At 33.2% G+C, this 144179-nt stretch overlaps 1 protein-coding gene across 1 annotated transcript; it reads left to right on the top strand.

Annotated features, from left to right (window-relative positions):
- Positions 1-54478: 54478 nt before the first annotated feature.
- On the top strand, positions 54479-116553 carry LOC139900481 (uncharacterized). Its single transcript, XM_071883250.1, has 4 exons — positions 54479-55414; positions 79123-80184; positions 114811-115710; positions 116267-116553. The coding sequence occupies exons 1-4, from the start codon at positions 54479-54481 to the stop codon at positions 116462-116464; spliced, it is 3096 nt and encodes a 1031-aa protein (XP_071739351.1). The 3' UTR covers positions 116465-116553.
- Positions 116554-144179: the final 27626 nt, after the last annotated feature.

The following is a 144179-nucleotide window of genomic DNA, read 5'->3' as shown; positions in this document are numbered from 1 at the left end:
GGAACAACCATAGACACTCTATATGCAGTAATGTTGGAGTTAGCTATACAGGGTTGAGGTTGATTCCAAAAATATATATACTTTGAGTTGACATCTAGCCTGAGATGTGTATACACTGGGTCGTGGATTGATTCAAGATAATATATATCAATTTATTTCTGTACATCTAACTGTGGACAACTAGTTGTAGGTTATTAACGAGGACATCTGACTTAATACACTCAAATCTTTAAAACATAATAAAAATGGTTGTAATTATATTTTGATCATACTTTGATATATATGTACATATTTGTATAGGTTTATGAATCGATCCGTGGCCAAGTCTTATTTCCGAGGAAGGAAATATCTGTGAAAGTGAGTTATAGTCCCACTTTTAAAATCTAATATTTTTGGGATGAGAATACAAGCCGATTTTATAAATGATTTACAAAATAGACACAAGTACGTGAAACTACATTCTATGGTTGAATTATCGAAATCGAATATGCCCTTTTTATTAAGTCTGGTAATCTAAGAATTAGGGAACAGATACCCTAATTGACGCGAATCCTAAAGATATATTCTATTGGGCCTAACAAACCCCATCCAAAGTACCGGATGCTTTAGTACTTTGAAATTTATATCATATCCGAAGGGTGTCCCGGAATGATGGGGATATTCTTATATATGCATCTTGTTAATTTCGGTTACCAGGTGTTCACCATATGAATGATTTTTATCTCTATGTATGGGATGTGTATTGAAATATGAAATCTTGTGGTCTATTGTTACGATTATATATATATAGGTTAAACCTATAACTCACCAACATTTTTGTTGATGTTTAAAGCATGTTTATTCTCAGGTGAATACTAAGAGCTTCCGCTGTTGCATACTAAAATAAGGACAAGATTTGGAGTCCATGTTTGTATGATATTGTGTAAAAACTGCATTCAAGAAACATATGTCGATGTAATATATTTCTATTGTAAACCATTATGTAATGGTCATGTGTAAACAATATATTTTAGATTATCATTATTTGATAATCTACGTAATGCTTTTAAAACCTTTATTGATAAAATAAAGGTTATGGTTGTTTTAAAAATGAATGCAGTCTTTGAAAAATGTCTCATATAGAGGTCAAAACCTCGCAACAAAATCAATTAATATGGAACGTTTATAATCAATATGAACGGGACATTGCAGTTGGTATCCGAGCGTTGGTCTTAGAGAACCAGAAAATTTTCATTAGTTTGTCTTATCGAGTATGTTTGGATGCATTAGTGAGTCTGGACTTCGACCGTGTTTTCTTTAAAAATGATTGCTTAACATTTTTGATGGAAACTATATATTATTAACATGTAAATATTATGTGATATATTAATCTCTTAACATGTTTGATATTGTGTGATAGATGTCTACCTCTAGCACAAATCTCATTGACTCACCTAATAATAACGAAGAGTCGAATATATATTGGCAAGATTCACAAGTTCCCGAAGAACCGGAAGAAGAGGAAACGGAACCGGAAGAAGAGGAACCGGAAGAAGAGGAACCAGAAGAAGAGGAACCGGAAGAAGAAGAAGAAGAAGAGGTTTCGGAGGGGGGAATAGTAGGAACCACAGAAAACCGGTCAAATAAAAGAAAATCCTCAACCAATGGACCAAAGTTAATAATGGTCAATGGTGTTTCTGCTAAGGAAGCAAAATATTGGGAAAATTACCAATTTTCCGATGAATCAGATCCTGATGAGGATTTCGATGATGTTATAGAAATTACCCCGACCCAATTTAATGAGGCAAAAGAAAATAATAAGGGAAAAGGCATCAAAATAGAGAAATCTGATTCCGACCCCGATGAACTTTATATGTACCGTCAACACCCGTATTTTCAATATCGTGACAACAACCCGGGAACCTCTAAACCACCAGGTTTTTCTAAACCAATGTGGAAAATGATGGCTCGTATTAGAGGAACATCATATATCCCTAGAAAATTAGGAAAAAGAACCAAGTCCGAAGAAGAAGAAACCAGTGATTCAGATTAGAGGGGTGTGAGCATGTTGTGTAATAAATGTATTGTAGTGTGCTTGTACTTTTATGTTCTATGTAAAAATTGCTTGTATTATTTGTTATTACAAATCTAATCCTTGTCTATTTTACAGTATAAAAACAAAATGGACGTTAAGGGTAGACAACCGAATATTTTAGAAGACCTACTAGAGGATATGATTGAGGAAATCTTGTCTAGAGTAGGTCAGAATTCATCAGCACATTTAGTTATGGTGAAATTAACTTGTCAAACATTTGAAAGACTATCCAAAAATGCCTTAGTTTATAAAAGGCTTTCCTTTGACAGGTGGGGTATATCACATTGGGGAGACTTTAAGTTACGCCGTGTTTTCTTTAAAGCGTTAAATGCGGGGAACCCAAATGCAATTTTACGCTACGGGTTAAGAACCTATTTTGACTCAACATATCCCAACATAGGATTTCGTGAATTAGAAAGAGCTTCTAACATGCAACATAAAGAAGCATGTTATGCTTACGGGTTAGTGATGTTCGCTTCTTACCAAAGTGAGAAAAAGAACATCGGATTGCAGCTTTTAAATAAAACTTTCCCACAAGTGACGGATTCATTTGTTGGGATGAGAAACAAGGCTTTTAGATTATTACGAGGCTGTTGGACATTACGAAACCCTCGTCCTTTTGACGACATTACAACATGCTGCCTAGCCAATGGTCATAACGGTTATTTTTCACAAGACCAAGGATGGGAAGTCGTCTTAGTAAAACCAGAATGCATGACTTGTTTCTGGACTTATGAATTACGTATCTTTATTTCCTTTGCTGAACAACTTGCGTATTAACTAGATTTATCTTCAAAACTGTCCTGTATCATAGTGTACTATATTTCATGTTATATGTAATATAGCGAAGTTGTAAGCTTGAAGAATATTTGTATGTGATATATTATTATAATCTGTTTTTCATATGGAATTGTAGTAGTTAAATTGTATATTAGCTACTAAGTATGAACTTAACGGGTAGGTATTACCCGAATTTAAACTTATAAAACGCTAATATGAAGAAAAAGCTTTTATAAATGAGTTCATATTATGCTACTACTCTTAATATTCTGTATGATTAACTTGTTTCATTTGACTATTTTGAAGGAAATGGCACCGACTACTCGACACACCTTGAATATGAGCGAAGAGGAATTTCGTGCCTTTCTTGCTTCAAACATAGCCGCAGTACAGGCCGCACTACATACCAACAATAACTCTGAATCTAGCAATACAGCTAACGGTGCAAGAAATCGTGTAGGATGCTCCTACAAGGAATTCACTGCCTGCAAACCTTCAGAATTTGATGGGACCGAAGGACCAATCGGATTGAAATGGTGGACCGAGAAAGTTGAATCGGTGTTTGCCATAAGTAAGTGTGCTGAAGGAGACAAAGTGAAGTACGCTACGCATACCTTCCCAGGTATTGCGTTAACATGGTGGAATACCTATCTAGAGCAAGTGGGACAAGATGCTGCTTACGAGCTACCGTGGTCAGCATTCAAGCACTTGATGAACGAGAAGTACCGTCCCAGAACCGAGGTTAATAAGCTCAAGTTAGAACTTAGAGGGTTACGAACACAGGGATTCGATATTACTTCGTACGAAAGACGATTCACAGAATTGTGCCTATTGTGTCCGAGAACGTTCGAAGATGAGGAAGAGAAGATCGACGCGTTTGTGAAAGGGTTACCGGAGAGAATCCAAGAAGATATAAGTTCACACGAGCCTTCCTCCATAAAAAAGGCATGTAGAATGGCTCACAAACTAGTGAACCAGATTGAGGGAAGAATTAAAGAACAGGTGGCCGAAGAGGCCAACGTGAAGCTAGTCAAAAGAAAGTGGGAGAAAAATGGTGATAAGAGTCACCAATACAACAACAACTATCCCAACAATCGCAACATAAATCGCAACTACAACAAACGGCACAACAACAACAACAATAACAACAACAACTACAACAATCATCCCAACAACAATAACAACCGCAACAACAACAACAACAATCAGAAGCAGTTATGCCAAAGGTGTGAAAAGTATCACTCGGGGTTCTGCACCAAATTTTGCAACAAGTGTAAAATAAATGGTCATAGCGCGGCGAAGTGTGAGGTTTACGGACAAGGGGTTAACAGAACGAAAGGAACAAATGGTGTCGGAACGAGTAATGGCAGAGCAAGTAGTGTCGGAGCAAGTTATGCCAATGTATTTTGTTATAAATGTGGAAAACCAGGCCACATTATTAGAAATTTCCCGAACCAGGAGAACACGAATGGACAAGGCCGCGGAAGAGTTTTCAATATTAATGCGGCAGAGGCACAGGAAGACCCGAAACTTGTTACGGGTACGTTTCTTATTGATAATAAATCTGCTTACGTTTTATTTGATTCGGGTGCGGATAGAAGCTATATGAGTAGAGATTTTTGTGCTAAATTAAGTTGTCAATTGACGCCGTTGGATAGTAAATTTTTACTCGAATTAGCAAACGATAAATTAATTTCAGCAGATTATATATGCCGAAATCGAGAAATTAAACTGGGTAGCGAAATATTTAAGATTGATTTGATACCAGTAGAGTTAGGGAGTTTTGATGTAATAGTTGGCATGGACTGGCTGAAAGAGATGAAAGCAGAGATCGTATATTACAAAAATGCAACTCGCATTGTACGAGAAGAAGGAGAACCCTTAATGGTGTACGGAGAAAAGGGCAACACGAAGCTACATCTTATTAGTAATTTGAAGGCACAAAAACTAATAAGAAAAGGTTGCTATGCTGTTCTAGCACACGTCGAGAAAGTACAAACTGAAGAAAAGAGCATCAATGATGTTCCCGTCGCAAAAGAATTTCCCGATGTATTTCTGAAAGAATTACCGAGACTACCTCCACATCGATCTGTTTAATTTCAAATAGATCTTGTACCAGGAGCTGCACCAATAGCTCGTGCTCCTTACAGACTCGCACCCAGCGAGATGAAAGAACTGCAAAGCCAACTGCAAGAACTATTAGAACGTGGTTTCATTCGACCAAGCACATCACCATGGGGAGCTCCTGTTTTGTTTGTCAAGAAGAAGGATGGTACATTTAGGTTGTGTATTGACTACAGAGAGTTGAATAAACTTACCATCAAAAACCGTTATCCACTGCCGAGAATTGACGACTTATTTGATCAACTACAAGGCTCATCGGTTTATTCAAAAATCGATTTACGTTCTGGATATCATCAAATGCGAGTAAAGGAGGATGATATTCCAAAAACTGCTTTTAGGATGCGTTATGGTCATTACGAGTTTATGGTTATGCCGTTTGGATTGACTAACGCACCAGCTGTGTTCATGGACCTTATGAACCGAGTGTGTGGGCTATATCTTGACAAGTTTGTCATTGTTTTCATCGATGACATACTTATTTACTCAAAGAATGATCAAGAGCACGAAGAACATTTGAAAAATTGCTAGAAGTATTGAGGAAAGAAAAATTGTACGTTAAGTTTTCAAAGTGTGCATTTTGGTTGGAAGAAGTTCAATTCCTCGGTCACATAGTGAACAAAGAAGGTATCCAGGTGGACCCGGCAAAGATCGAAACCGTTGAAAAGTGGGAAACCCCAAAAACTCCGAAGCATATACGTCAATTTTTAGGATTGGCTGGTTACTACAGAAGATTCATCCAAGATTTCTCCAAAATAGCAAAACCCTTGACTGCATTAACGCATAAAGGGAAGAAATTTGAATGGAAGGATGAACATGAGAAGGCCTTTCAGTTATTGAAGAAAAATCTAACTACGGCACCTATATTGTCATTGCCTGAAGGGAATGATGATTTTGTGATTTATTGTGACGCATCAAAGCAAGGTCTCGGTTGTGTATTAATGCAACGAACGAAGGTGATTGCTTATGCATCTAGACAATTGAAGATTCACGAGCAAAATTATACGACTCACAATTTGGAATTGGGTGCTGTTGTTTTTGCATTAAAGACTTGGAGGCATTATTTATATGGGGTCAAAAGTATTATATATACCGACCACAAAAGTCTCCAACATATATTTAATCAGAAGCAACTGAATATGAGACAACGCAGGTGGATTGAACTGTTGAATGATTATGATTTTGAGATTCGATACCACCCGGGGAAGGCGAATGTGGTAGCTGACGCTTTGAGTAGAAAGGACAGAGAACCTATACGGGTAAAAGCTATGAATATAATTATTCGTACTAACCTTACTACTCAAATAAAGGAGGCGCAACAGGGGGTTGTAAAAGAAGGAAAGTTGAAGAATGAGATACCCAAAGGATCAGAGAAACATCTTAATATTCGGGAAGACGGAACCCGATATAGGGCTGATAGAATTTGGGTACCAAGGTTTGGAGATGTGAGAGAAATGGTACTTAAGGAAGCACATAAAACCTGATATTCAATACATCCCGGAGCGGGGAAGATGTATAAAGATCTCAAGAAACACTTTTGGTGGCCGGGTATGAAAGCCGATATTGCTAAATATGTAGGAGAATGTTTGACGTGTTCTAAGGTCAAAGCTGAACATGAAAAACCATCAGGTCTACTATAACAACCTGATATCCCGGAATGGAAATGGAAAAACATTACCGTGGATTTCATTACTAAATTGCCAAGGACTGTAAGTGGTTATGATACTATTTGGGTAATAGTTTATCGTCTCACCAAGTCAGCACACTTCCTGCCAATGAGAGAAGATGACAAAATGGAGAATTTGGCGCGATTGTATTTGAAGGAGGTTGTCTCTAGACATGGAATATCCGTCTCTATTATCTCTGATAGGAATGGCAGATTTATTTCAAGGTTCTGCCAGACATTACAGCAAGCATTGGGAACTCGTCTAGACATGAGTACTACCTATCATCCACAAACTGATGGGCAGAGTGAAAGGACGATACAAACGCTTGAAGACATGCTACGAGCTTGTGTTATTGATTTCGGAAACAGTTGGGATCGACATCTACCGTTAGCAGAATTTTCCTACAACAACAGCTACCATTCAAGCATTGAGATGGCGCCGTTTGAAGCACTTTATGGTAGAAAGTGCAGGTCTCCGATTTTTTGGAGTGAAGTGGGGGATAGACAGATTACGGGTCCGGAGATAATACAAGAAACTACCGAGAAAATCATCCAAATTCAACAAAGATTGAAAACCGGCCAGAGTCGACAAAAGAGCAACGCGGACAGTAAAAGAAAAGATATAGAGTTTGAAATTGGAGAAATTGTCATGCTTAAGGTTTCACCTTGGAAAGGCGTTGTTCGATTTGGTAAACGGGGGAAACTAAATCCAAGGTACATTGGACCATTCAAGATTATAGATCGTGTCGGACCAGTAGCTTACCAACTGGAGCTACCTCAACAACTCGCGACTGTACATAACACTTTCCACGTCTCGAATTTGAAGAAATGTTTTGCTAAAGAAGATCTCACTATTCCGTTAGACGAAATCCTAATCAATGAAAAACTTTAATTCATTGAAGAACCCGTCGAAATAATGGATCGTGAGGTTAAGAGACTTAAGCAAAACAAGATACCGATTGTTAAGGTTCAATGGAATGCTCGTAGAGAACCCGAGTTCACCTGGGAGTGTGAAGATTAGATGAAGAAGAAATACCCGCATCTATTTCCAGAAGATTCGTCAACACCTTCAACAGCTTAAAATTTCGGGACGAAATTTATTTAACGGGTAGGTACTGTAGTGACCCGAACTTTTCCATGTTTATATATATTAATTGAGATTGATATTTACATGATTAAATGTTTCCAATGTGTTAAGCAATCAAACTTGTTAATACTTGATTAAATGAAATAAGTTTCATATAGACAATTGATCACCCAAGTTGATCGGCGATTCACGAACGTTACAAATTTGTAAAAACTACATGTTGTGGTATATATAGACATATATATATATATATATATATATATATATATATATATATATATATATATATATATATATATATATATATATATATATATATATATATATATATATATATATATATATATATATATATATATATATATATATATATATATATATATATATATATATATATGGTTTACATGATATTATGATGAGTAAGTATCTCACTAAGTATATTAACAATGTGTGATATACATAAGAAATGAGATTACTAAGTTCAGAAACTCGAAATGATATATATAACGATTATCGTTATGATAACGTCTACTAAATACATATGTATCATATTAAGATATTGATACACTATATTTAACATGATAAAATTATATTTAAATATATCATTAAGTGTGTTTACAATGAACTACATATGTAAAAACAAGACTACGAACTCAAGAATTACGAAACGAGACTTATATGTAACGATTATCGTTGTAACGATATTTTAATGTATATATATCATATTAAGAGATATTCATACATCATAATATCATTATAACATAATAATTTAACATCTCATTTGATATAATAAACATTGGGTTAACAACATTAATTGAGATCGTTAACTTAAAGGTTTCAAAACAACACTTACATGTAACGACTAACGAAGACTTAACGACTCCATTAGTATGTATATACATGTCGTGTTTTGATATGTATTCTTACACTTTTGAAAGACTTCAAGACACATATCAAAGTACTTCTACTTAACAAAAATTCTTACAATTACATCCTCGTTCAGTTTCATCAACAATTCTACTCGTATGCACTCGTATTCGTACTCGTACAATACACAGCTTTTAGATGTATGTACTATTGGTATATACACTCCAATGATCAGCTCTTAGCAGCCCATGTGAGTCACCTAATACATGTGGGAACCATCATTTGGCAACTAGCATGAAATATCTCATAAAATTACAAAAATATTAGTAATCATTCATGACTTATTTACATGAAAACAAAATTACATATCCTTTATATCTAATCCATATACCAACGACCAAAAACACCTATAGACACTTTCATTCTTCAATTTTCTTCATCTAATTGATTTCTCTCAAGTTCCATCTTCAAGTTCTAAGTGTTCTTCATAAATTCCATAAGTATAGTTTCATAAAAATCAAGAATACTTCCAAGTTTGCAAGTCTACTTCCAAGCTTTCTAATCCATTCCAAGTAATCATCTAAGATCAAGGAACCTTTGTTATTTACAGTAGGTTATCTTTCTAATTCAAGGTAATATTCATATTCAAACTTTGATTCAATTTCTACAACTATAACAATCTTATTTCGAGTGAAAATCTTACTTGAACTGTTTTGGTGTCATGATTCTGCTTCAAGAACTTTCAAGCCATCCAAGGATCCTTTGAAGCTAGATACATTTTTTTCATTTCCAGTAGTTTTATCCAGAAAACTTGAGGTAGTAATGATGTTCATATCATCATTCGATTCATACATATAAAGCTATCTTATTCGAAGGTTTAAACTTGTAATCACTAGAACATAGTTCCGTTAATTCTAAACTTGTTCGCAAAAAAAGTTAATCCTTCTAACTTGACTTTTAAAATCAAATAAACACATGTTCTATATCTATATGATATGCTAACTTAATGATTTAAAACCTGAAAACACGATGAACAACATAAAATCGGATATACGCCGTCGTAGTGAAATCGGGGGCTGTTTTGGTTTGGATAATTAAAAACTATGATAAACTTTGATTTAAAAGTTGTTCTTCTGAGAAAATGATTTTTCATATGAACATGAAACTATATCCAAAAATCTTGGTTAAACTCAAAGTGAAAGTATGTTTTTCAAAATGGTCATCAAGATGTCATTCTTTCGACGAAAATGACTACCTCTTTAGTAATTGACATGTAACTTAAATTTCCGACTATAAACCTATACTTTTTCTATTTGGATTCTTAAATTATAGTTCAATATGAAACCATAGCAATTTGATTCACTCAAAACGGATTTAAAATGAAGAAGTTATGGGTAAAACAAGATTGGATATTTTTGATCTTTTTAGCTACGGGAAATGTTTAACAAATCTATACAAATCATATCCTAGCTAACTTATATTGTATTATACATGTATTATATTATGTAATCTTGGGATATCATAGAAATGTATGCAAATGTTTTGACATATCATATCGACCCATGTATATATATTATTTGGAACAACCATAGACACTCTATATGCAGTAATGTTTGAGTTAACTATACAGGGTTGATGTTGATTAGAAAAATATATATACTTTGAGTTGTGATCTAGCCTGAGATGTGTATACACTGGGTCGTGGATTGATTCAAGATAATATATATAGATTTATTTATGTACATCTAACTGTGGACAACTAGTTGTAGGTTATTAACGAGGACAGCTGACTTAATACACTCAAATCTTTAAAACGTAATAAAAATGGTTGTAATTATATTTTGATCATACTTTGATATATATGTACATATTTGTATGGGTTCGTGAATCGATCCGTGGCCAAGTCTTATTTCTGAGAAAGGAAATATCTGTGAAAGTGAGTTATAGTCCCACTTTTAAAATCTAATATTTTTGGGATGAGAATACATGAGATTTTATAAATGATTTACAAAATAGACACAAGTACGTGAAACTACATTCTATGGTTGAATTATCGAAATCGAATATGCCCCTTTTTATTAAGTTTGGTAATCTAAGAATTAGGGAACATACACCCTAATTGACGCGAATCCTAAATATAGATTCTATTGGGCCTAACAAACCCCATCCAAAGTACCAGATGCTTTAGTACTTCAAAATTTAGATTATATCCGAAGGGTGTCCCGGAATGATGGGGATATTCTTATATATGCATCTTGTTAATGTCGGTTACCAGGTGTTCACCATATGAATGATTTTTTATCTCTATGTATGGGATATGTATTGAAATATGAAATCTTGTGGTCTATTTTTACGATTTGATATATATAGGTTAAACCTATAAATCACCAACATTTTTGTTGACGTTTAAAGCATGTTTATTCTCAGGTGAATACTAAGAGCTTCCGCTGTTGCATACTAAAATAAGGACAAGATTTGGAGTCCATGTTTGTATGATATTGTGTAAAAACTGCATTCAAGAAACATATGTCGATGTAATATATTTCTATTGTAAACCATTATGTAATGGTCATGTGTAAACAGTATATTTTAGATTATCATTATTTGATAATCTACGTAATGCTTTTAAAACCTTTATTGATAAAATAAAGGTTATGGTTGTTTTAAAAATGAATGCAGTCTTTGAAAAACGTCTCATATAGAGGTCAAAACCTCGCAACGAAATCAATTAATATGGAACGTTTATAATCAATATGAACAGAACATTGAACTCGTCTCTCGATTCGAGGTTAAGGAGACAGGACTTCGGTATTTTGCCGAAAGGATTTGGGTACCTCTTTATGGAGATTTACGGAACCTTATTTTAGATGAAGCCCACAAGTCGAGATATTTGATTCACCAGGAGCGGGCAAAATGTACCACGATCTTAAGGGACAGTATTGGTGGCCTAACCTTAAGAAGGACGTTGCAACTTATGTTGAGATTTGTTTGACTTGCTCGAAAGTTAAGGCCGAGCATCAGAGGCCCTCTGGCTTATTTCAGCAACCGGAAATCCCACAATGGAAGTGGGAAAGGATAACGATGGACTTCATTACTAAGCTACCAAAGACGGTGAAATGTCCCGTTCTTATTGATTAAAAACGTTCCATATTAATTGATTTCGTTGCGAGGTTTTGACCTCTATATGAGACGTTTTTCAAAGACTGCATTCATTTTTAAAACAAACCATAACCTTTATTTCATAAATAAAGGTTTAAAAAGCTTTACGTAGATTATCAAATAATGATAATCTAAAATATCCTGTTTACACACGACCATTACATAATGGTTTACAATACAAATATGTTACATCGAAATCAGTTTCTTGAATGCAGTTTTTACACAATATCATACAAACATGGACTCCAAATCTTGTCCTTATTTTAGTATGCAACAGCGGAAGCTCTTAATATTCACCTGAGAATAAACATGCTTTAAACGTCAACAAAAATGTTGGTGAGTTATAGGTTTAACCTATATATATCAAATCGTAACAATAGACCACAAGATTTCATATTTCAATACACATCCCATACATAGAGATAAAAATCATTCATATGGTGAACACCTGGTAACCGACATTAACAAGATGCATATATAAGAATATCCCCATCATTCCGGGACACCCTTCGGATATGATATAAATTTCGAAGTACTAAAGCATCCGGTACTTTGGATGGGGTTTGTTAGGCCCAATAGATCTATCTTTAGGATTCGCGTCAATTAGGGTGTCTGTTCCCTAATTCTTAGATTACCAGACTTAATAAAAAGGGGCATATTCGATTTCGATAATTCAACCATAGAATGTAGTTTCACGTACTTGTGTCTATATTGTAAATCATTTATAAAACCTGCATGTATTCTCATCCCAAAAATATTAGATTTTAAAAGTGGGACTATAACTCACTTTCACAGATTTTTACTTCGTCGGGAAGTAAGACTTGGCCACTGGTTGATTCACGAACCTATAACAATATATACATATATATCAAAGTATGTTCAAAATATATTTACAACACTTTTAATATATTTTGATGTTTTAAGTTTATTAAGTCAGCTGTCCTCGTTAGTAACCTACAACTAGTTGTCCACAGTTAGATGTACAGAAATAAATCGATAAATATTATCTTGAATCAATCCACGACCCAGTGTATACGTATCTCAGTATTGATCACAACTCAAACTATATATATTTTGGAATCAACCTCAACCCTGTATAGCTAACTCCAACATTCACATATAGAGTGTCTATGGTTGTTCCGAAATATATATAGATGTGTCGACATGATAGGTCGAAACATTGTATACGTGTCTATGGTATCTCAAGATTACATAATATACAATACAAGTTGATTAAGTTATGGTTGGAATAGATTTGTTACCAATTTTCACGTAGCTAAAATGAGAAAAATTATCCAATCTTGTTTTACCCATAACTTCTTCATTTTAAATCCGTTTTGAGTGAATCAAATTGCTATGGTTTCATATTGAACTCTATTTTATGAATCTAAACAGAAAAGTATAGGTTTATAGTCGGAAAAATAAGTTACAAGTCGTTTTTGTAAAGGTAGTCATTTCAGTCGAAAGAACGACGTCTAGATGACCATTTTAGAAAACATACTTCCACTTTGAGTTTAATCATAATTTTTGGATATAGTTTCATGTTCATAATAAAAATCATTTTCTCAGAATATCAACTTTAAAATCAAAGTTTATCATAGTTTTTAATTAACTAACCCAAAACAGCCCGCGGTGTTACTACGACGGCGTAAATCCGGTTTTACGGTGTTTTTCGTGTTTCCAGGTTTTAAATCATTAAGTTAGCATATCATATAGATATAGAACATGTGTTTAGTTGATTTTAAAAGTCAAGTTAGAAGGATTAACTTTTGTTTGCGAACAAGTTTAGAATTAACTAAACTATGTTCTAGTGATTACAAGTTTAAACCTTCGAATAAGATAGCTTTATATGTATGAATCGAATGATGTTATGAACATCATTACTAGCTTAAGTTCCTTGGATAAACCTACTGGAAAAGAGAAAAATGGATCTAGCTTCAATGGATCCTTGGATGGCTCGAAGTTCTTGAAGCAGAATCATGACACGAAAACAAGTTCAAGTAAGATCATCACTTGAAATAAGATTGTTATAGTTATAGAAATTGAACTAAAGTTTGAATATGATTATTACCTTGTATTAGAATGATAACCTACTGTAATAAACAAAGATTTCTTGAGGTTGGATGATCACCTTACAAGATTGGAAGTGAGCTAGCAAACTTGAAAGTATTCTTGATTTTATGAAACTAGAACTTTTGGAATTTATGAAGAACACTTAGAACTTGAAGATAGAACTTGAGAGAGATCAATTAGATGAAGAAAATTGAAGAATGAAAGTGTTTGTAGGTGTTTTTGGTCGTTGGTGTATGGATTAGATATAAAGGATATGTAATTTTGTTTTCATGTAAATAAGTCATGAATGATTACTCATATTTTTGTAATTTTATGAGATATTTCATGCTAGTTGCCAAATGATGGTTCCCATATGTGTTTGGTGACTCACATGGGCTGCTAAGAGCTGATCATTGGAGTGTATATACCAATAGTACATACATCTAAAAGCTGTGTATTGTACGAGTACGAATACGGGTGCATACGAGTAGAATTGTTGATGAAACTGAACGAGGATGTAATTGTAAGCATTTTTGTTAAGTAGAAGTATTTTGATAAGTGTATTGAAGTCTTTCAAAAGTGTATAAATACATATTAAAACACTACATGTATATACATTTTAACTGAGTCGTTAAGTCATCGTTAGTCGTTACATGTAAGTGTTGTTTTGAAACCTTTAGGTTAACGATCTTGTTAAATGTTGTTAACTCAATGTTTATAATATCAAATGAGATTTTAAATTATTATATTATCATGATATTATCATGTATGAATATCTCTTAATATGATATATATACATTAAATGTCTTTACAACGATAATCGTTACATATATGTCTCGTTTAAAAATCATTAAGTTAGTAGTCTTGTTTTTACATATGTAGTTCATTGTTAATATACTTAATGATATGTTTACTTATCATAGTATCATGTTAACTATATATATATATCCATATATATGTCATCATATAGTTTTTACAAGTTTTAACGTTAGTGAATCACCGGTTAACTTGGGTGGTCAATTGTCTATATGAAACATATTTCAATTAATCAAGTCTTAACAAGTTTGATTGCTTAACATGTTGGAAACATTTAATCATGTAAATATCAATCTCAATTAATATATATAAACATGGAAAAGTTCGGGTCACTACAGTACCTACCCGTTAAATAAATTTCGTCCCGAAATTTTAAGCTGTTGAAGGTGTTGATGAATCTTCTGGAAATAGATGCGGGTATTTCTTCTTCATCTGATCTTTACGCTCCCAGGTGAACTCGGGTCCTCTACGAGCATTCCATCGAACCTTAACAATTGGTATCTTGTTTTGCTTAAGTCTTTTAACTTCACTATCCATTATTTCGACGGGTTCTTCGATGAATTGAAGTTTTTCGTTGATTTGGATTTCATCTAACGGAATAGTGAGATCTTCTTTAGCAAAACATTTCTTCAAATTCGAGACGTGGAAAGTGTTATGTACAGCCGCGAGTTGTTGAGGTAACTCAAGTCGGTAAGCTACTGGTCCGACACGATCAATAATCTTGAATGGTCCAGTATACCTTGGATTTAATTTCCCTCGTTTACCAAATCGAACAACGCCTTTCCAAGGTGCAACTTTAAGCATGACCATCTCTCCAATTTCAAATTCTATATCTTTTCTTTTAATGTCAGCGTAGCTCTTTTGTCTACTTTGGGCAGTTTTCAACCGTTGTTGAATTTGGATGATCTTCTCGGTAGTTTCTTGTATAATCTCCGGACCCGTAATCTGTCTATCCCCCACCTCACTCCAACAAATCGGAGACCTGCACTTTCTACCATAAAGTGCTTCAAACGGCGCCATCTCAATGCTTGAATGGTAGCTGTTGTTGTAGGAAAATTCTGCTAACGGTAGATGTCGATCCCAACTGTTTCCGAAATCAATAACACATGCTCGTAGCATGTCTTCAAGCGTTTGTATCGTCCTTTCGCTCTGCCCATCAGTTTGTGGATGATAGGCAGTACTCATGTCTAGACGAGTTCCTAATGCTTGCTGTAATGTCTGCCAGAATCTTGAAATAAATCTGCCATCCCTATCAGAGATAATAGAGATTGGTATTCCATGTCTGGAGATGACTTCCTTCAAATACAGTCGTGCTAACTTCTCCATCTTGTCATCTTCTCTTATTGGTAGGAAGTGTGCTGATTTGGTGAGACGGTCAACTATTACCCAAATAGTATCAAAACCACTTGCAGTCCTTGGCAATTTAGTGATGAAATCCATGGTAATGTTTTCCCATTTCCATTCCGGGATTTCGGGTTGTTGAAGTAGACCTGATGGTTTCTGATGCTCAGCTTTGACCTTAGAACACGTCAAACATTCTCCTACGTATTTAGCAACATCGGCTTTCATACCCGGCCACCAAAAATGTTTCTTGAGATCCTTGTACATCTTCCCCGTTCCAGGATGTATTGAGTATCTGGTTTTATGAGCTTCTCTAAGTACCATTTCTCTCATATCTCCAAATTTTGGTACCCAAATCCTTTCAGCCCTATACCGGGTTCCGTCTTCCCGAATATTAAGATGCTTCTCCGATCCTTTGGGTATTTCATCCTTTAAATTTCCCTCTTTTAAAACTCCTTGTTGCGCCTCCTTTATTTGAGTAGTAATGTTATTATGAATCATTATATTCATAGATTTTACTCGAATGGGTTCTCTGTCCTTCCTGCTCAAGGCATCGGCTACCACATTTGCCTTCCCCGGGTGGTAACGAATCTCAAATTCGTAATCATTCAATAATTCAATCCACCTACGCTGCCTCATATTCAGTTGTTTCTGATTAAATATATGTTGAAGACTTTTGTGGTCGGTATATATAATACTTTTGACCCCATATAAGTAGTGCCTCCAAGTCTTTAATGCAAAAACAACCGCGCCTAATTCCAAATCATGCGTCGTATAATTTTGTTCGTGAATCTTCAATTGTCTAGACGCATAAGCAATCACCTTGGTTCGTTGCATTAATACACAACCGAGACCTTGCTTTGATGCATCACAATAAATCACAAAATCATCATTCCCTTCAGGCAATGACAATATAGGTGCCGTAGTTAGCTTTTTCTTCAATAACTGAAACGCTTTTTCTTGTTCATCATTCCATTCAAATTTCTTCCCTTTATGCGTTAATGCAGTCAAGGGTTTTGCTATTCTGGAAAAGTCTTGGATGAACCTTCTGTAGTAACCAGCTAGTCCTAAAAACTGGCGTATGTGTTTCGGAGTTTTCGGGGTTTCCCACTTTTCAACAGTTTCTATCTTTGCCGGATCCACCTTAATACCTTCTTTGTTCACTATGTGACCGAGGAATTGAACTTCTTCCAACCAAAATGCACACTTTGAAAACTTAGCGTACAATTCTTCCTTCCTCAATACTTCTAACACCTTTCTCAAATGTTCACCGTGTTCTTGGTCATTCTTTGAGTAAATAAGTATGTCATCAATGAAAATAATGACAAACTTGTCAAGGTATGGTCCACACACTCGGTTCATAAGGTCCATGAACACAGCTGGTGCATTAGTTAAACCAAACGGCATGACCATAAACTCGTAATGACCGTAACGTGTTCTGAAAGCAGTCTTTGGAATATCATCTTCTTTCACCCGCATTTGATGATACCCAGAACGTAAGTCAATCTTTGAATAAACAGACGAGCCTTGTAGTTGATCAAATAAGTCATCGATTCTCGGTAGTGGGTAGCGGTTCTTGATGGTAAGTTTGTTCAACTCTCGGTAGTCGATACACAACCTGAATGTACCATCTTTCTTCTTGACAAACAAAACAGGAGCTCCCCACGGTGATGTGCTTGGTCGAATGAAACCACGCTCTAAAAGTTCTTGTAATTGGCTTTGTAGTTCTTTCATCTCGCTGGGTGCGAGTCTGTAAGGAGCACGAGCTATTGGTGCTGCTCCTGGTACAAGATCTATTTGAAATTCAACGGATCGATGTGGAGGTAATCCCGGTAATTCTTTCGGAAATACATCAGGAAATTCTTTTGCGACGGGAACATCATTGATGCTCTTTTCTTCAGTTTGTACTTTCTCGACGTGTGCTAGAACAGCATAGCAACCTTTTCTTATTAGTTTTTGTGCCTTAAAATTACTAATAAGATGTAGCTTCATGTTGCCCTTTTCTCCATACACCATTAAGGGTTTTCCTTTTTCTCGTATAATGCGAATTGCATTTTTGTAACAAACGATCTCCGCTTTCACTTCTTTCAACCAGTCCATACCGATTATCACATCAAAACTCCCTAACTCTACTGGTATCAAATCAATCTTAAATGTTTCGCTAACCAGTTTAATTTCTCGATTCCGACATATATTATCTGCTGAAATTAATTTACCATTTGCTAATTCGAGTAAAAATTTACTATCCAAAGGCGTCAATGGACAACTTAATTTAGCACAAAAATCTCTACTCATATAGCTTCTATCCGCACCCGAATCAAATAAAACGTAAGCAGATTTATTGTCAATAAGAAACGTACCCGTAACAAGCTCCGGGTCTTCCTGTGCCTCTGCCGCATTAATATTGAAAACTCTTCCACGGCCTTGTCCATTCGTGTTCTCCTGGTTCGGGCAATTTCTAATAATGTGGCCCAGTTTTCTACATTTATAACAAACTACATTGGCATAACTTGCTCCGACACTACTTGCTCCGCCATTACTCGTTCCGACACCATTTGTTCCTTTCGTTCTATTAACCCCTGGTCCGTAGACCTCACACTTCGCCGCGCTATGACCATTTCTTTTACACTTGTTGCAAAATTTGGTGCAGAACCCCGAGTGATTCTTTTCACACCTTTGGCATAGCTGCTTCTGATTGTTGTTGTTGTTGCGGTTATTATTGTTGTTGGGATGATTGTTGTAGTTGCTGTTGTTGTTGTTGTTGTTGTTGTTGGGCCGTTTGTTGTAGTTGCGATTGATGTTGCGATTGTTGGGATAATTGTTGCGATTGCTGTTGTTGTTGTATTGGTGATTCTTATCACCATTTTCCTCCCACTTTCTTTTGACTTGCTTCACATTGGCCTCTTCAGCAGTCTGTTCTTTAATTCTTTCTTCAATCTGGTTCACTAGTTTGTGAGCCATTCTACATGCCTGTTGTATGGAGGCGGGCTCGTGTGAACTTATATCTTCTTGGATTCTTTCCGGTAATCCTTTCACAAACGCGTCGATCTTCTCTTCCTCATCTTCGAATGCTCCCGGACACAATAGGCACAATTCTGTGTATCGTCTTTCGTACGTGGTAATATCAAATCCTTGGGTTCGTAACCCTCTAAGTTCTGTCTTGAGCTTATTGACCTCAGTTCTGGGACGGTACTTCTCGTTCATCAAGTGCTTGAATGCTGACCACGGTAGTGCGTACGCATCGTCTTGTCCCACTTGCTCTAGATAGGTATTCCACCATGTTAACGCAGAACCTGTGAAGGTATGCGTAGCGTACTTTACTTTGTCCTCTTCAGTACACTTACTTATGGCAAACACTGATTCGACCTTCTCGGTCCACCGTTTCAATCCGATCGGTCCTTCGGTTCCATCAAATTCCAAAGGTTTGCAGGCAGTGAATTCTTTGTAGGTGCATCCTACACGATTTCCTGTACTGCTAGATCCAAGGTTATTGTTGGTATGTAGCGCAGCCTGTACTGCGGCTATGTTTGAAGCTAGAAAAGTACGGAATTCCTCTTCATTCATATTCACGGTGTGTCGAGTAGTCGGTGCCATTTCCTTCAAAATAGTTAAATGGAACAAGTTAATCATACAGAATATTAAGAGTAGTTAATAGTATTTCGTAGCATAATATGAACTCATTTATAAAAGCTTTTTCTTCATATTAGCGTTTTATAAGTTTAAATTCGGGTAGTACCTACCCGTTAAGTTAATACTTAGTAGCTAATATACAATTCAACTACTACAATTCTATATGAAAAACTGATTATAATAATATTTCGCGTTCAAACTTTTATACAATATTTTACAAACTTACAATACCGCTTATTTTACATAAAGCATGAAATATAGCACACAATAACTTTGATACAAGATAGTTGTGAAGATAATTCTAGCTAGTACATAAGTCGTTCAGCAAAGGCAATAAAGACACGTAATTCATACGTCCAGAAACAAGTCATGCATTCTGGTTTTACTAGGACTACTTCCCATCCTTGGTCTTGTGCAACATAACCGTTATGGCCGTTGATAAGACAGCGTGTTGTAACGTCGTCAAAGGGACGAGGGTTACGTAATGTCCAACAGTCCCGTAATAATCTAAAAACCTCATTTCTTACCCCAATTACCGACTCCGTCACTTGTGGAAATGTTTTGTTTAATAGTTGTAGCCCGATGTTCTTGTTCTCACTTTGGTGAGAAGCGAACATTACTAATCCGTAAGCATAACATGCTTCTTTATGTTGCATGTTAGCCGCTTTTTCTAAATCACGAAGTCCAATATTCGGATATATTGAGTCAAAATAATTTCTTAACCCGTTGCGTAAAATAGCATTTGGGTTCCCCGCAATATATGCGTCAAAGTAAACACATCGTAACTTATGGGTTTCCCAATGTGATATCCCCCATCTTTCAAACGAAAGTCTCTTATAAACCAAGACATTCTTGGAACGTTCTTCGAATGTCTTACAAACTGATCTCGCCTTAAATAGTTGTGCCGAGGAATTCTGGCCGACTCTAGACAAGATTTCATCAATCATGTCTCCGGGTAGGTCTCTTAAAATATTGGGTTGTCTATCCATTTTGTGTTTTTAAACTGTAAAATAGACAAGAGTTAGATTCATAAAAAAATACTTATTAATATAAGCAATTTTTACATATATCATAAAGCATACGAACACTATATTACATATATTACACCACACGAATACAACTATCTTATTCCGACTCGCTCGTTTCTTCTTCTTCGGTTTTGGTTCGTTTTGCCAAGTTTCTAGGGATATATGATGTTCCCCTAATACGAGCCGTCGTTGTCCACATTGGTTTAGAAAAACCTGGTGGTTTAGAGGTTCCCGGGTCATTGTTACAACTTAAGGACTTCGGGCGTTGACGATACATATAAAGTTCATCGGGGTTGGAATTAGATTTCTCTATTTTTATGCCCTTTCCCTTATTATTTTCTTTTGCCTTTTTAAATTCAGTTGGGGTAATTTCTATAACATCATCGGAATTCTCGTCGGAATCCGATTCATCGGAGAATTGGTAATCCTCCCAATATTTTGCTTCCTTGGCGGAAACACCATTGACCATAATTAACCTTGGTCGGTTGGTTGAGGATTTTCTTTTACTTAACCGTTTTATTATTTCCCCCACCGGTTCTATTTCTTCATCCGGTTCCGATTCTTCTTCCGGTTCCGATTCTTCTTCCGGTTCCGACTCTTCTTCCGGTTCTTCTTCGGGAACTTGTGAATCAGACCACGAATCATTCCAATTTACATTTGACTCTTCATTATTATTAGGTGAGTCAATGGGACTTGTTCTAGAGGTAGACATCTATCACATAATATCAAACGCGTTAAGAGATTAATATATCACATAATATTCACATGTTAAAAATATATAGTTTCCAACAAAATTTGTTAAGCAATCATTTTTCTAGTAAACACGGTCGAAGTCCAGACTCACTAATGCATCCTAACAAACTCGATAAGACACACTAATGAAAAATTCTGGTTCTCTAAGACCAACGCTCGGATACCAACTGAAATGTCCCGTTCTTATTGATTAAAAACGTTCCATATTAATTGATTTCGTTGCGAGGTTTTGACCTCTATATGAGACGTTTTTCAAAGACTGCATTCATTTTTAAAACAAACCATAACCTTTATTTCATAAATAAAGGTTTAAAAAGCTTTACGTAGATTATCAAATAATGATAATCTAAAATATCCTGTTTACACACGACCATTACATAATGGTTTACAATACAAATATGTTACATCGAAATCAGTTTCTTGAATGCAGTTTTTACACAATATCATACAAACATGGACTCCAAATCTTGTCCTTATTTTAGTATGCAACAGCGGAAGCTCTTAATATTCACCTGAGAATAAACATGCTTTAAACGTCAACAAAAATGTTGGTGAGTTATAGGTTTAACCTATATATATCAAATCGTAACAATAGACCACAAGATTTCATATTTCAATACACATCCCATACATAGAGATAAAAATCATTCATATGGTGAACACCTGGTAACCGACATTAACAAGATGCATATATAAGAATATCCCCATCATTCCGGGACACCCTTCGGATATGATATAAATTTCGAAGTACTAAAGCATCCGGTACTTTGGATGGGGTTTGTTAGGTCCAATAGATCTATCTTTAGGATTCGCGTCAATTAGGGTGTCTGTTCCCTAATTCTTAGATTACCAGACTTAATAAAAAGGGGCATATTCGATTTCGATAATTCAACCATAGAATGTAGTTTCACGTACTTGTGTCTATTTTGTAAATCATTTATAAAACCTGCATGTATTCTCATCCCAAAAATATTAGATTTTAAAAGTGGGACTATAACTCACTTTCACAGATTTTTACTTCGTCGGGAAGTAAGACTTGGCCACTGGTTGATTCACGAACCTATAACAATATATACATATATATCAAAGTATGTTCAAAATATATTTACAATACTTTTAATATATTTTGATGTTTTAAGTTTATTAAGTCAGCTGTCCTCGTTAGTAACCTACAACTAGTTGTCCACAGTTAGATGTACAGAAATAAATCGATAAATATTATCTTGAATCAATCCACGACCCAGTGTATACGTATCTCAGTATTGATCACAACTCAAACTATATATATTTTGGAATCAACCTCAACCCTGTATAGCTAACTCCAACATTCACATATAGAGTGTCTATGGTTGTTCCGAAATATATATAGATGTGTCGACATGATAGGTCGAAACATTGTATACGTGTCTATGGTATCTCAAGATTACATAATATACAATACAAGTTGATTAAGTTATGGTTAGAATAGATTTGTTACCAATTTTCACGTAGCTAAAATGAGAAAAATTATCCAATCTTGTTTTACCCATAACTTCTTCATTTTAAATCCGTTTTGAGTGAATCAAATTGCTATGGTTTCATATTGAACTCTATTTTATGAATCTAAACAGAAAAGTATAGGTTTATAGTCGGAAAAATAAGTTACAAGTCGTTTTTGTAAAGGTAGTCATTTCAGTCGAAAGAACGACGTCTAGATGACCATTTTAGAAAACATACTTCCACTTTGAGTTTAATCATAATTTTTGGATATAGTTTCATGTTCATAATAAAAATCATTTTCTCAGAATATCAACTTTAAAATCAAAGTTTATCATAGTTTTTAATTAACTAACCCAAAACAGCCTGCGGTGTTACTACGACTGCGTAAATCCGGTTTTACGGTGTTTTTCGTGTTTCCAGGTTTTAAATCATTAAGTTAGCATATCATATAGATATAGAAGATGTGTTTAGTTGATTTTAAAAGTCAAGTTAGAAGGATTAACTTTTGTTTGCGAACAAGTTTAGAATTAACTAAACTATGTTCTAGTGATTACAAGTTTAAACCTTCGAATAAGATAGCTTTATATGTATGAATCGAATGATGTTATGAACATCATTACTACCTTAAGTTCCTTGGATAAACCTACTGGAAAAGAGAAAAATGGATCTAGCTTCAATGGATCCTTGGATGGCTCGAAGTTCTTGAAGCAGAATCATGACACGAAAACAAGTTCAAGTAAGATCATCACTTGAAATAAGATTGTTATAGTTATAGAAATTGAACCAAAGTTTGAATATGATTATTACCTTGTATTAGAATGATAACCTACTGTAAGAAACAAAGATTTCTTGAGGTTGGATGATCACCTTACAAGATTGGAAGTGAGCTAGCAAACTTGAAAGTATTCTTGATTTTATGAAACTAGAACTTTTGGAATTTATGAAGAACACTTAGAACTTGAAGATAGAACTTGAGAGAGATCAATTAGATGAATAAAATTGAAGAATGAAAGTGTTTTTAGGTGTTTTTGGTCGTTGGTGTATGGATTAGATATAAAGGATATGTAATTTTGTTTTCAAGTAAATAAGTCATGAATGATTACTCATATTTTTGTAATTTTATGAGATATTTCATGCTAGTTGCCAAATGATGGTTCCCACATGTGTTAGGTGACTCACATGGGCTGCTAAGAGCTGATCATTGGAGTGTATATACCAATAGTACATACATCTAAAAGCTGTGTATTGTACGAGTACGAATACGGGTGCATACGAGTAGAATTGTTGATGAAACTGAACGAGGATGTAATTGTAAGCATTTTTGTTAAGTAGAAGTATTTTGATAAGTGTATTGAAGTCTTTCAAAAGTGTATAAATACATATTAAAACACTACATGTATATACATTTTAACTGAGTCGTTAAGTCATCGTTAGTCGTTACATGTAAGTGTTGTTTTGAAACCTTTAGGTTAACGATCTTGTTAAATGTTGTTAACCCAATGTTTATAATATCAAATGAGATTTTAAATTATTATATTATCATGATATTATCATGTATGAATATCTCTTAATATGATATATATACATTAAATGTCTTTACAACGATAATCGTTACATATATGTCTCGTTTAAAAATCATTAAGTTAGTAGTCTTATTTTTACATATGTAGTTCATTGTTAATATACTTAATGATATGTTTACTTATCATAGTATCATGTTAACTATATATATATCCATATATATGTCATCATATAGTTTTTACAAGTTTTAACGTTCGTGAATCACCGGTCAACTTGGGTGGTCAATTGTCTATATGAAACATATTTCAATTAATCAAGTCTTAACAAGTTTGATTGCTTAACATGTTGGAAACATTTAATCATGTAAATATCAATCTCAATTAATATATATAAACATGGAAAAGTTCGGGTCACTACAGACGGTGGGAGGATACGATACCATCTGGGTTATCGTTGACTGTCTTACTAAATCGGCGCACTTCCTAGCTATGACGGAAATGGATACGATGGAGAGACTCGCTGAACTATACATCAAAGAGGTTGTATCTCGTCATGGTGTACCTTTATCGATCATCTCAGATCGCGATCCCCGTTTTGCTTCTAGATTTTGGCGTTCCTTACAAGAAGCCATGGGAACCCGTCTCGACATGAGTACTGCGTATCACCCACAAACCGACGGGCAAAGCAAACGCACGATTCAGACTTTGGAGGACATGTTGCGTGAGTGTGTCATTGATTTTGGAAAGGCCTGGGAAAGGCATTTGCCGCTAGCTGAATTCTCTTATAACAACAGTTATCACTCGAGTATTAATGCCGCACCTTTTGAAGCGTTGTATGGCCGCAAGTGCCGTTCTCCTATTTTTTGGGCCGAAGTAGGCGAAACGCAAATCACCGGACCCGAGATAGTCCATGAAACCACTGAGAAGGTTGTCCAGATTCAAGCGAGACTCAAGACGGCCCGTAATTGCCAAAAGAGTTATGCCGACCTTAAACGTAAAGACTTTGAATTCAACGTGGGCGACCGTGTAATGTTGAAGGTTGTACCTTAGAAAGGTGTCATCCGTTTTGGAAAATGTGGGAAGTTAAACCCGCGATACATTGGTCCTTCTGAAATCTTGGAGTGTGTTGGACCCGTTGCTTAGCGTTTAGATCTTCCAACTCAATTGAGTTCAGTTCATCCTACTTTTCACGTATCGAACTTGAAGAAGTGTCTAGCCAAACCGGAACTTGTCATACCACTGGAAGAACTTACGATTGATGACAAATTCCACTTCGTGGAAGAACCTGTCGAGATTATGGACCGTGAGGTCAAAACTTTGAAACGCAACAAGAATTCGATCGTCCAAGTACGATGGAATGCCAAACGAGGACCTGAGTTTACCTGGGTACGAGAGGATCAAATGATACAGAAGTATCCTCACCTTTTCCCAACTCCTCCATCTACCTCAGCTTAAAATTTCGGGACGAAATTTTCTTTAACAGGTGGGTAATGTAATGACCTTGGATTTTTCCAACGTTTATTATTAATATTTATTATTTATACTTGCTCTTTAATAAATGTATTTATATACATTTACTTGTTATCGTATTTGAATCTCCATGGCCCGACTTGTCTTTGTGATGTGCGTACTTTTCACGAATAATATTTTTGAATATTATTTACATTCATGATTATTTATTATTAATCATTTTAATTAACTAGGGTTAGTAGTTAATTACTTGGGCTTTATTTATTTAAATTGCATACTTACTTGTACTTGGGCTTGGACTTTTATTTCATGGACTAGTAAGCCCACCCTACACATTTAATGGACTTGTAAGCCCATGTATTATACTAGTATTACATTAAGGTTAAGTATGAATTTATTAAGCTAATTAGGAGACAAATACTTCAAGCATGCTACACCTTTCTCCCATGCAATTTAACCTTATTACCCATTCAAGCTTTCACCACCTTTCCAATACTTGAAAGTGAAATTTGACTTCCCATTTATGCTAGGAAACCGTCGGCCTTGTAGGAGGTGTATGGGAGTTCAATTTTCATTTTAACTTGTTACATACTTGCTAGTTCACCTCACTTTTTCACACACATTCAAACAACACTTTATTTTCTCTCAATATTCTCTCTTCTTTGTAAGTAAACAAACTTTGAATTCTCTCCTTTCTCCTCTCTAAAAACTGTAACCCATATCCATCATCATCATTGTTTCTTGTTTTGTTACTTGATTTATTACTTTTTGTTTGTTGTTAATGTTAAAGATCAAGTTCTTTAACTTGTATCTTCATAGATCTTGGTTACTTCCATCTCTTGTTTGATGAAGAACCAAGAACAAGAACCTAAACTTGTTAGTTTAAGGTTCTACTCTTAAATGTTTTCAAGATCTAAAGTTCATAAACTTGATGATCTACTTTATGTTTATGTTTTGTATACTTGAATTCTTAAGATCTAAACTTTGGTTTGAATCTTCTCAAGTAGGAAGCAAATATGAACATAATACTTGTAGATCTAGTTTAGTTCTTCATTTTTACTTACTTTAAATTCGTGTTTGATTGTTCATGGTCAAGTATTACTAGTTAAAACTTGATCTCATACTTCTTGAAACTAAAGTTAACTTTGAAAGTTCAAGAACATGGAAGTGTAACTTTCTAGTTACAACTTCATATACTTTTGATAGATCTAAGTTTCTATAGCTTATGGTCTTCTAATTTTGTTGTAAACAAGAGCTTATAAGCTTACATACACATCACAAAATGAAAATCTAAGTTTCATAACTTATGGTTTTATTAAAGTAAAGATTCAAGTGTTATAACTTAGGATCTAACTTAAAAACTTTAGATCTAGACTTTTGGGTCTAGGATCTTCAAGATCTAACTAAGAACTATTTTCTACAACTTAAGATCTTGATTATTTAGTTTACTTTTAAGTTTATAGCTTTATATTACTTTTATAACTCATGTATGTGTCGGATCTAAGATCTTGATGTAACTTTGGTTCATCAAACTACTTACAACACTTAATTGAGTTGTGCTATATATCTTAGACTTACACTTGTGTTATGATGGTCAAACCTTGGTTAAGATGATGCAAACCCATCAACGAGCTATTGTGATGACCCGGAAATTTCTGACCAAATTTAAACTTAATCTTTGTATGATTAACATTTTCGACACGATAAGCAAAGTCTGTAAAACTGAATCTCAAAATTTTTGAACTACTTTTATATATTTAAATACCCTTCAGTTGTTTTCGACGATTCGTGAACAATTATATGTAAATAGATACATATATACTATAACTTGAAAAGGTAACAATGTATTAATTATTTGATACCGTACATTAAACTTATTGGTTTAAATATCCATTTGAATATATATGATAAGTTGAAATATTTATTATTAAAATTTATTTATAAATAACTTCCAATGTGTATTTAAAAACTGATTTATGTATATTAAAAAGATATATACATATATATAATTTCAAGTTATTTAGTAAACGATAGTAACATTTTCAAATTGCTACAGTACCCAAAATGCTACAGTGTTTTTGAAAATCACTATTTGCTACAGTGAATTGTTACAGTAACTTTGCTACAGTGGTATAGTTTATGGATGATTTAAGACTATATTTTGACAAAGGTACGATTCACGAAACGTAAAGTACAAGTTTTCTCAGTATACGATAGGACGTTCGAAAAACCGGAACCGGGACATAAGTCGAGTGACGACGTATGACTTATCGGAATGAATATTACAAGTCAACTATGCATGTAAATTTAATATAATATATAATTAATTATATAAATTAAATATATTATATTAATAATTAAAAAATATGTCGACAAACTAGAAGTTAAAAGATCATGAGCTGGAAATCCATCCCATGCGATCGCATGGGAAATGGTCTTGGAGGCCATGCGATCGCATGGCAGTCCTGGACAGGCCACACCTATAAAGCTCGAGATATCTGCCTCTGTTTTAATTTAAAAATTACTCCGTATTATATTTATTAATTATATTATTATTATTATTATTATTATTATTATTATTATTATTATTATTATTATTATTATTATTAAGATTAATATTATTATTAATCTTATTATTATTAGTAGTATTTGTATTATTATTAGTATTATACATAAAATACTACGACGAGGTCATGAGCGTGTCACTTTCAAAATAGTTTTATGAGCCGGATAAAGCTAAGGAAATTATGGGTTATTGCCAAGGAGGTTATGGGTAATATTCATGGGTATTATTTGCAAGTCAAACCTAGTGTTATCATCTCCGTTACGTCTACGTACGTTTCTACAATATTGAATCTCAATATTGATATGTAAGTACTTATATTTTATCTTTTATATAATAATTGTGTATCCATGTCTAGTACTCGAGTATATATATATATATATATATATATATATATATATATATATATATATATATATATACATGTTTGTATGCTAGATTTCCTTGTTAAACAGTTTATGATGTACCACGAATTAAATACATATATTACTGGTAAAAGGTATATGATATACATGTTTTTGGAAAGCTGACGAAAAATCAATAACTTTTCATTTAGATATCGAATAATTTCGATGAACGGATTAAAAGATATAAGCAACTGAATTATGATTGAAGTTAATTGAAATTGCTTTTGAATCTACAATTAAGATTTAAACAACTTGTTTACGAGATTGATAAATTGGATTTTTGAATATTACCAACCGAGTAAATGAATCCTTATATAAGGTACGTCTCGTTTTGTTAAACTATTGTCAAAATTGACTTTTTGAAACAACATTGGATAACTTTTGTATGTCAATATCGAGCATTAGAATTGTGATACACTATGACCTGACCTAGCTTGATAGACATTTATTGACCAACATATGTTCTCTAGGTTGAGATCTACGGTTATTTGGTAATCCGTGTTTCGATCACACTTTGGTGAACGACTTTATATGCTGCTAAGGTGAGTTTCATTTGCTCCCTTTTTAATTGCTTTTGCAATCTATATTTTTGGGCTGAGAATACATGCACTTTATTTTAAACACAATGGATACAACTACATACTAAATTCTACACTGAGTTTGAACCGAAAATCCCTTAGCTTTGGTAACTAGTAACTGCCGGTTATAAGAACTGGTGGGCGCGAGTAGTAGTATATGGATCCATAGGGCTTGATATCCCCGTCCGAGCTAGAGCACTAGCCTTTTAACGGACGTATGCTATTTGAGAAGCGTACACGTTGGTTTGCGTGTATTATTAAGATGATTATACAAAGGGTACAAATTATATATACGTTAAGTTTAGTTACCAGGGTGCTCTGTTATGTAGAATCTATTGATAAACGTTTCTGGATGAAACAACTGAAATCTTGTGATCCACCTTTATATACAGATTATGCGCAACATTAAAACTATAAACTCACCAACCTTTGTGTTGACACTTGTTAGCATGTTTATTCTCAGGTTTCCTAGAAGTCTTCCGCTGTTTGCTTAGATGTTAAACAAGCTATGTGCATGGAGTCTTACATGACATATTTTTCAAGGAGACGTTGCATTCACCAAATCATCACCATGTATCTTATTTTGACTGCATTGTCAACGGAAATACTGTTGTAAACTATTATTTATGGTGATTGTCTATATGTAGAAATCATCAAATGTCGAAAACCTTTGATTTAAATATTCATTTATGGTGTGCCTTTTCAAAAGAATGCAATGTTTACAAAATGTATCATATAGAGGTCAAATACCTCGTAATGAAATCAATGAATGACGTGTTCATCCATATGGATTTGGAGCGATCGTCACAGTTATACACTTGAAGCTACAATCATCAAGGATGAGAACCGTGATGAGCATCAAGCACCAAGAACCCACCGGAACACATTACTTACTGTTTTCTGGAACTGATCAGACCACCTGGGCTACTGTAAAGTTGATTTTCAGTTTTATCAGTTCTTGTATATAACTTTTCATTTAAGACTCGTCTTAATCCGAGTTACGGTTTAGGATCTATGGCCCTCCGAACGTCACTATGTCCTTTTAACGTTGTGCTAAAAATTCTGACCTACTCGCACTTAAACCGTCGCCACGATCAAACGAAGACGAGTTTGGTTCTGGAATTTTTACAGAAACTAAAGGACTCATATATGGAGCCATGGCCATTGGTCTCACCTCAATTCAGTTTGTATAGAGGCCGTGGCGACTGATAGAAGTCAGCCTTTGTTTCAAACTCTTTTCTTGAATGAAACCTACTTTATACTTTTTGTTTGATAATGAATGATGATGATACTTAAGACCTAATTTACATACTTATAAACCTATTGGGACGATTTACTGACTTAGTAACTTTTAACTTAGGTTGAGGACCTTTTCGGACAAACACACTTGCTTACCTTTCCCGTGTCAACTTTACTACTACTTAACCACTGTGAGTTATAGCATCCCTTTTTACTTTAACTATTTTGGGAACTGAGAATACATGCACATTTTACGTTTTACATACTAGGCATGAGTACTTAAACTTTATATATGTGTGGGTTATACAACAGCATAAACTTTCCCCTTAGCTCGGTAACGTTTAGTCATTGGTCTTTGAACCGGTGAACACGAATCTTAGATATGGATCCATAGGGTTTGACATCCCCACTCGGGCTAGTAGTGCTAGCATTTAATGGGTGTTTAATACTTCGTAAACATACGCACTCGCCAAGTGCACTTTTAGGGGGTGATAAACATTAAGTTAGTTACCAAGTGCCCACGGTTATACATATACTTTTCATACTGTTTTGAAACGCTGTTAAAGCACTGAAATTTCGTGGCCTACCTTACATTAATGTTATACTTAAACTATAGCTCACCAAAATTTGTGTTGACATTTTTTAAGCATGTTTTTCTCAGGTGCTTAAGGTTGCTTGCTTCCGCTGTTGTACTAGTATTGCTGATTAGCCACCCGCTGCCTTATTAGAGATGTTACCGCATGAAACATTTTATCTTGCATTCAAACTTTATTAATTTTGAGCTATGAATTGTAACGACCTAAGGGTCACGTACTATTATTACTTGCTTCCGTTCATAGAAGCATACTTTTGGTTGTAAAACATTTGACGTTGGTTATGACGTCACCTTTTATCATGAATGCAAATTTGTTTTGAAAACGCATATAGTGTTTGACCTTGTAATGATCCTGTTGTTGATGGTCCGTACATGTTGATTTAGTACGGGGCATCACAGTGGACTTCAAAGTAATCACACTCACCACTTTTCCCAAACATAATGTGGCCAACGAAGAGCGAGTCTTACATTAGAGACATCACTCACCACAATGCACCAAGTGGCCAATGAAGAGTAAAATACTTCACAAATGGATAGTACTCGCCACTTAACCCGCAAGAAAACAACTTATATACATGCACATATAAATACTCCACTCACCTTGAACAATTAGATAAGCCAACAATCGATCTAGGACTTCAAAATTGCTCCAAAAGCGAGCTACCTAGCATAAATCACAACATCAAGCTATGAACACTAGTAGCTTGACCCAAAACCCGCAAGTGCAACTTTGACTCAAATTGCACCCAAATTCCCCAACTTGGTCAAACGAGACCCAAACTCCCCAAATCACTAAAAGCTAATAATTTGGTCCCAAAATTATCCCAATACATCTTATGGTCAAGTGCTAGGAGCACTTCATGACCCAAATTGACCAAATGACCCATTTTGACTCAAATAGGGTTTACACCCAACATCAACTACCAAGAACACCCATTTGGGTTTCATTCACCAACAAAATCACTAATACTTGTGATTATGCCTAATTTGCAAGTCTACACATGACCAAATCATTTTCCAACCCAAAACTCACCATCAAGGATCAATCAACACCCATACTAGCTTCAAACACCCATTTGTGAGCTAGATGAGATAAATCAAGAACATGCAACTCCAAACCCTAACCTCAAATTGAATGAAAATCGGAGTTACGGCTTACCACTCAAGAAGAAGAAAACTAGAGAGCAACTACACCAAGATGAAGCTCCAAAATGGGTTGAACAAGCTCCAATACACCCAATCTAAGCTCTCTCACACTAAAAACTTTCTCACTCTAGTTTGTATGTGTTTAGGAGAGTGAAGAATATGAGATTAGAGTTAGAATATGCTCATTTAGGCCTCCAAAACTGACATCACAATTTACAAAATGGCCCCTTCTTTTCTTTCACAATTTAAATGCAAGACCCAAACTTTTCCCCATCCAGGAGCGGTGCTCCTGGACCTAGGAACGTCGCTCCTAGTGTCTTTCCTTGAAATTTTGGATCGTTACAATAGATAGTTGTTGGACTTTTATCGCATTCTAGTCCACAAGAATCAGTAATGAGTTGTGTCATTGATCTCAACTAAAAACATTCCCGGATGACTTGATGTAATGCAATCACTTCGGCATGATTTGATCATGTTGCAACAAGTGTTTGTTTTTGAGAACGCCATGACATTGCGGTACCTCCATTTAGGAATACATATCCAGTTTGAGATTTAGCTTTATGTGGATCAGATAAATAACCTGCATATGCATAACCAACTAAATCTTGTTTTGAATCATTAGAATAAAGTAGTCCTAAATCAATAGTTCCTCAGATGTATCGAAATATGTGTTTGATCCCATTCCAGTGTCTTTTGGTAGGAGCTGAGCTGAACCTTGCCAACAAATTAACAACAAAAAAAGGTCAAGTCTTGTACAATTTATAAGATACATAAGAGCTCCAATTGCACTAAGATATGGTACTTCTGGTCCCAGAATATCTTCATGATCTTCACAGGGACGAAATGGATCAGTGTCAACCAAGGTTGAAGAATTCGGATCTCTGTGAGATTTCGTTTGGACTTTTTTAGGGAGATCTCGGCATCTCAGAATAATCTCGGGGAGATCTCGGACGTTGACTTATGTTGGCTTTGTAGTTTTTTTAATAAATATATACTTAAAAACATAAATATATGTATATTTATATACGTTTTTAATAGATTTTACAAAAATATGCAAGAAATGAGCGAGAAAATCTTAGAAATTAAGAATTTTACAAGAAAATCTTACAAATTAGCAAAAAAAATCCGAGAAATCGTGGCTTTGACTAAGTTTGACCCCGTTGAGAAATCTCGGGAGATGAACATCTCGTCTCGGTTGCCTTCTAAAAACGAGATCTCGAGGGAGATCTTGGGGAGATCTCGGGGGAGATCTCGGGAGATTTACAACACTGGTGTCAACATTTAGTGATTTAACAACCATAGGAGTACTTAATGGTTTTGCCTTGTCCATATTGAAACGTTTTAAAATATTTTCTGCATAAGTTGTTTGATGTATAAGTAAACCATTAGGCATATGCTCAATCTTCAAACCAAGGCAATACTTGGTTTTTCCGAGATCTTTCATTTCAAATTCTTTCTTTAGAAGTTGAATGGCTTCATGAATCTCTTTATTTGTACCTATGATGTTAAGATCATCGACATAAACAGCTATGCTCACATATCCGAATGTTGTTTTCTTAATGAATATACATGGGCAAATAAGATTATTTGTATACCCTTTGCTTATCAAGTAATCACTTAATCGTTTATACCACATGCGACCTGATTGTTTCAACCCATATAAATGTAACGACCCGACTTTTTCGACTTTTAATTTTACTTATTACTTTCATAAAACTTCGTATTTGTGGGTAATGTGTTAGATTACATTATGGGATTATTATTTATGTTAATTACTTTCGTTAATACATTACAGTGTGTTATTAAGTGCTTAATCACTTAACTTGATCCCCGAATGCTTTTACGACCGTTAGTGTCACTTGTCGTTTTTGAACGAGCTACGTACTTTGTATACGTTAAACTTTTGTCATAATTGGAATATTATGACTACGTAAAACTAATTGTTATTTTCTAATAACAATTACTTGGCTTTTTTGGTTGCTTAATTACGCTTAGTAAATTACTAATGCACACTAGTTAGTCTTAATGGACTTTCTACCTTATTGGACTTAGACCCACCCTACTCTAGTTAATGGACCATTAAATTAGCCCAACTTTAATGGATTTATGATCCATTAAGATGTAGGACAAAAATCCATTAAGATGAGCCAACATACTAGCATTTTTGTTAACCATTACTACACATGTTGCATGGGATCCCAACAACAAGCACCACCTTTGGACCACCACCATGCAAAAAGAAATCTAAACCTACGGCCTTAAGCACCCACCACCACTATAAATATCAAGCCTCATTCTTCCATTTCACACTTGATCTCATTCTCATTTTACACATACTTGCTCTCTAATTTTCTCTCTAGTCTTTCTCGCACTAAAATTGTAAGTTCTTAAAATTTTCTTCTTCTTCTTCTTCTTCTCTTCATAATAACGACATCATCATCATCATGAGATCAAGCTTTTTAGCTTTTTGATCTTGTTATATCTTGTAGATTCAAACTTTGATTTGAATCCTCCAAGAACATGAAAGATTCAAGCTTTCTAGCTTTGGATATTCATTACTTTGATGGATCTAAGCTTTATAGCTTAAGATCACTTTGTTTTTGTTAAAAGATCAAAACTTGTGTTTATGATCTTCATGAAACTTGAAGATCTAGCTTTTTGCTTTAAAGATCTTCAAGAACATAAAAGATTTCAAGCTTTCTAGCTTTGGATCTTCATTACTTTGATGGATCTAAGCTTTATAGCTTAAGATCACTTGTTTTTGTTAAAATATCAAAACTTGTGTTTATGATCTTCATGAAACTTGAAGATCTAGCTTTTTGCTTTAAAGATCTTCAAGAACATAAAAGATTCAAGCTTTCTAGCTTTGAAATCTCATAATTATTGTTAAGGGATCCAAGATTTCTAGCTTAGGGTTTCATTACTTTGTTTGATCAAATTTAGGTAACTTAAGGTCTTGCTTGTTTGATTGAATCAAAGTTTGTAGCTTTAGATTTTAGAACTTGTATTTGTGTTGAGACTAAGAACATGATGTAACATTGGTTCATCATCCATCTAAAAATCTTAAGTGAGTTGTATTTCTCCTTAGTCTTTACATGGTGTGTTGATGGTTGAAACTTGGTCAAAGTGATGCTAAAACAACAAAGAGTTGTACACTTGAAGCTTAAACGCATCAAGGATGAGAACCGTGATGAGCATCAAGCACCAAGAAACCCACCAGAGCACTTGTTTCTATTTTTCAGGGTCTGATCAGACTCCTGAGGCTTCTGGAAAGTTGATTTCCAGATATTTAGGTTCGAGTAGATGACTTTTCGTTTAAGACTCATCTAAATCTGATATACGGTTTAGGATTTATAGCGTTCCGAAAATCACTACGCCTTTGTAACGACGTGCTGAAAAAATTCTGACATACTCGCGCTTGAACCGTCGCCACTGTCAAACGACATCGAGTTAGGATCTGAAAATTGGATAGCGGTAAGAGGACTCAAATACGGAACCTTGGCCACTGACCACGCGTCTTTTAAGTTTGTATAGAGGTCGTAGCAGCTGTCCAAAGTCAGCCCTTTGTTTCTATCTCTATTCTTGTTGAAAACTTACTTTATCTTTTACGTATGATGATAATGATGATGCTTAGGACTTTACTTATGTACTTTTAGATCTTTTGGGACAATTTACTGACTTAGTAACCTTTGACTTAGGTTGAGGACCTTTCGGACCGACTTACTACTTGATTACTTTTCATATCTACTTTTACCGCACATTCACTGTGAGTTATAGCTCCCTTAATACTTTAACTCCTTTTGGGACTGAGAATACATGCGCTTTTTATGTTTTACATACTAGACACGAGTACTTAATCTTTATATATGTGTGGGTGATATAACGGCACAAAGATTCCCCTTAGCACGGTAACGTTTAGTCATTAGTTTTTGAACCGGTGAATGCGAATCTTAGATATGGATCCATAGGGTTTGACATCCCCACTTGGGCTAGTCGCGCTAGCATTTACGGGTGTTTAATACTTCTTAAACTTACGCACTCTTCAAGTGTACTTTTAGGGGGTGATATTTATATTACTCTGTTAAGTTAGTTACCGGGTGCCCACGGACAAGCATATACTTTTCATACTGGTTTTGAATACGAAATCTCGTGGTCTACATTATATCGTTGTTTACAAAAACTATAGCTCACCAACATTCGTGTTGACATTTTAAAGCATGTATTTCTCAGGTGCCTAGACGTTGTTGCTTCCGCTATTAGACTTGCTGTTATAGACTCGCTGTGTTAGACTTCCGCCGCATTGTTTAGAGATGTCTCAATCATGGAACTTATACTTTGCATTCACAACTTATGTTACATTTGAACAATGGCTTTGTAATGACCTTTGTGTCTCGTACTTATGTTAATGCTTTCTGTTCATAGAAGCACGTTATCTTTTGTAAAACATTTGACATTGGTAAAGACGTTATCTTTTCATGAATGCAAAATTTGTTTTAAAATAGCATATAGTGTTGTAACCGTATAATGATCCTGTTGTTGATGATCCGTACACGCTGATTTTGTACGGGGCGTCACAAATAAAGACCTTTGTAATTTGATTGAGTACATTTATTTAGGTTTTGCATTGGATGCTTCTGATACCTAAAATCTTTCAGGTACCTTCATATATATATATATATATATATATATATATATATATATATATATATATATAGGGGCAGGATCAATGGGGAAGTAACCAATCGGGGGGAAGCGGGGGGAAGCAAAAAAAAAAAAATCGTTTTTTTTGAAATTTTTTTCCGGCATCAAGATCACACGAAAATATGAACATTTAGAAGAGACACTTCGTGATGAATGTTATTATTTAGATGGGAAAACGATCGACAAAAATAACATTCAAGATAATATTGTTCGTGAAGAATATGAACGTTTTTTTTTCTTCATGTTTTGTGAAGTAAAAATTTAGCCCGATTTAGAGTTTAGGGTTTGGTGTTTTGGGTTTATTCCATAAACCCAAAACACCAAACCCCAAACTCTAAACCGTTCGTGTTAAAAATTCAATCTAAATCCTAAATCTAAACCCTAAACCCTAAATTTCTAAACCCTAATATCTAAACCCTAATATCTAAACCCCAATAGCTATAACCTCAAAATACGATCGAAAAACACGATAATTGTTATATATTACTTCTTCGAGCGTTTTCCCGCCAAAATAAAAACATTTATCACAAAGTGTCTCTACTAAATGTTCATATTTTGATCTCATCTATAATGTTCGTGAACAAATTTTTTTCAAAAAATGAAAAAAAAAAAAAAATTGCTTCCCCCCGCTTCCCCCCGATTGGTTACTTCCCTCTTGATCCTACCACTATATATATATATATATATATATATATATATATATATATATATATATATATATATATATATATATATATCACTATCAATTGATCCATATAAATAAGCAGTAACAACATCCATGAGATGCATTTCTAAATTTTTAGAAACTGTCAAGCTGATTAAGTATCTAAAAGTAATTGCATCTATAAAGAATAAATTTTCTCATAATCAATTCCTGGTCTTTGAGAAAAACCTTGAGCTACAAGTCTAGCTTTATACCTTTGTAACTTCATTTTTCTCATTTCTTTTTCGCACAAAAATCCATCTGTACCCCACAGGTTTCACATCTTTAGGTGTAAGAACGATATATCCGAAAACTTTTCTTTTATTGAGTGATTCAAATTCAGCTCGTATTGCTCCTTTCCAATGATCCCAATCATGTCTCTTTTGACATTCCATGACAGACTTTGGTTCTGGATCATCATCGTTCATGATGTCATATGCAACATTATATGAAAATTTCTCATCAAGATTTTTCATTTTATTTCGGTTCCATAATATTTTTGAATGTGCATAACTGGTTGCAAATTCCATATTAACATCATCAATCTCTTCTGCAGAATTGATTTGTGGTTTTTCTTAAACACTTTATTTTACCTCATTATCAGTTGATTTTCTTTTCCGGAGATTTTTATCTTTGAAACCAATTGGTCTCCCACGTTTCAGGCATGGCAAAGACTCATGAGTGACTTTATTGTCAGCTTTTGGAATTTCAATTCGAGCTGGAGCGTTTACTGCTGGTATATATGATTTAGTCACTCTTTTTATACTGTATATGCGTCAGGCAATTTATTCGCAAGTTCTTGCATATGCAGTATTTTTGAACTTCGGTCTCGTATTCTTTTGTACGAGGATCAAGATACATTAATTGAGGTTCACATCATGAAAAATTATTTTCTTTATTTTTTTATTTCTCCCCCTAATCCAGAGAACAATGTTTCATTAACGTGTTGTAAAAACATCACCCGTCATGGGTTCAATATATCTTATGATTGAAGATGTTTCATAATCAACATATATTTCTATCCTTCTTTGAGGACCCATTTTAGTGCATTGTGGCGGTGCGATAGGAACATAAACAGCACAACCAAATGTTCTAAGGTGGGAAATATTTGGCTGATGGCAAAAAAAAAGTTGCAAGGGAGAATATGTATGACTTGCACTTGGTCTAATGCGAATCAATGATGCATCATGAAAAATTGCATGACCCCATATAGATCTGGGAGTTTTGTTCTCATTATCAATGTTCTAGCTATTAACTGCAATCGTTTAATTAATGATTCAGCTAAACCATTTTGTGTATGCACATGGGCAACATGATGTTCAACAACAATCACAATAGACATGCAAAAATCATTAAATGCTTTAGATGTAAACTCACCAGCATTATCCAGTCTCACCCTTTTAATAGTATAATCAGGGAAATGTGCTCTCAATTTAATAATTTGAGTAAGAAATTTTACAAATACCACATTTCGACTTAATAATAGACAAACATGAGACCATCTACTAGATGCGTCTACTAGGACCATGAATTATCTAAATGGTCCACATGGTGAATGAATTGGTCTACATATATCACCTTGGATTCTTTCAAGAAACATTGGTGTTCTTTTCCAACCTTAAGAGGAGATGGTCTTATTAAAAATTTTCCAAGTGAGCATGATGTACATGGGAAAAGTGCATCATGAGGGATCTTTTGATCCGTCAATGGATGTCCATGTGTATTTTGAATTATTCTTTTTATCATTGTTGATCCTGGGTGTCCCAATTTCTCATGCCATATATTGATCATTACAGGATCACATGCCTTTTCATTAACTACCATGTGTGCTTCTGCTACATTTATATATGTATAATGTAAACCAGAACTAAGTCTTGGTAGTTTTTCAATCACATGATTCTTGTCAGTGATACTTAAATATTTATCATTTTCTGTTGTCACTGACTGATAATCATATCCATTTTGGTATATGTCAGAGAAGCTTAACAAATTTCTCATTGACTTGGGAGAAAATAAGGCATTGTTTATCAGAAAATTTATACCATTTGATAACATTAATTTTGCCTTTCCCATTCCTTTTATTAAGTTCGCAGGACCTGATATAATGTGTACAGTTCCTTCTGTTGCTTTAAAATCAGTGAAATATTTTTTAGATTTGAGTATAGTGTGTGTGGTACCACTGTCTGCAATACAAAGATCTCCATCATTTGACTGATTTTGCACTCAAGTAGTATACATCATGAACTTCAAAAATATGAGAAACAAATAATGAGTATATAATTCATCAATGTATTACATTCAAAATATGTTATAAACGAAAGTACATAATAAGGATACATATAGTAAAGTAGATATGGTATAGATCGAAAATATACATCCATTTATTTGATAGGGACATATAATAGTATATATATATATATATATATATATATATATATATATATATATATATATATATATATATATATACACACACATATAGTGGTAGGATCAAGGGGGAAGTAACCAATCGGGGAGAAGCAGCGGGAAGCAATTTTTTTTTTTCATTTTTTGAAAAAACTTTGTTCACGAACATTATAGATTAGATGAAAATATGAACATTTAATAAAGACACTTTGTGATAAACGTTTTTATTTTGGTAGGAAGACGCTTGAAGAAGTAATATATAACAATTATCATGTTTTTCGAGCGTATGTTGAGGTTTTAGATATTAGGGTTTTAGATATTATGGTTTAGATATTAGATTTTAGAGTTTAGGGTTTAGGGTTTAGGTTTTACTGTTTTGGGTTTATGGAATAAACCCAAAACACCAAACCCTAAACCCTAAATCATAAACCCTAAACTCTAAATCGGGCTAAATTTTACTACACAAAACATGGAAAAAAAACGTTCACATTGTTCACGAACAATATTATCTTGAATGTTATTTTTGTCGATCGTTTTCCCGCCTAAATAATAACATTCATCACGAAGTGTCTTTTCTAAATGTTCATATTTTCGTGTGATCTTGATGCTGGAAAAAAAATTTCCAAAAAAATGAATTTTTTTTTCTTCCCCCCGCTTCCCCCCGATTGGTTACTTCTCCATTGATCCTGCCCCTATATATATATATATCCTGCCCCAATGGCCAATTTTACCACATCGATAACAAGAATCTTCAATATTCTTTGAAGAACCTCTTTCAACATTATGATTTGTGGGATTGTATGGTGGTTGAAATTTATAATTTTGTGGATTATTATTTCTTTGTCCACGACCATGACCACCATAACCATTATGACCACGACCACCACCACGACCATTACCATAAGGGTGATTTCGAAAATAGTTATGATTTTTATTATTGTTATGATAATTTCCATGATGATGGTTTTGGCCAATATGACCACGACCTCGCCCACGTCCTCGTCCATGTGTATTTCTTATTTTATTATTATTATTGTTAATAGCATTAGCTCCAGGAAATTCTAGTGCACCCGTAGGATGAGATTCTTGATTTTTCATCAGTAATTCTTTATTCACTTCTGCAACTAAGAGATAAGTTTGAAGTTTGGAAAACGTTTTGTGATTCTGCAATCTCAAATTTTCTCGTACAATTATGTTTTGCAGAATGCATCGTGGAGAAAGTTTTCTCCATCATATCAGCATCCCTTATTTCTTGACCACGGAATTGAAGCTTTGAACGGATCTTGAACATGGCCGAGCTGGGAGTAATATTTCTCCATGCTTCCCTCACAGCTGGGAGTAATATTTCTTTTTGATTACTGAATCTACTCTTGATACTTTTCCATAAAACATGTGGATCTTTGATAGTGAGATGCATATGTTTTAAGGTGATATCAATATGTTTGCGAATAAAAGCAATTGATTTTAATTTATCTTGATTAGAACAAGTATTGTATTTTAAATTTACAGAATACCCAATGATCCAAGATTTATTCTACGTCCATGTCCCATGATGTGTAATTTGTTCCCGATACATCTAGGGCATCAAACTCAAGCTTTGATAAGTTTGACATTTTCTATTTTCAAAAAGATGAACAACATAAATCATAATCATAATCAATTTCTATTCATAGACAAATAATAACATGAAATTAGAATCATTTTAAATTCATAAATAGCAAATAACGGAATAATGGTATGATTACAAATAATAAAACCGCAAGGGCAGGATAGAATATAGGTTCACCCGGAGGTATATTAACAACAACAATGATACTTAGTATGAACCAATACAATAGGGAAAATCATCCTCAGGTGAATCATCTTTACAAAAACTTTTGAGAGTGGTAATCTGAGAAAATGAAGATTGATTTGTGAATATGTGAAAACGGAGATGTTTATTTTATATTTGAAATATATATTCGTTGTAACGTCGTCAGTTGACGTTCACAACCGTTATGTATATATGACCGATGTAACGTCGTTAGTTGACGTTAACGACTGTTATGTACTCCTTGTATTAATAATAATTTTAATAAAATAATTTTATTAGTATAAATACGATTACTATAAATACATTTAGTATAAATACATTTAGTATAAAAACGTTTAGTATAAATACGAAGATTAAGAGAATAAACATATTATGCATAAATAATAAATTTAAGAATAAACATTAGTATGCATGAAATTAATAATGATTAGTTGCATAAGTAATTATAAATAAATGTTAGATAACATAACTATAAATGTTAGTGAAGTTAATAAGAGTTAGATAACAGAAATATAATGTTAGTAAACATAATTATAATTAGGCGACAGTGTCGACCATATATTATCCAGGCAGTATAACCGACCATATATCACTTAGGTGGCAGAGACAACCATATAATAAGAACAATACAAATGCACTAAGAACTTAATAAAAGTTAGTAGTTCAAAATGTTAGTAGTCCAAAATGTTAGTAGTCCAATATCCGATATATTTGAGTCTAACATTATTAATGGCCTAAGTCATATATTAATAGTAGTTAAGTTTATTATTATTAATAGTTTCATTAGTCGCTCAATTCTTTTAAATGTATAACAATACATTTTAATGTTGTCTATGATCATAATAATATATAGCTTACTAATAAGTAAAACAAGATATCGTTAAAGAATATATTACCTTGATTAATGACTCGTGAATTTCTTGAATTAACCTTGATTACGCTATCGTGCTGATAATGTGTTATAATTTAGTAGTTGATTACTACCCTTAGTGGCCTAAACATATTATAGATATTTTAATAATGAAAGAGTAGAAAGTGAAGAAGGAAAATACTTGAAATAAGTATTGAATGGGTGCAAGTATAATGCTTGCATACATCTTCTATTTATAATAAAATTATTTCTAACTTAGGGTAATTCTGTAGTAACAAATAATTGATCATCTATGACTTTTAAGGCTTGCATATAATTGGTCATCCATGACTTTTGAAACTTGCATTTATAACAATATCATGAAAATACTCTATCACTATATGTCACTAATACCCACTCCGATTCTAATTGACTGTTCAATATTCTATATTGTGATATCTCAAATTAATTATTCACTTCCAAAAATAGATAAAAAAAAATGAGGTAAAGTTCTTTTCTACTCATAATGTATCAAGTTTTGTTGAGAGTGCAAAGTCGAGTTAAACAAAGAGTCTGAGTTGGGTAGTTCTCGCAACCGCAAGCTTGAAAGTGGTGCTTGCGAAGTTGGTCTCACGACCGGGAAGTAATACCTCGCGCCTACGAGGTGGTAACAGAAAGCGAACAAAGCTGGAGAAAAAGCTTCGCGACCGTGAGAAGCTAGTTGCGACGGCGAGAATGGTGTCGACCAAAATTGGATTTGGATTAGGAGTTTGCGTTTGGTTCTTATTCGTTATCATTTTACACTATAAATACGCTCATGTGTAACTTGTAAATTAGACCTACGAATTGAAATTTAGTAAAAGAATACTCTTTGGTTGGCCGTAGATTAAAGCAATCTCAATCACTATTGTAAAAAACCCGATTACTCTCCGATTAATCCCTGATTACTCATTTTTAAGAGCAATCTGTTCCAATTTTCTAAATTCTATTTAATTAATCGGTCAACGTCGATTGATGAGTCAAAATCGAATTTGGTAATCAAAATCGGCCAAAGTCAAAATTGGTCAACATTTTATCACGAATTTAATTAGAATTTTAGAGTTTTTTGAACACAATGAACAATTTTATACAACTATTTTAAAGTTTATGCTTATGTTTATGATTTTCTTCTATATTTACACATAAAATTTTTAAAATTTAATATTTAAATGTATAAAGTACAATTCGATTAATCCCCGAATTTTCGATTAATCCTTCAAAAGTCCCAGACCTCAATGATTGCATATAACCACGTTATATTATTGAATTTTGCAACCTTGGTCTCAATGATTGCATATAACCACGTTATATTATCCTATTTTTACGTTTTTGCTTTCGTTCTTCGTGTTCATAATTTTTATATTTGTTGTTCGTGAGTTGATAATACGGCGTATCAGATCTTGTTCGGGCTCACAAATCTTTCCTTACATGACAAAAATATAGATAAAAAAATAAGGGGTAAAGCTTTAAAACTGACAAAAAATAAAATCATGTTTCTTAAATTGTGTGTGTTTTATCCGGTAACAATAAATATGAGACGGAGGGAGTACTAATCAAGAAAATATTTGCACAAGGTTAAATATAGAAGACTTCAGTGCAATAAGAGTGACGTTTAAGAATTTAACTCTCTAGACGTATCCGCAGATAACTCTATCCGAGATCTGTTGATGATCTCGATAGGGTCGTTAACCAATGTGTCCACTAGTTGATGATTCAACAATAAAAATAATTATGTCCTCATATTGAAATATTGTACAAAAGTATGAATCTAAACAGGATTCATAAATAAAACCATAGCCAAATATTATTACTCCAGAAATCAATCGAATACAATTCAGTTTGTTGTTCAAGTTATGTTGAATAACTCATGATACACAGCAAACTAATATATGAAAATAGATACACAGATTTAAGATGATTAAATCCGTAAATTAAAGAATGATCATATCATATGAAGATAAGTAAACCCTAATTTTAGAGAGAGAACGATTGAATGAATGTTTAGCATAAAAGTGGAAAATACTGAATGAGAATGAAATGTGTGTGTGGGCCTTCATAAATCTTCAAGATGGCCCAAATAAACTATTAGCCCAGAACCCAGAAACAGCCTACAAGCATAGCTCAGCAACCCTCAATATCTTTATTCCAAAGCAAAGAAACTAAATCTGCATAAACCAGGCTAAGTAAGAACGAATATGATTGAACCAAAAATATGTCAACCGTTTTAACACTCTCCGACAATCTTATTTGTAAAGACATCTTCGAGTTGAAGTTTTTCACAAAAAAATATATGTTGATTTGCTCTTAATCCTTTTGTAAACAGATCTGCGGTATTAAGATTAGAACTAATTTTTTCAATTTTAAGTAAACCACTGGAAGCTTTTCTATGATAAGATGCCAATCAATATCAAAATGCTTGGTTCTTTCATGTAAAATAGGATTGTTAGCGATCTGAATATCAGGTGAGTTATCACATAATAAATTTATAGATATGAGATTGAAATTTTTTAGCTCATTTAATAAGTTTAAAATCTAAACAAGTTCACATGAAGTAGCAGCCATTGCTCTATATTCTGCTTCAGCAAGGGATCTAGAGACAGTAGGTTGCTTTTTGCTTTTCCAATAAATTAAAGAATTTCCCAAAAAACGCAAAGTAATAGACTTTCTAGACAATAAGTTCTTACCCCAGTCAGAATCTACATAAGAGAGTAAGATCATTTATACCTTTGTGAAAACTAATACCCTTACCTGGACACCCCTTTAAGTACTTTAACACTGTGAAGGCAAGTTTTAAATGAGAAGTAGTTGGAGCATGCATGAGTTGACTTAAAATATGTACATCATAACTAATATCAGGTCTAGTAACAATAATATAATATAGATCAACTTTCCAACTAGCTTTTAATATACAGATACATTATTAATAATGCTCTTATTTGAACCTTTATAAGAAGAAACATTTACATCAATAGGGGTATTAACATGTTTAGAAGCTAACAAACCAAAATCATTTATTAACTCCAAGCAATACTTTCTTTGAGATAAGTTTAAGCAATTCTCATTGTAAACAACCTTTATCCCTAAGAAATATTTAAGTAACCCTAAATATTTGATGATAAACTTAGAGCTTAAGAACTGTTTAACACTATTAATTTCATTAATGTTATTACCAGTTACCACAATATCATGCATATAAACCAATAAAACAATAAACACATCATCTTTACTTTAATAAACATGGAATGATCACATTTAGACTGAACAAAACCATTATCAATAAAACTTAGTAGACAGTTTTCCATTCCATTTTCTAGCTTGTTTAAGCCCATATAAATATTTGGCAAGTTTACAAACATTGGTGTCATTTTTATCAAAATATCCAGGGGCAAAGTCATATAGACTTCTTCATAAAGATCGCCATACAAGAATGCATTGTTGATATCTAATTGATACAACCACCATGCCCTCAGTCTGACTATAACCTTTGGCTACTAACCTAGCCTTATACCTCACTATTTCACCATTTTATTTGTATTTGATTTTATATATTCACTTACAACCAATAGGTTTTCTATTAGGAGGAAGACTAATTAAAACCCATGTTTTATTTCTATTGAGATCTTCCATTCCAGAACTCATGGCATCAATCCAATTAGGATTATAAGAAGGTTCATGATAAGACTTTGGTTCAGAAGTGTAAGACCTTAATCCAAAGGTGCAATTGTATAATGATTAAAGTTGGAGGATTCGGGTTTTAAAGTGTTTATCGCGCAAATCGTGTTACTTTCCTACATTTTGAAGCCCGTATGTTATCGTGGGTTATATAGGTTGTGGGTATAAGTTCGAATGGTTTAAAGTGCAAGAAAATGTCCATAAATTGAAGTTTGGCATGTGTGAGGCTCGCTAGTTATGGTGTGAGGCGCACACGTATGAAGAAAAAGCAACCAGTCAAAATTTGCATTTGGTGTGAGGGGCGCGCTTTTATGTGTGCGGCTCATACAATTTGCACTTGGTGTGAGGGGCGCGCTTTTATGTGCGCGGCTCACACAATTACACTTGGTGTGAGGGGCACGTATTATAGTGTGCGCGGCGCACACACCCCCTGATTCGGCATACTTATTATTTTTGTAATTTAAAAGAAGGGTAGTTTGGTCTTTTCACTTTAGGGCCGGTTTTTTGGCCACCAAACTGGTTCCAAGCTTATCTTATCCTCATTTCTTATCCATTCAAACACTCCCAATCTTAGAGAGAGAGAAAAGGGTTCCTAGAGAGAGGAAGCTTGAGTGGGTGAAGATGGTGGTGATTCTTACCCAAATTGGAGTGGATCTTGGGTCTTCTTAGTGTGTCTAGTTTCTTGGCTTCGTTTTGGTGTGAAGGTAAACCCTAATCCGAATTGTAAGTGTTTAACTCTTTTTTAAGTTAGGGTTTGGGTTAGTTGGGGTTATAAACCTCATTTCTCATGAAATTCGGGGTTTTATTGTATGTATTGTGTAAGAAAACCCGATTGTTGTGGGTTTAGGGTTTGATGATGAATTCGGAAGTATTTGTCATCGCTTTGGGTGTTAGTCACTAGTTTGTAAATGTATTGGTGGTTTTGATGTTCTTAAGAACAAGTTTACTAGTCAAAATGGGTGTTGACTTGGTTTGGTGTCAAAATGAGTTTTGAGTCAAGTTTTGGTGAATCAAGTATGTAAATACTTGATTTAGGTGTTAATTGGTGTTTTAAAAGTATAATCACTAGTCGTTAGTGATTTTGGCATTTTTGGGACTTATGTCGAAATGGGTTGACTTTGATTGGGTCGAATTTGGTAATGACACTAATTTTGGATTAAATGGATGTTACACACTTTTATTAAGTGTTAAATGACGTTTTTGAATGAAGGTAATCGTGGAAAGTGATTTTGGGTTAAAATGGCATTTTAACATAAGTCAAATGTGATCAAACGTAATATGGGTCAATATTGCACGTGTTGTAGTTTTGGTGTAAATGACGTTTGAAATGATTACTACCTAAGTAGTAGTTTAGTGTTAAGACCTAGTTTGGTCTAATTGGTGTCGAGTATAGTTTGGGTCAAATTGTACTCTGTTGAGTGGGTTTGAATTACCACCCGAAGTGGTAATTGGTTTGTGTCCATTAGGTGTTAAATGGGCGGGTTTTGGCGAGCAAGGTGTGATGTCTCGGCTAAGGGATGTTTGTGTCGGGTTCTCTTTTAGAGAATGGCTGCATATTGTACCTATGTGTGATATAGGTGGTTACTTGCTCGGATTTGAGGACGGAGATCGTGTTGTTCATGACTTGTGCGGGCATTTCAAGGTGAGTGGAATAATTATACGTGTATGTATATAATTTATTTGCTTGTGTGTGGGTGGAATGTGGGTTTAAAGTTCGGGCGATCGATACCACATTGTACTTTTCATGTAATAAGGGTTTTAAGTTCGGGCATTCGATACCTTATTATCATGAGTGATGCGTGGGATACGGGTTTTAAGTTCGGGCGTTCGATACACTATCATCATGTGCGTGTGGCGTGAAATGTGGGTTTTAAGTTCGGGCGATCGATACCACATTGAGCGTAACGGGTGGTCATAAGTTCGGGCGATCGATACCACTCAAGGGGCTAGCGATGCATACTAGCAGCGTCTGTGTGTGCTAACAGTTCATTCGCGAGAATCGTTCCCTTTGGATTTTAGTTAACCATGGTTGTGTGAGTTTTGTTTTAGCATATTAAATTGTGAACTATATGCTATTGGTGATGCTAGCTTATTGTGAATCGCGGATATTTAGTTTATGCATTGTGATTGCATGGTTGTTGATAGTTTATGCGGTATTTGTGTAAGTGTTTGCATGTAAGTAGATTATATATGTATATGTATAATTATTGCATTCAATAAGCTTTATGCTTACCCCTCTCGTTATTTACCTTTTTATAGGTATTGTGATTGTGAAGCTAGCTAGTTGTTATACTAGATGCGTAGGAGCGCTTGGGCTCGATGGGGTAGCTTTTGGATATTTGTATGCGGATTGGGGATTTGGTGGTCTTCGAGATTATGCTCTTGGTATCGGATTGGGTTATAGAGTCCTAACTCGCCTAAATGTATATTTGGGTCGAAATTACACCGTTTGGTTGTATGGGGTGTTAAAACCTCTTTTTGTAAACTCGTAGTCATCTGAATTATGTGAGTTATGTCGATCGTTGAACGAGTTAACATTTAAAGGATTTGTGTTTGAGAAAAATGGGCTTGTGCATGTGAGTCAAAAACTGATAGCTGCTTTTGTGTACTAAAGCGCGCCGCGCAAACCCTTGCGCGCCGAGCAAGTGGTAACGGTCGGGTAACTGGTGTTAAGTACAAGTTCTGGATTCGTTTCACGCGTTAGCGCGCTCCGTGCACCCATATGCGCGCCGCACATATGGACTGTCCAGATTTAATACTTGTTTTAAAAAAAGGCGTGTTTTCTCGTGTTACGTTTTGGGGTCGTTACAAGAAGTTTTATTTAATGAAGCAGTAAAAGACAAGTTTTTTAAACTTAAATTGGCATGATTTAGATATCTTTCTAAACCATATTTAACTTTTGCAGTTAAATGAAAATTCTTAAGTTTTTTAGGCAGAAAAGACTCTCTGGTTGACTTTCTCAAATAGGTATCAAGTGGTACGCGAATACTATTTCCCTCAGAATTAGTATCATTTTCAGACATTTGAACAGATGTATCAGGATCATTAGAAGAAGGACACATCATTGGTGTTATTGTGACATCACCTACATGAGTATCAATGTCTGGACTAGACTCAGTTTCCTTTTGACCTGAACTGGTGTGATCAGTACCAGTTGGTCTGGAAGAACTGGATGACTCAGAACTTTGACTTTTCAATGTAGGTGAATCACTACCTTCACCATGATCAGAATGATTGTCATCATTGGGATCTTGAGAAGGTTCACCTTAAGCAGTAGAATAATCTTTATCAAATAATTTAATATAGTCAGATTCATTAAAATTATATTTACCAGTTGTTGACTTCATCTTGAAAGGAAAGATATTTTCATAGAATTTGACATCTCTAGAGATTAAAACGGATTTTGTGTCAAGACTATACAATTTATACCTTTTTTGAGTACTAGAATACCCAATAAAGACACACTCTTCAGATTTAGAACCAAACTTGTCATGATTATTGAGTTTGGTTGCGAAATATAAACAACCAAACACTCTTAAGTGTGCAAGTGAGGGTGATTTACTATAGACAATCTCATAAGGTGATTTTCCTTTTAAAACAGAAGAAGGAGTCCTATTGATCAAATATGTAGCAGTAAGTATACAATCACCCCACATATTCAAGGGTACTTCCGCTTGAAATAGTAGAGATCTTGCAACATTAAGAAGATGTCTATATTTCCTCTCAACCACACCATTTTGTTGTGGTGTGTATGAACAAGATGTTTGATGTAAAATGCCATGAAGTTTAAAGAAATTAGAGAGTTTTATTAAGAAATTCAGTACCATTGTCACTTCTAAAAACTTTGACAGGTTTATTTGTAATGACCTTTGATCTAGTTCCATGTGGTACGGCACACCGCGCCACTATTGGAGTGCCGCATGGATCGGGTAGAGAGAAGGATTATTTTGCAATTTAAATTAAATAAGTTGAGGGACCAATTAGCAATTTTACATGCACGCCCATTGGAGTTGTTAATCAATTTTGGAGCTCTCCTCACTCATTTCACGTTACACTGAAAACACTCCCAAACTTAGTGAGAGAAAGAGTTAGTGTGAGAGAGCTTGATTTTGGTTAAGAAGAAGCTAGTTCATCCTCAAATTGGAACCCATCCCTTTGTGTTGCAACTCTTAACTCGTCTTTGCTTCAAAGGTAAAGCTTTAATCCAAATTTTATCTTTTAAATTCAATTTGGGGTTAGCGTTTGGGTTGGTGTTGAGTCTAAGACCCAATTTCTTGTGAAATTAGGGTTCTTGATGTATGTTTTGGGTGTGCAAACCCTATATTGTAACCTAGGATTTGAGTGACGAATTTGTAAGACTTGGGTCTTGCATGTGCTTGATAATCACTAAGAACCTGTGAAATATTGTTGTGTGTGTTGAGTAAAGTAGAGTAAACTTGGATGTTTGTGTTTTAGCTTGAATGGATCAAAATGGGTTTTGTGTATGTAGGTACTTGAAGTACTAAATTTTGTGTTAATTGGTGAATTGGGGAATTAATCACTAGCTATTAGTAATTAAGTGTGCTAGGGTCATGGTCTTGACCCATTTGTGTATTCAACTGCAAATTGGGTTGAGATTGCACTTGGGTGTTTTGGGTTGTAAAAGCTATTGGTGAATTATAATTTGTTGTATGATGGATTATAGGTGTTTACATTGTTGATTAGCAGAAGTGCAAGCTTGAGGCTTCATTCATCCGAGAATCAAGGTGAGTGGAGTATTTATATGTGTATGTATATAAGTTGCTTGCTTGTGGGTGAAGTGGCTAGTGACATCCGGGCGTAAGGATTCACTCTTCGTTGGTCACTTGATGCAAAGTGGTAAGTGATATCTGTAAGGATTCACTTTTCATCAGCCACATTTGCGTTGTGATGTGTGGCGAGTGTTACTCACTCTTCGTCGGCCACACAGTGCGGTGGAATGTGTAAGTGTCACTTAACGGTTTTGCTTTCGTCGGTCACATTCGTGTGTATACATAAGATATATGTGTGTTTGCAGCGTAGCATATTAAGTTGCGATTATATGCGTTGTGATGCTAGCTTGTATGCGATTTTGTGTAAGTATGTGCAAGTAAGTAGGTTATGTATGTATGCATATAATTATTGCACTCACTAAGCATGTTGCTTACTCCATCGTTGTTAATCTTTTATAGGTTCAAGTGCCGCAAAGGACAAGGGTAAGGCGTTAGAGTAGCTTTGGATTGGGATTTGCTTATGGTAGTTCGCCCGGATGGTCATGCTCTCTTTTTAGGTCAAGTGTTATGTTTTGGGTCAAGTTAAACATTTAACATTTTATGGGTCAAGTGGTATCTGATGTTGAAAACTTAAGATATTGTTGTATGATGTGTTAACTTTGTTAAACATACTTTAGAATATCAATATTTGTTTTTGGTTGGAAAATTGATGTTTTAGACTTCAAATAATCAACAGCATAAGTTCATGTTATATGGCGCGCCGCGCAGATTTTAGGGCGTCTCGCGGATGGCCTGGTGCTGGCACCCAGTGTTGTTTAAATGTTCTGTTATGAAAACAAGTTGTACGGCGCGGCGCGCAAGGTTCTTAAAAAAGGGTTTTAGGGATTTGTATTGATTAAGGGTCATATCATATGATTAGTTATACGATTTTGAAATATCATACGTTTATATAGTTTTCGTCTAAAAAAAATTATACGATTTTGAAGCATTTCGTAAGGGTTTCATTGTACAAGCTCATCAATATTTGAAATCCTTAAAAAATTTACTGTTTTGATTGTTCTCGAATCCTACTATCGTTCTTCTTCGCCGATATAATTTTTGCTGTTCCGACGGTATCATCAACCGCTTCTCCGGCGGTATCCTTCAAAAAATCATCAATGATGTTCATCCTGATCCTTTTTCCTTTAATTCCACCATTGGTTACAGCTCGTTACTTCAATCATTGAGTTTTAATGGATAAGTTTCTCTTTTGAAATTTTGTTTTATTCATTGATATAATGCTAATTGTAAGTCTATGATTCTGAAACTTTCTCTAGGTTTTTTCAGTGAAATCATTACTAATAAACTGGTTCATAGGTTGGTTCATTTCTCTGAATGGTGTGAATTTAACGGAAATTAGTAACGAGTGTTAGTCGGTTGTACTACCAGTGTTGCACAAACTAAAATGCCTAAACCTATTAAATACTCTTAGGCAAACAGATAACAACCAACCTTGTCCATCAAAACTTAACAAGATTTCCTCACAAAATAAAATTTTACCTAATAAATTCAACTCTATGTATGAACTAGTCCGGACCGGCCCGCGCGTTGCTGCGGGGGATTTCGGCCTACGTATTTATATTTAACGTAGCGTTGTGTATTTACAGAGGGGAACACGGCCCATGTGTCAAGCGCCGTTTTAGATGTCGTTGCGTTAAGCGTTTTTTTAAAAAGTATCCGTTTCGAACGTAGTTAGTTTTGTTTTGTTCAATAAATTTTTCGAGTGTAACGGTGTTGTCGGAAAAATTTAACTCGCGGCGAACAGAAAGAAATGTATTGGAGATAGCGCGAGGTGTTTAGCGTTTTTTGAGAAGTGTCCGTTTCGCGTATAGTTAGTCTCGTTGGGTTCGTAAGATTTTTTCGAGTTGAACGGTGGTTTCGGAAAAATTTAACTCGCGCCGAGCGAGAAGATAGGGCGCGTTATAAATTCGGGTAGAATTAGTTTCTTTTATTTTAATAAAATTATATATTTACACTTTTTACCCCTGAAAAAGTGTATACTTGAGAGGCCGTTTTGTAAATATAGCCGAAGTTAAGGGACCGTTTGTAATGTGAACGCAAACTCAAAACGACAATCGAATATAACTGAAAAAACGTCACCACTTTTAATTTTAATATATAAATATAATTAATATAAATATAAATATAAATTTTTATATTAATATTAATTAATATTATATAATATTATATAATATAATATGTAGTATAATATAATATAATATATGAATGAATATATGAATCAAACGTTCTATATTAAGTTTTCATTTCTTGGTGGAGTGTGTATTTTAATCAAATTAAAGAAATACTCCTTTTTCAACGTAAGTTGTTGGGCAATTACTATCTCCAGCTCATTCATGCTACTTGCGACCGTTGACTTTATGTTATAATTGTTACCCAAACAAGCATCCATCTGACTACTGAATTATATTGAATAAATTAGCAGAGCCTCTATCTTCGAGCATAGACAAGATAGACAACCGCCTAGGGCCCAAAAATTTAGAAGAGCCTAAAATTTTGAATACATATATATTTTTCTCAATATATTTAATTAAATTAAATAAAAAATTATCAATTAAAGTTAAAATACCTTGTTTTAATAGTTAAATACAATTAAGTAAATACTCCCTAAATAGATAAATTGGAATTATTTTTTAATGCGTAGTAAAAAAGTTTAACGTATATGTGAGCCCATTTTTATTTTAGTATAAGACCTTCAAATTTGTTGAGACGCCCTGTAAATTAGAAAAGGTTCTCACAAAGACTAAATTTTTTAGCAAAAATAAACCCACGCATAATTGCTTGGTGAAGGTCTGTTAGCTGTTTTTACAGGTTCCAAGTTGTTGATATAATAAATCCAGATGCTTTATTTATAATTTTGATTTATGATTTTATATTTTCCTTCACACGAGCTTTCATCTTTCGACGATAAATCTGATGCTTTACTACAGAATGCACAGAGTCAACTTTTAGTTACACATCCTCCCTCTACCATCTGTGATGCCATATGATATTTAAATCAATCCGTTTGTATACCTTCTCATTTCTATCATAACCCATCGTTTTTGTGCTTCTTAATTTTCACTTGATATATTGCTTTCTTACTTTTTAAACACATTATTTTGAGCTTTCTAGTTATCAGTTGGTTACTAGAAATATGGAATCCACATTAACAGAGTTCGCTCACTTAAGAATCCCACTTGAAGAAATACGAAAAGCCACAAAAAACTTTGCTAAAAAAAATATCATCGGGACAGGCGGTTTTGGAAACGCTTATAAAGGTAAAATCACCCGCGGCGGTAAGTCTATAAAAATTGTTGCTCGGAGGTTAGGTTGTAACCAATGGCAAGGAGATGTTGAGTTCTGGACCGAAATTTCCATGCTTTCTACTCTTAAACACGATTGTATAGTGTCTCTAATTGGGTATTGTGATGAAGAAGATGAGAAGATCATAGTAAACCGCCTTTATGCAAAGGGAAGTTTAGTGAGGTATATAAACAATCCAACCACCTTAAGTTGGGCTGATAGATTGCAAATATCTTTATGTGTTGTAAGTGCAATAGATTACATACACAACAAATTAGGTGGGAGTTTTTATATCATACACCGTAATATCAACAGCTTCACAATTGTGTTGGATAAAAGTAAATACGAGGGTAATGTTAAGTTATCTGGATTTGAACATTCGATCAAACGTTCTATAGATCGAAAGGACCAAGTGTACCCTGGTAAAGCTATTGGTACAAAAGGGTATGTGGACCCAGCAATTGGAACGACTAAAGGTGTGACATGCAAGTCGGATATCTACTCATTTGGTGTTGTTTTGTTTGAATTGTTGTGCGGGAGGATAGCTTTTCAAGATGATAAGTTGCTTGCTCCATTGGCTAAAAAACATTTTGAAAATGGAACGTTAAGAGAAATAATACATCCTGATTTGTGGGATCAAATCAGCCAAGAATCATTCAAGGTGTTTTCGGAAGCAGCCTACTCATGTTTAAACAATGATCCAACACAACGTCCAGATGCGGCTCAACTTTTTCTTAAAATTAATGAGGCATTCATCTGGCAGTGTAGTTGTCCACCAGATCATGAGGTAATAATCTTTGTTACATTTACAATATATAGATTTTTCTTTTTAGTTTCACCTTTGTTACATGTATACTTTAGTAAAAAAAAAAAAATTATGTTACTTTTACCCTTTTTTAAGATTAAAGATACAACAAGCTAAAAGCAAGGTTATAAAAAGCTCATTTTTTCTTCGGTTTAAATTTTATCGTTCATTCTTATATTCCTTTTGAGTATATAAAATTAAGTTGTTCATTTTCATAAGGATATAAGTATAATAAATAAAATTCTTGTATACCATTAAAGTATATATGTAAACAAAAACCATGTAAGAAATAAGAGGTAAACTGTAATTTTAACAAAAAAATAGTGCAATAACAATATTTTTTTATAGTGCGTATTTTTTTATGAGAAGATAATAAAATTGGGACAAAGAAAATATTTGTTAACTAATATTTTGTTAACTGGGATGAGTGATATCAAAAGGATTAATATATATCTTAAGGTCATCTAAGTTTATCATCTTGCGTTTATAGGTCAACCGTATTCGATAATGGTCTTTTACTTCAGCCAAATTCTTATGTTGCTCCATTTACACCAAATCCGTCTAAAATTTTACATTAAGTTTTATAATAAAATTAATTATACTATAGTTTATTTACATTTACATTTATTTATATTACCATATCAACTATTAGATAAAACTTATGAATAGTTCTAGGGGTATTTTCGTCTTTTCACCTTTTTTATTTTTTTCCCTTCTTTCTTTCAAGTAACACCACAAAAGCCCTCCATACTTTGTTCAAAAATTAAAATCGGCCCCCAACACAGGGGTTAAAGCGTCAAATCAAAATTTTCATAAAATATCTTAAATAAACTCCACTCAAATATTCAACAGGTCGTATCTTCTCGCTCGCAACTAGTTAAATTTTTCCGACACCATCCTTAAACTCGAAATAATTTTATGAACACAATGTCACTAACTATACGCAAAACGGACACTTTTAAAAAAACGCTAAATATTTAGGGTACTTTTTATATATGTTGATTTTTCACTCGCAGGCTCCGTAACTAAACACAATAAAATACATTAAAAATCGAACCCCCGGCGCGAAGCGAGGGTTCGAAAACTAGTATATACTAATAGACAAAAGTTATGAATAATACTATTCGCACGCTTTAATCACGAATAGTACTATTCGCACGCTTTAATCACTTGTACACCGCGCAACAATGGTTGTACACCGGTCACTGTACTATTCACGTGAACAGTACTATTCACGTGAACAATACTATTCACGGTACTGTAGCAATTTTTTTTTTTTTTTTTGTAACAGTTTTTTCCTCATTTTTTTCTTTTTTGGTTTCCTTTATAATTTTCTTCACCCGCAGCAAATATCTACTAGACAAAAAATATGAATAGTACCGATGATTTCTTTATAATTAGCAGCAGCAAATATCTACTAGGCAAAAAATATGAATAGTACCGATTGTTTTCTTTATATTTTTCTCTACCCGTTGTAACAATTTTTTTTATTTTTTATTTTTTGGTTTCCTTTATATTTTTCTCCACCCGCAGAGATGCACCTATATTGTTAATTTAAAATAACATTTAAATCTTTGACGGGTTATACCTTTTAGTTCGACTCGAGTTGCGCTTCAACGACATCATCGTTAAACTAAACGCAATAAAATACATTGAAAACCGAACCCCCGGCGCGAAGCGAGGGTAAACAACTAGTTATAAATAAATGAGTATTTGCGTCATTTTATGTTTTTTTTTTTGTGAAATTAATGTCTGATTTTGTATATATTCAATGAAATACGAATTAGGGTGACTCACAAAATTGTTTGTAAATATTATTGACTTACAAAAACATAATACTATATTTGGATTGCCTTCAAAATCGTATCGAGTAAAATATGTTAATTTCCAATGAATCATTACTAGAAATCAATACAATATGCATAGAGTACAATAAGAGAAAGCCTAAGGTTAAAACCTAATGGGCCGAGTCCGTCTATACAATTGGACCTAAACTATATACAATAAATATATACAATCTAATACGCCCCCGCAGTTGAAACGGGAGTTAAAGAACGAACGTTCAAGCTGGATTTGAATTCTGTAAATAATCGTGTAGGGAGTCCCTTAGTAAAGATATCAGCATACTGTGAAGTAGTAGGGACGTGGAGAACACGAACATCGCCCGTAGCAACCTTATCACGCACGAAATATATCTCAATCTCAATATGTTTTTTGCGTTAATGTTGTACTGGGTTGGTAGAAAGGTAAACCACACTCATGTTATCACAGTAAACCAATGTAGCATGAGAGATCGGTGAGTGAAGTTCGCGAAGTAAATTGCGTATCCAACATGTCTCAGCAACAGCATTAGCAATCGCTCGATATTCAGCTTCGGTACTCGAACTAGACACGGTTTCCTGTCTTTTAGAAGAACACGATAGAATATTATCACCAAGGAATACACAATAACCAGATGTAGAGCGACGAGTATCATGACAACCTCCCCAATCTGCATCAGAGTAGGTAATGAGTTTTGTGGAGGATGATGTAAAAATCTGAAGCCCATTGTCAACTGTCCCTCAAACATAACGTAACACACGTTTAAGAGCACCGAAGTGTGGTTCCCTTGGATCATGCATGAACAAACACAACTGCTGAACAGCATACATAATGTCAGGTCGAGTAAATGTCAAATATTGAAGTACACCTGCTAAACTACGATATAAAGTGAGATCCGTGACAGGAGGCCCATCAGGTCCAAGTTTGGACTGTGTATCAACAGGAGTGCTGCACGGCTTACAATTAGACATATCAGCCCTATCCAAAATATCAAGTGCATATTTTCATTGAGACAGAAACATGCCCTGTGTAGTACGAGTGGCAGATATCCCTAAAAAATAATTAAGTGGTCCAAGATCAGTCATGGCAAACTCCTTGCCAAGAGAGGTCATAATCTTCTGTAAGAGAGAGGTGGACGAAGCAGTAAGAACAATATCATCAACATATAGTAGTAAATAAGCAGTATGAGTCCCATGTCGGTAAATAAATAATGATGAATCACAAGGCCTATGTTGAAAATCAACACGAAGAGCATACTGAGCAAATCTATGAAACCAAGCACGAGGAGCCTGCTTGAGTCCGTATAAAGATTTACGAAGATGACATACATAACGTGGTTTCGTTGGATCATGAAACCCTTGAGGCTGATGCATGTAGACGATATCTGTGAGATCACCATGTAAAAATGTATTCTTGACATCTAGCTTATGAATCGACCAATGTCGCGAAACAGATAAGCTAAGCACAGCCCGAATAGTTGTTGGTTTTACCACCGGACTAAAAGTCTCACCACAATCAATACCAGGTCGTTGGCTTTTGCCATTAGCCACCAAACGAGCATTGTACCTGTCTAAAGTGCCATCAGAGTGTAACTTACGTTTAAACAACCACATAGATATCACAATATTAACACCTGAAGGTTTCGGAACCTGAACCCATGTACCATTTTTAATTGAAGCATTATATTTATCGATCGTTGCATGTTTCCAGTGATGATTGGAAAGGGTCTGGATGTGAAATTTGGGAATATCGGGTGGAGTGCTAACGTTTAAGTTTAAGTGAGTGATGGGTTTATGGATTCCGGTTTTGGCACGGGTGAGCATTGGGTGTTGATTGTGGGTTGCAGGGGTGGGGGTGGTCGAACCAGTGAAGGAGAAGGGAACAGAGGTTGAAGCATCAATGGTAGTTGAGGCATCAACAGAAGGAGATTCAGGGTAAGCGAAAGCATGAACCGAAGTAGTAGCAGGTGGGATGCTAAGGGTTATCGATGTGGTGGTGGTGTGAGTGCGGTTGAAACTCACCTGGAATGTCGAGAAATGAATATGAAGGAGAGGAGTTTGGTTGCATGGAACCAAAGGAAAATATAGTTTCATCGAAAGTGACATGACGTGAGATTATGATCTTTTTGGTTTCAAGATCAAGACAACAGTGCCCACGATGATTGCGTGGATAGCCAAGAAAGATGCAAGGGCTGAAACGTTTGGCTAGTTTGTGAGGTGTTGGAATATGTGGATAACACAACCAACCAAAGACACAGAGATGAGAAAATTTGGGGGTTTTGTTAATAAGTCTAGTGAATGGTATATCATTTGAGATGGAAGTGGATGGAAGGATGTTGAGAAGGTGTGTAGCCATATGAAGTGCCTCAACCCAATATTCTGGAGGGAGGCGGGCATGAAATAGGAGGGAGCGAATACTGTTGTTTATAATGCGGATCATTCGTTCTGACATAGCATTTTTTTGGGAGGTATACGGACATGAGAATCGAAACTCAATGCCATGGGTTGCAAAGAGATCACGGAAAGAGGCATTATCGTATTCACCCCTGTTGCCGCATTGGAGTGCTATTGTTGTGTTGAATTGATTTTTAACATATGTGTGAAAATTTAGAAATTTGGAAAAAGCGTCAAGTTTCTTGCGGAGAGGGTATATCCATAGAAAGTGTGTATAATGGTCTAATAATAACATGTAATATTTAAAACCATCTACACTAACAATGGGAGATGTCCATAAATCTGAATGAATTATTTCAAAAGGTTTAGAAACAATGGAAGTAGAACGTGAAAACGGTAATCTAACGTGTTTTCCTAATTGACATGCATGACATAAAGTTTTAGATGGAGGATTCTGACAGTTAAAGAAACCACGAGAGACTAAAGTTTGAAGAACATGTTCGCCAGATGTCCCAAGCGATTGTGCCAAAGAGGTTGACTAGTCGAAAGTAAAGCAATCTTAGAAAGAGCGGAACGTGTGACGGGATAAAGGTCACCGTCACTGTCACACCGGAGAAGGGTATGTCTGGTACGAGCATACTCAGCAGCAAAACATTCATTGCATCGAATGTTTTTATTTTTTTCTTCGAGCGTTTTCCCGCCAAAATAATGACATTAATCACATAGTGTATTTTTAAAATGTTCATATTTTCATCTAATTTATAATGTTCGTGAACAAAGTTTTTTCAAAAAACGAAAAAAAAAAAATTATTTGCTTCCCCTTCCCCCAAAAAAGTGCTTCCCTCTCGATTATGACTATATATATATATATATATATATATATATATATATATATATATATATATATATATATATATATATATATATATATATATATATATATATATATATATATATAAAACAGAATATGTAATATTCAAAGATGACAATAAATAATTATATGCCACGTGAATTTCAATGTCAGAATCAAAGAGGTGCCACGTGAAGTTGTTTTATGATCTTGTGGTGAGTGGTCAAATACAAAATAATAATATAATGAGTTAAGGGGAAATAGAGCAGGTGATGAAAAAGTTCGCAATCGCCGTAAGTATAAAGAAAATGAAACTTACTTGAAGAAGATGGAGAAAATAAAGAAAGTTTTAAGAATGAAGGAAAGATCGGTGGAAAGGGAATCGGTAGAATAGTTATGGCTCTAATACCATAAAATCTGTTAATTTCCAATGAATCATTAATAGAAATCAATACAATATGTATAGAGTACAATAAGAGAAAGTCCAATGTTAAACCCTAAGCCCTTCCAATGAATCATTAATAGAAATCAATACAATATGTATAGAGTACAATAAGAGAAAGTCCAATGTTAAACCCTAAGCCAGTCTATAAAATTGGACCTAAACTATATACAATAAAGGAAAATTGTTCAAAATACACTTTTTTAAGGCTTCAAACAAAATACACTTTTTTAAAAAAAATTGTCTTTTTACACCATTCGGTAGACGGGATTTCCTTCTACCACCTTTATCTGTCGTCTACTACCATTTTTACAAAGTAGTCGACGGTGAGATTGTGACACCGCTAATTTTTTTTTTTTTTTAATACGTGGCGGAAGCATTAGCATTAATTAAACCATTATAATGACATAAATGTATAATAATTACATATCCAAATGATCTGACAGTTAGCATTAAACTAATACATCTGGTGTCACGTGACATTATAATAAAATTCAGTTTTAACGGAAAAGACACATCAGAGTTTCTTCATAGTCAAACATAACATCTTCATGCCCGTCTTCTCCCCAAAAGCAATAATCTACAAAAGCTAACAACCTGCAGGGAGGAGATGGAAGGGAATTAGCACGAATCTAAGTGAGTACGACTAACTACAGGTCATAGCATACATAACTGTTATACTAATCAGGTCACATAATCTAACACACAAACATCACCCAAGTGCCGTCTACAGAGACTCTGGCGGCTCGGCCAAACCATTAACCACCAGCTGATCGGACTGAGGCTTACCAGAAGTTCCTCCACCACCGTATGTATATACATAATCCACACGCAACGGACGCTCATTCACATATATATACACCACGGCTGTCTAGGCTACCATAGAGGAACCCAACCCGCAGGTTGATCTCTCCTACCGAGGCTACCACACAATAGGGACGCACTCGGCTCCAGCAGACAAGCATCCACTAACATGCAGTCATCACAACAACTAACTAACCACAACAATAAGTATATCTAACAAGCATGGCAATCATAATATAACATGCTTCTATATACTATATTCTCCAGTTAGTCCCACTCACCAAATACCAGCAAACGAGAAGGTATTCAGCTATCTAATCACTGAACCTTCTTTTTCTCCTTTTCTCCTGAGAAAAACATATACACAAGTTAGTTTCTATCCGATATCACAAAACAGCACAAAACAGCACAATACTGAAATTTTTGTCAGAAAAAGTATCGCTAAAAATTTTTGCTTAACACTTGTGCACTTTCAAAATTTACATCAAAATCATCAAAATAAAAACGGGCAGCATAACGGCTAAAAATCAAAACTTAGTAAAAATTTCTACTGCATAGACCATCGGTCGATCGTCAGAGACTATCGGCCGATCGTCACTACACCATCGGCCGATCGATCACACTATCGGCCGATCGTTAAAATTACAACCGTTGGTCGAAGGACTTCTACCATCGGTCGATCGTCTAGTCCATCGACCGATTGTCACACACCATCGGTCGGTGGTCAGAGACCATCGACCGATGGTAGTTCATCTGCAGCAGCAGCTACCAAAGTGACGGGTTTCTCACCAAACTCACCAATTCTCGATCTAGAGCTCGTTTTTAACCTCAAAACTCACCAAATCAAAGACACTAAACATTAAGAAACATAAACCCACAAGATTTGGACTCAAACAATATCAAATCTAACCACTTTGACCCAAAATACACACTTTATAAAAACTAACACAAAACCTCATTTTCTTGAAGATTAAAGCATGAAAACTTGTGATTCTTACCTTGATAGAATCAGTAAAACACAAGGAACAAGATAATGTAAATGATTCGAGCTCTAAAACAAGGATTAGAAATTAGGGTTTGATGTAGGTGAAGAACGAGGTGTTTAGTGTGTGTTTGTGGAAAAGTCTGGAAAGTGAGGAGAGAAGCAGCATTATAGTTATTTAATTGGGTTTAATTCCCACACTGTGCATCACACGGGTATTTATCAGTTATCTGATATCTTTCGTACGACATTTGGCAACCCAAACGAAGTCCAATTTAAATAAACAAACCTGTTCTGTGACCCTTGTCACAAACTGATCCTAACCACATTATTATTTAATAATAAATATTAAATAAAAATAAAAGCATATAATAACACAATACTAACTTAAGGGCACTTTAGTAATCTTACATCTAGGCCCGATTGAGGATGTTACAAATCTACCCACTTTAAGAAGATTCCGTCCTCGGAATCTGGTCAAGGTCAAACAACTGGGGATAGCGCGCCCTCATTAACTTCTCGGTTTCTCACGTCAAGTTAGAACCTAAACTGTGTCGCCATTCCACTAACACCATTGGAATCTGTTTCTTTCTTAACTTTGTGACTTTCTTGTCCACTATTCTAACCGGCTCTTCTACTAGTTTCTTAGTCAAGTCGACTTTCAAATCTTTCAATGGAAGAATCTGACTTTCATCGTCTACTTTGCACTTTCTCAGATAGCACACGTTGAACGTGTTGTGAATTCCTGCTAACTCTGATGGAAGATCTAAAACAACAGTTTGATCATTCAGAATTTCTATGATTGGAAATGGCCCAATAAATCTCGGCGCTAATTTACCACGTTTACCGAATCTGATCACCCCTTTCCATGGCGAAACTTTTAGGTATACACGATCACCTACATTAAATGTTACCGGACGTCTGCGCGGATCAGCATACATCTTTTGCTGGTCTCTGGCTACTTTTAACTTCTCTCGTGCAATTTCAACCTTTTCTGCGGTTATCTGAACAATTTCGGGACCTGCAAATTGTTTCTCACCTGCTTCTAACCAACATGTCGGAGTTCTGCATTTTCGACCATACAACATTTCATACGGTGGCATTCCGATACTCGAATGATATGAATTGTTGTAAGCAAACTCTATCAATGGAAGATGTGAATCCCAAGAACCACCATATTCTAAGACACACGCTCTCAACATGTCTTCTAATGTCTGAATCGTCCGTTCACTCTGACCGTCTGTCTGTGGATGATATGCTGTACTTAGATTCACACGTGTATTTAAATTCTGTTGTAAACTGTTCCAGAAGTTCGATACAAACCTAGTATCTCTATCGGAAACTATTGACAACGGTATACCATGTCGACTAACGATCTCTTTCAAGTACAATTCTGCCAAATCACTTAACGAAGCTGTTTCACGAGTAGCTAAAAAGTGAGCACTCTTTGTTAAACGATATACTATCACCCAGATCATGTCGTGTCCTTTCTGGGGTCGGGGTAACTTGGTTACAAAATCCATCGTTATATGATCCCATTTCCACTGAAAAATTTCTAACTGTCGTAGAGATCCATACGGTTTCTGATGTTCTGCCTTAACTTGCGCACAAATATGACATTTCTCAACGAAACCTGCAACATCTGTCTTCATTGTCGGCCACCAATACAATATTTTCAAGTCTCTATACATCTTAGTAATACCTGGATGCACTGATAATCTCGATTTATGCGCTTCAGTAAGGATTGAAACCCCTCAAATTTCCAAGCATAGGCACCCAAATTCGATCTTTATAGGTCTTTAATCCTCTAGAATCATTGCATAGGTCAAATTTTCTTTTGGTAATTTGTTTAGTCTTTAGGTTTTCGTCATTCAAAGTTACTAACTGTACGGTTTTTAATCGATCAATCAAGTCTGAAACTATCTCAATTCTCATAAATTTGGCATTTTCGACTGTTTTCTTACGACTCAGAGCATCTGCGACCACATTTGCTTTACCCGGATGGTACTTAATCTCACAATCGTAGTCTTTAATCAGTTCTAAACATCGACGTTGACGCATATTTAATTCTTTCTGCGAAAAGATATATTGAAGACTCTTATGATCTGTATAGATTTAACAATGTGTACAATACAAATAATGTCTCCAAAGCTTCAAAGCAAATACAACTGCAGTTAACTCTAAATCGTGAGTAGGGTAGTTTCGTTCATGACTCTTCAACTGTCGTGAAGCATACGCTATAACTTTATTTCTCTGCATCAAAACGCAACCCATACCTGCACATGACGCATCACAGTAGACCACAAAATCTTCTGTTCCCTCTGGTAAAGCTAAAACCGGCGCTTGACATAACAACTGTTTGAGAGTCTGAAAAGCCTTTTCTTGTTCATTAGTCCATCGAAAGGGTACATCTTTTCTAGTTAAATTATTCAACGGACCTGCTATTTTAGAGAAGTCTTTGATAAATCGGCGGTAATAACCTGCTAAACCCAGAAAACTCTTAATTTCTGTCGGCGTTTTCGGTGAGTTCCAATTCATTACGGCCTCTATCTTAGACTGATCTACTTTAATACCCTGTTCACAAATCACATGACCCGGAAACTGTACTTCCCGCAGCCAAAATTCACACTTAGAGAACTTAACGTACAACTGTTCCTGTTTCAGAAGCTCTAACACCAACCTCAGATGCGTAGCATGATCTTTCTCAGTTTTCGAATATATCAAGATATCATCTATGAAGACAATCACAAATTTATCAAGATACTGACGACACACCCTGTTCATGAGATCCATAAACACTGCTGGCGCGTTTGTTAACCCAAATGGCATAACTAAAAATTCATAATGACCATATCTAGTTCTAAACGCTGTTTTCGGTATATCGTTCTCTGCAACACGTACCTGATGATACCCTGAACGTAAATCAATCTTTGAAAAGTAGGAAGCACCCTGTAACTGATCAAATAAGTCATCTATTCTTGGTAACAGATACTTATTCTTGATTGTTCTCTTGTTTAAATCACGATAATCTATACACATACGAAGCGACCCATCTTTCTTTTTCACAAACAAAACAGGAGCACCCCACGGTGAAGAACTTGGTCGGATAAACCCCTTATCTAACAGTTCCTGAATCTGAGACATCATTTCTCGGATTTCTGACAGAGCTAATCTGTAAGGAGCTTTTGCAACTGGCGTAGCACCTGGAACCAAATCAATTTTATACTCTACTTCACGTACTGGAGGTAACCCTGGTAAATCATCTGGAAATACTTCGGGAAATTCTGACACAACGGGAATATCAGTCACCTGCTTCTTCTCTTTCTTAACATCAATCACGTAGGCTAAGAATGAATCACACCCTTTCGTTATTGCTTTCTGAGCTTTCATTAGGGAAACCATAGGAAAGTTAAATCCACTGCGCTCTCCCCTAGCTATCACTCGGGATCCGTCGGCCAAACGGAAAGAAATCATCTTCTTATCACACTTAATATTAGCCCTATTAGCTCTTAACCAATTCATGCCTATGACTACATCAAAGCTAGGTATAGGCATCAACAAACAGGTTAAAGGGAAGGAATGGCCGTCGATTTCGATGGTAACTCCAGACACAGATGATGTGCATGGAACCATTTTACCATCAGCTACTTCTACTCCCAAAGGCTCATCTAACATCCTAAGAGGCAACTTCAACTTATCACAGAAGTCTAAGGACATAAAAGAACGATTCGCTCCTGAATCAAACAACACACGAGCTGGCAAGGAATTAACCAAGAACATACCGTTAATGACGTCATCGGTAGCGGTTGCAGCGTCTACCGTCATCTGAAATGCCCTTGCCTCTGCTGTTGGAGGATTCTTTCTCTTCTGCCCGGCAGTAGAAGCAGAAGATCCCCCAGAAGTAACCGACCTCGCCCCTGACCCTGCCCCAGAACCGGCTCTTAACGCTGATGGACAATTTACAGATCTATGCCCCTCTTGATGGAAACTCCAACAAACATTAGACTTAAAAGAACAAGCTGTTGATTCATGACCTAACACTCCACATTTCAAACACCTTCTGGTTATTGGAGAACACGGGCCGGTATGGGTTGACTTACAAACATTACACCACCCAGACTGACTTGAACTTGATCCACTAATACCAGACTTACTTTTCTATTTAAACACGCCTGACTTTTTACCATGAAAACCGGATTGCTTACTCGACTGCTGATTTGACTGTACACCCGATTGACCTTCTGATTTACCCCCAAAAGATCCACTTCTCGAACTTTCTCTTTTTGCTGCCATTATATCACCTTCAGTAATCTTCGCCATCTCATGAGCCTGTGCCAACGTGGTTGCAAATCTCGCAACTGTTCTATATTCTGGCTTAATCACCCGCATAAAATGCTGAATCTTATCTTTCTCAGTTGGTACCCACTGTTGAACAAACCTTAACTTAGATGTGAAATCTCTGAAAACCTCATCAATCGTCATACTTTCTGTCATCTTCATACTCAGAAACTCGGTTTTCAATCTTTCCATCTCATACTCAGAACAATACTGCTCACGAACTTTAGCAGCAAATTGTTCCCAGGTAATCTGGCTGATCTTTTCTTTGGGTAAATATGCAGTAATAGAATCCCACCATTCCATTGCTTCACCCTTGAGAAGTCTACTTGCAAACAGTACCATAGATTCAGGCTCACAGAAACATGCTTCCAACGCTCGCTCTACTTCTCTTAACCAATTGAGTGTCACTGTAGGGTTTGTGTGACCGCTGTACTCAGGAGGTTTACAGTCCAGAAACTGTTTATACGTACACTTCTTTCTTGTCTCGGGGACTTGAAATGGGTATATCATTTGATTTGGAATTGCCTGGTTAAACGGATATGGCATTTGGAGGTTTTGATAGGTGTTTTGAGGAAAATATGATTGGGAACTGCCACCGGCTTGATTATAAAAGTTAGGAGGAAAAGTTGTGTTTAACGCAGTGGTATTAGGGTTCCATTGCGCCCGTTCTTGTTCCAATTCCTTAATTTTCTCCTGAGCTTCTAGTAATCGACTTTGAAGTTCTATTACTTCTTGAGAGGTTTCTTCTTCTGAAGACACATGTCCATCTTCATCAGGGGCTCTAAAAGTACCAGTTTCAGGGACAGTAGGGCCAGTAGCGGTTGCTTGATTATCTGCCATTACTGCACTACCACAACACTCACACCAAAGCTTAGTATAAACTCTGTTAGTACTAACAACTAACACTTATCCTGTCCTAATACTCACTTAACCCATCCCCAGCATATTATGTTTGACATGACTCTACTAAGTTTGGGAATATGACATTTAGATCACAATGCACATGCTGCCAAACTAAGCTCTGATATCAACTTGTGACACCGCTAAAAATTTTTATTTTTTTTAATACGTGGCGAAACATTAGCATTAGCATTAATTAAACCATTATAATGACATAAATGTATAATAATTACATATCCAAATGATCTGACAGTTAGCATTAAACTAATACATCTGGTGTCACGTGACATTATAACAAAATTCAGTTTTAACGGAAAAGACACATCAGAGTTTCTTCATAGTCAAACATAACATCTTCATGCCCGTCTTCTCCCCAAAAGCAATAATCTACAAAAGCTAACAACCTGCAGGGAGGAGATGGAGGGGAATTAGCACGAAGCTAAGTGAGTACGACTAACTACAGGTCATAGCATACATAACTGTTATACTAATCATGTCACATAATCTAACACACAAACATCACCCAAGTGTCGTCTACAGAGACTCTGGCGGCTCGGCCAAACCATTAACCACCAGCTGATCGGACTAGGGCTTACCAGAAGTTCATCCACCACCGTATGTATATACATAATCCACACGCAACGAACGCGTCATTCACATATATATACACCACGGCTGTCTAGGCTACCACAGAGGAACCCAACCCGCAGGTTGATCTCTCCTACCGAGGCTACCACATAATAGGGACGCACTCGGCTCTAGCAGACAAGCATCCACTAACATGCAGTCATCACAACAACTAACTAACCACAACAATAAGTATATCTAACAAGCATGGCAATCATAATATAACATGCTTCTATATACTATATTCTCCAGTTAGTCCCACTCACCAAATACCAGCAAACGAGAAGGTATTCAGCTATCTAATCACTGAACCTTCTCTTTCTCCTTTTCTCCTGAGAAAAACATATACACAAGTTAGTTTCTATCCGATAGCACAAAACAGCACAATACTGAAATTTTTGTCAGAAAAAGTATCCGCTAAAAATTTTTGCTTAACACTTGTGCACTTTCAAAATTTACATCAAAATCATCAAAATAAAAACGGGCAGCATAACGGCTAAAAATCAAAACTTAGTAAAAATTTCTACTGCATAGACCATCGGTCGATTGTCAGAGACTATCGGCCGATCGTCACTACACCATCGGCCGATCGATCACACTATCGGCCGATCGATCAAATTACAACCGTTGGTCGAAGGACTTCCACCATCGGTCGATCGTCTAGTCCATCGACCGATCGTCACACACCATCGGTCGGTGGTCAGAGACCATCGGCCGATGGTAGTTCATCTGCAGCAGCAGCTACCAAAGTGACGGGTTTCTCACCAAACTCACCAATTCTCGATCTAGAACTCGTTTTTAACCTCAAAACTCACCAAATCAAAGACACTAAACATTAAGAAACATAAACCCACAAGATTTGGACTCAAACAACATCAAATCTAACCACTTTGACCCAAAATACACACTTTATAAAAACTAACACAAAACCTCATTTTCTTGAAGATTAAAGCATGAAAACTTGTGATTCTTACCTTGATAGAATCAGTAAAACACAAGGAGCAAGATAATGTAAATGATTCGAGCTCTAAAACAAGGATTAGAAATTAGGGTTTGATGTAGGTGAAGAACGAGGTGTTTAGTGTGTGTTTGTGGAAAAGTCTGGAAAGTGAGGAGAGAAGCAGCATTATAGTTATTTAATTGGGTTTAATTCCCACACTGTGCATCACACGGGTATTTATCAGTTATCTGATATCTTTCGTACGACATTTGACAACTCAAACGAAGTCCAATTTAAATAAACAAACTTGTTCTGTGACCCTTGTCACAAACTGATCCTAACCACATTATTATTTAATAATAAATATTAAATAAAAATAAAAGCATATAATAACACAATACTAACTTAAGGGCACTTTAGTAATCTTACATCTAGGCCCGATTGATGATGTTACAGAGATAAAGGTGGTAGACGAATTCCCGTCTACTGACAGGGTTAGTAGACAGCGAGAACAAAGCAGTAGACAGACATTTACAAAGTAGTCGACTGTCTACTGCCTTGTTGTTACTGTCTACTGCCTTGTTGTTGCTGTCTACTGCCTTGTTAGTGTCTACAAGGCAGTAGACAGCAACAACAAGGCAGTAGACGGTCGACTACTTTGTAAATTCTGTCTACCACCTTTATCTCTCCGTCGACTACTTTGTAAAAATGGTAGTAGACGACAGATAAAGGTGGTAGACGGAAATCCCGTCTACCGAATGGTGTACAAAGACAATTTAAAAAAAAAAATGTATTTTGTTTGAAGCCTTAAAAAAAGTGTATTTTGAACAATTTCCCTACAATAAATATATACAATAATATCGAGTTTTTTAAATTATGTTAAGTAACCATATACTGTAGCAGTTTTTTTTTTTTAATTAACAGCGATTGGGATCACCCGAGGGAGTCTTTAACCACCCGTTGCGATCATCTCCCTTGTCGACTATGCTGATGCAGCGATAAACCCCGCCCCCATCGCTGCCAGTGATGAAACCTTGAAACCGATCCAAGGGCACGGCCAAGTAAAACCCCCCTCCCCTTTACCCCCAAATGATATAGGAAAGGTGTCATAGGTGGATACTTCATGACAGAGATGAAATTGTGTTTTTAATATGTAGCCAACGGGGTCAATAATAATTATATAACGAAGGTGCTGAAGAGTGATCAATTAAACAATGAATATTAAGAGGAAACACTTGTATATTTGTTCTGAAATGATATACAACGTAACGTTATGTGGATTAATCACCACAAAGTGAGATTAATTCATGACTTTCTTCAATTCTTTAAACATAGTTAGAGAATCCGGTTAAGCACTTGTTTCTAATTTAAAGTCATTAGAAACTAGGATTTGTGTAATACACATTTACTATGTGCTCGTCTAAGTTAGGCTTAGGTGACAAGGTGGTATTTATACTCTGTTAAATTTCTAATCCCATCACCGAACACAGATTTTAATTTATTATGTTTTCTAGACCTAAGACATAGTCTTTAAATTTATCTCGATGTAGTTTGAGGAAGAAAATGAAATCGACGACAACAATATGGCTAGCGAGGTAGACAACCTGCTTGAAAGCTTCCCGTCATTCACTAATAAGGTAATTTGCCAAACTTTATACCGCTTATTTAACTTTATCTTTCTCTACCTTTTAAATTTTAAATATTGTTATCCCATGTAACTTTATTCTTCATTAACATTAACATTGTTATATAAACAGAGATATTAAATGTATTTTAAAGATTTACTCAAACAAACTTAAAAAGAATATTCATTTGAATCCATAAATTAAATTAAGTTGAGATCAATGGACCAATGAGAGTGCGACATGTGACGCGAAATTACATGTGATTTAAAAAAAAATTCAAAATTTTTTTTTTCAAAAATATTTTTGTTCGAATTTTTTTTCAATTTTTTTTTACAATCACATGTGATTTACCTGCACAATCAACATGTGATTGAATTGTACAATCACATGTGATTTGATTTGACATGCATAATCACATGTGATTGGGTTTATAATAACAAGTGATTAACATACAGAATCACATGTGATTATAAAAAAAAATTCGAAAAAAAAAAATTTTAAAAAAGATTTCGAAAAAAAAAAATTTCGAATTTTTTTTTTAATCACATGTGATTTTCGCGCCACATGTCGCTCTCTCATTGGTCCCCTGGATTTCAAACAAATTAATGGATGCAAGGGATTACAACTCACAAACTTAATTGTATTTGATATTTGAGTTTTTAACATTATTGTTAATTTGTTATTACTATTACATTATTGTTATTATCATCATCATCATTATCATTATCATTATCATTATCATTATTCATTATTCATTATTCATTATCATTATATTACTATGTGGTAGGATCAAGAGGGAAGTAACCAATCGGGGGGAAGCGGAGGGAAGTAAATTTTTTTTTTTTTTTCATTTTTTGAAAAAACTGTGTTCACGAACATTATTGATTGGATGAAAATATGAACATTTAATAAAGACACTTTGTGATAAATGTTTTTATTTTGGCGGGAAAACGCTCGAAGAAATAATATATAACAATTATCGTGTTTTTCGAGCGTATGTTGAGGTTTTAGATATTAGGGTTTATAGGGTTTAGATATTAGGGTTTAGAAATTTAGGGTTTAGGGTTTAGATTTAGAATTTAGATTGAGTTTTTAACACGAACGGTTTAGAGTTTAGGGTTTAGGGTTTGGTGTTTTGGATTTATGGAATAAACCCAAAACACCAAACCCTAAACCCTAAACCCTAAACTCTAAATCGGGCTAAATTTTACTTCACAAAACATGAAAAAAAAAAACGTTAACATTCTTCACGAACAATATTATCTTGAATGTTATTTTTGTCGATCGTTTTTTGGCCAAAATAATAACATTCATCACGAAGTGTCTTTTCTAAATGTTCATATTTTCATCCAATCTATAATGTTCGTGAACAAAGTTTTTTCAAAAAACGAAAAAAAAAAAAATTTTGCTTCCATCCGCTTCCCCCGATTGGTTACTTCCCTATTAATCCTGCCCCATATTACTATTACTATTAGTACTATTGGTATTTTATTGTTGGTATTTTATTGGTGCGGATACAGATTATTTGTAAGGAGCTATCTTCATATTTTGTGTAATTGTTTTTTCTTTGCTAAACTTGCTGGTAAGCTAACAAAGACGGTTTACCAGACATAGGGGGTTTTAGACGAACAAATAGCTAGCGGATCCCCGTAGAATTAGACTGGGTAGTAGGGATGTATATATATTGAAAAAAAGCTTATAATGCTAGCGGATATTTTGTTGAAGAGAAAAGTTGGCATAGCATGCTTTCAGATAGTTTTGAGCATTCGTGATTTTTCAAGTACATAGCATAATTTAAATCGGAAAATTTGTCCATCTAAACTATCTAAACTTGGTTTATGTTCACCGTTTATTGCTTTGATTTTCTCATTAAGTCTACGTACTTCCTCATAAAGTGAATCTTCTCTCTTTTTGTTCTTAGTCCGTTTGTTTTAAGGTCATTTTCAGGTTGCGATTGGCCGTTTCACAATCACTAAATTTAGCACCGAGTTCACTAAATAATGATGAATTAACCATTTTGTGGAAGATTTGTTTTCCAGTTGCCCGTGTTGAATCTCATATTTTAACTCTTCTAATTTCTTAGAAATATCAGATTTAGTAATCAAATTACTTGTGAAATAATCTTTGCCAGGGCTGACTTGAACTGATAAACCCCTATTGTATTTGAATTAGGCGCCATTCTTTATGTCAAATTTCAAAAGCTTGTTTTCTTTTATAATGCGAGTTTTATCTTTGGTCATCTGGCGAATGTGTTTAATTAACATATCAGCCTGATGTACGAATTCTTGTGGAATTTGTACCTCAGATCTGTAACCTATATGCATTCAGATTGAGGCCATTTGGTTTATTGAAAGTTGTCATGAAGAACACATGCCCTTGGATCCTCCGATTCATAATCCTTTAGATGTAACAACTAACCATCTTTCACATAGAGAACAGCTCTAGCCTCTTCATACATACTTTGCCAACAATAGCTTGTGGTTGTAGTAGTTAGAATCTTTCTTCTTTGCCAATTGTTAGAACATGCTTACAAAATACTCAACTATTAATTGAATATAAAGACTAATAAACACAAAAGGACTATATCTTGAATTAATCTGCTGACAAAGCGTTTCTTAAATAGTTAAATGTGGTAAATGAGTTTTGGTTTATAAATGAAAATTTTGAGTGTAGTAAATGGTTCTTATCTCGTGCCATTAGAGCATAAGATAGTTAAACCCCTATTTAATTTTAATTCATATACACCAAAATACTAACTAATATAATCCTGACCCATCAAGATTACCCAACAATAGGGATACATTTGTAATACACATACATATATATGTACTAAAGATACGTAGTGCTTGATTTTAAGCTCGTTTAACTATGAAATGTTACTATATGTTGTTGAGAAAAGCGACACTGAATTATAGCAAACCGCTAGTAATAATTGAAATAACAACAATAATAGGATACCAAGATTTAACGTGGAAAACCCCAATAGGGTAAAAACTACAGGCAAGAAAAGAAACGCTTCACTAATAAGAATAATAGAAATTACACTTCTCTCTAATTACAAAGATAAACATTAATCTTTAGATCTCTTGTAATTAGGAGATTACTCACAAACTCTCTAGTTATTCTTTTAGTACATGAATGAAAGAAATGTTTTTTGGATGATAAATGAGCATGGTTAAGGCTCATATTTATACTACTTCTTGAATGGCTATATTGTAAATTAATGGGGATATTTACGTAGCTTTAAAACTGTATCCAGTTGTCATATTAAGTAATTCAACACTCCATCCAATTGTCAAATTGTGTGGTAATTGACCATACCAACCATTCACACCTTCCATTCAACAATCTCTCACTTGAAGATTTGATTGAAGCTCAATCAATCTTCACACGATAATCCTTCCTTGCCAATGATGTTGCTTACGTTTCTGCTAGGCCGCATGAGGAACGACACCAAATAAACTTGTCACGATTGATTGACTTTGTTAGAAAATCAGCCACATTTTTATCAGTATGAATTTTTTGCATATCCACGGTTTTCTCACGAACGAAGTGATACTGAACTCGTATATGCTTTGTCTTTGAATGAAATGCCGGATTCCTTGCAAGATGCAAAGCACTCTGGTTGTCACAAAATAGAGTGATATTGTCTTGTTTGTTCCCGAGTTCCTCCAACAACATCTTCAACCATACTGCCTCTTTAGTAGCGTGAGTAGCTGCTACATATTCTGCTTCTGTTGTTGATGTCGCCACAACTAACTGCAGTTTTGAAACCCAGCTTACTGTTCCACCACAAAGTGTAAAAGCATATGCAGTGGTAGATTTACTTTTATCCATATCACCTGCATAATCTGAATCAACATACCATTTGACAATAAATTCCGGTTCTCCATAACATAATGCAACATCCAAAGTACCCTTAATGTATTTTAGGATCCTCTTTACCGCATCCCAATGCTCTTTACCAGGATTCGCCATGTACCGACTAACTACTCCCACTACATATGCAATGTCTGGTCTTGTACATATCATTGCGAACATTAAACTTCCCACTGCTAATGCATACGTTATGCGAGACATCTCCTTCCTCTCGTATTCACTGCTAGGACACATAAAGGAGGATAACTTGAGATTAGTAGGAAGTGGGGTTGAGATTGGCTTACTATCTTGCATATTGAAGCGCTGCAAGACTTTCTTCAAATAATTCTTTTGAGAAAGCCAAATCTTCCTATTATCTCTGTCTCGGTGAATTTGCATCCCTAGAATCTTGTTTGCGGCACCCAAGTCTTTCATTTCAAACTCCCTAGCCAATTGAGCAATCAGCTTATTAATACGATCTTTGTTGGGGCCTGCAACCAACATGTCGTCTACATATAACAGCAAAATGATAAAATCATTGTTCCCAAACCCCTTGAAATATGCACAAGGGTCTGCATAAAGTCTGTTATATTCAAGGCCCATTATGAAAGAATCAAATCTCTTGTACCAACATCTCGGTGCCTGTTTGAGACCATACAGAGATTTCTTTAATCTGCAAACCAAGTTCCTTTTTTCTTGTAGTTCAAAACCTTCTGGTTGAAGCATATAAATTTCTTCTTCAAGATTTCCATGAAGAAATGCAGTTTTCACATCTAGCTGCTCTAGATGCAAATCAAATGTAGCACACATCGCTATAACTACTCGAATTGTTGTAAGTCGAACCACAGGAGAAAATATTTCATTAAAGTCTGTACCTTCTTTCTGAGCATATCCTTTAACCACCAGTCTTGCACGATACCGCTCCACTTGATCATCGCCATTTCGCTTGATCTTATACACCCATTTATTTCCAATAGATTTTCTACCTTTCGGCAATGGCACAAGTTCCCATGTTTGATTTTTATGAAGAGCTTCAATTTTTTCCTGCATAGCTGTCGTCCACTGAGATGCATCTGAATGATTCAGTGCCTCACGAAGAGTTGTTGGCTCTCCTTCCTCTGTTAGAAGACAATATGCAACATTGCTTTCCATAATATAATCTAAGTGCCATCCTGGATGTTTCCTTTCCCGATTAGAAATACGAGTCGCTGGAGCTTCATCAACGACTACTTGATTTTCATCGTGCTCTGGTACTGCTTCAGAAGAATCTTTATGAAATTCGTTACCCACCTGTATCGGTATAGTTTCTTTTGAAGTGCTAACATCTTCAAGTTCTTTGTATTCTGTAAAGACAACATCTCTGCTGATGACTACTTTGTGGACAGTGGGGTCCCACAAGCGATACCCCTTAACTCCATCAGCATACCCCAAGAACAAACACTTTCTGGACTTCGGATCCAACTTTGTCGTTTCTTGAGAATTGTACATTGCGTACACAGGACTTCCAAATACATGAAGGTCAGAATAATTAACTGGTTTTCCAGTCCATATTTCCATCGGCGATTTCAACTCAATTGCAGTTGATGGTGACCGATTTATCACGTAACAGGCAGTACTTACTGCTTCTGCCCAGAATGATTTCCCCAAGCTTGCACTTGGCAACATCCCCCTTGTTCTATCTAATAAGGTTCTGTTCATCCCCTCTGCCACTCCGTTTTGTTGAGGAGTGTATGCCGTCGTGAACTGCCTTTTGATACCTTCTTGTTTGCAGAACTTATCAAATTCATCACCAGTGTATTCTCCTCCATTATCAGTCCTTAAACACTTGATCTTTTTACCAGATTCAAGTTCAACCCACGCTTTGTAAACTTTGAAAACTTCAAACACATCTGCCTTTCTCTTGATTGGGTACACCCAACATCTCCTAGTGTAATCATCAATAAATGATACAAAATACTTTGCTCCTCCTAGGGATTGAACTGGTGCTTGCCACACATCAGAGTGAACTAATTCTAGAATCAATTTACTTCTAGAATTTGATGTGTTAAACTTCAGGCGATGCTGCTTGCTGATTACACAATGCTCACAGAAAGGTAGCGATACCTTTGTAAGACCAGGAATAAGATTTCTTTTAACAAGAATCTTCATACCTTGCTCAGACATGTGTCCAAGCTTTTGATGCCATGTCATAGCAACTTTATCACTTGAACTATTCGAAGCAACAGATGCTTCCGATTCCTGTACCGTCTTGCCTTTCAGAATATATAAATTAGCACCCACCTTTTCTCCTTTCATAAGTACAACCGCGCCTTTCTTGATTATCATGATCTTCTCATGTATCACCATCTTACAACCAAGATCATCCAATTGTCCTAAAGACAATAAGTTCTTCTTCAAACCCTACACGTGTCGTACACCTTGAATAGTACGAACTGTACCATCGTGCATCTTCAGAATGATATCTCCAATTCCAATGATCTTTAGTTCATGATCATTACAACTGTATACAGATCCTCCTGAGATACGTTCATATTGTTTGAACCATTCTCTTCTAGGGGTCATGTGAAAAGTAGCTCCCGAGTCAAATAACCAGACATCAACAAATGTCTTTCTGCCTTCATTTGCTACCACTACCTCACTAACCAAAGCAGTCCCATCATCTGAAGTGCTTGCAATATTTCCTTGAGGATTTGAGTTATTTAAACTCCGACAATCCATCTTCAGGTGACCTTTCTTGCCACAATTGTAGCATGTATAGGTCTTCTTCTTTTTAGACTTCGGTTTACCATGATTGTGACTCCCACTTGGGCCACGTTCCATTGATCTCCCTCCTGACACCACCAAGGCCTCCACTTGTCGTGAACTGGCCTGTTTGTCCTCCTTGTCATTGCGTCGATTTTCTTCTTCTAGAATAGCAGCCGCAACTTCATCATAGACTAGATACTCCGAGAGAACATTATTGGTTAAGTTAATAATGAATTGATCATACGAATCAGGTAGACTCTGAAGTAAAAGTTCAGCACATTCTTTTGGCTCTATATTGCAACTTAATGAAGCAAGTTGAGAAAATAGAGTATTCAAAGAATTAATGTGCTCATTAACTGAAGTAGATTCATTCATGCGTAGCGCATAAAGTTTCCTCTTAAGGAATATCTTGTTGTGGAGTGATTTGGTCTCGTATAATTTTACTAGGTGATCCCAAATCTCTTTCGCCGTCTTCTTTTCTTCAATGCTAGACAAAACGCCATCTGCTAGTGCCAGATGAAGATTTGCGATAGCCTGGCCGTCTATCTCTTCCCATTTTTCATCAGTGACTTCGGCGGATCGTCCACTAATTGCCGCCAAACACTTATCCTTTCTCAAGATCGCTTTCATCTTTAGTTTCCATAACGAGAAGTTACTCCCGTTGAACTTTTCAATTTCGAATTTCGTAGACATTGCTATAATCACAATCTTCTTTTCGACAATACTATTTTTCTGAGAAATAATACCCGGGAACTTTTATCGAGTGAAATTAATCTTACTTATTTTCTGATGTGGACGATCCACTCCCGTGGCAACCACAAAGCATACGATAAGTAGATTAATACACACTAGATATTAGAACCTTGGCTCTTGATACCACTTGTTGAGAAAAGCGACACCCAATTATAGCAAACCGCTAGTAATAATTGAAATAACAAAAATAATAGGACACCAAGATTTAACGTGGAAAACCCCAATAGGGTAAAAATCACGGGCAAGGAAAGAAACGCTTCACTAATAAGAATAATAGGAATTACACTTCTCTCTAATTACAAAGATAAACATTAAACTTTAGATCTCTTGTAATTAGGAGATTACTCACAAACTCTCTAGTTATTCTTTTAGTACATGAAAGAAAGAAATGTTTTTTGGATGATAAATGAGCATGGTTAAGGCTCATATTTATACTACTTCTTGAATGGCTATATTGTAAATTAATGGGGATATTTACGTAGCTTTAAAACTGTATCCAGTTGTCATATTAATTAATTCAACACTCCATCCAATTGTCAAATTGTGTGGTAATTGACCATACCAACCATTCACACCTTCCATTCAACATATGTAACTATGATATGTTTTCAGGGAAACAACTTGGAACACTTGAGGATTGACTACGAAGAGATAGTATTGGCCACAAACCATTCAGCAAGATATTTTGAAGGCCATAATGGAGAACTTATAGAAACAAAACTCAACTGTTTTAATAGAGAATGTCTTCTTCCCGTAAAAGGCTTGAATAAACAGCCCAAGAAAAAGTATACTGTAATGATAAAAACGATACATACAGATGAGGAACTTCATCTTGCAGAATCTGAAGAACGTTGGCACAAAGAAATTGAAATTCTTAGCATATGTGACCATGAAAACATAGAACGTTTTCTTGGATATTGTGTTAGGGATGGTTATTCGGATCCGTATACGCTTCTGATCTCCGAGTATGTTTCTACTAATTACCTTTCGAATCATTTGGACGATCATGTTCTTACATGGGAAAGACGATTGAAAATCTGCATTGATGTAGCACGAGGGTTGAATTACCTGCATAACGAGATGGAAGACCATACGATGGTTATTCACGGGAATATTAATAGTAAAAACATCATTTTGGACATGAATTGGAGAGCAAAAATTGTTGAATTTGGGCAATCTATATTATTACCTTCAGGATATAAAGCGCTAAGTGCAAAGATTGTTGAATTTGGACGTTATGTATTATCGCTTTCTAATCAAGGTGATAATGCTCTCCGCCCCAATGTAATTGGTCCCACAAATCCTTACATGGATCCAAAATATGTCGAGACTAGTAAATTGAAAAGAGAATCAGATGTATTTAGTTTCGGAGTAGTTATGTTTGAAATTCTAAGTGGGAAGTCTGCTTATGTACTTGCTGGTTATAAGGGTTGTGACAATGATTTCGCACGTTTGGCAGAGGAGTGGTTGCCCCGGGGAATAATAAAGAAATTGGTTAGTACTCAAGTGCAAGGAGAAAATGTGGATAACACATTTGCTTTAAATAAAGGCGCGAATGGAGACTTTCTGGAGACATTCATAAACATTATGTGTCGGTGTTTGGAACTAAATCAGAACCAACGTCCAACAATGCAAGTGGTGGTCAAGGAACTTGAGAAAGCATTATCTTTTCAAGTAAGTGAATCATGCTAATAATATAATATGTATATCATTTCAAATTCTCTGTCTATTGAACACTTTCAAAATGTTATTTTTTAAATAGTTAAAAGTAAACACATACTTTGCCTATGCTAAAATATGTTGCCCTATTTGCTTTTCAAAAAAAAAAAATAAATAAATATTTGTAGCCCTATACTATGGCTCACCTCGATAGGCATACATTAGAAACTCGATAAATTAATACTCGATCATTTAATAAACTCTCTAAGATAATATTTTTTGCCGGTTTCGACTCGGGGATAGGGTGCTAAATTAAAAATTCGCTAACATTATAAGATAATACAATTTTGATAATTTCTTTAGACCTTATATAAAATATAAATTAATAATTCCTTATACAGTATATAGCATATTACATGAATGATTTATGAAAGTTTCTTGAAAAATGACTCAATTGTCTTTTGTTTTTTGTTGAAATCAATTTTCCCCTTGAATATCGTCTCTAATTTTCCTTAGCATGTGATGTGCAGCGGGGTAGTATACAAAATAGTTTATATTTTACTAGGAAAAACTATTAAATACGATACAATTTTACACAAGATATTTATTTATTTATAGAATGGATATACTTAAACCTTGCTACAACACTTATAGGCAGTGTACCTAATCGTACAGTAGTGTAGTTTTTAGTAAGTCCGGTTCGTTCCACAGGGAAATCTTTAAACAAAGCTCAACGCTATATTAGTTTACTTTTATAAAAATACAAATATATATATAAGTAATATTATTATTATAAAGGGGGGTTTTTACCGTTTAATGACCGGTTTGTCGATTTTAAGACTTTAGTCACAGTTAAAACCTAATGTAAAATATAAAATAAATACAAGACTTAAATTAAAGCGTAAAGTAAATAACGATAATGAAATTGCAAATAATAAAAGTGCGATAAAATAAACTTGCGATAATTAAAAGTACGATAATTAAAAGTGCGATTAAATAACAATAAATAAAAGTGCGATAATTAGAAGTGCAATTAAATATAAAATAAAGGAAATTAAATATGAAATAAAAGAATTATGCTTATTTAAACTTCCGTAATCATGATGTTTGACGTGTTGATTTTTAGTTTTATGCCCATGGGTTAATTGTCCTTTGTCCTGGATTATTTAATCTGTCCGTCTGGTTTTTGTCCATAACAGTCCATCAGTCATAAATATAAAGTGCAAGTGTCCTTGTCAAATTATTATTATACCCGAAGTTAAATATTCCAACTAATTGGGGATTCGAATTGTAACAAGGTTTTAATACTTTGTTTAATGAATACACCAGGTTATCGACTGCGTGTAAACCAAGGTTTTACTAATTTGTTAACAATTACACCAATTACCCTTGAATGTAATTTCACCCCTGTTTTAATTATTCTAGTGGCTATTAATCCATTCCCGTGTCCGGTTAAATGAACGATTATTCGTACATATAAATACCCCGCCCATCGTGTCCGATTGAGTGTATATGGTAATTTATAGGGACGCCCAATTGTAAATCTTTATATTAACATTAACAAACTTTCATTTAGTTAAACAAATATAAAGCCCATTAATAGCCCATAGTCTAATTTCCACAAGTGTCGTTCTTTTGTCCAAACCCCAATTATGGTACAAAGCCCAATTACCCAATTTTAGTAATTAGCCCAACATCATGATTACTTCGTTTTAAATAAGCATAATAATAACTTAGCTACGAGACATTAATGTAAAAAGGTTGAACATAACTTACAATGATTAAAAATAGCGTAGCGTTACACGGACAGAATTTCGACTTACACCCTTACAACATTCGCTAACATACCCTTATTATTAGGATTTAAAATTAAAATTAAAATTAAAATATAAATTATATATATATATTACGTATATATTGAGAGAGAGATAGAAATAGAATATGAAATTTGATCAGAATTCGGTTTGCTTTATAGCCAGAGTTGAATTTTGGGGCTCCGCGACTCGCGGCAAAATCCCCTTCAAACTCCGCGAGTCGCGGAGATAGAAATTACAGCTCAGTCCTTGGAGTTTTCTCTGCCGACGGTTTTTAATATATATATATAATATATATATAATTAATATAATTAATTATATATTATATTATATTTATATACATAGTTAACTTGTAATTTTTAGTCCGTTGCGTCGAGTGTTAAGAGTTGACTCTGGTCCCGGTTCCGGATTTTCGAACGTCCCTGCGTACAATTTTATATTTTGTACTTTGCGTTTTGAATCTTGTACTCTTGTGATTTCGAGACGTTTCTTATCAATAATTGGAACCTTTTTGATTGTCTTTTGTACTTTTGAGCTTTTTGGTCGTTTGCGTCTTCAATTCGTCGAATCTGTCTTTTGTCTTCACCTTTTATTATTTAAACGAATATCACTTGTAAATAGAACAATTGCAACTAAAAGCTTGTCTTTCTTGAGGAATAATGCTATGAAATATATGTTCGTTTTTAGCATTATCAAATATTCCCACACTTGAGCGTTGCTTGTCCTCAAGCAATATCGTCTTGAAATACTAGAATCACTTCTTTATTCTTCACACTTTGTACATCAGTGATTTCTATACGGCGGTATAAACAATGGTAGTAACGATATGGTTTACAGTCCCACATGACTATAAAAATTTAGATCCATTAAGGAAATTGGATCTTTATGAAAACATTTGATCTTTTGAAATCTAGTTTTTACCCTAGATAAGTTTTCCGGAATAACCCTTTACCGGTGTTTGCAAAATATTTTTGTGGGTTTGGTGGGTTTCAGAATTGAAAATTTTAGCTCAAAACTTGCGGTTTTGTGTCACCCACTTGCTAACCTTGTATTAGGAAAGCAACACGTCCAGTTTACTTGTCCCGTATATTACCTTTCGGTAAACTACCGTCCGGTTGTAAAGGAAAGCGTTGAACAAGCAACTGTTAAGGCAATGTCCCGTGACATGCTTTTGATTATGGTCTATAACGTGTCGGACGCAATTACTATCCTTGGTAGGAGCAATAGTAAAGCTCACCCTTATAATTTGTCGGTCTGGCACAAGGTCCTGTCTTTGACCATGCTATGCAACCACCGTTCTTACGGTTGACACCCGATTTAGTTCAGGTGACCTAATGAATTCCAGTTGAATTCCTAGGATTTTACGTTCAATGGTAATGAACGCATTGAAAATAGGGTTTTCAGAAAACAAATCGGTTTGTAATTTTGATCAAAATATTTTCTCGTTTAAGCTCGAGTTTAGATATCATTGAATTCCATGAGTTTGAATTCTCAATCTTTAAGGTCAATCTCAAGGATTGAGTAATATCAGGCTTAAAAGCTGATTTTTAATCTTTAAGGAGATTATCCTTTCTGGGGATCTGATTCATTAGTCTTATCCAGCTAATTTGCATGGTGCCTCCCCATTGTACGAGATAAATCCTTCTCATGGTTAGGATAAATCTGACCACTTGGCGACCCTGTTTGATGCTGAGGTCCGTGGATTTCCAGCTGATTTTAGTGATGACTTTTCTAGATTTTTCGTCAACCTACAGCTGGTCTGGATGACAACTTCTTGTCCTAAATCAAGAAGCGCGTGTCTTTTTCGGAAGACTTTACTTCCTTTTAAATGATGGAATTGATTCATCGTGTAGATCCATCTCTCTTCGATAGTTTCATTGGATAAAACAGTTGATTATTGTTCAAAGCAAAAGTATTTTCAAAAATTTGTTACAGATATATGTGACATATGTTTAAAATAACTTGGTAAATTTTCCCACACTTGGCTTTTTATTTTTCTTTTTATCGTCCTCTATTCCATTTTAAATGAATTTTGACATTTTAGTTTGTTTCTTAATTTATGTTCTTTCTGAGATAACAATAATTTCGGTGTTAAAACCTAGTTTTATCGTTCATAAATATGTATAAACATGATTTGAATTCATTTAATTGAAAAATTTTACTAGAATTGGGTAGTCAGTATATAAGACTAGGGCTGTTCTTTTTTATCAGAGAGCACTAGATTCTAATACAACTACTGCTTTACTAGTATTTTTAATGGTAACCAAGTGTATAAAGTAAAAAATTTTAAAATCCGAAAGAATTTAACCCCTTCCCACACTTAAGATCTTGCAATGCCCTCATTTGCAAGAAATCAGTAACAATTTAAATTATTGAGGGTGATTTGTGTGAAAATGATTAAATTTTTACCAAAGTTTCCAAATATATTGGCGTTTGTTTGCTGAATGATAAATGGTGCACGTCATTTGTTCATTCCGTCTTGTTGTTATTTCACATATATTTTGCATCTTGTCGTCAAAATTACTTGCTTTTGCTGAACTTAATGCCAGTCTTTGAAAACGCGTTGTTTTATCCTGTTTTGTGCATAACATAAAATACATACAATACAAATATAATCATACATGTAATTTGAAATGGAACTTTGGCATCCCACTTTCAAATTATAAGAAAAATATTAGTACACAATAATAATAGAAATATCAAACATTACATAAATGTGATTAAAATGTTAAGTGTTTAAAATAATAAAAATATAAATTACCAACTTATCTCTACTGATCAGGAGGTGGGTTAGGAGGAAAATTAGGATATGGATCCCAATTCATGTTCGCGTCCGGGTTCCATGGCTGATTATAGGTGAACTGGTATGCTGCGTCATAATCATATAAATCATAGGGTGGTCTCATTTCTGGCTGATGTGCGGGATAGTATGCGGGTCGGGTCGGATAATACATCTCGCCAGGCTGCAACTGGCTTATAATTTGGCGCTGATGATAATCCCATCGGCCATGCTCTCGTTGCCGGGAATGCTCGTAGTCATTCCGAAGTTGCCATGCCTCGTACTGCATATGCCTATCATAGTTCATCATGTATTCATCCTCTATACGAACGCCTAAATCAAGAGCAGTCTCCCGAACAACTCCTATAATGTTGTTCGCCTCTTCCATTTCGTCATCCGAACCTCTTTCTACCTGTCGTTGAGGTCCCTCGTATCGATATACCCGACCACGTCTCATCAATAATACCCTTGCACCGTGATAAAGGTTTGAACTTATAGTTTCACCTTCGTCCTCTATTTCGTTCATTGGACCCCCTTGGTGCTTATCCACACCTAAATACTCTCCAATGAGAGTAATGAAAATACCACCACCTATAATACTCCCCGATTTCATCCCCGAAACTACATTAGCGAGATAATAATCAACACAATAGGGAATGTTAACGAAACTCCTCGGGTCTCTAATACACTTGAGGTAGAACAAATCGTTTACGGTCAATTTCTCCTTATTCTTACCCCTTTGTGTAATTGTGTTTGCTAAGAATCTATGAATCACCCGGAGTTCAGCTCTATCTATATCTAAGTATGTATGATTTCCACTGGCGTGAAATTCATTAAAGTGGGACATACGCCTCCAGACGGCGTTAATATCAAATTCTCTATCTATCCTTTCTCCTTGGGCAATCAGGCTATTACAGTCGGGGCTCAAAAGTTCAGCAGGGGTGTAAATCTGTAAGGCCCTGGCTAAATCTATCATGGACATTCTGTACATGCGTCCACCTAACAGAAATCTAATAAAGCTTCTATCATCTATCCTCCTAACATCACTGTTTAACTTAATAGTACTAAGTAATTCTATACACCATTCCCTATATATGGTTCTACGAATGGAAAATAGGCGCATCCAATCGTTAAACTGAGAATTACCATACCTTTGCACCAATAATTCCCGAATCGGTTCGGCAAGGTCAACTGTTTCCAAAGGTACCCAGTCAATTGCCCTTGGCATTTCAACAACCTTAAAGTAGAGAATGTGCATGTTCTTTTGATAATCTGGATACTCTATCCAACATCGATCAAATCTCATATTTGGGTGTAACTGATCTTCATTAATGTCTAAGCTCAGAATCATTTGATGTGGAGCGAATTGACGAAACTGATTCATGAATAATTGATCTTGATCGTGATATGGAATATGTTGATCCTCATGTTGTTCTTCTTCTTGTTGCATATGTTGTTCTTGTTCATAAAACATTTCTGGTTCGGGCTCTAGTTGTCTGGACGATGATGCACCGTCCGTATCTGTATTTCTCTGCAAAACACATTAAACACAAAATTTGTGCATCCAAATATGCATTAGTGTTAGCAAAATAATAACTTGAAACAATTATGATGACATGTTCAATTCATAACACATTTTATACACATTTTCTTAACAATAACAATTCTACACTTTTACATACGAAAATGTGTACAATGTTTTATCACATTTAAACTCTTAACCATGTCAACAATAATCAATTAAAGCAATTAAACACTTGTTACATGGCATTCAAATCAAACTAGTGCTCAATTTCATATTTTTGTCAAGTCTACACTTTGTCAAATAAGCATATACGAAAAATGTACATCAAGTTCATAAGCATTTATCTCAAATAACATGCCAAAATAATCACTACTAGCAATGAAACAAGTTTCAAATGGCCTTTATATCAAATTATCCAAGTTCATGAATTTTTAGACTTAAAAAGTCCACTTTAATTCTCAAAAACATGTTTAGGCTCAAAGTTTGGATCAATTAACTACCTAAACATGTTACACTACTTAATTTAGCAACAATTCATGACAAAAATCGGCCATAACCTGTTTATATCAAAAAGCCCCAAATTGCTCAAGAACACAAACCCTAGATTCTTAAAAATTTGAAGTTTTTAGCTTCAATTCATGTTAAATAGCTTCTATCTAGGATATACATGCATAATATAACAACAATTTAGCTCTAATTACACCTAAATTTAACAAAATCAAAATATAAAATTTCTAGCTCAAGAACACAAAAATTCAAATTTAAAGAGATTAGGGGTGAAATCTTTACCTTTCTCCTGAAGGGGTTGAGACTACTGAATCTAGGCATGATTATTGTGAAATTTTTGCAAGAAATTTGGTGAAAATTGGTGAAAAATTGAGAGAGTTTGGGAGGTTTTCGTATGTGTTTGTGTGTGTATTGTGAGAGACAGAAGCAGATTCGCTGGATAAATGATCCTGACCAGATTTCTTTAGCCATGCGAGTCGCATGGTTTCCTGCCCATCCCCATGCGAGTCGCATGGGGTTAAATTCCAGGTATATTTTTTTTTTTTTTTTTTTTTTTTTGGCATACTTTAAATCAATAAGATTAAAAATAATGATAATAAAAGTTCTCGTCCCTCCCTTGGGTAAAGCAATTTCGGTTCAAAGACCTAGTCTTCAACTTACGACGAATTTTAAAAATCATATTTTTAACTTAATGAGATAAAGTAAATTTTTGTTTTTAAATTCACACAAATTAAATATAAAATTCAAAATTTATATTAAAAATTTACACCAAACTTAAAATTAATTTTTCAAATATTTACAATTTTAAATATATTGTTTTTACAAAGTTTACAATATTAATTTAAGATTTAAATATTAATTTTAAAAACATGGTAAAAATAAAATTAAAAATCTTTTTGTCTTTTTATCCCACTTTAATCAATCAAATATTATCAAAAATATGCGCCCCTCTTTTCGGTAAAGTAATTTCGGTTCCAAGACCTAATTTAACTCATGACAAATTTTTGAAATATTTTGGGTTGATTGATTAAAGATATTTATACCTTAAGAATAAACGTTAAATTTCGCAGTGATGTAATAAATTTTTGAACGATATCAATAATTTCGGTCGCCAAACCTAATTTTATTCAATACCAATTTAATACTTTTTAGCGAACAAATTAGCGTTTATTATCAAAAGGTTAAAAATAAAAATAAAAACTAAAAACTGTACAGACATACCTGTGAAATAGATTTCTTAGTTATATGATCTATTCCATTCATACGATAGTCGGTTTAATTGATTTTCCATGGCTGCATAGGCGTAACCTCGAGCATTCAGTGTCTTTTCTTCTAAACATATGAACGGTCCGTCTCTGCATAAAGTAACAAATTCGGTATTTGAATAGGTTTGATTATTTGAACATTTACCTCCATGTGACCATTTTCCGCATTTGTGACATCGTTCTAGGTGTCGTGCTCTTCTTTTCGCTGCGGATTTTGATTTTCCTTTACCAAATTGTAACTTATTATCTTCGCATCTGGATTCTTTTCTAACTCCGTCCATTCTTTCTCTGATTATTGATACTAATTCACTCGGTAGTATGTCATTATTACGTTTAGTGATCAAAGCGTGTAGCATTAGACCATGGTTTAGTTCACAGGCAGTCTTCATTTTGTAAAAACCTAAAAAAAATAAAAATTCAGAATGGGGGGAGAAGACTAGTTCTTTAGGGTCTGCTAGGGAAAGACCATACGTGTTCCATTTTCGAGAACTACACGAAAACAGACAATCTAACTCTAACAGAAATATATATTATCCTTTAAAGACTTGATTCTCCCCACACTTAGTTAGCTGTGGTGTCGAAATTGTGATTAACTTCGTTGTCGACTTCCATCGGACCATGTATGTAATGTTTAACTCTGTGACCATTAACTTTAAATTCAATCCCATTTGAATTTATTAATTCTATCGTTCCGTATGGGAAAACTCTTTTGACTATCAATGGTCCAGACCATCTTGATTTCAATTTTCCAGGAAATAGCTTGAATCGTGAATTGAAAAGAAGAACTCTGTCTCCTTCTTTAAATTCTTTTGAACTTCTGATTCTTTTATCATGCCATTTCTTCGTTCTTTCTTTATAGATTAACGAATTATCGTATGCTTCATGTCTTAATTCTTCTAATTCGTTTAGTTGACTTAATCGTAGACGTCCAGCTTCATGTAAATCAAGATTACATGTTTTCAAAGCCCAAAATGCTTTGTGTTCAATTTCTACTGGAAGATGACATGCTTTTCCATAAACAAGTCTAAAAGGTGTGGTTCCAATTGGAGTTTTGTAGGCTGTTCTAAAAGCCCAGAGTGCATCCTCCAATTTAATGGACCATTCCTTCGGATTTGATCCTACGGTTTTCTCTAGAATACGTTTTAAAGCTCGGTTTGTATTTTCAACTTGTCCACTTGTTTGTGGATGATATGCGGTGGAGATTTTATGAGTTACTCCATATCTTTTAAGAACTTTCTCAAGTTGATTATTACAGAAATGAGTACCCCGATCACTTATTAAAGCTTTCGGTGTTCCAAACCTTGCAAAAAGACGTTTTAAAAAGTTGACTACAACTCGTGCATCGTTAGTTGGGAGAGCTTGTGCTTCTGCCCATTTAGATACATAATCAATGGCTACGAGTATATATAGATTATTATGAGATTTTGGAAATGGACCCATAAAGTCAATACCCCAAATGTCAAATACTTCACATACTTGGATGACATTTTGTGGCATTTCATCACGTTGACTTATTTTTCCGGCCCTTTGACATGCATCACAGGATTTGCAAAGAAGGTGTGCGTCTTTGTAAATTGTAGGCCAATAGAATCCAGCTTCATAAACTTTTCTTGCTGTTAGTTGAGGCCCATAATGCCCTCCTGTTGGTCCTGTGTGACAATGGTTTAATATTTTACTAGCTTCATCTCCAAATACACATCGGCGTATTATTCCATCGGGACAACTTTTAAACAGATGTGGATCTTCCCAGAAATAGTGTTTTATATCACTGAAGAATTTCTTTCGTCTTTGGTACGATAATCCTTTTTCAAGGAATCCACAAACTAAGTAGTTTGCATAGTCTGCAAACCATGGGATTTCTTTATAATCTATCTTCAATAGATATTCATCAGGAAAGTTGTCTTGTATGGCTGATTCATTCAGAACTTCTAATTCGGGATTTTCAAGACGAGAAAGATGATCAGCGGCGAGATTTTCTGCTCCTTTTTTATCTCGGATTTCAATATCAAACTCTTGTAAGAGTAAGATCCAACGGATTAATCTTGGTTTAGCATCTTGTTTTGAAAATAGGTATCTAAGAGCAGAATGGTCGGTATAGACCACCGTTTTTGCTAGAACGAGATATGATCGAAATTTGTCAAAAGCAAAGACAATAGCAAGGAGTTCTTTTTCAGTAGTTGTATAGTTCGTTTGTGCTCCTTGTAATGTCTTACTAGCATAATATATAGGTTGAAATCGTTTTTCAATCCTTTGTCCTAAAACGGCTCCCATTGCAAAATCACTTGCATCGCACATTAGTTCAAATGGTAGATTCCAATTTGGTGTTATCATGATCGGCACATTAGTGAGTTTCTCTTTAAGAATATTAAAAGATTTGATACACTCATCTGAAAAGATGAATGGAGCATCCTTTTCTAGGAGTTTATTCATAGGAGTGGCAATTTTAGAAAAATCTTTTATGAAACGTCGGTAAAAACCGGCATGCCCTAGAAAACTCCTAACTCCTCTAACATTTGTGGGATGTGGAAGTTTAGCAATTACATCTACTTTAGCTCTATCCACTTCAATTCCTTCTTTTGAAATTTTATGTCCAAGAACGATGCCTTCTTTAACCATGAAATGGCATTTCTCCCAATTAAGTACTAGATTTGATTTTTCGCATCTAATTAGCATTCGTTCTAGATTAACTAGACATGATTTAAATGTATCACCGAAAACTGAAAAGTCATCCATGAAAACTTCCATGCATTCTTCTATCATGTCGTGAAAAATCGCCATCATACACCTTTGAAAGGTTGCAGGGGCGTTACAAAGTCCAAATGGCATGCGTTTGTAAGCAAAAGTACCATAAGGGCACGTGAATGTGGTTTTCTCTTGATCTTCGGGTGCTATTGGAATTTGAAAATATCCGGAAAATCCATCTAGAAAACAATAGTAACTATTTCCGGCTAATCTTTCCAACATTTGATCTATGAAAGGTAAGGGAAAGTGATCTTTTCTGGTGGCGTCATTTAATTTTCTATAATCAATACATACACGCCATCCTGTTACAGTCCTAGTAGGAATAAGCTCATTTTTCTCATTTGTAATGACAGTCATGCCACCCTTCTTAGGTACGCATTGAACTGGGCTTACCCATGGACTATCAGAAATTGGATATATCAAACCTGCATCTAGCAGTTTAATAATTTCCTTTTTAACAACATCTTGCATATTAGGATTTAGTCTTCGTTGGCGTTGCACATACGTTTTATGACCTTCTTCCATAAGGATTTTATGTGTGCAATACGAAGGACTTATTCCTTTAATATCATGAATCTTCCATGCAATGGCTGGTTTATGAGCTTTCAACACAGAAATGAGTTGTGATTTCTCATTTTCAGTAAGAGAAGACGATATTATTACAGGTAATTCAGATTCACCATGTAAATAAGCATATTCCAAATGGTTTGGAAGTGGCTTTAACTCTAATTTCGGAGGTTCTTCTATCGATGATTTATATCGATATCTGTCTTCTTCTTTTAGCATTTGAATTTCTTCTGTTGTTGGTTCATATCCATTAGCTATAAGTGTAGCTAACATTTCAGCTTCATCAATTGGTTCATTACCTTCTCCTAAAGAACATTCTCCTGTTCCTTGTAATTCTGGAAATTCTTCTAATAATTCTGCATGTGCATCTATAGTTTGAATATAATAACATGTATCATCTGCAGATTGTGGTTGTTGCATTGCTCTATCAACTGAAAAGGTAACACTCTCATCCTCTATACTTAGGGTCAGTTTCTTACCGAACACGTCTATCATTGCTTTAGCCGTGTTTAAGAATGGTCTTCCTAATATGAGAGGAACTTGAGAATCTTCTTCCATGTCCAAAACAACAAAATCTACTGGAAATACTAAAGTACCAACTTTAACTAGCATGTTCTCCATTATCCCTCTAGGATATTTTACTGATCGGTCGGCTAGTTGTATGCTTATTCTGGTTGGTTTCAATTCTCCAAGGTCTAGTTTAGCGTATAGTGAATACGGCATTAGATTTATACTAGCACCTAAGTCTGCCAATGCTTCTATTGAACTAAGACTACCCAGAAAACATGGAATTGTGAAACTTCCTGGATCAGATAGTTTTTCTGGTATCTTATTCAACAGCACTGCTGAACAATTAGCATTCATAGTAACAGCCGAGAGTTCTTCCATTTTCTTTCTATTTGAGATTAGATCTTTCAAGAATTTAGCATATCTTGGCATTCCTGAAATCACATCAATGAAAGGAAGATTTACATTTATCTGTTTAAACATATCCAAGAATTTGGATTGCTCGGCTTCAAGTTTTTCTTTCTTCATTTTACTCGGGTAAGGAAGTGGTGGTTGGTATGGTTTAACATAAGGTTTATCCTTAAATGTGTTATCTTCATTAACCTTTTCAACTACCGGTTCTTTTTCCTTATCTTGATCAGGTTGTGGTTCTTGTGGAGTAGGAATAGTTTCATCAGAAGTTACAGGTATTTCAGGTGATTTAAGTGTTATACCACTTCTTGTGGTAATAGCTTTAGCTGTTTCATTCCGTGGGTTAGCATTTGTATCGCTAGGTAGACTTCCCGGTTTTCTTTCACCTATTAACCTTGCTAGGTTACTTACTTCTTGTTCCAGATTTTGAATAGAAGCTTGTTGATTTCTAAATGCTTGAGCATTTTGTTCATTAGTTTGTTTCTGAGATGTGAAAAACTGCGTTTGAGTTTCAACTAGCTTTGTCATCATATCTTCTAAATTTGGCTTTTTATCATCGGTTTGTTGTGGTGGTTTGTTTTGAAAATTCGGTCTTTGCTGATTATAAGTATTATTGGATACTTGTTGATTGCTAGGACCTTGTTGGTTGTTGTATGGAATATTTCGGTTATAATTCTGGTTTTGATTGTAAATTGGTCTTGGCGGTTGATAATTATTCTGATAATTATTTCCAGGCCTTTGGTTTATGTATGAAATATTCTCTCTTTGTTCCATTGTTAATTCAATACTGAGACAATCTTTTGTCAAATGTGGTCCTCCACACTGCTCACAACTAATTCGTATTGAGTGAATATCCTTAGTCATCTTTTCCATTCGTCTCTCGAAAGCATCTATCTTTGCCGAAATGGAATCTAAGTCATGGCTAGAATCGGCTCTAGCTGCTTTAGATGATCTAATGATATCTTTTTCTTGGTGCCACTCATGTGAGTGGGAAGCAGTGTTATCAATAATTTTGTAAGCATCAGTTTCGGTTTTCTTCATAATAGAACCACCAGCTGCTATATCTATGTCTTTTCTTGTAGTGATGTCGCATCCTCGGTAGAATATTTGTACTATTTGACAGGTGTCTAAACCATGTTGCGGACATCCTCTTAACAACTTTCCATATCTTGTCCACGCCTCATATAGAGTTTCATTTGGCTTTTGTGTGAACGTAACAATTTCTGCTTGAAGTCTTACGGCTTTAGATGCAGGAAAGAATTGTTTAAGAAATTTGTCAATTAAAACGTCCCATGTATCGATCGCCCCTTCAGGTAACGATTCCAACCAATCTTTGGCTTCTCCCTTTAAAGTCCAGGGAAATAACATGAGATATATCTGTTCATCCTCCACTTCTCGGATTTTAAATAGTGTGCAGATCCTATTAAAGGTACGTAGATGTTCATTTGGATCTTCCTTCGGCGCACCACTAAATTGGCATTGATTAGTCACCATGTGTAGAATTTGTCCTTTGATTTCATAATCTGGCGCATTAATGTCTGGATGAGTAATTGCGTGACCTTGGCCAGTGCGTTTAGCTCTCATTCGGTCTTCCATACTTAAAGGTTCCAGATTCTCCATAATTGAATTTGTTGAATCGGTATCACTAGATGATTCTGATTTAATGGTTCGTTCCTCAACAATCTCTGTTTGAATGATTGGTGGTTCCGGAGGAAAGTTTAGTGGTTCAGGATCTATGAACCGTTCCTGAATATTCTCTGGATTCTCAATTGTGAGGTTTGTTTCAAAAACTGGATTATCGGAAATTTGAACTGAAGTACTTGGTCTACTGGATGACGATTCTAAAGAAAAATCAACGGCGGTTATATTTGTTAAACGATGTCTTGATCGAGTTACAGGTGGTGAACGTACAAAAGGTGATGAACGTCTTGCTCGGTGCATTCACTGAATATCCTATTAGTTTTAAAAAGGAAAGAAAAATTATAATAAGTTATCCAATTAATAGACTTTTCTGATTTTGCCCACGTTTCGAATAGCCAAAAGATGCAGCAGAGGGGCAGGATTCGTTTGGTCTCAATATAATTGAGGACTGTTTGGCTCCAATAACCCGGTCCACGTACAAATCCAACTATTACTACGAACCAGAAAATTTTGATGTCTATCAATTTAACCACTTAAAATAAATTTTCGTAATTTTAAGAAATTTAGATAAGAAGTAGAATAAAAATCTATGTCCTAAAAACTAGAATGGCAAGAAATAAGAGAGAGAAAAAGAGTTCGTCGAAAAAGGTTGAAAAAGAAAAAATGGTTGAAAAATAAAAGGTGACGGAAAAATAAAAGAAACTTATAAAAACTTAAAAATACTTTACTAACCTAACCTTATTACTACAACTAACTTAAAATTATAATCGCAAATTGAAATTACTAATTGGAATGATAATTGATACATAGTAAAAGGTGTCTAAAAATATTAAAGCTTACAGGGAAAAACTAAATCCCAAATGGAAATAACTTAAAAAGAAACTAAAACTTAAAAAGGCGTCGCAAAATTCTAAAGCACCTAAATCTTAGTCTAAAGAAAAAGCACTTAAGGAATTCTACGGCAAAGCCTAAAAATCTAGGAGTAAAAATAACTATAGCTAAAACTAAGTTTAAAATTAAATATGAGCTAAAAATACAAATATTACGCTACAACGATTAAAAAGGGACAAAATATAAAAATATACAAAAAGTTGTAAAAAGTACAATTTTTATAAAAATATTATTTTTATATTATTTATTTTATAAAACTACTAATTTTACAATTTTAATAAAACTAATTAAACAAAATACATAAATTAAATAAAAAGTAAAAATAAAACTAAAACTAATAATAATAATAATAATAATTAGGTTTAAAATAATAATAATTAATAATTACCGTAATTAATGCTCGATTAGGGCTTCCTGTGCGCGTGTCAGATGGTCTCCGCGAGTCGCGGCAATTAAAGAAGAAAACCCCGAGAGTCGCGGGGTTCAGAAATTCAGTTGACATCTTTCAATTTTTACGCGTTTTTCTTTATTTTTTTTATTTTATTTTATGTTTTCTGTTTTTTAAATAAATAAAAGATTTTAAAATAAAACTTATATTTTTATAAACTAAAATAAAGATAAAGAAACTTATAAAACTTAAATATTTAACAAAATCTTAAAAAAAATACTTATATTTTTGTTTTTTTTCTTTTTATATTTTTTGAATAATTAAAACGTATTTTTACAAAAGCGAATTTTAATAAAAGTAAACAAAAAATCTTTTTTTTTTTTATATTAGCGTTGCTCTTCCGGCTTTTAAGATGAAATCCCCGGCAGCGGCGCCAAAAATACTTGATGTGCAGCGGGGTAGTATACAAAATAGTTTATATTTTACTAGGAAAAACTATTAAATACGATACAATTTTACACAAGATATTTATTTATTTATAGAATGGATATACTTAAACCTTGCTACAACACTTATAGGCAGTGTACCTAATCGTACAGTAGTGTAGTTTTTAGTAAGTCCGGTTCGTTCCACAGGGAAATCTTTAAACAAAGCTCAACGCTATATTAGTTTACTTTTATAAAAATACAAATATATATATAAGTAATATTATTATTATAAAGGGGGGTTTTTACCGTTTAATGACCGGTTTGTCGATTTTAAGACTTTAGTCGCAGTTAAAACCTAATGTAAAATATAAAATAAATACAAGACTTAAATTAAAGCGTAAAGTAAATAACGATAATGAAATTGCAAATAATAAAAGTGCGATAAAATAAACTTGCGATAATTAAAAGTACGATAATTAAAAGTGCGATTAAATAACAATAAATAAAAGTGCGATAATTAGAAGTGCAATTAAATATAAAATAAAGGAAATTAAATATGAAATAAAAGAATTATGCTTATTTAAACTTCCGTAATCATGATGTTTGACGTGTTGATTTTTAGTTTTATGCCCATGGGTTAATTGTCCTTTGTCCTGGATTATTTAATCTGTCCGTCTGGTTTTTGTCCATAACAGTCCATCAGTCATAAATATAAAGTGCAAGTGTCCTTGTCAAATTATTATTATACCCGAAGTTAAATATTCCAACTAATTGGGGATTCGAATTGTAACAAGGTTTTAATACTTTGTTTAATGAATACACCAGGTTATCGACTGCGTGTAAACCAAGGTTTTACTACTTTGTTAACAATTACACCAATTACCCTTGAATGTAATTTCACCCCTGTTTTAATTATTCTAGTGGCTATTAATCCATTCCCGTGTCCGGTTAAATGAACGATTATTCGTACATATAAATACCCCGCCCATCGTGTCCGATTGAGTGTATATGGTAATTTATAGGGACGCCCAATTGTAAATCTTTATATTAACATTAACAAACTTTCATTTAGTTAAACAAATATAAAGCCCATTAATAGCCCATAGTCTAATTTCCACAAGTGTCGTTCTTTTGTCCAAACCCCAATTATGGTACAAAGCCCAATTACCCAATTTTAGTAATTAGCCCAACATCATGATTACTTCGTTTTAAATAAGCATAATAATAACTTAGCTACGAGACATTAATGTAAAAAGGTTGAACATAACTTACAATGATTAAAAATAGCGTAGCGTTACACGGACAGAATTTCGACTTACACCCTTACAACATTCGCTAACATACCCTTATTATTAGGATTTAAAATTAAAATTAAAATTAAAATATAAATTATATATATATATATATTACGTATATATTGAGAGAGAGATAGAAATAGAATATGAAATTTGATCAGAATTCGGTTTGCTTTATAGCCAGAGTTGAATTTTGGGGCTCCGCGACTCGCGGCAAAATCTCCTTCAAACTCCGCGAGTCGCGGAGATAGAAATTACAGCTCAGTCCTTGGAGTTTTCTCTGCCGACGGTTTTTAATATATATATATAATATATATATAATTAATATAATTAATTATATATTATATTATATTTATATACATAGTTAACTTGTAATTTTTAGTCCGTTGCGTCGAGCGTTAAGAGTTGACTCTGGTCCCGGTTCCGGATTTTCGAACGTCCTTGCGTACAATTTTATATTTTGTACTTTGCGTTTTGAATCTTGTACTCTTGTGATTTCGAGACGTTTCTTATCAATAATTGGAACCTTTTTGATTGTCTTTTGTACTTTTGAGCTTTTTGGTCATTTGCGTCTTCAATTCGTCGAATCTGTCTTTTGTCTTCACCTTTTATTATTTAAACGAATATCACTTGTAAATAGAACAATTGCAACTAAAAGCTTGTCTTTCTTGAGGAATAATGCTATGAAATATATGTTCGTTTTTAGCATTATCAGCATGGTAAGAACTTCTGGTGCTGTTTTCTCATAGCTAAACAAGAAATTATTCAATTTGATTGCCGCTTTAATAGCTTCGTTTCGCGAAGGGGCTCAATTGTAGAACTTTCATCATCTTCTTCATCGATATCATCTTTATTAATTCCAATAACGCTTTCAATAATTTCTTCATCAGTCAACAACTGTGCAGCTACATTTTCTTCTGGGTGAGTCAGGTCATCTTCGACATCTATTGCATTGCGATAACCCAACTCTTTGATCAAATTCTGGAGTTCTTGAGTGCTTTTACCACCTTCATCCGAGTTCTCAAAAGTCATGTTATCTGTTGATCGAAGTTTACAATGACGCAAGCAGTTCGCAATTGTATTTGCACGAACATCCATAGTCCATGCTGAAATTGCAAGATTCATTGCATCTAATACATTTATTTTTGCTGCATTTGGAACCCCTAATTCATAACCCTCCAAAAGGCTTCTATAAAATCGGCGACGATAATGCATCTTAAAAGCTCGTATGACCGCCGCGTCATAAGGTTGAATTTTTGAAGTTGTGTTTGGTGGCAAAAAAATAATTCAACATTTTGGATGAGCAGGACAATTATCCACAATCAAGAGAATTTTTCTTCCAACCATTTTTTTTTATCAAGTTGGCGAACATATTCTTCAAATAACACACCAGTCATCCAAGCTCGTTTTGTTAGCATGGTATTCACAGTTCAGACTGTTCAAGTTTACATTCTTGAAGCACCTTGGTTTAGCATATTTCCCAAGAATCCATACAAGAAGTTTTTCTGAACCGTCCTCATTACAGCAAATAGCAACAGTTAGTCTTTCCCTGTCTTGTTTTTTCCCTTCAAGCTGCATTGTTGCAAGAGAATGATCCGGTTGAAGTCTAAAAAACAAACCTGTTTAAGATCAAAACATGTAAATAATTACATCACTAAAGTACAAAATATAAAATAAAATAATAAAAAAAAACATGTTTCATCCATTTTAAAGATGTCTTTCATTTCAAACTGATCGACTTTGTCTCTTATGGATTTTAATTTGTCCTCCATGCCCTCCATTTCAATAGATCCACTCTCTCCAAAACGCCAGAAATTTTTAATTCCATATCTTGCTTTGAATTTTCCAAGCTAACCAATAGAAAAAGTAAAGTTTGGAGTATCCACTGGATATATATCTTTCATTAACTTTTTCGCCTTCTCGATGATTAGTTCACTTGTCATAATCACATGTTCTTGATATTGAAGAATCCATTCATAGAGAGATTTTTCTAGGTCAGGAAATTTTGCCGGTTTGTGTCGCTTAACATCGCCTCTTTCGGGAGCAAGTGAGAGATACTCCAAATACCGCTTAACTATATTCGATATTGTCGCTTGACTCACCTGCAAACCATAGTTACTATGAACCCATTCTTGCAATTGCTTTTGAGTGAGACTTGGATTATCCTTGTTGTGTTTGCATAATGCTCTTCGAATCTCGTCTGTCATTGTTGTTTTTTTCACACCTTTAAGATGAGAAGCCATGTTGTGTGTATGATTTGGTTGTGTTAACCTATTTTGATCTTGTATTTATATATAAAATATTTTTAATGTCCATAAAGTGATACATTGAACACAAGAAGCATAATAAGGTGGGAGATTGAAGATTTCTTTCAAATTGGGCTGTTCATTTGATATACATGCATTGTATACAATAATTAAGTGGAATGTTGAAAGGTTTTTGTAAACTAAGTATTCTACTATAAATTAATAAAATATTAATTAATATATAAATTAATAATTATTAATTTATCGATTAATTAATAACTCTTTTAATTAATAAATTTTAGTGGTCACAAGTGTATTATTTTATAGAGTTTATACTGTATTTATGTAGCCCAACACATACTTTGGCTTTGAACAAAATGAACCAACCGAGCTAGACATTATATTACTGATAAAAACCATTACTGATAAAAACCCAATTAATTTATATATTGTTATAATTCAGTAGGCTTATAACTACCTTTAATGGTTATAAGAACAAAGAGAGAAAAAGAGAGAAGAAGGAGAGAAGAAATATTGATATTGATATTTCAAGAGAAATGGTGCACCTTAAATGGTTACCATACATGTCTATTTATAGTATAAAATATTACTATGCAAGAAATATAATAATAATAAAATTAACATCCAATCTAGATATTTTATAACACAATCTAGATATTTTATAACACTCCCCCTTGGATGACAATTTTATTAGAGAATAACTAGTACTGCCTCGTTAAAAACCTTGCTAAAGAAAACTCATTGGGATAAAACTTTAGCTAAAGGAAAAAGAGTGCAGCATAAAGTTGACTCCCCCTCAAGTAGGCAACGCCTGAGTTGTTACATCTTCTGAACATGCCTCATGCCAATATTATGAACGTGTGTTCTGAAAATAGCAGTTAGCAGTGCTTTGGTATAAAGATCAGCAGAGTTGTTGATTGAACGTATCTCATTTTAATCTGGTTGTCTTTTACGATATCTTGAGTATATGAGAAAAATCTGAGGTTTTCATCTGAAACTGTATCATCTAAATCTTTTATGTACAAGTTTGGCCCTCGTGATTTGTCTACAGTCTCATTCATGGTTTGTTCAAACCGTTGTTTCAGTTCCTATTCCCTTTCAGTCTTTTTCTGAGCCTTACCAATATACCATTCTTTTCCATCAAACTTATGACCGTTAAGACCGTTTATAGCTTTAGCGCCTCGTCAGCATTTATGTTTTGTTCTGTCATTTTTGATACTCTTCTTTCATTTGTATTATGTAAGCTGTATTATCTTCATAGATAGTTGTTACGCTTTTATAGCGTTCTAGTCCACAAGAATCAATAATGATTTGTATCATTGATCTTAACTAAAATCATTCCCGAGTAGCTTCATGTAATGCAATTACTTCGGCATGATTTGATGATGTTGCAACAAGTGTTTGTTTTGAGAACGTCATGATATTGCGGTGCCTCCATTTAGGAATACATATCCAGTTTGAGATTTAGCTTTATGTAGATCGGATAAATAATCTGCATCTGTATAACCAAACAAATCTTGTTTCGAGTTGTTAGAATAAAATAATTATAAATCAGTAGTTCCCCGAAGGTATCAAACTATTTGTTTGATCCCATTCCAATGTCTTTTGGTAGGGGCTGAGCTGAACCTTGTCAACAAATTAACTGCAAAAGAAATGTCAGATCTTGTATAATCTATAAGATACATAAGAACCTCAATTGCACTAAAATATAGAACTTCCGATCTGTTAAAATTTTCATGATCTTCGCAGGGATGAAATAGATCAGTGTCAATATTGAGTGATCTAACAACAATGAGTTTGTCTTTAAAAAAAAAAATGTTTTAAAATCTTTTCGGTATAAGTTGTTTGATGTACAAGTAAACCATTAGGCATATGCTCAATTTGCAATCCAAGGTAATACTTGGTTTTTTCAAGATCTTTCATTTCAAAATAATTCTTTAGAAGTTGAATGATTTCATAGATCTCTTTATTTGTTCATATGATGTTAAGAAAATTGACATAAACAACTACGATCTCATATCCGAACATTGTTTTTATAAAACATACGTGCAAAATAAGTTTATATTTATACCCTTTTTTTTATCAAGTAGTCATTTAATCGGTTATACCACATACGTCCCGTTTGTATAAACCCACTTAGAAATATTTGTGATTTAATGGAATATATTCCCTTGGGTTTTACATTAGATGCTTATGATACCTTAACCCTTTAGGTATATTCATATATATCACTATTAAGTGATCCATACAGATAAGTAGTAACAACATTCATGAGATGCATTTAAATAACTACCAGGTTGATTAAGTATCTAATAAGTAATTGTATCCATTACAGGAGGATAATTTTTCCTCCTAATTCATTTCTGGTCTTTGTGGGAAATATTGAGTTACAAGTCTAGTTTTGCCTTGTAATTTCATTTGCACATTTCTTTTCGGATAAAAATTCATTTGTATCCCATACGTTTCACATCTTTAAAAGTGATAACGATTGATCCGAAAACTTTTCTTTTATCGAGCGATTCTAATTCAGCTCTTATTGCTCCTTTCCATTGAGCTCAATCATGTCCATTTTGTATATTCAATGACAGATTTTAGTTCCAGATCATCATCTTTATTCATGATGTCATTGTAACATTATATGAAAATATCTCATAGAGATTTTAGTTTCATTTCGGTTCCATAATATTGCATAATTTATCGTAATTTTAGTATTTACATTTATCAATATCCTCTGCAGAAGGAATATTGATTTGTGGTTCTTCTTGAACACTTTCTCTTACCTCATTATCAGCTGATTTTCTTTTTCGAGGATTTTTATCTTCGGAACCAATTGATCTTCCACGTTTGATGCGTGGCAAAGACTCAACAGTGACATTATTGCCAGCTTTTGGAATTTCAGTTCGAGCTGGAGCATTTATCGCTGGTATATATGATTTAGTCACTTTTTTATATCTGTAAATGCATAAAGTAATTAATTTGCAAGTTCTTGCATATGCATTATTTTTGAACTTTCGTTTCACATTCTTTTGTGCGAGTTCAATATACCTTAATTGATGTTCACATCATGAAGCATCATTTTATTTTTTATTTTTATTTCTCCCCCTAATCTAGGGAACAATGTTTTATTAAAATGACAATCAGCAAAACGTGCTGTAAAAACATCACCCATCATGGGTTCAATATATCTTATGATTGAAGATGTTTTATATCCAAAATATATTATCATCTTTCTTTGAAGAACCATTTTATTGTGTTGTGGTGATACAATTGGAACATACACTGCACAACCAATGTTTTAAGGTAGAAAATATTTGGCTCTTGGCCAAAATCAAGTATTAAGTGAAAATATTTACGACTTCCACATGGTATAATGCGAATTAATGTCGCAGCATGTAAATTTACATGTCCACATATAAATATTGAGAGATTTGTACTCATTATCAATTGTCTAGTTATTAGCTGTAAGCGTTTATCTATTGATTCAGCTAAACCAATTTTGTGTATGCACATGAGCAACTGGATGTTCAACAACAATCCCTGTAGATATATAATGATCATTAAATGCTTGAGATGTTAACTCACCAGCATTATCAAGTCTCATCCTTTTAATGGTGTAATCAGAATAATGTGTTCTCAATTTAATAATTTGTGCAAGAAACTTTGCAAATGCCATATTACGGCTCGATAACATACAAATATGAGACCATCCGCTAGATGCGTCTATTAGAACCATGAAATATCAAAATGGTTCACATGATGGATGAATTGGTTCATATATCTTACCTTGAATTCTTTCAAGAAACATTTGTGATTCTTTTTCACAATATACTTTTCATTAATCACCATATGTGCTTTCCATTAATCACCATATGTGTTTTTTTTTTTTTTTTATAAATCACCATATGTGTTTTTTTTATCATATATCCTTTTCACCATATACGCTTTTAATCATATGCGCTGTGTTTTTCACCATATGCGTTTTTAATCATATGCGATTTTCATCATATGCGTTGTGCTTTTCATCATATTCGCTTTTTATCATATGCGCTTATCATATGCGATGCGCTTTTTATCATATGCGCTTTTTATGTGAATAGTAAATTAATTAATTTCGTTTTACTATTCATATGAATTAATTTAGATTTACTATTTTGTTAATTGAGTAATATATATATACATCATATACTTGTGACTCCGAAAGCTCAAATGAATTTGACCATATAGTTATACGTTGTACCTTGCACATTAATTTTCAGTAGAAGCTTTAGATGCATATTATTTTCAGTAGAAGCTTTAGATGCACTTTTTTTTAAATCACCAAATACCACAAACACTTTGTTTGCATTTGTTCATAGTCATCAATGAAAACCATTTTCTTTAATTTTATTTTATACAATAAAATTAACGCATCATTATTCTTTTCAAAAACAATAATCTATTGTTATTGTTCACTTGTACCATGTTTAACAACAAAAGTCAACAACCTCTGTCTTGTTTGTTGTGGCAACCAAAAACAACCTTTGCTTTTGTTACCGAGAATCCAAGACCAAAAAAACAATTAATTTTTAATTAATCTTTTATCAAAACCATAAATGATTTTATTGATCTACGTTGATATGGCCATAAAGAATTGACGGCTGACCTACTTTTGTAAGTGTATTTCGGCTATCATCCCGAAAACGCACAACGACCTTTTTTTTTATGAACTATTTGTTTCATATCTAGCTTAGGCAATTATTGTGAACATTTGGTCCCTATAAGAGCATTTATTTTTTAGACTTTTAGTTGATTTGTACTTGTCACAATTAGGGATAGCACCCGCGGGTCGTGGATGCGGATCCATTGGATCCATCACCCGTACCCGCGGATTTTTTTTAAGAGACATCCAATTGAACCCTTGTTCGTTGAAACAATTTGACTATATTTTTACTCCCCATTATTAAACGGGTCATTTTGATGCACACTTGTGATGATCGGTCCAAATCCATATGGACGAACACGTCATTCACCGGTTTCATCGCGAGGTTTTGACCTCTATGTGATACGTTTTGTAACATTGCATTCGTTTGAAAAGGTATTTCATAAATGAATATATAAATTCCAGGTTTTTAACATCTGATGATTCCTACGTATAGATAATCACCATTTAAATGGTTTACAATAATACATCTGTTGACAATACAGTCAAAATAAGGTACATGGTGAATGCAAGTTTCTTGTATATAGCATGTATGACTCCAAGCACATATCTTGTATCACATATAAGCAAACAGCGGAAGACTTCTAGAAACCTGAGAATAAACATGCTTCAAGTGTCAACACAAAGGTTGGTGAGTTCATAGTTTTAATATTACACATAATCAGTATATCAATGTGGATTACAAAAGTTCAGTTGTTTCATTCAAAATGTTTATCAGGTTTGTGAGTTAATGTTTCACATTATCTGTATATAAAAGTGAACCACAAGGTTCCTATTGTTTCATCCGAAACGTTTATCAATATGTTTTAAATAAAAGGTGGACCGCAAGATTTCAGTTGTTTCATCCAGAAACGTTTATCAAAATATTCTACAAAATTGAGCACCCTGGTAACTAAACTTAATGTATATATAATTTATACCCTTTGTATAATCATCTTAATAATACACGCAAACCAACGTGTACGCTTCTCAAATAGCATACGTCCGTTAAAAGGCTAGTGCTCTAGCTCGGACGGGGATATCAAGCCCTATGGATCCATATACTACTACTCGCGCCCACCAGTTCTTATAACTGTCAGTTAACAGTTACCAAAGTTAAGGGATTTTTGGTTCAAACTCAGTGTAGAATTTAGTATGTACTTGTATCCATTGCGTTTAAAATAAAGTGCATGTATTCTCAGCCCAAAAATATATATTGCAAAAGCAATTAAAAAGGGATCAATGAAACTCACACAATTCAGTTTTAGTTTTTGTATTCATTTCATAAAACAGCGCATGTATTCTCAGCCCAAAAATATGTATAAAAAGGGATCAATGAAACTCACTGTTTAATATTGATATACAATATTGTAGGAAAGCACGTAGACGCATCGGAGATGATAAACACTAGGTTTGATTCACAAATGTACCCCGAACATTACCCATAACCTCCTTGGCAATAACCCATATTTTTCTTAGCTCTAGCTCGCTTGGAAACCCATTTTGAAAGTGACACGCTCAAGACCTCATCGTAGTATTTTATGTATAATACTAATAATAACGGTAATAATAATAAGATTAATAATAATATTAATCTTAATAATAATAATAATAATAATAATAATAATAATAATAATAATAATAATAATAATAATAATAATAATAATAATAATAATAATAATAATAATAATAATAATAATAATAATAATATAAATAATAATAATAATTACAGAGGGAGTAATATGTATTCGGATATGTGTGTGTGTTAAGAGTGCAGGAACCAGCTCGATTTATAGATGTTTTCTGAATTTCCTTCCCATGCGATCGCATGAGAAACTAGTGTAAAGGCCATGCGATCGCATGGCTTCGTTGTCCAGCTCAAAATGATTTTGTCTCGTTGTTTGTCGACATAATATTTAATTATATATATAATATATATAATTTATATAATTAATTATATATTATATTAAATTCACGTGCATAGTTGACTTGTAATTTTCGTTCCGATAAGTCGTACGTCATTACGCGACTTATGTCCCGGTTCCGGTTTTTCGAATGTCCTTTCGTACATTTAGAAAATTTGCATTTTACGTTTCGTGTCACGTACCTTTGTCAAAATATAGCCTTAAATTATCCATAAACTATACCACTCATAGTATATCTTATACGTTTGAGTGTTTTGGTCATTTACTTCTATAAATCATCGTCTCACTATTTGTTAAAATACATTTTAAAATAGTGTTTTACTGTAGCAAAGTTACTGTAGCAAAGTCAATTTTTACTGTAGCAAATAGTGATTTTCAAAAACACTGTAGCATTTTGGGTACTGTAGCAATTTAAAAATACTGTAACAAATTAGTGTTTTACTGGTTCATCTTAAAAGTTTTAGTTAACTTATCTAAATATCAATCGAATCAATAATCGAATGTTACTATTGTTTACTAAATAACTTGAAATCATATATTTTCAAATAGATATATAAACCAATAAGTTTAATGTACGGTATCATGCAATTAAAACTTTGTTACGTTTTCAAGTTATAGTATATATATGTATCTATTTACATAATATGGTTCGCGAATCGTTGAGAACAACGAAGGGTACTTGAATAGTTCAAAAATTTTGAGATTCAGTTTTACAGACTTTACTTATCGTGTCGAAATCATTAATCATACAAAGATTAAGTTTAAATTTGGTCAGAAATTTTTGGGTCATCACAGTACCTACCCGTTAAAGAAATTTCGTCCCGAAATTTGAGTGAGGTCGTCATAGCTAACAATAAAAATGTTTTCATGACGAATATGAGTTGGTAAATAGAATTTTATCACCGTTGAATAATATGGATTAAACAATCCGATTACTCGAAGCGTATGAGAGAAGTTATCGTAATAGAGTGAAATGGAGAATAGAGATGCGTCTTATCTCTTGATGTAATAACGATTGATTTCCGAAATTTAAGGAATAGAAAATCTTCATAATCTAAATAAGATTTGATTCTTCGGTAATTGCGGAAATTAGGATTTCCTTTGATTAAATGTGTAATCTGCCTCGATTGCTATGTCTGATATTTCGCTATAAATTGACCTCTTCTGTCTCATTATTTTCACCATCCCTACTTTCTTTCCCAATTAATACATTCAAAAGATTGTGAAAATGCTCAATCCAGTTCTGGTTCTTGACTTAATATTGACGTTTGCCACAATCATCCTTCTTTTCCAGCTTCCACCAGAAGAATCTGTTTATTTCTATTATGCTCTAGGGATTGTTGTATTTATCATTATCCCGTGTCTTTATATTGCTATACGCATTGATATACACGGTTTATGATCTTTCTTGTTTGCTGCGATTTGTACTCCTGTTCATATTCCGAAGTTCCAGGTTTTTGTTTTCTCTTCCCGACCTCAAGTCAAGCGAATAATGGTCCAGAATTCATAGGTATGGAGTTTTGGATGAACATAGTTAATGTTCCGAGAAGGTGATCGTAATGGCACGATCTTGATTTGTCAAATTACCAGAATATCCGGAAAAGACCGAATCATCAAGAAAAATATTTTCTTGATATGTTTAGAGGTTAAATAGAATAAAAGAGTTATGTAACATGGTTCATGATGAGGGTATGATCTGTGAACCTTTATCACGTTCCATTAGAAACTCAGCATGACTTACTGTAATATAATCACGTTGATCAAGTGTCATTATATTATACTAACTCATGCTTCAGCTCCCAACACTACTTCAAAAACATTCTTATTTTAAACTCGAAGGTTTCAGAATTTAGAAACAAAAATAGTTTCTTTTTTTGATGTAACACAGATATCGCAAGGAGAAAATTGATTTCCGATAAGAATGATTATGGAATTATCTCCAGAAATATGGAGGATATTTATAATGAAAGATACGATGATATCTTAGAATTTCTAATATCAGAGGATGATGAAGAATATTGTCCGCAAGGGTTTAGATTCGGAAGCAAGGTATTCGTTAATGGCTTCGGCAGATACTTAATCATTTAGATTCTTTGAAGGCAGGTTCAGTCTTTGTGATTTATCCACAGCCTCCTTCATACTTTGCTCAATCTGTTTTCCAGTTCCAAACTTCTATTTTTCTCAGCTTTACCACCATACTATTCTTTATCATCAAACTTTTGACTGTTAAGGTCGTTTACAGTTTTTGCTGCTTCATCAGCATTGTTCCAATTTCAGAGAACTAGTTTCATAGTTTGGGGTGTTTTCGGAAACTTCACATTCGAAGACTTAGAAGTTGGATGTTATCTATATATAACTGTTGTCGTAGAAAATGCTGCGAGATTCAAAATACTGATTGTTAATTCCCGGTGGTTGGTATGGCAATTACCGTTACAAGATGTGGATGAGTACATGATCAGATTTCAAGGTATATATAGTGATTTCGGAGAGATTCAAATTGCAGAGTGACGGAGTCGCTGGTATATTTACTGCTAATATGGTGGGATATAAAAGGTTCCCCGGTAACAACAATAGAAAGGGTAATCGTATATGTCAAGGTTTAATTAAGGCTTATCCAAATGAAGTTGACTTGCTGAAGTTGTGACAAAACTGGATACTTGAAAAGGAATTGTAAGGTTATTTTCAGTAATAATAATGCCGAAGGATTTATCACAGATACGTGTTAAAGTTTTACTTAGGTTTCGAGAGCTTTCCAGATGTATGATTATAAGTACAAATCTTTCTTCTCGTAGATATTGTGTAGTTGGTTTGTCTTCTCGTTTGTTCATTAGTTGAAGTGTTTTCAAGAATTTCGATGGGTTTGAACGCAAAATGTAATCATATGATGTTCTAGTACAGTTCTGAATTCAAAGCATGGTTTTTGAAGCATGGTTTTGAAAGATGATGTTTTCCGTTTAATCTTGACTTGGATTCTGATCTATCGAAATCAGAATATGAAATTGAATTAAAATGGTTATTTTGCGTTTAACAGATACGTATATCTGTAGGTTTGAGCAGTATAGTTAATGATTGCTGAAACAGAATTGAAGAATGTATAGTGTAACATATTAATGTGGAATTTATATATATTTCTAGGGTATTACCTACCCGTTAAAATATTCTCATCATTAACAGTTTGTACAAAAGGATTTTTAATTACAATCTTTATGAAAATATATGTATGTATATTTCCTTCAGATGTAGTATAGATTTAATGAGTTATTAAACTCATTTGGTTTTCGGTTGGAACTAGAAACGAATAATCTCTTCTATATTAAAGATTACATAATCGTCGCAGGATATTTCTCCAATGAAGTTATGAATCAATACTTCATCGTTTATGGTTATTAGTATTCTTCGGTGCCTACGGTGCGTATGAGGTTGATACTCGTGGGACAGATTGTGAGGTTAAGGTTTACGGTGCGGATGTTGTTGTTGGTGGTACTGGTACTGTTGTTGGTTGTGCTGCTGGTACTGGTGGTGCTACCGGTGCTGCCTGTGATGCCTGCAAATTGTGCATCATATTCTCCAAAGCCACAACTCGAGCGCGAAGATCGTTAACTTCTTCTATTATTCCGGGATGATTGGCGGTTGGTACGAGAGGATGAATAAAGTTTAAAATTCTGGTTATCATATAATCGTTGCGAGATATCCTGGAAATGAGGGTGAAGATAGTGTTTCGAACGGGTTCGCCGGTAAGTGCCTCAGGTTCCTCACCAAGAGGTGAATTCGGTTGGTGGAAAGGATCGCCTTCCTCTTGTCTCCATTGATTAAGTAGACTACGAACCCATCCCCAATTCATCCAGAATTGGTGATGACTGATTGGTTGATTCATTCCGGTTACACTGCTTTCGGAACTCAGGTGGAAATCCATATCGGAATCCGAAGAACTCGAATTACTTGCAGAATTTATCTTACACGGTTAGATAAAGAATTTTCGATGTGAAATGATTTTCGGATATCGGATGATATTCTAATTACATAGAATACCTTTATATAGTACAAAGGTTCCGCAAATTACGGAGAAACTTTCGGAAACTGTCAAGTAAAGGTAACAGTAACAGATACGCTAAGATATTCATTTTGTCTATACACTAGTCATGCAATCCATGCAATAAGGTGTGTCTAGACTACAATTGATAAGCAGGTAGTTTTCCACACAAGGAATGATAAGCAGGTAATTTCTAACAAGAAATTATAAGCAACAACTTTTATCATGCAGACATGGTCGAAGTCCAGACTCACTAATGTATCCTAACAATAACTGGTTAGACACACTAATGCAAATTCTGGTTCGCTAAGACCAACGCTCTGATACCAACTGTGATGATCGGTCCAAATCCATATGGACGAACACGTCATTCACCGGTTTCATCGCGAGGTTTTGACCTCTATGTGATACGTTTTGTAACATTGCATTCGTTTGAAAAGGTATTTCATAAATGAATATATAAATTCCAGGTTTTTAACATCTGATGATTCCTACGTATAGATAATCACCATTTAAATGGTTTACAATAATACATCTGTTGACAATACAGTCAAAATAAGGTACATGGTGAATGCAAGTTTCTTGTATATAGCATGTATGACTCCAAGCACATATCTTGTATCACATATAAGCAAACAGCGGAAGACTTCTAGAAACCTGAGAATAAACATGCTTCAAGTGTCAACACAAAGGTTGGTGAGTTCATAGTTTTAATATTACACATAATCAGTATATCAATGTGGATTACAAAAGTTCAGTTGTTTCATTCAAAATGTTTATCAGGTTTGTGAGTTAATGTTTCACATTATCTGTATATAAAAGTGAACCACAAGGTTCCTATTGTTTCATCCGAAACGTTTATCAATATGTTTTAAATAAAAGGTGGACCGCAAGATTTCAGTTGTTTCATCCAGAAACGTTTATCAAAATATTCTACAAAATTGAGCACCCTGGTAACTAAACTTAATGTATATATAATTTATACCCTTTGTATAATCATCTTAATAATACACGCAAACCAACGTGTACGCTTCTCAAATAGCATACGTCCGTTAAAAGGCTAGTGCTCTAGCTCGGACGGGGATATCAAGCCCTATGGATCCATATACTACTACTCGCGCCCACCAGTTCTTATAACTGTCAGTTAACAGTTACCAAAGTTAAGGGATTTTTGGTTCAAACTCAGTGTAGAATTTAGTATGTACTTGTATCCATTGCGTTTAAAATAAAGTGCATGTATTCTCAGCCCAAAAATATATATTGCAAAAGCAATTAAAAAGGGATCAATGAAACTCACACAATTCAGTTTTAGTTTTTGTATTCATTTCATAAAACAGCGCATGTATTCTCAGCCCAAAAATATGTATAAAAAGGGATCAATGAAACTCACTGTTTAATATTGATATACAATATTGTAGGAAAGCACGTAGACGCATCGGAGATGATAAACACTAGGTTTGATTCACAAATGTACCCCGAACATTACCCATAACCTCCTTGGCAATAACCCATATTTTTCTTAGCTCTAGCTCGCTTGGAAACCCATTTTGAAAGTGACACGCTCAAGACCTCGTCGTAGTATTTTATGTATAATACTAATAATAACGGTAATAATAATAAGATTAATAATAATATTAATCTTAATAATAATAATAATAATAATAATAATAATAATAATAATAATAATAATAATAATAATAATAATAATAATAATAATAATAATAATAATAATATAAATAATAATAATAATTACAGAGGGAGTAATATGTATTCGGATATGTGTGTGTGTTAAGAGTGCAGGAACCAGCTCGATTTATAGATGTTTTCTGAATTTCCTTCCCATGCGATCGCATGAGAAACTAGTGTAAAGGCCATGCGATCGCATGGCTTCGTTGTCCAGCTCAAAATGATTTTGTCTCGTTGTTTGTCGACATAATATTTAATTATATATATAATATATATAATTTATATAATTAATTATATATTATATTAAATTCACGTGCATAGTTGACTTGTAATTTTCGTTCCGATAAGTCGTACGTCATTACGCGACTTATGTCCCGGTTCCGGTTTTTCGAATGTCCTTTCGTACATTTAGAAAATTTGCATTTTACGTTTCGTGTCACGTACCTTTGTCAAAATATAGCCTTAAATTATCCATAAACTATACCACTCATAGTATATCTTATACGTTTGAGTGTTTTGGTCATTTACTTCTATAAATCATCGTCTCACTATTTGTTAAAATACATTTTAAAATAGTGTTTTACTGTAGCAAAGTTACTGTAGCAAAGTCAATTTTTACTGTAGCAAATAGTGATTTTCAAAAACACTGTAGCATTTTGGGTACTGTAGCAATTTAAAAATACTGTAACAAATTAGTGTTTTACTGGTTCATCTTAAAAGTTTTAGTTAACTTATCTAAATATCAATCGAATCAATAATCGAATGTTACTATTGTTTACTAAATAACTTGAAATCATATATTTTCAAATAGATATATAAACCAATAAGTTTAATGTACGGTATCATGCAATTAAAACTTTGTTACGTTTTCAAGTTATAGTATATATATGTATCTATTTACATAATATGGTTCGCGAATCGTTGAGAACAACGAAGGGTACTTGAATAGTTCAAAAATTTTGAGATTCAGTTTTACAGACTTTACTTATCGTGTCGAAATCATTAATCATACAAAGATTAAGTTTAAATTTGGTCAGAAATTTTTGGGTCATCACAACACTCTTAAAAAAATAATTTGTTTTTTAAGTTTTATTATTCAACCTCCTTTTTTCAACGGTCACGTTTTTAACAAAACATTTGACAAGTTTGGAAAAAAGTTTTTTATTGATTATCATCAAAAGTTTTTTATTGTCACTCTACTGGATGGAATTATGGCATACAAACAAAATTGCAACCCAACACTACATAAGAACAAAAAGGTTGTTTTTAATTAACATATGTATATGTGTTAAACTCGGAATAATAATAACTTATTTTAGAAAATTAACATAAGACATGTTGAAACATTTTTGTCACATTTAGCTCATCAAGTCTAATACTTATCATTGATAGATTTTATCACGTCTAGGAGATGTTTACTTTTTTCTTGTATTAAGTCCTACTTTCATTTACCTTTGTTTGGAAAAAAGTTTTTTTTTTACTTTGCTTTCCCCCTTTCTGTAAAACTCATTTAAACACTTTCTTTGTTTTTTTTTTTTTTAAAAAAACTTCCTTTTTTTTACGTTACCCGTAAATTATAAATATATAAAAAAAACTTTTTGTTTAAATTTTTTTTTCTAGTTTTTAAAAGGCCACTTGACCAATTTTTTAATTCTTTCACAACACCTGATATCGTGATCGTGACCTTTCACCAAAGCAAGAGATATTCTTGATAAACTAAACACGGACTCGTGTTTGAAATTGTCGGCCACAAAAAAATTCATTTGATAAAAGTATATATATTTTTTTTAGTTATAGAAGGAGACCACTTCATTTTCAATACTTCATTTTTGGCAAAAAACTATTCCATTTTACCATCCCCTTTTTTTTTTTCTTACTTTAACTTTTAAGATATACTTTTAATAAAAATACAAACTACTTTTTCTTATTTTAACTTTTAAGATTTACTTTTAATAAAAATACAAACTACTTTTTGTATTTTAACTTTTAAGATTTACTTTTAATAAAAGTACAAACTACTTTTTCTTATTTTAACTTTTAAGATTTACTTTTAATAAAAATACAAACTATTTTTTTATTTTAACTTTTAAAATTATAAATTTAAGAATAAACATTAGTATGCATGAAATAAATAATGATTAATTGCATAAATAATCATAAATGTTAGATAACATATAAAGACCCCGTCGTATTCGTATTGATCGGAATTAATCTCGACCCATGGTACCGTGTTGTCAAATGACGTGTTGCGTACATAAAGTACCGTGTTGTCAAATGACGTGTTGCGTACAATCATGAGGTCTTATTAACATAAATATAAATGTTAGTGAAGTTAATAAGAGTTAGATTACAGAAAATATAATTCAGGTGGTATAACCGACCATATATAACTTAAATAATATAAATATAAATGTTAGTAGTCCAAAATTTGATATATTCGAGTCTGAAAATTATTAATAATTTCATACCTTGATTAGTGATTCGTGATCGTTTGAGATATCTTTTAATTACACTAAGCTTTTCGTGCTGATAACGTGTTATAATTCAGTAGGCTTATAACTACCTTTAATGGTTATAAGAACAAAGAGAGAAAAAGAGAGAAGAAGGAGAGAAGAAATATTGATATTGATATTTCAAGAGAAATGGTGCACCTTAAATGGTTACCATACATGTCTATTTATAGTATAAAATATTACTATGCAAGAAATATAATAATAATAAAATTAACATCCAATCTAGATATTTTATAACACAATCTAGATATTTTATAACATATATAACCACTTAAATGGATGGTGATTAAAGCAATTAAAAAAATTGCCGTAAACAGTAACCGTATATGCTTTAATGATATATCATAAATTACAAGTGTTTTTGCTTGTACACCATCGTAGCTTTGATTTTTGACATTTCAGTTACATTTTCATGAAAATAAACCAACTTGTGGCAACTTGTACACTTTCGCAACATTGATTTTGTAACATTCTCTATTTTTTTTTGTACAATTTAGAAGAAGTTATAATATTATAATCAAAGTGTATAGTATGCACATAAAACAATCTCTCATATAAGTCCTTAAATTGTTTGGTAATGTATAATGTAAATAGAAATCATATATGCTACTCCATATTTTTGTTTTTATAATGTACAGTTTGTTAAACAAGTAAAGATATTTTATTTTAACGTTGAAATTTTGTTGATAAAGAAGATGATTACTAACAAAATGATCAAAAAACACGTTTTAATACTTTTATGTGTAAGATATATTAATCCTTTGTGTTATTTTTTTTCAAAGGAAAACAATAAAAATATCTTGAGAATGTCGTTTGAAGACATTAAATCAGCCACGAATAACTTTAGTAATTGCATTGGAGGAGGAGGTTTTGGAGGCGTATTCGAAGGTAAACTTGCACATGGAGAAAGTAGTCTGCATTCTACTATTGTCGCCAAAAAGTTGGATAAAAGTCAAGGTCAAGGGGAAAAGCAATTTTATAATGAGCTACAAATTCTTTATGAGTACAAGCATGATAATGTCATAGCCCTTGTAGGCTACAGCGATGAAACGGTTGAGAAAATAATTGTTTACGAACATGCGCCAAATGGAAGTCTTGATAAACACTTAAATAATGCTAACCTTACATGGCGAAAGCGTCTTAAGATTTGCATTGATGTTGCTGCTGGACTATATTTCCTTCAAAGAGGTGTCGGAGGAAAAGATGTAGTGATACACAGGGACATCAAAACCGCCAACATTCTATTGTTTGATGATTGGAAAGCAAAACTAGGTGATTTCGGTCTTTCCTTAGTAAGTGCAATTAATAAAGATTCAGACTATGCCATTGATCATGCTTGCGGCACTGAGGGATATATTGAAAAATCATACTTGAAATCGGGTTTATTAACAAAAGAATCTGATATTTATTCTTTTGGAGTGGCTTTGTTTGAGATCTTGTGTGGAGAACAAATATGTGTGATCCGAGAATTTAAGAGTCGCTCCCCACTTAGTTTCATTAAACAAAAGATCGATGAAGGAAAACATGGTGACATTATATTTAGACCTATAAAAGATCAAGTCGTATCAACATCATTGAATGTATTTCTTAACATTGTCTGCCAGTGTTTAGACGAAGACAGAGGAAAACGACCAACATCAATGAAAGTTTTAATGCGACTTAAAAGAGCTTTGATGTTGCAAGTAAGTTAGCTTATTTTGCTTTTTTAAATTTTCTATTATTGAATATCATATATTTTCATATCGAAACAATAAAGCATGGACAAATGATCTCTATAGAAAAACAAGAATTTTATTTGGTAGATACTCTATAAATATATTGGACTAATCATTGGGAAGTGGAAAAAAGGAAAAAAAAAAAAAAGGAAAAGCGACAAATTATCATTTATCGCCAGTGTAATATCAATCATCACCTATGATGAATGATATCATACATCACCAATGGTGAATGATATATACTTTTTTTATACAGAAAACATTATATCTAATGAATGCTATTGGTTTTTGTCAAAAATATTAACATTTTATACTATAAAATGATATTATTTTTAATGAATGTCAATATTTTTTTTATAGAAATTTTAATAGTTGTGATAAATTTCAATAATTTTTGTTTAGAGAATAACATTATTTATAAATATATTTTTATTTTTCGTTGCCAAAAACTCACTTCCTTCTTGAACCCTCCATTGTATGTATTAATGGTGAAACAATAATTAACTACATTGCATTCATACAGGAGGATGCGGATACTAAAAACCAAGTAGGGGCGGAAACAATTCAAGTGGAAACTGTTGAAGTGGATAGCAACTCACCCCCTGTGTGGCTCCAAGAATATTTAAAGAAATTGGGAGAAAACCATGGTGGCCATGTCTCCACTGGGAGGGATAGGGGGTGCCTAGCCACCCTCAACTTTTCTAGTTTATTTTGTAGTTAAATGTGATTTTATGCTCAAAGTTTTACGTACGTTAATGGATTCACGTTCAAGTTGCAGGTGAGTTTGTTAATGGGTTTGGTGAGGAAGATAGACTGTCATTTTCTATTCAAATCCCTCAACTAATATTTGTGATTCATTTTAACCCCTCAATTTCATAGTGTGCATAATTTTTTTTTTTTTTTTTTGAACAGCTTGGAAATTTTATTATAACTAGCAAGAAACTAGAACATTACAACGAATTAAAAGGATTGGATAACCAAACATTACCACTAAGATTAGCTTTCTTATAACGTGATGAAAGCCAATCAAAGGATGATAATACAATTGAGTCTATAATGTGGCATTTCTTGAACTTTTTCGGGTCAAAGATACACCTGTTCCTGAACCGCCATAATGTCCAAAGAGTAGCATAAAAAACCGCTTCCAAAACAATTGTTTTCGATGGAGATTGAACATGTGACATAATCCATCTCCAAAGATCATCTACTGTTTGCCAAACCGGTAAGTCAATGTCGATCCATGTTGCGATATAGGTCCAAACTTGATTGGTGATTTCACATTCAAAGAAGATATGTGTAAGATCTTAAACTTGATTCGAGCACGAAGAGCACAACAGAATAAGCTTAGTCACACCCCTCTCCAACAAGTTACATTTATCGGGCAATCTACTTAGTCGAGCTCGCCAAATGAAGAAATTAATTTTAGTCGGTACGATTTTACACCAATGTGTCGACCAGCTTCCCATAGTGTCACGACAAATAAGTCAACGAAACCCGCTAACTAAGAACACACCATTCGATAAACTTGGACACACCCAAGTATCATTTGCATCAGAATGTATTGTATTACATAGTGCTGAACAAAGATGAGACAATTGTTGTGCTTCAGTTTCTGAGCGAATAGGACGTCTCCAAGACCCGTTGAACCCATTTGCATGAACACGCTCTAAAACTTTGCAACTATGATCGGTTTCCAAAGCAAAGAGCCGATTAAATTTGTCACGAAGAGGGGTATTATCAATAGAGTTATGAAGACAAAAAATTGTTGATAAATGTTTAACAATACAAATATAACATGGAACACTTGGTTTTGATTGGTATCTATTTATGGACAAGTTGGTTTAATCCAATTCGAGTTGGTCAGCTTGGTGCATGTAGTTGTAACTGTGCAGTTGGTGTAACTAACAAGAAGTTGGTAATGAGGTAACATTTTCATACTTTGTTCTATTGTTGTCATATTTCTTTTTTGCAGGGATTGAAGATGTAACTTATGGATATTGAAATGCCCCGTTCATATACAATATAAACGATTCACAATAGTTGATTACATCGCGAGGTAATTGACCTATATATGATACATTTTACAAACATTGCATTCGTTTTTAAAAGACAAACTTTCTTTACATCGAAAGTTGACGGCAAACATACTATTGCATAATACCTCCAACTATAATTGACTTAATAATAATCTTGATGAACTCGACGACTCGAATGCAACGTCTTTTGAAATATGTCATGAATGGCTCCAAGTAATATCTCTAATATGAGCAAATGCACAGCGGAAGATTTCTTTCATACCTGAGAATAAACATACTTTCAAGTGTCAACCAAAAGGTTGGTGAGTTCATAGGTTTATCATAAAACAATAAAATTCATCATTTTGATAGACCACAAGATTTAAATCCTGCATGGTACATATGGGCCCGAATCCTATACCCACCTGTAATGTACATGCGATATCTTTTAAATACAATACACCTTTCTCGTGTACGAAATCATCTTTCATAAATCTTAGTAACCGTACACATATCTTGTGCACAAAAATAACATACACATAATCTGTGTATAAAATTATTCTCTCGATACATAACATTCACTTTTCATTGCTTTCATTGCTTTCATAGCTTGGCTTGGTAACCGGCCTTAACATATAATGCGCATAATAATATCCCCAAAACAGAACATCTCGTCTGTATAATAATCATATAAACTTCGAAGTACTAAACACCACACCCACTAGCCCTTCTGTCTAGTGAACATTCTGGGTGGGGGTGTTAAACCCGGTAGCTACCTTTAGGATTCGCGTCAATTAGGCGTGCACTAATTCTCAAAATTAGTGATGTTCCCTAATTCTTAGGTTACCAAGCAATAATAATCAGGGAAAAAATATTCATATCAATTGTGGAAATTATCACGTCCACATAATTCAATGGTGGCAATTATCACGTCCACATAATTCATTCGAGGAATGTTTTGCTTGTGTCTATCTCGTCAAACATTTATAAAAGCATTTCATGTATTCACAGTTCAAAATGTATTTCAAAAGCATTTAATAAAGCAGTTGTAAAAGTAGCGCATGTATTCTCAGTCTCAAAAATGTAAAGAGTAAAAGGAAATCAAATGAACTCACCTAATGTATTTTGTAGTAAATATACATATGACTATATTGAACAATGCAGGGTTGGCCTCGGATTCACGAACCTATATCATTTGTATATTTATTAATATTCATATCGTAATCGAATAAGTTTGTATATATATAATATTTACTAATTATATCATTTTTATATTAATAATATATATACGTCTCATATATTCATTTTGTATATAAAAATATTAATTTTGTTATGTTATAAGTATTAAATATATCTTTATATATATATATATATATATATATATATATATATATCATTTGTTTATTAAGATAATTATTATAGTAATTCTCAATTAATATTTGTAATGATAAATATGATAATCATTTTAATACTAATAATGATAATATTCATAATAATACTTAATACTTAATAATAACATTAATAATAATATAAATAATAATAATAATATTAGTAATTGTAACCCTAATCATAATAATAATAATAATAATAATAATAATAATAATAATAATAATAATAATAATAATAATAATAATAATAATAATAATAATAATAATAAATGATACTTAATACTTGTATAAATAATAATAATAATAGTTATAATACTTAATACTAATAATAATAACAATAACAATAACAATAACAATAACAATAACAATAACAATAACAATAACAATAACAACAACAATAACAACAACAACAACAATAATAATAATAATAATAATAATAATAATAATAATAATAATAATAATAATAATAATAATAATAATAATAATAATAATAATAATAATAATAATAATGAAAATAAGGAAGTAATAATAATTAAAAGTATAATAACTACCTCAAAATCTTGTTTTAAAAAGAAAATGGCATGAACCGGGTTCGAACCTGTGACCACTCCAATAACACCAACACTTAACACCACTCCTCTATTCCCTTCTTATCTGTTTATTTCTTGATTAAATTTTTACTTAACTCATCGTTCTTGCTATAACCTATAACCATATCAGTCCAAAGAACAACATTAGTTGGGTCACGGCCCAAACTTATTTCGGCCTAATAGAATAAATCGTCTCGGCCCAATTCAGTAATAGGTTATGATCCAGTTATTTTTAGGAAATTGCTGGAAGTAAACAAGAATTAAAAAGGGTTTCGGTTTCTTCATCATTACATCATCATCACACGATCCTTATCATCTCGATTATCTACATCATCATTCACCATCATCACCATACATCGTATAACATCATCCTTATTACCATACTCGCTGTATCATAACATCATCATATCACTCAATAATTCACCCGTTAATAGATTTATTTTGGGTTCGTTGTCGATAGCAGAAATAGGAAAAAATAATAAATGGAGGTGGAACCCAAGTAGGGTTTCGGTCTTAAGAAAAAAAATAAACAGAAATCTGGTAAAGAACATGCACACATTGTGACGACCCGGGAATTTCCAACCAAATTTAAACTTAGTCTTTATATGTTTCCGACACGATAAGCAAAGTCTATAATGACGAGTCTCAAAATTTTTGAACTGTTTTAATATAATCATTTAACCATTGACTACTCTCGACGATTCACGAACAATTATCTGTAAATAAAAATGTAAATATATTTATATAAATATAAATATAAGAATATATAATATTTTGAATAAATAAGATACACTCTAAGTAATTAGAATTAAAAATGTAAAATAATAAACAGAATAATTAAGTAAAATTGAAAAGAATATATGCAAACATATACATGTTATTATTATAAAACTATATGTATATATATATATATATATATATATATATATATATATATATATATATATATATATATATATATGATTTCAATTAATAATATATATATATATATATATATATATATATATATATATATATATATATATATATATATATAAATTATATAAATATTTAATATCCAATAAATGTTATCATAGGATATAATATAATTATTAAATATTACATAACTAATAAGATGTGATAGCAACATATTAAACTTACTGGAAAATAAAAAAAAATATAATTACTATATCATTATTACTTTCGATATTTATAGTAATATCAGTATCAATAATATTATTATATATAGCATATAGATATGAAATTTGTTATATATATATATATATATATATATATATATATATATATATATATATATATATATATATATTGTATTAATATTTTTACTAGTAATATTATTATTATCTTTATTAATAATATAATAAGGATTATTATATTTATTATCAATAATAATATCTTTTATTACCATTTTCATTAATATTATTATTGTTATTTATTATTATTATTATTATTATTATTATTATTATTATTATTATTTTTATTTTTATCATTAATATTGGTATATTTGATATTATTAACAAAATTAATTAATAGTATTATTAATAATACATTTATTAATTATTAGTATTAATCATATAAAATAAAAAGACAAATAATATTAATGTAGTTGTTATCAGTTCCTATCAGCACTTTAACTTTTCATTCTTCTGTATACATGTGATTAATTTTCGATTACTATCAACTACTCTAGAACGATTAGTACAGATGCTTAGATCATTCGATTTCATCATATATACTTTATTACTGCCATTTGAAAAAAAAAACAAATATATATATGCACATACCCTGTTCGTAAGAGTGAAGAATAAAAAGGTCATTTTCGAAACAAATCATCAAAATCTGTTAATGCAGAAGTGTTCTGAATTATTTCGTGGATGTTTCTTTAAATTATCAAGTTTTAATTCACTAGATCGAACTCGAATTGGAAGAGTCAAATTTCAAATTTAAAAAGTCAACAAATCTTTTATGATCGAATTCGAGTTCGTTCTTAGGATTTAGGATAAATTGATTGTTCCAGGAGGTTTTATAAAAGACATATTACACATTTCATGTTGTAAGATTAGTCTAAAACTTTCTCGAAATCAAGATCATTTTTTTCTCTCCCTTAATACCGACGAACAACATCAGTTTTTTTTTTAAAATTTTTTTTTATTTCTGTTAATGAAAAGCTCTCCCAATCTCTTGTTTCTGGTTCATGAGCGAATTCAAGAATACATCAAAGTTTTGTTATGATGATTACGGCTATGATCGAATGGGTTCTGTGGGTGAAGAAGAAGGCATAGTTATAATAGGATAAATGAAATTAAAATGTATTAAATTTGAGAAAAGAACGAGACAGATGGATGGTTGGGTGTTTGATGGGTGATCGAGGGGTCTTAGGTTCGATTCCTGCCAGGGTCACTATATTTCTTTTTAGGCCGAATTTTTATGAGGTAGTCTTTATTCCTTTATTTTCATTATTATTATTATTATCATTATTATTATTATTATTATTATTAATATTATTGTTATTGTTATTATTAATTGTTGTTAGTATTATATTGAAATTTATAGTATGATTACCATTATTATTATTTTAGTTATTAATAAGTAATATCACCATTATTATTATTATTATTATTATTATTATTATTATTATTATTATTATTATTATTATTATTATTATTATTATTATTATTATTATTATTATTATTATTATTATTATTAGTCTTACAAGTATTATTAATATAGTTATTATTGTTAATTTTATCATTTAAGTATTATTACTATTATTATTATGATTATTATTATTATTATTATTATTATTATTATTATTATTATTATTATTATTATTATTATTGTTATTATCACACTTACCATTTTTGTTATTATTATTGTCATTAAGAATTAGAATTATTATTAGTATTAGTATTATTAATAAGGATTATAAAAATTAGTTGTTACTGTTATTATCGCTAAAACAAGTAGTAGTTACCAATTATTATTATTGTTATTACTAATATCATTATCAAAATAGGTATTACTATTAAGTAATATGATTATTAATATTATCATTATTAATATCAAAAACTACCTTTTTAAGTGGATAAATATTTGTACATAAAAATATACTCATTACATATATTCATTACATATACTATAATTATATTAAAATTTCACATAACTATATACATCAAACCTACTAATATTATTTATATAAATGCTTACAAATAACAAACTATCAATTTTTAAATATAACATTAAACAATTATGTATATAAATATGGATATATTAATATCACTATAAAAATATTAACCATTATGAATATATACACAAATTAAACATACATAATATATAAAGTAAAGATATAATAAGTAAATTTGTTCAATTACGATTATATGTTTTAATATATATATACAAATGATATAGGTTCGTGAATCCGAGGCCAACCCTGCATTGTTCAATGTCGCCATATGTATTTTTACTACAAAATACAGTATAGTGAGTTTCATTTGCCTTTTTACCCTTTATATTTTTGGGCTGAGAATACATGCGCAATTTTTATAAATGTTTTACGAAATAGACACAAGTAATTGAAACTACATTATATGGGTGAATGATCGAAGCTGAATATGTGATGACCCGGAGATTTTCGACCAAATTTAAACTTAACTCTTATTTGATTTCGACACGATAAGCAAAGTCTGTAATGTAGAGTCTCGAAAACTTTGGAACAGTTACATGAATGCATTTACCCTTTTGACCTATGCCCGACGATTCACGAACAAAATTGTGTGTTAATATAAGTAAATAAATATATATAACATACAAATATTAACTATTCAATAAATGTCATATTATATAACATAATATTACCTAAATAATAATATAGTATTATATTAAATTACAGGTTGAATAAAATTTATATGTTAATATTATTATCATTACTTTTATTGTTGTTAATATTAATATTTATATTAGTAATATTATTACTTCCAATATAAATGATGTATATAAAAATTTGATATATTTATGTTGTATTATTATTATTATCACTATTAATCTTATTATTATCATTAATAATATTAAAATTATTATAACTAGTATTATTATTAGTATCATTAATAAGGTTATTATTGTTATTTTATTATTATTATCATTAACTAAAATTATTAAAACTTTAATTTTCATATTTTTATTTATCATTTATTATACTAGACTATTAACAATAATACTATTATATTTAGTAAAATTATTAATTATTAGTAATATTATTTGCTAAATATCAAAAGCTTATGAATTATATATGTATATATAAACGCATATGTATAAATAGATATATCAAAATCAGATATACATATAAAATACGATTTTATACATATATATATATATATATATATATATATATATATATATATATATATATATATATATATATATATATATATATATATATATATATATATATATATATATATATATATATATATATAGATACAACTTTATATATATAAACATAGATACAGATGTTGATATTTAGTTAAACACATGATATTACGCGTAATTATGCAATTCAATTATCAGTTTCATTATTTTCTTTATCTGTTTCTTTCTCTCCTGCCTTTTGCTCTCACCCGTGATATATCCCTTATCTGCTCACGAATTTTCTGTCGAGTTCCACCTTCACAACAAAACAGCTTATATCAATTCTTGATTGTGCATTAATCATTCACTTTCACACCTTAATTATTTGCTGCTATTCGTAATCTAAACAGGAACCGAGAACAAGAATACCTGTTCGAATTATTTTTTTTTTACTCAAATAACGAATCAATCTTCAAAAACTGTAATTGCAGTTGCATTAGGAATCTCGTACTCGAACTCTCTGTAAATTTTTAAGTCTCAATTCATGTTATTGATTGTTAATTTTCGAAGGCAAAGTTATTTGTTAAAAAGTCAAATTTTGTGTTCATCGCGAAATTCGTAATCGTTTCAACGTGTCCTGTCAAATTGATGATTGAGAAAGATATTAGGGATGATTTTAAACTTACTTCGTGTTATAAACTTTGTGTAAAACGATCTAAATCGCAAAATCAAATAATTTTTTTTGTTTATACGATGAACAGCAGCAGCAGTTTTGCTGTGATGATATCTTTTTTTTCTTTTTTTTCTTGCTTTCAATTTAATCTAAATGTACTCTAAACGTTCCTATTTTAATGCCTAAATAATTTTGGATATCTTAATTTGTTGGAGATTAAATTAACGGATCAATGGATTTTGGAGAAGGAGAAGATGATGACACAGAAAAAAAATAAGTTAAATATAAATGGGTTTAGTAGTATAATAGAAAAACCGGATTGGAGGAATGGTTAAGAGGGTTTGTGTGTTAGCGGGAGGTCGCGGGTTCGAGTCCTGTCTCGAGCATTTCTTTTTACTTGAAGCTTTTAAGGGTATAACTCTTTTAATTTTTTTTTATTTTTTTATTATTAATATTAATATTGTTATTATTATGGTATGATATAAAAGCTTGATATATTTTTGAAATTGAAGTCGATATGCTAAATATTAAAAGTATAGCTATAAAAAGATGATCAAGTTTATGAATACAATGAAAAATTGTTATGGTAATATGATTATGAAAATTAAAATTACTTTAGGTGATCACTAAAAAGGTTATAGAATTATCAAGTAATGAAAATGATGATATCATGAGTAAATATAAATCTTGATAATGATAATCATATGTACTATCGAATTATAATTAGTAAAATTATTGTTATTATTAAAATTATCATCTTTATTAAACTTACATTTTCTGTATTTAAAATTATTATTAGTATCAAAAGTATCATTATTGTTATTATTAGTATTATAACACTTATTATTATTATTATTATTATTATTATTATTATTATTATTATTATTATTATTATTATTATTATTATTAATATTATTATTATTATTATTATTATCATAGTTATAAATATTAAAACCATTATTATTATTATTAACATTACTAATGTATTTATTATTATAAATTTTGTCATGCAAGTATCAGTTATCATTATTATTATTATGATTATAGTTATAAATAAGAATATTATTATTATTAGTAAATAAGTAGTATTATAAATATTATCATTATTATTATTAATATAATCATTAGTATTATTATTATTAAACTTATTATCATTATTATCATTCTTATAAAATTATTACTTTGTTATCACTAAAACTATCAATATTATCATAAATAGATACTTTTATATAAAAAGTACATTTCGCTATACTTTTATTATCAAAAAGATATTAGTTTAACTATATCAATTAATATATAGATATATACTAAACCTTAATATATAATTATATAAAACATATAATCTAAATATATTAAATTTATATAAATAACATATATTATAACAAATATATTATTAATAGCAAGAGTATATAAATAACTGATCGATTACGATTACGTGTGTTAATATATCCACAAATGATATAGGTTCGTGAATCCAAGGCCAACCCTGCATTGTTCAAATGTCGTCATATGTATTTTTACTACAAAATACAGTACAGTGAGTTTCATTACTCCCTTTTTAAATGCTTTTGCAATATACATTTTTGGGACTGAGAATACATGCAATGTTGATAATGCTAAAAACGAACATATATTTCATAGCATTATTCCTCAAGAAAGACAAGCTTTTAGTTGCAATTGTCCTATTTACAAGTGATATTCGTTTAAATAATAAAAGGTGAAGACAAAAGACAGATTCGACGAATTGAAGACGCAAACGACCAAAAAGCTCAAAAGTACAAAGTACAATCAAAGTGGTTCCAATTATTGATAAGAAACGTCTCAGAATTACAAGAGTACAAGATTCAAAATGCAAAGTACAAGATATTAAATTGTACGCAAGGACGTTCGAAAATCTGGAACCGGGAACAGAGTCAACTCTCAACGCTCGACGCAACGGACTAAAAATTACAAGTTAACTATGTATATAAATATAATATAATATATAATTAATTATATAAATTATATATATATATTATATTTATATAATAAAACGTCGGCAAGTAAAGATCCAAAATGGAGTGAGCTAGAAATTCAAACTCCGCGACTCGCGGAGTTTGAAGGGGAAATTGACCGCGACTCGCGGAGCCCCAAATTCTGAAACTGCCTATAAAAGCCAACGCATTTTGATCGTAAAAAAATATCTTCTTTTTCTTCTCCTCATTCATACGTAATATATATATATATTTATATTTTAATTTTAATTTTAATTTTAATTTTAATTCTAATAATAAGGGTATGTTAGCAAATGTTGTAAGGGTGTAAGTAGAAATTCTGTCCGTGTAACGCTACGCTATTTTTAATCATTGTAAGTTATGTTCAACCTTTTTAATTTAATGTCTCGTAGCTAAGTTATTATTATGCTTATTTAATACCGAAGTAATCATGATGTTGGGCTAATTACTAAAATTGGGTAATTGGGCTTTGTACCATAATTGGGGTTTGGACAAAAGAACGACACTTGTGGAAATTAGACTATGGGCTATTAATGGGCTTTATATTTGTTTAACTATATGATAGTTTGTTAATTTTAATATAAAGATTTACAATTTTACGTACCCATAAATAACCATATACACTCGATCGGACACGATGGGCGGGGTATTTATATGTACGAATAATCGTTCATTTAACCGGACACGGGAATGGATTAATAGTCTATGGAATTATTAAAACAGGGGTGAAATTATGTACAAGGACACTTGGCATAATTGATAACAAAGTATTAAAACCTTGGGTTACACACAGTCGATATCCTGGTGTAATTATTAAACAAAGTAATAAAACCTTGTTACAGTTTAAGTCTCCAATTAGTTAGAATATTTAACTTCGGGTATAAGGATAATTTGACGAGGACACTCGCACTTTATATTTATGACTGATGGACTGTTATGGACAAAACCAGACGGACATATTAAATAATCCAGGACAAAGGACAATTAACCCATGGGCATAAAACTAAAATCAACACGTCAAACATCATGATTACGGAAGTTTAAATAAGCATAATTCTTTTATTTCATATTTAATTTTCTTTATTTTATATTTAATTGCACTTTTAATTATTGCACTTTTATTTATTGTTTTTGTATTTAATTGCACTTTTAATTATCGTACTTTTTAATTATCGCACTTTTATTTATCGCAATTTCCTTATCGTTATTTACTTTACGCTTTAAATTAAGTCTTGTATTTATTTTTAATATTTTACATTAGGTTTTAACTACGACTAAGTTTTAAAATCGACAAACCGGTCATTAAACGGTAAAAACCTCCCTTTATAATAATAATATTACTTATATATATTTGTATTTTTATAAATTAAAACTAATATAGCGTTAAGCTTTGGTTAAAGATTTTTCCCTGTGGAACGAACCGGACTTACTAAAAACTACACTACTGTACGATTAGGTACACTGCCTATAAGTGTTGTAGCAAGGTTTAAGTATATCCATTCTATAAATAAATAAATATCTTGTGTAAAATTGTATCGTATTTAATAGTTTTTCCTAGTAAAGTATAAGCTATTTCATATACACCTCGCATAACATCAAGTAATTTTTGGCGCCGCTGCGGGGGATTTTAAAATCTAGCTTAAAAGCCGGAAGCGCAACGCTATATAAAAAAAAAAAAATTTAGTTTACTTTTATAAAAAATACGCTTTTGTAAAAATACGTTTTAAATATTCGAAAACATAAAAAGAAAACAAAAATATAAATATTTTTAAGGGTTTGTTAAATTTTTAAGTTTTATAAAGTTTCTTTATTTTTATTTTATAAAAATATGAGTCTTATTTAAATATTTTGTGTTTATTTAAAACATAAAAAAAAACGAAAAAATATATATATATATAAATCTATTTTTAAGTTTTTTATAAAATTATAAAGTATTTCTATTTTTATTTTAGTTTTTAAAACATAAGTTTTTATTTAATTTATATAAATATTTTATTTAATTAGTAAAACAGAAAAATATATAAAATATAATTTAAAAAAAACTACAGAACCTGTCAAACGAAACCACCTTATCTGAAATTTCAAACCCCGCGACTCGCGGAGTTTGTTGCCAGGTGTACCGCGACTCGCGGAGCCACCCTGATACGCGCCTGATAGAACCCTAATCTGCATTAAATACGGAGTATTATTAATTATTATTAATTAATTTGTATTTAGGGTTAAATATTTAATTAATTTAGTATTTAATTTAAGTTTTAATTAATTTATGTATTTAGTTTAATTAGTTTTATTAAATTATAAAATTAATATTTTTATTAAATAAATAATATAAAAATAATATTTTTATAAAAATTATACTTTTTACAACTTTTAGTATATTTTTATATTTTGTCCCTTTTTAATTGTTTTAGCTTAATTTGTTGTATTTTTCGCTCGTATTTAGTTTTAAATATAGTTTTTGCCATAGTTATTTTTACCTCTAGATTTTTAGGCTTTGCCGTAAAATCCCTTAAGTGATTTTTCTTTAGACTAAGATCTAGGTGCTTTAGAATTTTGCGACGCCTTTTTAAGTTTTAGTACCTTTTTAAGTTATTGCCAGTTGGGATATGGTTTTACTTGTAAGCTTTAATATTTTTAGACGCAACTTTTAATTCTTAGTTTTTAGTTCTTTTTTTAAGTTTCAACGCGCTACTTTCTTATTTTTATTTTTCGACGCCTTTTACCTATGTATCAATTATCACTCCAATTAGTAATCTCAATTTACAATTTTAATTTTAAGTTAGTGATAGTAATAAGGTGAGGTTAGTCGAGTGTTTTAAAGTTTTATAAGTCATTATTTTTCTTTCTTATTTTTCGACGCCTTTTATTTTTCAACCCTTTTCTTTTTCGACCTTTTTCGACGCGCTCTTTTTCTTTCTTATTTCTCGCCATTCTAGTTTTTAGGACATAGATTTTTATTCTATTTCTTATCTAAATTTCTTAAAATTACGAAAATTTATTTTAAGTGGTTAAATTGATAGACATCAAAATTTTCTGGTTCGTAGTAATAGTTGGATTTGTACGTGGACCGGGTTATTGGAGCCAAACAGTACTCAATTATATTGAGACCAAACGAATCATGCCCCTCTGCTGCATCTTTTGGCTATTCGAAACGTGGGCAAAATCAGAAAAGTCTATTAATTGGATAACTTATATAATTTTTCTTTCCTTTTAAAAACTAATAGGATATTCAGTGAATGCACCGAGCAAGACGTTCACCACCTTTTGTACATTCACCACCTGTAACTCGATCAAGACATCTAGCAAATATTGTCGTCGTTGATTTTTCTTTAGAATTGTCATCCAGTCGACCAAGTACTCCAATTCAAATTTCCGATAATCCATTTTTTGAACCCGACCTCACAATTGAGAATCCTGAAAATATTCACGGACGATTCATAGATCCTGAACCATTAATTTTTCCTCCGGAACCACCAATCATTCAAACAGAGATTGTTGAGGAACGAACCATTAAATCAGAATCCTCTAGTGATTCAGATTCAACAAATTCAATCATGGAGAATCTGGAACCTTTAAGTATGGAAGACCGAATGAGAGCTAAACGCATTGGCCAAGGTCACGCAATTACTCATCCAGACATTAATGCGCCAGATTATGAAATCAAAGGACAAATTCTACATATGGTGACTAATCAATGCCAATTTAGTGGTGCGCCGAAGGAAGATCCAAATGAACATCTTCGTACCTTTAATAGGATCTGCACACTATTTAAAATCCGAGAAGTTGAAGATGAACAGATATATCTCATGTTATTTCCCTGAACTTTAAAGGGAGAAGCCAAAGATTGGTTGGAATCGTTACCTGAAGGGGCGATTGATACATGGGACGTTTTAGTTGAAAAATTTTCTTAAACAATTATTTCCGGCATCTAAAGCCGTGAGACTTCAAAGAGAAATTGTTACGTTCACACAGAAACCAAACGAAACTCTATATGAGGCATGGACCAGATTTGGAAAGTTATTAAGAGGATGTCCGCAACATGGTTTAGACACTTGTCAAATAGTACAAATATTCTACCAAGGATGCGACATCACTACAAGGAAAGACATCGATATAGCAGCTGGTGGTTCCATTATGAAGAAAACAGAAACTGATGCTTATAAAATTATTGATAACACTGCTTCCCACTCACATGAGTGGCACCAAGAAAAAGATATCGTTAGATCATCTAAAGCAGCTAGAGTCGATTCTAGCCATGACTTAGATTCCATTTCAGCAAAGATAGATGCTGTCGAGAGACGAATGGAAAAGATAACTAAAGATATTCACTCAATACGAATTAGTTGTGAGCAGTGTGGAGGACCACATTTGACAAAAGATTATCTCAGTATTGAACTAACAATGGAACAAAGAGAGAATATTTCATACATAAACCAAAGGCCTGGAAATAATTATCAGAATAATTATCAACCGCCAAGACCAATTTACAATCAAAACCATAATTATAATCAAAATGTTCCATACAACAACCAACAAGGTCCTAGCAATCAACAAGTATCCAACAATACTTACAACCAGCAAAGACCTAATTTTCAAAACAAACCACCACAAACCGATGATAAAAAGCTGAATTTAGAAGATATGATGACGAAGCTAGTTGAAACTCAAACGCAGTTTTCACATCTCATAAACAAACCAATGAACAAAATGCTCAAGCATTTAGAAATCAACAAGCTTCTATTCAAAACTTGGAACAAGAAGTAAGTAACCTAGCAAGGTTAATAGGTGAAAGAAAACCGGGAAGTCTGCCTAGTGATACAAATGCTAACCCCCGGAATGAAACAGCTAAAGCTATTACCACAAGAAGTGGTACAACACTTAAACCACCTGAAATACCTGTAATTTCTGAGGAAGCTATTCCTACTCCACAAGAACCACAACCTGATCAAGATAAGGAAAAAGAACCGGTAGTTGAAAAGGTTAATGAAGATAACACAGTTAAAGATAAACCTTATGTTAAACCATACCAACCACCACTTCCTTACCCGAGTAAAATGAGAAAAGAGAGACTTGAAGCCGAGCAATCCAAATTCTTGGATATATTTAAACAGATAAATGTAAATCTTCCTTTCATTGATGTAATTTCAGGAATGCCTAGATATGCTAAATTTCTGAAAGATATAATCTCAAATAGAAAGAAAATGGAAGAACTCTCGGCTGTTACTATGAATGCTAATTATTCAGCAGTGCTGTTGAATAAGATACCAAAAAAATTATCAGATCCAGGAAGTTTCACAATTCCATGTTTTCTGGGTAGTCTTAGTTCAATAGAAGCATTGGCAGACTTAGGTGCTAGTATAAATTTAATGCCGTATTCACTATACGCTAAACTAGACCTTGGAGAATTGAAACCAACAAGAATAAGCATACAACTAGCCGATAGATCAATAAAATATCCTAGAGGGATAATGGAGAACATGCTAGTTAAAGTTGGTACTTTAGTATTTCCAGTAGATTTTGTTGTTCTGGACATGGAAGAAGATTCTCAAGTTCCTCTCATATTAGGAAGACCATTCTTAAACACGGCTAAAGCAATGATAGACGTGTTTGGTAAGAAACTGACCCTAAGTATAGAGGACGAGAGTGTTACCTTTTCAGTTGATAGAGCAATGCAACAACCGCAATCTGCAGATGATACATGTTATTATATTCAAACTATAGATTCACATGCAGAATTGTTATAAGAATTTCTAGAATTACAAGGAACAGGAGAATGTTCTTTAGAAGAAGGAACTGAACCAATTGATGAAATTGAAATGTTAGCTACACTAATGGCTAATGGATATGAACCAACAACAGAAGAAATTCAAATACTAAAAGAAGAAGACAGATATCGATATAAATCATCGATAGAAGAACCTCCGACATTAGAGTTAAAGCCACTTCCAAACCATTTGGAATATGCTTATTTACATGGTGAATCTGAATTACCTGTAATAATATCGTCTTCTCTTACTGAAAATGAGAAATCACAACTCATTTCTGTGTTAAAAGCTCATAAACCAACCATTGCATGGAAGATTCATGATATTAAAGGAATAAGTCCTTCGTATTGCACACATAAAATCCTTATTGAAGAAGGTCATAAAACGTATGTGCAACGCCAACGAAGACTAAATCCGAATATGCAAGATGTTATTAAGAAAGAAATTATTAAACTGCTAGATGCAGGTTTAATTTATCCAATTTCTGATAGTCCATGGGTAAGCCCAGTTCAATGCATGCATAAGAAGGGTGGCATGAGTGTCATTACAAATGAAAAAATGAGCTTATTCCTACTAGGACTGTAACAGGATGGCGTGTTTGTATTGATTATAGAAAATTAAATGACGCCACCAGAAAAGATCACTTTCCCTTACCTTTCATTGATCAAATGTTGGAAAGGTTAGCCGGAAACAGTTACTATTGTTTTCTTGATGGTTTTTCCGGATATTTTCAAATTCCAATAGCACCCGAGGACCAAGAGAAAACCACATTCACGTGCCCTTATGGTACTTTTGCTTACAAACGCATGCCATTTGGACTTTGCAACGCCCCTGCAACCTTTCAAAGGTGCATGATGGCGATTTTTCACGACATGATAGAAGAATGCATGGAAGTTTTCATGGATGACTTTTCAGTCTTCGGTGATACTTTTGAAACATGTCTAGCTAATCTTGAACGAATGCTTGTTAGATGCGAACAATCAAATCTAGTACTTAATTCGGAGAAATGCCATTTCATGGTTAAAGAAGGCATCGTTCTTGGTCATAAAATCTCAAAGGAAGGAATTGAAGTGGATAGAGCTAAAGTAGATGTAATTTCTAAACTTCCACATCCCACCAATGTTAGAGGAGTTAGGAGTTTTCTAGGGCATGCCGGTTTTTACCGACGTTTCATTAAAGATTTTTCTAAAATTGCCACTCCTATGAATAAAATCCTAGAAAAGGATGCTCCATTCATCTTTTCAGATGAATGTATCAAATCTTTTAATATTCTTAAAGAGAAACTCACTAATGCGCCGATCATGATAACTCCAAATTGGAATTTACCTTTTGAACTAATGTACGATGCAAGTGATTTTGCAATGGGAGCCGTTTTAGGACAAAGGATTGAAAAACAATTTCAACCTATATATTATGCTAGTAAGACGTTACAAGGAGCACAAACAAATTACACAATTACTGAAAAAGAACTCCTTGCTATTGTCTTTTCTTTTGACAAATTTCGTTTATATCTCGTTCTAGCTAAAACGGTGGTCTATACCGACCATTCTGCTCTTAGATACCTATTTTTGAAACAAGATGCCAAACCATGATTAATCCGTTGGATCTTACTATTACAAGAGTTTGATATTGAAATCCGAGATAAAAAGGGAGCAGAAAATCTCGCAGCCGATCATCTTTCTCGTCTTGAAAATCCTGAATTAGAAGTTCTAAATGAATCGGCCATACAAGACAACTTTCCTGATGAATATCTATTGAAGATAGATTATAATGAAATTGCATGGTTTGCAGACTATGCAAACTACTTAGTATGTGGATTCCTTGAAAAAGGATTATCGTACCAAAGACGAAAGAAATTCTTCAGTGATATAAAACACTATTTCTGGGAAGATCCACATTTGTTTAAAAGTTGTCCCGAAGGAATAATACGCCGATGTGTATTCGGAGATGAAGCTAGTAAAATCTTAAACCATTGTCACACAGGACCAACAGGAGGGCATTATGGGCCTCAACTAACAGCAAGAAAAGTTTATGTTGCTGGATTCTATTGGCCTACAATTTACAAAGACGCACACCTTCTTTGCAAATCCTGTGATGCTTGTCAAAGGGCCGGAAAAATAAGTCAACGTGATGAAATACCACAAAATGTCATTCAAGTATGTGAAGTATTTGACATTTGGGGTTTTGACTTTATGGGTCCATTTCCAAAATCTCATAATAATTTATACATTCTCGTAGCCATTGATTATGTATATAAATGGGCGGAAGCACAAGCTCTCCCAACTAACGATGCACGAGTTGTAGTCAACTTTTTAAAACGTCTTTTTGCAAGGTTTGGAACACCGAAAGCTTTAATAAGTGATCGGGGAACTCATTTTTGTAATAATCAACTTGAGAAAGTTCTTAAAAGATATGGAGTAACTCATAAAATCTCCACCGCATATCATCCACAAACAAGTGGACAAGTTGAAAATACCAACCGAGCTTTAAAACGTATTCTAGAGAAAACCGTAGGATCAAATCCGAAGGAATGGTCCATTAAATTGGAGGATGCACTCTGGGCTTTTAGAACAGCCTACAAAACTCCAATTGGAACCACACCTTTCAAACTCGTTTACGGAAAAGCATGTCATATTCCAGTTGAAATTGAACAAAAAGCATTTTGGGCTTTGAAGACATGTAATCTTGATTTACATGAAGCCGGACGTCTACGGTTAAATCAATTAAACGAATTAGAAGAATTAAGACAAGAAGCATACGAAAATTCGTTAATCTATAAAGAAAGAACGAAGAAATGGCATGATAAAAGAATCAGAAGTTCAAAAGAATTTAAAGAAGGCGACAGAGTTCTTCTTTTCAATTCACGGTTCAAGCTATTTTCTGGAAAATTGAAATCAAGATGGTCTGGACCATTCATAGTCAAAAGAGTTTTCCCATACGGAACAGTAGAATTAATAAATTCAAATGGGATTGAATTTAAAGTTAATGGTCACAGAGTTAAACACTACATAGATAGTCCGATGGAAGTCGACAACGAAGTTAATCACAATTTCGATACCACAGCTAACTAAGTGTGGGGAGAATCAAGTCTTTTAAAGGATAATATGTATTTCTGTTAGAGTTAGATTTTCTGTTTTCGTGTAGTTCTCGAAAATGGAACCCGAATGGTCTTTTCCTAGCAGACCCTAAAGAACTAGTCTTCTCCCCCCATTCTGAATTTTTATTTTTTTAGGTTTTTCGAAATGAACACTTCCTGTGAATTAAACCATGGTCTAATGCTACACGCTTTGATCACTAAACGTAATAATGACACACTTCCAAGTGAATTGGTATCAGTAATCAGAGAAAAATTGGACGGAGTAAGAAAAGAATCCAGATGCGAAGATAATAAGTTACAATTTGGTAAAGGAAAATCAAAATCCGCAGCGAAAAGAAGAGCACGACACCTTGAAAGATGTCACAAATGCGGAAAATGGTCACACGAAGGTAAATGTTCAAATAATCAAACCTATTCAAACACCGAATTTATTACTTTATGCAGAGACGCACCGTTCATATGTTTAGAAGAAAAAACGATAAATGCTCGAGGTTAGGCCTATGTAGCCATAGAAAATCAATTAGTCCGACTATCTTATGAGTGGGCTAGAGCATATCGCTAATAAATATATTTCACAGGTAAGTTTGTACAGTTTTCATTTTTAAATTTTTTTTTTATTTTTAACCTTTTGATAATAAACGCTAATTTGTTCGCTATAAAGTATTAAATTGGTATTCAATAAAATTAGGTCTTGCGACCGAAATTATTGATATCATACAAAAATTTATTACATCACTGCGAAATTTACCGTTTATTCTTAAGGTATAAATATTTTTAATCAATCAACCCAAAATATTTCAAAAATTCGTCATGAGTTAAATTAGGTCAATGAACTTAAATTAATTTACGTAAAAGAGGGGCACATATTTTTGATAATATTTGATTGATTAAAATGGAATAAAAGCCAAAAAGATTTTTAATTTTATTTTTACCATGTTTTTAAAATTAATATATAAATCTTAAATTGATATTGTAAACTTTTTAAATCAATATATTTAAAATTGTAAATATTTTAAAAATTAATATTTTTAATATAAGTTTGTATGTATAAAAACAAAATTAAATTTAAGTTTGGTGTGAATTTTTAATAATATGAATTTTTAATTTTATGCATTTTAAACTTAAGTTTGGTGTGAATTTAAAAAACAAAAATTTACTTTATTTTGCTAAGTTAAAAATATGATTTTTTAAAATTCGTCGTAAGTTGAAGACTAGGTCATTGAACCGAAATTGCTTTACCCGAGGGCGGGACGAGAATTTTTATTATCATTATTTTTAATCTTATTGATTCAAAGTATGCCAAAAAAAATAAAAAAACCCAAAAATCTTAGCTTTTAAAACAATCGCTACAAAAAGACAAATTTTAAAATTTTGTCGAGGAACGGACTAGGACATTGTTCCGAAACACCCTCATCCTAAAAAGAATCAAAATTTTAAATTTAATTAATTATATGTTCTAAAAGTGTAAGGTTTTATAAAAAAAAAAAATGAAAAACAAATGTGATGTACCAACAGACAGAATGAACAAATGATGTGCACCATTTATCATTCAACACAAACAACAACATGTTTGGAAACTTTGGTAAAATTTAATCATTTTTCTACGCTAATCACCCTCAATAATTTAAATTGTTACTGATTTCTTGCAAATGAGGGCATTGCAAGATCTTAAGTTTGGGAAGGGGTTAAATTCTTTCGGATTTTAAATTTGTTTTTTATTTAAACACTTGGTTACCATTAGAAATACTTGTAAAGCAGTAGTTGTATTAGAATCTAGTGCTCTCTGATAATAAAGAACAGCCCTAGTCTTATATACTGACTACCCAATTCTAGTAAAATTTTTCAAAATTTTCAATTAAATGAACTCAAAATCATGTTTATACATATTTATGAACGATAAAACTAGGTGTTAACACCGAAATTATTGTTACCTTGGAAATGACATAAATTAAGAAACAAACCAAAATGTTAAAATTCATTTAAAATGGAATAGAGGAAAATAAAAAGGCAAAGAAAGGAAAATAAAAGCCAAGTGTGGGAAATTTTTACCAAGTTATTCAAAATATATATCACATATTTTTGTACAAATAATTGAAAATAATTTTGTTTTGGACGATAATTAACTGTTTTACCCAATAAAAGAAAAGAAGAGATGGATCTACATGATGAATCAATTCCATCATTAAAAGGAAGTAAAGTCTTCCGAAAAAGAAACGCGCTTCTTGATTTAGGTCAAGAAGTTGTCGTCCAGACCAGCTGTAGGTTGACGAAAAACCTAGAAAAGTCATCTCTAAAATCAGCAGGAAATCCACGGACCTCAGCATAAAACAGGGTCGCCAAGTGGTCAGACTTATCCTAACCATGAGAGGATCTGTCTTGTAAAATGGGGAGGACGCCGTGCAAATTAGCTTGATAAGACTAATGAATCAGATCCCCAGAAAGGATAATCTCCTTAAAGATCAAAAATCAGCTTTTAAGACTGATATTACTCAATCCTAGAGATTGACCTTAAAGATTGAGAATTACAAACTCATGGAATTCAATGATATCTAAACTCGAGCTTGAACGAGAAAATATTTTGATCAAAATTTCAAACCGATTTCTTTTCTGAAAACCTATTTTCAATGCGTTCATTACCATTGAACGTAAAATCCTAGGAATTCACCTGGAATTCATTAGGTCACCTGAACCAAATCGGGTGTCAACCGTAAGAACGGTGGTTTCATAGCATGGTCAAAGACAGGACCTTGTGCCAGACTAGAAAAATTATAGGATGATCTTTACTATTGCTCCTACAAAGGATAGTAATAGCATCCGACACGTTTTAGACCATGAACAAAAGCATGTCAGGGGACATTGCCTTAACAGTTGCTTGTTCAATGCTTTCCTTTACAACCGGACGGTAGTTTACCAAAAGGTAATATACGGAGCAAGTATACTGGACGTGTTGCTTTCCCAATACAAGGTTAGCAAGTGGGTGACACAAAACCGCAAGTTTTGAGCTAAAATTTTCAAATCTGAAACCCACTAAACCCACAAAAACAATTTGCAAACACCGGTGAAGGGTTATTCCGGAAAACTTAGCTAGGGTAAAAGCTAGAATGAATTTTCAAAAGATCAAATGTTTTCATAAAGATCCAATTTCCTTAATGGATCTAAATTTTTATAGTCATGTGAGACTGTAAACCACATCGTTACTACCATTGTTTATACCGCCGTATAGAAATCACTGATGTACAAAGTGTGAAGAATAAAGAAGTGATTCTAGTATTTCAAGACTATATTGCTTAAGGACAAGCAACGCTCAAGTGTGGGAATATTTGATAATGCTAAAAACGAACATATATTTCATAGCATTATTCCTCAAGAAAGACAAGCTTTTAGCTGCAATTATCCTACTTACAAGTGATATTCGTTTAAATAATAAAAGGTGAAGACAAAAGATAGATTCGACGAATTGAAGACGCAAACGACCAAAAAGCTCAAAAGTACAAAGTACAATCAAAGTGGTTCCAATTATTGATAAGAAACGTCTCAGAATTACAAGAGTACAAGATTCAAAACATAAAGTACAAGATATTAAATTGTACGCAAGGACGTTCGAAAATCCGGAACCGGGACCAGAGTCAACTCTCAACGCTCGACACAACGGACTAAAAATTACAAGTTAACTATGTATATAAATATAATATAATATATAATTAATTATATAAATTATATATATATATATATATATATATATATATATATATATATATATATATATATTATATTTATATAATAAAATGTCGGCAAGTAAAGATCCAAAATGGAGTGATCTGGAAATTCAAACTCCGCGACTCGCGGAGTTTGAAGGGGAAATTGACCGCGACTCGCGGAGCCCCAAATTCTGAAACTGCCTATAAAAGCCAACGCATTTTGATCGTAAAAAAATATCTTCTTTTTCTTCTCCTCATTCATACGTAATATATATATATATATTTATATTTTAATTTTAATTTTAATTTTAATTCTAATAATAAGGGTATGTTAGCAAATGTTGTAAGGGTGTAAGTCGAAATTCTGTCCGTGTAACGCTACGCTATTTTTAATCATTGTAAGTTATGTTCAACCTTTTTAATTTAATGTCTCGTAGCTAAGTTATTATTATGCTTATTTAATACCGAAGTAATCATGATGTTGGGCTAATTACTAAAATTGGGTAATTGGGCTTTGTACCATAATTGGGGTTTGGACAAAAGAACGACACTTGTGAAAATTAGACTATGGGCTATTAATGGGCTTTATATTTGTTTAACTAAATGATAGTTTGTTAATTTTAATATAAAGATTTACAATTGGACGTACCCATAGATAACCATATACACTCGATCGGACACGATGGGAGGGGTATTTATATGTACGAATAATCGTTCATTTAACCGGACACGGGAATGGATTAATAGTCTATGGAATTATTAAAATAGGGGTGAAATTATGTACAAGGACACTTGGCATAATTGATAACAAAGTATTAAAACCTTGGGTTACACACAGTCGATATCCTGGTATAATTATTAAACAAAGTAATAAAACCTTGTTACAGTTTAAGTCTCCAATTAGTTGGAATATTTAACTTCGGGTATAAGGATAATTTGACGAGGACACTCGCACTTTATATTTATGACTGATGGACTGTTATGGACAAAAACCAGACGGACATATTAAATAATCCAGGACAAAGGACAATTAACCCATGGGCATAAAACTAAAATCAACACATCAAACATCATGATTACGAAAGTTTAAATAAGCATAATTCTTTTATTTCATATTTAATTTCCTTTATTTTATATTTAATTGCACTTTTAATTATTGCACTTTTATTTATTGTTTTTGTATTTAATTGCACTTTTAATTAGCGTACTTTTTAATTATCGCACTTTTATTTATCGCAATTTCCTTATCGTTATTTACTTTACGCTTTAAATTAAGTCTTGTATTTATTTTTAATATTTTACATTCGGTTTTAACTGCGACTAAGTTTTAAAATCGACAGACTGGTCATTAAAACGTAAAAACCCCCATTTATAATAATAATATTACTTATATATATTTGTATTTTTATAAATTAAAACTAATATAGCGTTAAGCTTTGGTTAAAGATTTTTCCCTGTGGAACGAACCGGACTTACTAAAAACTACACTACTGTACGATTAGGTACACTGCCTATAAGTGTTGTAGCAAGGTTTAAGTATATCCATTCTATAAATAAATAAATATCTTGTGTAAAATTGTATCGTATTTAATAGTTTTTCCTAGTAAAATATAAGCTATTTCATATACACCTCGCATAACATCAGCTGTTTTTATAAATGTTTTAAGAAATAGACACAAGTTATCGAAACTACATTATTTGGTTGAATGATCGAAGCCGAATATGCCCCTTTTAGCTTGGTAGAATAAGAATTAGGGAACATCACTAATTTTGAGAATTAGTGCACGCCTAATTGACGCGAATCCTAAAGATAGATCTATTGGGCCTAACGAACCCCATCCAAAGTACCGGATGCTTTAGTACTTTGAATTCGTTTTTATCATGTCCGAAAGATTTCCTGGAATGATAGGGGATATTCTTATATGCATCTTGTTAATGTCGGTTACCAGGTGTTCAATCCATATGAATGATATTTTTTGTCTCTATGCATGGGACGTATATTTATGAGAACTGAAAATGAAAATTTGTGGTCTATTAAAATGATGGAAAATGATTATTTATGTTAAACTAATTAACTCACCAACCTTTTGGTTGACACTTGAAAGCATGTTTATTCTCAGGTATGAAAGAAATCTTCCGCCGTGCATTAGCTCATATTAGAGACATTACTTGGAGTCATTCATGACATATTTCAAAAGACGTTGCATTCGAGTCGTTGAGTTTATCAAGATTATTATTAAGTCAATTATAGTTGGATATATTATGAAATGGTATGCATGCCGTCAACTTTTGGATATATCATTTCATATCAAAAATCCTCTAAGTGATCATAAGATATGGATCCTACACCTAGCTTGGATTCCATTAGTTCCGGAAGCAATTTCGAGATGCGTATTGAAGTAGACTCTGAATTCAATAAACCCGAAGTGTCTCCACCGTTGAGCTATTTTTCTTTCTGGAGGAGATGGGGGTGGGTTCGAGACTTACTCACTCGATGGAGAAATGAAGAAGGCGAGCCCTACCGCGAACCAAACTTACCTCCTAACATCGGAGAAAACGATGTACTCACCGGTGAACCTATGCGCAACACTGTATTCACCCTTCTTGCTAAAGTTTTCCACCTCGAAAGTCGCGTTACTGCAATCTCAGAAAATATTCAACCTCTACTTCCGAATACCAACCGAAGGGGAATATTAGAAGAAGTTATGGCACTTCGAATTGATAATCAAGATCTATCGAATCAGATGAGTGGATGGATAGAAATGATAGCGGGTAGGATAGAAACTCTGACAAGAATGGTGCGTGATTTACAAGCTATACTTACTACACCAACATCATCACCAACCTCAGCACCAACAACACTTGTAGCACCGACATCAACATTACTACCATCAGCAGCACCAGCAGCATAACCAGTACCACCAACAACAACATCATCACACATCTCAACCTCTCAATCTATACCTCAAGCATAATCATCGTTCTACGAATCGTTCTACATAAACTATCTTCGTCCTTCATGGCGATTATGTAATCTCTAATGTTTTAGAGATTATGTACTCCATTTCTAGCCGTAAATCTGATGAGTTTAATATCACATTGACTCATTAAATCCTTGATTACTTCTGAAGAAAATATATATGTATATATGTTTTCATAGAGATTGTAATTAAAATTTTTATTGTACAAACTGTTAATGGTGAAAATATTTTAACTGGTGGGTAATACCCGAGGAATATTTGGATTTCGCATTAATAAGTTACACTGTACATTCTTCAAATCTGATTCAACAGTCATTTACTATCCTACTTACATCCACAGATATACGTAATCGTTCACCACAAAATAATCATTTTCATTCAATTTCATATTTGGATTTTGATTTATCGGAATTAAACAAGTGGCATAATGAAGAAAACATTTGACAAAATAAAATTTGTTAGAAACAAACAAATTAACTATGAGAAATTTTGTTAAGAATCCAAGCTAACTGTTCCTAGCTAATTGTTCCTAGCTAACTGATTACATTTTATTTATCGCAATTTAATTATCGCAATTTACATTCTCACAATTTTATTTATCGTCATTTAATTTATGTTATTTACTTTACGCACTTTATTTATCGTTATTTAATTTTTGTTATTTATTTTACGCACTTTAAATATCGGGACACGTATACAAGGTTTTGACATATCATATCGACGCATTTATATATATTATTTGGAATAACCATAGACACTCTATATGCAGTAATGATCGAGTTTTCTATACAGGGTTGAGGTTGATTCTACAATAATATATATAATTTGAGTTGTGATCGAGTCTGAGACATGTACACGGGTCACGATACGTATTAATTAATTCAAATATTATAAATTAAACTATATATAAATTATTAGACTGTTAACTATGGAATATTGACTGTGGACTATCAAGATTGGACAATTAAAAATGAATTAAAATATTGATTATAACATATGAAACTAAACATCTTTTCAAGTTTGCCACTTGATTTCATCTTAAAACTCGTTTGTATCTTGACGATTACAATCTGCGTTCAAACCTTCCATGATTCTTGAAAACACCTCAATCGAGGAGATGAACCAACCGTATTTCATCTATGGAAGAAAAGATTGATGCATATAGTTATGCACCTGAAAAACCACTCAAAACCTGAGTAAACTTTTAACACGTATCTGTGCTAGCTCCTTTGGCATTGTTATTACCGAAAATAGCATTCCAATTCTTTTTCAAAGTAGTCAGTTTTGTCATAGCTCCAACAAGTCAACTTCGACTTTTCAGTCGAAACAGCCTTATTATAACCTTGATATATACATTGCCTTTTCGCCATCGTTACCAGGGAACTGTTAATATCCCACCACATTAACAGTAAACATACCAGCAACTTCACTACTCTTTGGCGAAAGTCACTTCAATAAATCACTAAATTTATTCATTAATACCCTATCATATACTCATCCGCATTTTGTAACGATAATTGCCATACCAATGACTGAGAATCAGCAATCAGTATTTTGAATCTTGCAATGTTTCTACATCAACATTTATATGTATACATATAACCTTTATCTCTTAGAATTATGATCTTTCATTCTAAAATTCTGAAAAGCACCCAGTCTGCGAATTAATGCTCTGAATTTTGAAAAATTGAATGAAGCAACAAAAACTGTAAATGACCTCAACAGCCAAAAGTTGATGATAAAGAATTGTATGTTGGCAAAGCTCAGAAAAAGTTTGAAACTGAAAAACTGATTGAGCAAACTACGAAGGAGTCTCTGAACAAATCACAAGGACTAAACTTGTACATTAAGAATCCTGATGATTCTGTTTCTGATGAAATCTTTAGCGAAT

This window comes from Rutidosis leptorrhynchoides, chromosome 3 (assembly GCF_046630445.1).
Source record: "Rutidosis leptorrhynchoides isolate AG116_Rl617_1_P2 chromosome 3, CSIRO_AGI_Rlap_v1, whole genome shotgun sequence".
In the NCBI taxonomy this organism is placed as follows: Eukaryota; Viridiplantae; Streptophyta; class Magnoliopsida; order Asterales; family Asteraceae; genus Rutidosis; species Rutidosis leptorrhynchoides.
This window is presented reverse-complemented; position numbering and strand designations above follow the sequence as displayed.

Bases quoted from the DNA above. Each gene is read 5' to 3' on its own strand.
- LOC139900481 (XM_071883250.1), top strand. From the start codon at position 54,479: ATGGAATCCACATTAACAGAGTTCGCTCACTTAAGAATCCCACTTGAA. The intron at 55,415-79,122 runs GTAATAATCTTT...ATATGTTTTCAG, and splicing joins GTTGTCCACCAGATCATGAG to GGAAACAACTTGGAACACTT. The intron at 80,185-114,810 runs GTAAGTGAATCA...TTTTTTTCAAAG, and splicing joins AGAAAGCATTATCTTTTCAA to GAAAACAATAAAAATATCTT.